Raw genomic sequence first — 111,893 nt, forward strand, 5'->3', positions numbered from 1 at the left:
TTGACCTCCCTGTCAGTCGGGACATTGCGTCCGCATTAGCATTGGCATCATGACCGCGATACTGGATTTTATAACTGTACGCTCCCAAGAACAGGGCATAGCGTTGGAGGCGGGCCGCAGTAGTCTGAGAGATGCCTTTGTCAGGGCTAAAGATCTGAAGGAGTGGTTTATGGTCTGTCAGTATGGTGAATTCCCTACCATACAGGTAAAGATGAAACTTCTTAATTGCCCATATCAGCGCAAGAGCCTCTTTGTCAATGTGAGAGTAATTGCTTTCTGCTTTTGTCAAAGACCTGGAGGCAAATGCCACTGGTTTTTCTGACCCATCAGGTAAGATGTGAGACAGTACAGCCCCCAGACCATAGGGTGAGGCATCACAAGCCAAGGTCAGAGGCTTCTGGAGGTCATAGTGAACAAGCATGCGTGACGCCAACAGCTTCCGCTTAGAGACTTCAAAAGTGCGTTGGCATGCAGCCGACCAGTCTCATCTGGAGTGTTTCTCCAAAAGCTTGTTTAACGGAAACAAGGTGTGTGCCAGATCTGGCAGAAATTTGTGGTAATAGTTCAGCAAGCCAAGGTATGATCGCAGCTGCTGGACATTGGTTGGGGCAGGAGCTTTGACTAAGGCATAAACCTTGGCTTCTGTGGTGTGTATACCGTCTGCATCCACAAGGTGGCCACAAAACTCCAATTTCGGCACCATGAATTGGCATTTTGCTAAGTTCACTTTCAGACCCTGCTCTTGGAGTCTTTCCAACACAAGCTCCACGTTTTGCTTGTGTTCCTGGTCCATCCGTCCCATGATGAGCATGTCATCTAACAGGCACTGAGTGAAAGGAATGTCAGCCAAAATCTCATCTATCTTCCGTTGCCAAATGGCTGGGGCAGAGGCTACACCAAACACCATCCGATTGTACTCATACAGTCCCTTGTGGGTGTTGATGGTCAGAAACTTGCGGGAAGAAGGATGGACCTCAAACTGTAAATATGCTTGTTTGAGATCAAGCTTGGTGAACTTTTGACCCTCTGCAAGAGAGGCAAAAATGTCATCTACTCTGGGTAGAGGATACTGGTCTATTTCCAGTTGGGAGTTCAGTGCCATGCGGAAATCGCCACAAATGCGCAAGTCCCCATTCGCTTTCTTCACTGGTACAACAGGTGATGCCCACTCGCTGTGCTCTACCTTTGAGATGACACCATGTTCCTCCAGCCGACTTAGTTCTGCTTCCACTCCTGCTCGGAGTGCGAAAGGTACTGTGCGAGCTTTGAAGAACTTAGGCTGGGCGTTGGGTTTCAGCTTGAGTCTCACACAGTCATGCTTTATTTTTCCCAACTGGTCATCAAAGATCTTTGGGAACCGCTGCTTCAGGGACACCACCCATCCCTCATTATCTCCTAATGGAATTGTCACAGTGTTACAGGGATTTATGGCGATGTCTGGCATACCAAAGTGAGCAATCCAGTCTCTCCCAAAGAGAGGGGGTCCCCCATTTTCTAGTATATATAATGGCAGTCTCTTTGTCTGACCCTTGTACAATACCTGCACTTTTGCATAACCCAGTGGGTGGAGTATCTGCTTTGAGTATGTCTGCAGTTTGATTGGCGTTGGGCGGACAGTTGTTCGGGTCTGAAGTTGTCTCCATTGTTTCTGAGTGATAACTGAAACTGCTGCTCCTGTGTCTACATCCATCTTTAGTTTCTTTCCCTCAATGGTTACCTCTACAGTCATTGCAGAGGGTGCTGAATGCATATGATGTATGTCTAAACTATGGAGCACTTCCTCATCCTCTGACTCAGATGATGATGTATATCTTCCCACCATATAGGTCTTTGTCTTGGGGTTCAGAGGTTGTTTATCTCGCACCTTCTTGCTCCGGCAAACTCGTTTCAGATGTCCTGTTTTACCACAGTTATGACAGGTCTGATCCTTAAACCTGCAGACTTTGTGATCATGGTCTGTATTCCCACAACGGTAGCAAGCTGACCCCCGGCTTGGTGGAGGTCTGTATTTCCAGTTTGCAACTGTGGGCTTGACTGCTGTTCTGAAAACTTCTTGTTTCACCTCTTCCCTTCTGCCCTGAGGGTTCAGTTCCTCTGTATCTTTCACATCCATTTCCATCATTGAAGCTATCTCAATTGCCTTTGCAAGGGTAAGGTCTTTCTCTGTTAACAGTCTCTTTTGGCTAGAGTCACAATTCAGTCCCATGACAAACTTATCTCTCAGTGCAGTAGGTAGGTACTCCCCAAAAGAACAGGTAGAGGCTAGTCTGCGAAGGGCGAGCACATAAGCTTTAATTTCTTCACCTGGCTGCTGCTGCCTCTGATAAAAACGAAATCTTTCTGCAATCTCTAGTGGTTTAGGCTGGAAGTGACCCTCTAACAGTGTCAGGAGCTCTGCCAATGTCTTAGTTGCTGGTTTTACAGGAAAAAGGAGATCCCTGAGAGTGTCATATGTCTGAGCACCGACCACTGTCAGAAATACTGCTACTTGCCTTTCACCTGGGATGCCATTTGCACTGAAATACTGTTCCAGTCTCTCCACCCAGGAACTCCAGGATGTCTGTTCTCCATCAAATTCACTTAATGTCCCGATCAATGACATTTTCCTGCTGGGATCTGTGATTGCTTTTATCCAGGTAACAATCCACAATGTCTTTGTCTCTCTCTCAGACTGATAGACACTTTGTAAATCCCATCCTCGTCGCCACTGTTATATCCTCTGTGTTGTGAGAGACACAAGACTCTGGTCTGGAACAATGGAAGTTTATTTCCAGTACTCACTGTACACTGCAACATGCATCTCAGGACAGTACATCTTATTAGCTGCTTACATGTGTCCAAGATGGCTACTATACCCCTTGACCCTTGGCATCACTCCTGGGTGGAGCCAGCCTTAAAGTGGCAGTACATGTGGAACCCTTCAGGTATAACATTAGGGAACGAGGAAAGAAAAACAAGACATTAGCAAACATTAAATACATAGAATGTGATGTTAAAGGAGAAAACTTACCTTCATATAGTCCTTCTGCAGGACCTGAATGATGGCAGAACAGGTCTCTGGAATAATGATCCCCAGAGCCTGGGGGGAGATGCCTGTCGAGAACTTCAGGTCCTGAAGACTTCTCCCTGTCGCCAAGTAGCGCAACGTGGCGATCAGCCTCTGCTCCGGAGTGATGGCTTGCCGCATGCAGGTATCCTGCCTGCTGATATAAGGGAACAGCAAATGGTGAAAAACGGGGTCCGTCATCCGGAGATAATTCCTGAAATCATCAGGATTATTCTCCCGGATCTCACGAAGCAAAGGCATGTGCGAGAACTGGTCACGCTGGCGCAACCAATTCTTGGTCCATGAACTCCTCCTTGCCCTGTTCATGGACTGTGCTTGTGTGAAAGCTAAAAGCCCAACACCAAGCCCCTGCACAGCACAAACTCTACAACGAGTACGTACAGCATGGCTTGAAAACGGTCGGCTGGTCAGAACGGACAACAGAAAGCACCGATAAACAGCAAGGCCTGAAAGAACGAACTGAAAACCATAAACGAGCAGACAATAAGCAATGCAAATCAAAGCGTACTATACCAAGATATAGTCCACAACGAGCAACAAATGCTAACTGACTACACGCACTGATAAGCAGATACGCACCCACAAGCACTAACTGAAGAGCAGTAACGATCTGAAGCACAAATCTGAAAAGCGCAAATCGTCTCTAACCAAACTTCTACTAACACGCGATAAACACGAGATCAGCAGAAGGAGCCCAAAGGGTGCCGGACGTGGTGCTGAACTTCCCTTTCCTAGTCCCGTCGTACGCGGCTTACGTCACCGCGTTCCTGGCAACCGGAAATTCCGCCAACTTAGTCCGACCGTGTGTATGCAACCCCACTTCCGGACCACTTTCTAACTAAATCCATCAGAATTTATCTGACGGATTTGGTTGTCGGAATGTCCGACCATGTGTACAAGGGCTTAGAGTTTGCAAAAGACTTGAGACTGGGACAGAGGTTCACCTTCCAACAGCACAACAACCCTAAACATACAGCCAGAGCTATAATGGTTTGATTTAGATCAAAGCATAATTATGTGTTAGAATGGCCCAGTCAAAATCCAGATCCGAATCCAATTTAGAATCTGTGGCAAGACTTGCTCTCCATCCAAACTAACAGAGCTTGCGCTATTCTGCAAAGAAGAATGGGCAAATATTTCACTCTTTAGGTGCGCAAAGCTGGTAAAGACATACCTAAAAAGACTTGCAGCTGTAATTGCAGTGAAAGGTGGTTCAACAAAGTATTGACTCAGGTGGGCTGAAAACAAATGCACACCACACTTTTCACATATTTATTTGTAAAAAAAATTGAAAACCATTTATCATTTTCCTTTCACTTCACAATTATGTGCCACTTTGTGTTGGTTTATCACATAAAATCCCAATAAAATACATTTATGTTTTTGGTTGTAACTAAATGTGGAAAATTTCAAGGGGTATGAATACTTTTTCAAGGCACTGAAGTTACATAGTTAGGTTGAAAAAAGACACAAGTCCATCTAGTTCAACCAATCCAAAAAAAAAATCATACAATCCCATATACACAATCCTTCACCCACAGTTGATCTAGAGGAAGGCGGAAAAAAACAAACAAATTTGATCCAATTTGCCATAGCAAGGGAAAAGAAAAACCTTCCTGATCCTCCAAGAGGCAATCAGATTTTCCCTGGACCAACTTTACCTAGAAATGTTAGTACCCAGTTACATTATGTACATTAAAGAATTTTTTTTTTAAAGCAATCTACTGAGCTGGCCAGAACCACCTCTGAAGGGAGTCTATTCCATATTTTCACAGTTCTTACTGTGAAAATACATGTTGACCATATTTAGTGGCGGCTCAAATTGGTGCTTCAAAAAAACACCCCTCCGCATTGGAATCCATGCACCGGTGTCCTCAAAGTGGCCGGATGCATGGATAGGGGAGGCGGCTCCCGTGAGCCCTTAATGGATGGGTCTGCCCTGATCATATCCCCCCTTAATGCCTTTTATCAGTTTGGTTGCCCTTCTCTGCACTTTCTCCAGTTCCCTGATATCCTTTTTGAGAACTGGTGCCCAAAACTGAACTGCATATTCCAGATGAGGTCTTACTAATGATTTGTACAGGGGCAAAATTATATCTCTAGTCCATACCTCTAATACAAGAGAGGATTTTGCTCGCTTTCAAAACCGCAGCTTGGCATAGCATGCTATTATTGAGCTTATGGTCTACCAAAACCCCCAGATCCTTCTCCACTATGGATTCCCCCAGTTGCTGAGTGACTAGTTAGCTGCTCCAATTGCTATTACAAGAGAGCCTGACCATCTACTCTAAAAAAAAAAAAAAGTACCAGATGATGCGCTGCAGTCAGTGAAGCCAGGTTTATATGCACAGGATTGAACATGTGCATGTATTGCAGAGATATACATGTTTTTGTTTTTGTTTTATCTAGACACATACACTTCAGCCCCTTGCTTCTGTGTCGCCTGATCATGTGATTTTTCTGATTGGCTGTCACAGTAGTTACATGATCAGCAGTCTAACCAATCTCAGACAGTGACTGAGATGCAGTGAGCGTGCTCTTAGCACAGAACATCAGAGCATCATGGATGCATATAAGCCTGCTGTCACATGTGTGCATTACGTGGTCGGCAAGACGTTAATACATGCTAGGAAGAGAAATATAAAAGATGTCAAATCTGTTTACCTTGAGAATGTTTAGCTATGTGCTATAGCAGAATATTCAATCTCTAGCTTGTATTGCCATATGACGACCATCTTCACCAAACCGTATAAAAGCTGAATTGTGAACATTTTTCAGTGACCTTATTTCACACAGGAGACATACTTCATCTTGATTTATTTTATCAAATGATATTCCTATCCTGAGGATTACATTCTGCTTCCCCTTGGGGTTTTCAGGCAGCGACAAGAAGCAGAAATAAATTTGTAAAAATATATTTATTTTATTAGTTCAAAGGCTTAATCGCCGTCATAAATTTAAAATACGGACTCTGGTATATGTTATTACAGCATATCGATGGGTAAAGGATATATGCAACATTTGGTACAGAGATAGTTACAGGAACAATTTACAAATACATCAATATTTCAAAAGCTACAAATAGCACCCATGCTACCCCAATGCATTTCGATCTCCATGGTCTTCTTCGGGGGGGGGGGGGGGGGACAAAACCCAAGCAGAAGGGGTGATTATATCGTATATTCTGCAAATAGTCAAAAGAAAAAAGACTTTCAATAGAAAAGTTTTTTAGCCTACAAATTAGCTAATTATTATACCTTATTTCAGTAATATTTACCAGTTCCACCAAACCGTTACTGTTCAACCAGAGACTTTAATTAAAATCTGAAAAATAAATTAGTGCCTTCTCTTAAAGGGTCATCCAGGTACCGCTGCCCTGATGTTCTAACCCACTTCATCCACCCACCAAACTGGGGGAAAGAAGGGGGGGGGGGAGAGGAAAATGACTTCATGGGGGCATTGATCGCTGACTTGAATAATAGTAACACCACTTCACAATAACGATAATCATCATACTGGTGACTCCACAGTTTTTTACTAAATTTCTTTTGTATAAACATATATTATTTTGGCAACTAAGCATTACTTTTCTTCCACTTTCTATTTCTTATTTATATTTATATATGCACTTATATAATAGTACAATATTGTAACACAACATTTATATATTCACTTAGAATATCTTTACGTGGAACACTTATTTTATATTTTATTATATTTCATTATTTTTAGGTGTGGCCACCTAGGGTGTGCCAAGAACCTCCTCTTCTGTTCCTCTGGTTCCCCTGGATAAACTCCAGATACTGTCAATTCTTGCAAGTCAGCGATCGATGCCCCCGTGAAGTAATTTTCCTCTTCTCCCCCGCTTCTTTCCCCCAGTTTGGTGGGTGGATGAAGTGGGTTAGAACAGCAGGGCAGCGGTACCAGGATGACCCTTTGAGAGAAGGCACTAATTTATTTTTCAGATTTTAATAAAAGTCTCTGGTTGAACAATAACGGTTTGGTGGAACTGGTAAATATTACTGAAATAAGGTATAATAATTAGCTAATTTGTAGGCTAAAAAACTTTTCTATTGAAAGTCTTTTTTCTTTTGACTATTTGCAGAATATAAGATATAATCACCCCTTCTGCTTGGGTTTTGTCCCCCCCCCCCCCCCCCGAAGAAGACCATGGAGGTCGAAATGCATTGGGGTAGCATGGGTGCTATTTGTAGCTTTTGAAATATTGATGTATTTGTAAATTGTTCCTGTAACTATCTCTGTACCAAATGTTGCATATATCCTTTACCCATCGATATGCTGTAATAACATATACCAGAGTCCGTATTTTAAATTTATGACGGCGATTAAGCCTTTGAACTAATAAAATAAATATATTTTTACAAATTTATTTCTCCTTCTTGTCGCTGCCTGAAAACCCCAAGGGGAACCTGTCCTTTCATTCTTTTTAGAATATTTAGGGGTGTGCAGCCAGCTCGTTATTTTATTTCCATGCACTCTCTTTTTTCTTACATTCTGCTTCCCAAGCTTGCCTGAGGCATGGAAAGGCAGTCTTGTATTTACAAGACGTCCCTAACAATTCTGTTTAGGGTAAAAGGCAGGGAATGTATCTATATGGCCTTCACAGCTCCTTTTTACTGAAAATAATTCTTTTAAGATATATCCTGTACAATAATTGGTTTTCCTTGATTCTAGCATACCTCCCAACATTGTGAGATGGGGAAGAGGGACACCTACTAGCAAACGTATGTAGGCATAGGACACGCCCCCTATCACCACCTTAAAGGTGAATTAACTAAAAAAAAAAAAGGTTCAGTAAATCCACAAGGGCTTTTTTTACCACTACTATTCCTTTATATTGGCTTTTAAAATTTACAAATGCAGCAATTTAGAATTTGGATGAAAGTTTTAGCACTGGGAAAACACTGTTTGAAAGATAAAAAGTGCATTTTATATATAACTATATAGATCAGATCAAAATGAGGGACAAATAGACAAATGAAGAGGAATGAGGGACATTGCTCCAAATCAGGGACAGCTTGGAGCTAAGTTTTAGTAATGGTATGAGGGTCATTCCTGGAGACCGAAAGAATGTGTTCTTGAAACTGTTTAGGTGCATGTATACCCTAGAATAAAAATGTAACACATGGGAGCTTATCAGTGCTCCAATGTGGTGATGATTGCGTTCATTTTCTTTTTTTTTCAGGCTTTTTTTTTCATCTGGTGATCCTACCAATAACATACAGTACTCATTTATTTTACTGTATATTTGAAGTAGCAGTGCAGTTACCCTAGGGCAGTAAGTGAACACCTCCCCTTCAATGCATCTACATAACATGGGGGAGATTTCCTGTAGTCCATAGAGATAGCTGGTAAAAATGGAACTGCTAAAAATGCAGCAGTGGAAGAGAGCTGAATACTTATCAATTGACAAGATTTCTGGCAGGATCAACTGATTGTACACTTGTACAGATATCACAAAACACTTCCATTGGTATATTTAACAGATCAGAAAGGAGCAAATAAGAAAAGTTCTGTTCAGGAAAAATGAAAAGGTGATCTAACACCCTACACCTTTCGCAACCCCCCATGAGGGGATGGCTTAGGGTGTAATTTTTTCTGCAAAAAGGTGAGCTTAAACTGTATGTAAAGATTTACATACAAACACTGCAAATGCTACCTGCATGGCTGTCTGCCTTCATTACTTTCATGATTGCTGATCCACAACAAGCTTGCAACTAGGGAATTCAGAATGAGGTTAGCGCTCCAGGTCTGCATGCTTGTTCTGGGGCTGGGGCTCACAGAGAGAGATGTACTAAAACTAACCAATCTGCTTCTAACTTCAGCTTGTTCAGTTAAGCTTTGACATTTAGCCCATGTTCACATTGGGCAGATTTGGCTTTTGATTTGACATGTCAAATCGCATGCCAAATCGGCGGCTATTGCCAGCAATGTCACCGTCTGAATCTGACTTTGCAGCATCAATTCGAATAAGAAGTTCCTGTACTACTTTTGGTGGGGAGAGGGGGGCGATTTCAATAGACATCTGTGCATGAACCTGCACAGATGTCTCTCAAATCACCCCCAAAGTCGGACTGCATGGCAAGTTTGAGATTTCTAACCCCCATCAGTGTGGACCTGGGCTACGGCCCTGTTCACATCAGAGTGATTTGACATGTCAAATCACAGCCTATTGCCAGCAACGGCACTGTCCCAATCCCAAAAAAACAGAATTTGCAAAACTGCACTGATTTTCAAAAGTATTTCCTGCACTACTTTTGGAGACTTCAGGGGGGATTTTGATAGACATCTGAAATGCCGTTTTCAAACCCGCCTTTAGTGTGAATGAAGGCTAAAACCTGCTTAATGTGCACAGCGGAACCATATTCTGTGTGCCCCAGTTTTAGTAAATCTCCCTCAGTGTCAGGATTAGCATGATAGCCAAGCAACTAGTATTTATGGAAGGAGAGGTCAAATTCAGGTACTTAAACTGCTTGCATTAAAAGATAAATGTGATGATGTAATGGTAAATGAAAGGGTTAATCCTGTGTCTAGGGTGGTCCCTTCAACCTCTCAGACCTTAGATTCAATGTATTGTATAAATTCAGAGCGCTCTGGAATCAATTCTCGAATGACAAATAAAACCACACACACACCATGGCGTCCTTCAAGAACTAATTGTATTGAGTTATTACAAAGCAATTGATGTAGTAAATTTTGCGTCACACAGAATAAGACATGCGCAGTAGACATCAAGACGATTACAGCTGGTCAAGACAAAACACTATTGTTCTTTGTTAATCTTGGGTCATTTCGCATAAACCTGTTAGAGCTGCACTCATGCTTTCAATAACCAATTCGTGTAACTCTAGTTGTCTTCTAATTGCTTTGAGCTCGACATTGAATAGTCCTATATCTTGGGAGTTATTTTCCATAACATCATTTATTAGACTAGTGTAGTTATTCAATTTGTCCATCATGGTTATGCCCCATCCTGTCCAGGATGGAAACCATGTCCATGACTTATCTGAAGTAGAAAACATAGGTGGGTTTTCTCTCTTGTATTTATAAGTTAACCTATGTACTGGACTTGAAGTCACTTGTATGTGATGTTCCTGATTCTGGCCTAGGGCTGACATGACTGGTACCAACTGTGCTAAATAACACGATCCTTTCACTCCCGCGGGGATCCATGGGTAACAAATTTTAGCACAGCATACGTATGTATTGTTTCCCAATGAAAAACTTCTTAGAGAACTACGTTGGGGCTCAGTTCCAGCCTCAAATGCAGCACTAACAAGTTTACTCACAAGTATCCCAGAGGTTGTGTTCCTGTATGTAGTAAGTTCACTAATGGTGTTAAGGGATTGATTTTTGTAACTACACATATGACCTATGATAATGTTACTGGTGTGGAAGGGAATACCCTTTGAAATGTTAAATACAGACTTGGAACACATACCTATTCCGTTGGATGTATTGCCTAACTGAACACACCACTCAGGTTCATGTGTCTTTCCTAAAGTGTAAAACATAATACTCTGATTGCGGTACCCTTCTGAGACATTCTTAATACTTAATACTAGAGTATTTTACAATAATGACTTGAGGTTTAGAGGGACAGCTAAAAGTGGGATCGTGCAACTTCCTACAAATCCAGCATTTTTCATATCCTGACTTTCTAGCATAAGCATATTTAAATTTTAACAGTAACATTTTTCCAGAAAAAACTTGTTTCTTTGATCAATTCATTAGAGACATCTCTTTTACTGCGATTTCTGAGGTGAAAGTCAGTATGGTTGGTGTGTATTTCGCTTTTACCACATATGAGTTTCAAGGCACCTAAGTCTTCAGGATGAAAGATACAGTTAGTTATTATCCACACTGGGACAAAGATCAGAAGTAGAAACATCACCAGAAGGCAAAATGCCTTCCCAGAAGTCTGTGGTGAAATGAGTGACATCACTGTCCTTTATGTCTGTGCTTGTCTTTTGAGGACTTAAAACACCTGCTTCACCTCTTTTCAGCCTTTCTTCAATTCCTAGGCTTAGATCAACCTTCTTTACTCTGCTGGCATGGATCCAAGTAGGACTTTTCTCTGTAAGGATTGCGGTCCTGGTGACGGCTACCACTTTGGTCACTGGTCCGAATGGAACCTCTTGCGGCTTTCGACCTTTCTGAAGCCTCTGGACCACAACTTGATCACCGACCTGGAACGGGTGGGTTGGTACCTGTGAAGAAGAAGGAGAGGTGCGAGCAACTCTTCTTTCAACAATATCAAGAGTTTCAAACAGTTTTTTTACATATTCCTCCTGTATTTGTTCCAAATCACCTTTCTCTACCATCAAGGGATGATTAGCCCACGGTGTGGGGAATGGCCTACCCATGAGTACCTCAAAGGGGGAATAACACTGTGAGGGGTCATTCTGATTTCAGCTAATACAGCTGGGAGAACTTTTTTCCACTTGCCAAAATTCCCACCCGTAGCTTTCCTTATCCTGTCTTTAATTGTTCTATTCATTCTCTCTACAATTCCTGAACTCTGTGGATGGTAGGGGAGGTGAAATTTCCAGTCTATTTTTAGTACTTTTACAAGATCTTGGCAGATTTTAGCTGTGAAAGCTGGGCCATTGTCTGAATTTATTTGCAATGGACATCCCCATCTAGGAATAATTTCCTGTGTGAGGATCTTCACTACAGTTTGTGCGTTTTCATTGTTGGTGACAAAGATTTCTGGCCAGTGTGACATGTCCACTATGACCAAAAGATATTGTTTCTTTCCTTCTTTGGGCATATGTGTAAAGTCTATCTGTAAATGGGTAAACGGTGTTGTTGGGTACGCAAGATGTTCATGCTTTGATTTCTTTGGGTTTGTTGGATTGTTCCTAATGCAAGTGACACATCTCCTTACAAAAGCTTTGACTAGATTAGGTAATCCTGCAATGAAAATATCTGCATCATGTGGCCTGCCATCCCTTGTGACCCAGTCCATGGTATTGTGCAATGAACAGGGGGGCGCTAGCAACAGGAATACACGGCTTCCCCTCTTTGCAGATTAATCCTGTTTTAGGATCCTTTTGTACCATCCCCTCACAGTTCCATTGCGCAATATCATCAGGGGTGGCAAAAGCCTGTAGTTCCGTGAGCCAATGTGTCTCTTTCAGGGAATATGGCTGAGGTGTTAGCATGGGCATTTGAATGTTTGCCTTTTGTGTAGATGCAGCTTCTTTAGCTATTCTGTCAGCTAGTGCATTACCTTTGGCTATATCAGTCATTTGGCCTGTATGTGCATTACAGTGCATGATAGCTAGTTTTGAAGGCAACTGAATTGCATCTAGTAATGCTGTGACTAGGTCAGAGTGTGAGATGCTCCTTCCATCTGCTGCCACATATCCTCTGCGAAGCCATATTACACCATGGTCCCAGACCACACCATGAGCATATCTGGAATCGGTGTAAATGTTTACCTCTTTTCCTGCAAACAGCTGGCATGCACGGGTTAATGCTATCAATTCAGCAGCTTGTGCAGACTGATAGGGTATTGGATTGGCCTCGAGGACAGTATTCGGCAGTTGGACAACAGCATATCCTGCATGATAGACATTATCACTTGGTCTGCTGCAAGAGCCATCAACAAAAACTGTTTGTGCAGTAGGAATTGGTACTGAAAGCATATCTGCTCTAGGTGAAGTGTCCTGATGTATTAATTGTGTACAGTCATGAGGTGGTGGTAAGTCATCCTGTTCTCCTTTAAGACCTAATAAGGCATTCAAAATTGGAGCTGGGCCAGAGTTTATGTTTGAACTTCTTATTTTCAGGTTTGGATTGGACAGGAGGATGACTTCATACCCACTCAATCTTTGTGCTGACATGTGCTGAGTATGTAAAGTTTTGAGGAGTGTGGTAACGTTGTGTGAGGTGTGTAAAGTAGTGTTATGGCCCAAGGTAAATGGTGCTGCCAACTCTACAACCATAGAACAAGAAGCCAACGCTCTGAGACAAGCAGGCATGCCTTGCACCTGTACTGGAACCACCTTTGAGAAAAAAGCTACAGGGCGCAGTCTCCCACCATGTTCCTGGGCCAGTACGCCTGCCATGGTTCTGCAATTTTCCCTAGCAAACAAGTGAAACATTTTGCTAAAATCAGGGAGGCCGAGGCTCGGGCTGATAACCATTGCACATTTCAACATGGCAAAAGCATTTAACATTTCATCAGACCATTTTACAATGTCAGCCATTTCAGAGAGGGTTGCTTGTCTCAATATATTTTCATAGAAAGAACAGTCAGATATCCATTGGCGGCAGTAACCAATCATTCCAAGAAAGGTTAGCAGGTCTTTCTTGGTAAGTGGGCGGGGCAGACCCACTATAGCAACAGTTCTTTTGTGACTGACTTTCCTAACTCCCGGAGACAGCACAAACCCTAGGTACTCAACCTCCTGTTTACACCATTGTAATTTTTTCTTAGACACTTTGTGACCACACGTATGTAACCATTTCAATAAGGATAGGCTATCAGCTCGGCAGTCCTCCTCTGAAGAACTACAAATCAAAAGATCATCAACATATTGCAACAGTACAGAACCATGAGGGGCAGTCCAAGGCCTGAGGGTGGCTTGGAGTACTATAGAATAGACCACAGGTGAGTCTATATATCCCTGGGGCATTCTACACCAGGTAAACTGGCGATTGTGTTGGTCAATCGACACAGTAAAAGCAAAGAGTGGCCTTGTCTCCTTGTCTACAAGGACAGAGAAAAAAGCAATTACAGTAAAACATTTGGCTGTTGCTGGAAAGGAGGACAGTAGTGATGGAACATCAGGTACAATGGGTGCTATTAGGACTATGAGGTCATTTATGGCCCTCAAGTCCTGTACAAATCTGAAGGAGCCATCCGGCTTCTTTACAGGGTTAACAGGTGTGTTGTATGGAGAAATAATTTCCTCCAGGATTCCATCCTGCAGAAACTTATTCACCATTGGCACTATGCCATCCATCTTTTCTTTAGAGAGTGGATACTGTTTGTGATAGATAGGAAATGCACCTTCTTTGAGAGTGGCCTTGTATGGTGTACATGAAACAAGTCCTACATCCAGATTTGATGTAGACCAGACCTGGGGGTCTATATCCTCAAAATCTTCTTCACTATTTTGTTGTGACAGCATCAATAAACCTGGTTTGCATGCTACTATAGTGATTTTATCTGAGGAAATGTCTAGACCTCCTTCTGAGTTGGTTCTAATTGTGATTCCTAGTGGCCCAAACAAGTCTCTTCCCAACAAATTTACAGGACACCTTGGTATTATCCTAAAAGAATGTGTGCATATGGTGTACCCTTCATCATCTTCTATTGGTAGGGGTGGAGTCCTATATGTTTTTGTCAGTATCCCATTAATTCCCAAAGAGGGTTCTGCTGGTTCCCACTTGCCTCTGAAATGATCTTCACAAATAGTACTCCTAGTGGCCCCGCTATCAACGAGATAGGGGAGGAGTCTCCCATTTATTGAAATAGCAACCATTGGACTGTCAGTGAAATCATCTGAGACAAAAGGAAAAGCTGGGACACTACCCTCCGGGCCCCATCATTGTTGTTGATTTCCCCATTTGATTGGACATGTTGGACCTTGTTGGATGGGTGCCTGTGGTTGTTGTGTCTGGTTAGGGACAGAGCTGGAATCGGGAGTGTGAGTAGCGGTGGGGTGAGGACACTGACTCACCCAGTGATCCTCAGCACCGCAATTGAAACATCCATTGTTTCTAGATCGACTCGTCCCTCTTCCATTTCTGCCTTTAAATCTGCCTCTAAAATTTCCTCTGCCTCTAAAGTTCCCCTTCGTATTCCCTTGGAAATGTTGTGTGGAGACAGGCGACGGCTTTGGTATATCAAAACAACCTGCTGCATCTTTCTGTGAAAGAGCTTTACCAAAGTTAGTTCTAGAAAGTGTTGACCATTCAGTAATCATTTGTTTGACTGGGACCACTAAATGGGGTTTGAGATTACTCAGGAAAGTCTGGATCAATAATGGATCCAAAGTTGTCAGAATACCTTGCTTTCTGTCCATCCTGCCATATGATCCCCCCAAGGGTTAACTAGGTATGCTCCGTACATTTCATTTTCCTACGAAAACAAAACAATGTACCATGCTTGACTGCCACCTAGCGGTGCAGACAATCAGACAACAGTGTGAATCAGACAATTAGACAATACCTCAACTTAGATTCCTTTACCAAAAAATATCAGTACTGTCCGTGATACTTTTTTATACTAATACAGCTACAATCACTTCAAGTCTGTAACAGAATAAATTTGGAACAAGTTCAAGAGTATTTCAGATACAATAAACGCACAATCTTGCTCATGGAGCTGCTGTTTTGTTTCAGACAAATTTAAATCTTCTATGAAATTAACTTTGCAATGTACATTAATCTGTTTACCTTTCCCAAAATAGCTTTATCCAAATTGTAACTTTATAACCTCCCGGAATACTACTCACCAAGTATGCCTTTTGGTTCTGGAAACAAAATAGCAGTTCACATATACACACTCAGCGCAATATCATTCAGCGTGATACTTTTAAAGCAAAGCAGTTATACAATCATACACAAAGTTTACACAATACATTGATCATCAGTCACCAGTTCTGTCCCGAACAGAACTAAAACTCTAGAGTACTCTGTAAATTTTTCTAAGGTCACCAAAACCTTTTCTTCTAAGGTCACCAAGACCTTTTCAAGTGTCCCCAAAACACTATATGACCCCTAAGGTCATGACCGGTCAAATTATCTATACTTATGAGAGGTTCTATAACCCAACAGCAATCTCTGTGGGATGGAAGCCAAGTCACACACCTGACACCTGGACCCCAGCAAGTCAATTTCACTCAATAAGAATAGAATTCACTTACCGAGCCGTTAAAAGTAGCTTTCCAAGTCCGTTAAGGGTAAATAAACATCCATCCCGGACGAGCCCCCAGTGCTGAAAGGGTTAATCCTGTGTCTAGGGTGGTCCCTTCAACCTCTCAGACCTTAGATCCAATGTATTGTATAAATTCAGACCGCGCTGGAATCAATTCTCGAAGGACAAATAAAACCACACACACACCATGGCGTCCTTCAAGAACTAATTGTATTGAGTTATTACAAAGCGATTGATATAGTAAATTTTGCATCACACAGAATAAGACATGCGCAGTAGACATCAAGACGATTACAGCTGGTCAAGACAAAACGCTATTGTTCTTTGTTAATATGAGAAAAAGATAAGAGACAGTACATGATTTCTTCAGTAGCTAAAGGAATGCTGAGAAAATGTGTGAAAGTTATAGATAAGTGTGTGAGAACAAATGAGTTAGAAGAATCTCATGTTGAGACAGCTATCTGAGAAGTTAAAGGGGTGTTCAAACTGTACATATTGTAAAATGGAAGTTTGTGAATATTAAGATGGCTGACAGAAACAAGATGGATGCTTAACATAACCTTTCAGTAAATACGGAGAATACAGAGCTGCATTAATTTGCGTATTTTATATCTCCCTAAAGTTAAGCTAAGTTAGTGTTGGACAAATTGTATTAGGGGTATTTACCAGTGGCGGCTGATGCTCAATTTTCTTGCGAGGGATCGATTGAGCGCTGATTCGCTTGCTCATCTGGCCTCCCGCCAGCCCCGCACTTACCCCATCCAGGTCCCGGCTTCCTCCCTGCGTCTCCTACTGAGTCCCAGCAGTTGCTTCTCCTCCTGACCAATCAGGACTTGGGACTCGCGGCCAATCGTGACTTGATACTCGCAGCCAATCGGGACTTGGGACCCGCGGTCATTCGAGACTCAGGACACGCTTCCTGATTGGCTGGGAGAAGAAGCAGGAAAGCATTCGCGAAAATTAATTTGCTGATGCCACACAACTGGCACTGTGCCCACCCTTTTTGAAGCCAATTAGAGCCTCGGGCTCTAATCATGTGCTTCCAAAAAAACCCCCCAAAAAACATTGAAATCCATACGTCTGGTGCCCTGCATGTAGATTTGGGGGGGGGGGCGGTGCCCCTGTGCCTCTAATGATGTGGCCGCCACTGGTATTTATGGTCTTGGTTTTATGCCCCCTCAGTAGGTATTTTATTTTATTCTATTTAATTTTTTTTTATGGAAGTACACATTTTAATGGAGATAGATACAAATATAATAAAGATACACAAAGTTTAACCAATAATGACCTATTAGATATCAGTTAACTGAATTCAAAATGGAATAGTAACTGCCATATGTACACTGCTCTATACCTTATTATATAAGCATGTATTTGTCACTGTTATAAGTAGAATTGCTGGTGTCTTTTTTTTTTTCTATAGAGCCACCACATTTTTGTATACAGTGGAGATGTAGATATGGCTTGCAATTTTCTAGGAGTCGAATGGTTCGTAACCTCACTTAAACTGAAGATATGTGTATCCCTGTATACTGCGGACTATAAGTACAAACGGTAGGGGCAGACAAGCAAATCTATAGGTATCACTGCACAGCAGAATCTTCTTCCTAAACCCAAATAGGGAAAATTGCTTTTTACAAACGAATAAATAACATAAATTAGCAACTTGTATAATAATTAAAGCTGAAGTTTTTGTATTTTTTTTTAGGGGTGCAGTACCAAACACTTTAATTATGTCTAATGGCATGTATGCATAGGCGTGTGCACAGGGTGCAAAGTGAGACATCAGGGCTCTGTTTAGACCCCTGATATTTCACCAAAGCCCCCGAATGCCCTTCTGACATCATCCACTGTCCTACCGACACTGTCCATTGCCCTACTGATATATATATATATATATGTATATATATGTATATATATATATATATATATATATATATATATATATATATATATATATACAGTATTATACACACACGCGTGTTTGTGCTTTGCAGTGCACACCCTAATGCAATAGGCTGCATACACCTATGCATGTATCGCATTACTAGCAGGCTGCTGTTGCTACAAATATTTCCTGCAGTGTCTCCTTCAGAGCCAGCAGATATTGCCCTGAGTGCCAGTCTACTGGTGCTGTAAAGGTTAATAGCAACTGCTACTGAGGAAAGTTGCACCACTCGCTGGCCCACTTTTGTCCCCTCTGCAATTCACAGAATATTTGCTATTATTGTCCTATAATACATGGTGTTTTGTGAATGAAGGAGGAGCAGGTGATTGACCACATCTCTGCTGTCCATTCACAGAAGGGGATGCAGTGTGGGACACTAATAGGAGTTCAGTGAATGGCAGAAGGGGGAGGGCAAGGAGTGCAACCTTTCCCAGTAGTAGCTGCTGTTAAATTGACACTAAATAATATCCTTATTCTCCAAAAATAATTAATAAAAATCCACTACTTGGCCCTGTAATAAATTTTTCATGAAATTGTTTCTGACTACTTATAATGTCCTCCCTGAGCAACTGAACCTCTCCCTCCCTCACATCTGTTTGTTTGGAAAGTGCTGTGCACGTTAGTTGTGGTCACCTACAAATCTCATAGTCTATCTGACGTGCAGGCAAGAGAGGGTGGCTATGTTCCTATATACAGTGGGGCCATGGGGAATGAACATATTTTCATGCAGGCAACTTTTATTCACATAGATCTCTGTTACACACAGTTAAAATAATACATATTTAACCACTTGCTTACTGGGCACTTAAACCCCCCTCCTGTCCAGACCAATTTTCATCTTTCAGCGCTGATGCACTTTGAATGACAATTTTTTCCCAACAAATAGAGCTTTCTTTTGGTGGTATTTGATCACCTCTGCGGTTTTTATTTTAAATTTTTTTTAAAAAGACAGAATTTTTTTTTTTATATATATATATTTTGTTATAAAATTTTGCAAACAGATAATTTTTCTCCTTTATTGATGTATGCTGATGAGGCGGCAGTGATGGGCACTGATATGTGGAAATAATGGGCACTGATTGCCACTGGTTGGTTACACTGATAAGCAAGCACTGCTAGGTGGCACTGATTGGCACCACTAGTGGGCATTGATAGGTGGCACTTGTGGGCATTGATAGGTGGCACTCATGGGCATTGATAGGTGGCACTCTGGGCAATGGCAGGTGGCACTGGCTGGGGGTAGTGGTGGCACAGATGAGGCAAAATGCCTCTTCAGGACCAATGTCCCTTGCAGATAAGCCAGTGACAGTGTGAGCAGAAAAAAAAACGATTACCAAGCTTTTATTTAGATCATGTGATCAGCTGTCATTGGATGACAGCTGATCATGTGGTAAGGGGCCGGGATCGGCCTCTTACTTGGACCTGTGATCACCCGAGTCTCAGTGACTTGGTGATCACAGTGTGCGCCGCGTGTGTCCTGCAGGGGGCACGCACAAAGGGGATGGCCTATCAGAAAGTCAGGTCCGCGCTGTGGCCGTCATTCGGCAAGAGGTTAATAGTAAATAGTAATAGTTAATAGCATGGACGGCAAGAGGTTAATAGTAAATTGAGTTGTCTCTCCAGCCATAGATCTGTTTTGAATAAAGAGGAGTCAGATCCTTTGTTACATTGTCTGTGTTACCATTAAGAAGATGTTCCCTCTTATTCTGTCCCAGAGACACAAGAAGCGTGGGTATATCTCCCCAAAATTAGGAGGGCTGTCATCTTTGACGTTTGTCATTGATACCAGGGTCCCCATTGGGAGTTTTTCCCTTATTCCTTTTCCAGTGACAACTGATACATTTCATATTTAATAAAGTGAATGGCTCTCCTCAACTTTGACGCAGACAGCAATAAAAACATTATGTTCTAAACTTTCAGACATTGTATTCAAAATTAAATACAGCTTTTGGCTGAAGTTCAGCTCACCTTGGAATACATGGTTTGCATGTGTTGTTCACCAGCTTTCACTGTGTAATGTATTCTTTATACCATGTAGCTGCAGGTACCTTACAATGTATGGTGGCACACAGAGGACGATTCTCCACAGATTGCCGGTTATGTGAAGCAATATGCCAATCTTAGCCCTTGTACACACGTTCAGACATTCCCACAACAAAATCAGTCGGATTTTGTCCAACGGATTTTGTCCGAAACTTGTGTTGCATACACACGGTCGGACAAAGTTGTCGGAAAATCGGAAAATTTTCGGAAAGTTGTCGCTTTTTCGGCGTAGGGATTCCCCTTTAACTCCATACCTGGCGACGGGGGCCAGCGACGCTTCCTTCACTGGTCCCGGCTACCTGGAGCCGCGCTCAAAATGAACGGACTTTTCTCCGTGCGGGAAAAGTCCGTTCATTTCAAAAGTACGGCGGACTAGCACTGCGAGTCCAGCCGGCACATTTTGGTGCAAAACTACTTTCTTAGTCCGCCGGACTTTTGGGTAAAAAAAGTCAGCCGGAGCCCACACACGGGGGGATTGTCCGGCGGACTCAACTCAACTTTTCCATCGGATTGTTTGATCATGTGTACGCGGCATTAGCTATTGTGTTACCAATCACAAAAGTTATACAATTTGCTTTTTCTTAATGAGTGTATTGTACTTCAAATGACCTATTGCTTTTATTATGTATCCATTAATAAATGTATTTTGCTAGCCAAACATATCTATGTGTGCGAGTATCGTTATAGTCAAGAATAAGGATAACTGAGCCGTGCTTTAAAGTTCTCTAACAAACCTCTGATGGGCTTCACAAAACAGCGGTATTTAAACAGCTTAAATTGAGATTAAATTACACGCAGGTGGACTCTATTTACTAATTAGGTGACTTCTGAAGGCAATTGGTTCCACTAGATTTTAGTTAGGGGTATCAGAGTAAAGGGGCCTGAATACAAATGCACGACACACTTTTCAGATTTTGAAAACCATTTATCATTTTCCTTCCACTTCACAATTATGTGCCACTTTGTGTTGGTCTTTCATATAAAATCCCAATAAAATACATTTACGTTTTTGGTTGTAACATGACAAAATTTGGAAAAAGTAAAGGTGTATGAATACTTTTTCAAGGCACTGTAGTGTAGGGGCCTTCATAAATGTGTACAAATATAACGGATACTTTCATATTAAAAGGTTTTGGTAAATCTACAGAAGATTGTACTGAGACTGTATAATTAGAATTGAATGTGTGTGGCAGAGGTCCATAAACTCTTCAGCCCACTTAACCCTAATGGACATTAATAATAAGAAAATATTTTAATACATACTACTTTACTACTATGAAACATAATAATAGTTTTCCTGTAAAATACTGTTGAAACTTTATCTTGGTATCAACAGTTGCCATAGTGGTTCTTACAATGCTGAATTTTTACATAGCACATCAATCCTTTGGCACCATTTCTGTCTCTCCAACAGAGTTTGAGATGGGTGCACTCACTGGCTTTGCAACAGAGTTTGGTTTGAGATGAGTGTACTCAAAGGCTTTCCAACAGAATTTGAGATGGGTGCACTCACTGGCTTTCCAACAGAGTTTGAGATAGGTGTACTCACTGGCATTCTAAGAGAGTTTGAGATGGATGTACTCACTGGCTTTCCAACAGAGTTTGGTTTGAGATGGGTGCACTCACTACTCAATGGCTTTCCAACAGAGCTTGAGATGGGTGTACTCACTGGCTTTTTTCAACAGAGTTTGAGGTGTACTCAGTGGCTTTCTAACAGAGTTTAGCTTTTCAACAGAGTTTGAGGTGGGTGTACTGGCTGCGCTGCCCTTCTGACAGAGTTTGAGGTCGGTGTACTCACTGGCTCTCCAGCAGAATTTAAGGTGGGTGCACTCAATGGCTCTCCAGCAGAGTTCATGGTGGGTAAACTCATTGGCTGTCTGAGAGAGGGGTGTATTTACTGGCTCACCAGCAGAGTTTGAGATGGGTGAACTTACTGACGTAACAACAGTTTGAGGTGGTGTACTCACTGGCTCTCCAACTGAGTTTGAGGTTTGTATACTCACTGGCTTCCTCCAGGCTGAAACTGGGCCTCGCAGCCACTTTTCCCCTATACTCCAGTGGTCAGATGCCCACTGATGTCATCAAGATCAATGCAGAGCCCAGGATTGGGTAAGTTAAGTTTTAACAGCCCCTTAGACCTAAAGGAGCATTTAACTCTTTCATTTTTATTTCCCTAGTGATGTGCTTAATGGTGGAAGTACTCACTGGCTTTCCAACAGAGTTTAAGGTGGGTGTGCTTACTGGTTCTCTGACAGGGTTTGAGGTGGATGTAATCACTTGCTATCCAACACTCACTGGCTCCCAAGCAGAGTTTAAGGTGGGAGAGTGCACACAGTTTGGGAAGTGAACATGTACATACACCAATAAGCCATACCTTTATGACCACACACCTAATATTGAGTAGGTCCCCTTTTGCCGCCAAAACAACCCTGATCCATTAAGGCATGGATGCCCCTGGAACCCTGAAGATATGCTGTGGTATCTGGCACCAATCTGTCAGTAGCAGACCTGTAAATGGTATTACCCAAGGTTTCCCAATAGAACATTGCGGAAAGCATCACATTGCCTCCTCTGTCTTTCCTTCTTCCCATACTGCATCCTGGTGACATCTCTTGCCCAGGTAAGAGATGAGCACACACACCTGGCCATCCACATAATGTAAAAGTAAATGAGATTCATTGGACCAGGCCACCTTTTCCATTAATCTGTGGTCCAGGTCTGATAGGTCATGTGCCCATTGTAGACTCTTTTAATTGTGGGTACAGATCACCATGGGCACCCTGACCAGTCTGTGGTTTACGCAGCATCATACAACACATCAAACTTCAGGGAAAACATGTTTACTTTCTGTCCAATATTTCCAACTGATTTTCAGATGCCATTTTAATGAGATAATCAATGTTATTGACTGAATCTGTCAGTGATCATATAATTATGGCTGTATATCCATCCTAGAAGGAAGAGGTTTGAATGGACACACAACGCAAAGCATGCTGGTAAATGGGACTAGTAACAACACACTGCTGACAGACTAAAAACCTTGAGGACTAGGGACTGGTTAGGCACTCCACAACCTACAATCTACAACCAGAAATGCTAGTGGGTGTTTTTCAAAGTTATTTCTCAGCAAAATAAAGCATGGAGACATGGATGGATGGGGGAGTTTTCTTTGAATATTAAAAATGAATTAAATAGCATTTTTGGTTTGTGGTTCTCACATGCAGTGTAGTTCTGCTTTAAACATTGTCCCACCATTCTAAGCCAGGTTGAAGCCAATGCCTTGTGCAAATGTGTATAAGATCCTAGAAGATGGGGATGGGAGATACCGGGCAGGGTGCTGTACATAGCTTCCTAAAACATCATAGCACCCTGCTTCTGTTCTTTCCTTTCGAGCCCTCATACATGATGCAAGGAGTGGGCTGGTCTTGGGAGGAGTTAGGAAAATCCCCAAATGCCTTGATGGGCAAATGCCAGTGTGTAGGATTTGGCATTCCTTTGCAAGCCACATTTGCATGCAGATTGTATTAGGCAATGCCCACGTGATGTTGAACCTCCATGATTGAAAGGAGGCAAGCAGGGACAGTAAGGCTAGGGACAGAAGGGTTAGTTATTGGTGGACTTGCTCCATCCAGGAAATGAGGCAGGCCTGACTTGCTGCAGCTTTTAATGTACGCTGTTTGAAGCTCACATCATGCAGTGAAAACAGAGTGAGCAATTTCAGCACAGGAGAGGAGCCTGTACAACCAGGTAAGACTAAAAGTAAGGCTGGAGTTCAGCTTCAACAAAACGGGCAAACATCATTGTTGGCTGCAAAAGGGTAATTAACCTCCCTGGCGGTAATCCCGAGTCTGGCTCGGATTAGGATTTTACTATCATAAGCGGTAACCCCAAGCATCCCTGGATACAGGGAGAGGTTACTTACCTTGTCCCCTGGATCCAGCGATGTCCTCCGCACTGTGTGATCGTGCTGTCCTCCGCTCGAATCACACAGTGCCCGAATGCCGCCGAGCTCTGTTCCCTACGACGTTACGGCACACAGGAGCGGAGATCGGCGCCAAATTCAAAAAAGTTAAAATACACAAAACACACACAGTACTGTAATCTTACAGATTACAGTACTGTATAAAAAAAATTACACACCCCCTTTGTCCCTAGTGGTCTGTGCAGTGCCCTGCATGCACTTATATTATAAATACAGTTTTTTCTGCCTGGAATTTGGAGATTGTCCATAGCAACCAAAAAGTGTCCCTTTATGTCAAAAGTGATTTTAGACCAACTAGAAAACAGCGATAATTATTTAGAATCACTTGCAGAATTGAGCGATAGTGATTTGTGGGGAAATTCGTCATCAAACACTAAGGCCGCGTACACACGGGCGGACTGTTCGCCCAACTTTGTCCGCTGAACAGTGTTTGGGCGGACAGTCCGCTCGTGTGTGGGCTTTCAGCGGACAGTTTCAGCGGACAGTTTGACGGACAAGGTTTTTCGGAATTTCCGAAAAACTGTCCGCTGAAACCTTGTTTCAGCGAACAGTCCGCTCGTGTGTAGGCTTGTTCGTCAAACAAAGTTGCGCGCATGCTCAGAAAGGATTTTCACGCCGAAAGTTATAATGCAGTGTATAGGACGTCGTATTTTTCGTCCCGTCGTACGTGCCGTTCACGTCATCGTGCACGGTTTCAGCAAACTGTTCGTCCGTCGTGTGTGGCCATGTCCGTCCATGCTAATTTTGAGCGGACTGTTTGCCGAAACTGTTTGACGGACAAAGTTGGGCGAACAGTCCCCGCGTGTGTACGCGGCCTTAATCTAATGACAGCGACAATTCTGCAAATGAGCAAATTTCAGTGTTTTTGGATTTGATTACATTATTGAATAATTTTTAAATATTATTTATGGTCGAAGCCCTATGGCCGATACGGATATGAACCAATACACTTTACCATAGGATTAACAACATGAAATGGACCTGAAGTGTGCCCTGGTCTGATGGTCGGTATACCAAAATAAGGGAGCATACCCTAGATTAGAAATTAATATATTGTGAAGAGAAATGAATTTGAGAAATGCCCTGAAAAGGGGATGGGAGGGTGGGTGCCGCGCACCGGAAACCGACAAAGACCACAGGCGAGCGGGCTGGTTAAATACCCTCCGGGCTCCTCCCATAAATTCAGGCCACCATACTGGCCTTCCTACTTATGGCCGAAGCCCTATGGCCAATACGGATATGAACCAATACACTTTACCATAGGATTAACAACATGAAATGGACCTGAAGTGTGCCCTGGTCTGATGGTCGGTATACCAAAATAAGGGGGCAAAAACATTCAGGTAGGGGTGTAGTTTTATTCGTTTTAGCTAAATTAGATGAGCGAGTTTGGTGAATGCTTGCGCCACTTCCGCACGAGGATTGGGGATGTACTGGGCGAGGTAGGCAGGGTCCCAACTGCTTAGTCTCTCAATGACGTGATTTGGGACCCGGGCCAACATGCTGCCAAGGGTGCTCAAATACTAAAGAGTGACCACGTTATGGACCGGGGTCGAGGTGTAGGCTGCGTAGAAGGACCTAACCGAGAGCGGTCCTGACCTAGCTTCATCAACAAGATCAACCTCGGCCCAGTTGTCGGTGGCGAACGCCATGGCCTGTCCTGTCTTGACTTGACCCCAGAGTCGAGAGGCTGTCATGACCGGGTATAGCTTGAAGAGGGAGGAAGTCTAGGTAAACCCGGGGTTTAGGAGTATCCCTGATGCCATGGTTCTGTAAGCCAGTGGTGGCCAAAAATTGCAGCGAAGCCTGTGGAGGCTGCGGCATCCGTCACTACCAGGGGTGACAGGGCATCGTAGATGGTATAAACATCGCTATACCAATCCATGCAGTAAGGAACCTTCCGACATAGATAGGACTGCTAATGCTACGGCATCTAAATTAAGGATCTAAGCGGGGTCCTGCGTCCGTGAGAGGGAGACCAGGAGGCGTGACATAAAGATTGACCCTGGGGGATGGTCCGTATTGTAGATTTTGACCATTCGTCAGGTGGTGTCTGTGTAGAACTTGGCTGCCAGTGCTACTAACGATAAACTGGGTAGGCCGTGAAAACCACAAAGGGCCCGGTAGATGGCCGCTTGGACGACCAGACTGGGGAATGTGCGAGGATTTTATGTGTCCCTAAAGATGGCAGATGTGATGGGCGAGTGTATGCCGTTGGCTATGGGCTGATGCCTCTAGATGCCTCGTAGTGGGGATCTTACTGTATGGGCCGTAAAGACAGATGGCTCTCCGAGTCCTGTAATGATAAGAAATGCTGAACGCTGGCTAGGTATAGCCTGACTGTGTAACAAGAAGAAGCCAGTTGCGTGTGTCAACACGATCCCGGTGCAGGACGGAAGTTGAACTCAACTGTCCTAAGGGAGAGATGACAGACAGGGAACGGTGAATGGCTTGTAAGAAAAGCCACAGAAGACAAGTGGCCAATTAAGTGCTGCTGAAAACAACGTGTAGCCAGTTTGTGGGCCACTGAGAATGTGCTAGCAAAAGAATGATTGCAAAAAGTTATGCTAAGTCGCGAGCCTTGGCACGATTGCAAAAGTTGTGTTTAAACATGTGCTTGCGACAATGGCACGGGAGTTTGTCACTGGAGATGTGTTCGTAGTGACTCTGAGAAATTCGTGTTACCGCATGTGCTTTGCGAAGACTGCAGGAGTTGTGCTTGAACGTGTGTTTGGATGCGTGCTTGCAACGATTGCAAGATGTAATGCCAAGATGCGTGCTTGCAACGATTGCAAGATGTTATGCTAGGACGCGTGCCTGCCACGATTGCAAGGAGTTACACCAGGATACGTGCTTGCCATGATTGTAAGAAGTTATGCCAGGATGCGTGCCTGCAATGATTGCTTAGCTGTTATGCCAAGATGCGTGCTTGCAACGATTGCAAGATGTTATGCTAGGATGTGTCCCTGCAACGACTGCAAGGAGTTCCCCAGGATGCGTGCTTGCCATAGTTGTAAGGAATCATGCCAGGATAGGTGCTTGCAGCGATTGCAAAGAGTTATGCCAGGATGTGAGCCTGCAACGATTGTAAGGAGTTGTGCCAGGATGCGTGCCTGCAACGATAGCAAGGAGTTATGGTAGGATACATGGGTAGCCAGGTTGAAAAAGACAGAAGTCCATCCAGTCCAACCACAAATCAAATAAACAAAGTATTGCACAACCCAACATACCCAATTCTACACCCACAGCTGATCCAGAGGAAGGCAAAAAACCCCAGCAGAGCATAGTCCAATTTGCTACAGCAGGGGAAAAAATTCCTTCCTGATCCCTCGAGAGGCAATCGGATTTTTCCCTGGATCAACTTTACCTATAAACATAAGTACCCCGTTATATAACGTACATTTAGGAAAGTATCCAGGCTTTCCTAAAGCAATCTATTGAGCTAGTCAGAACTGCCTGCTAGCAATGATTGCAATAAGCTTGTGCCTGGACATCTGCTTGCAATGACTGCAAGAGTTCTATGCTTGAATGAGTGTTTGCAATGATTGCAAGAGGTCCATGCTTGAATGCGTGTTTGCCATGATTGCAAGAGGTCTATGCTCGAATGCGTGCTTGCAACGATTGCAAGAAGTCTATGCTCGAATGCGTGTTTGCAACGATTGCAAGAAGTCTATGCTTGTATGCGTGCTTGCGACGATTGCAAGAAGTATATGCTAGGATGCGTGCTTGCAATGATTGCAAGAAGTCTATACTTGGATGCATGCTTGCAACGATTGCAAGAAGTCTATGCTTGGATGCGTGCTTGCAACGATTGCAAGAAGTCTATGTTTGGATGCGTGCTTGCAACGATTGCAAGAAGTCTATGCTTGGATGCGTGCTTGCAACGATTGCAAGAAGTCTATGCTTGGATGCGTGCTTGCAACGATTGCAAGAAGTCTATGCTTGGATGCGTACTTGCAACGATTGCACGAAGTCTATGCTTGGATGCGTGTTTGCAACAATTGCAAGACGTCCATGCTTGAACGCGCGCTTGCAACGACTACAAGAAATCTGCGCCTGGAACATGTTTGCAATGATTGCAGGGAGCGTATGCTTGGGTGCATGCTAGCAGTGATTTGCAAGAAGTTGTTTCTTGGATGTGTATGGAATGAATCCGATATGAATCGGTCGAACAAACCGAATCTTATATGAGCCGATCGCATGAAATTAATCTGACAAAATCCGTTTTAGAGTGTATGAATTTAATCTAATATATAAGAGACTGTGGAGAGTACGGGATGAACCCGGTGCAAATCAATTTGCCGCTGGGGCGACTGGAATTGAAACGGGTTGTAGCGTGTATGAAAATGAAACTGACACGAATCTTTGTATCTATATGTAACAATCCTGATAGGAACCGATCGTAAGATGTATGAAAGGAAACCAAGATGCATTGGATTGTGCGACTATCAGGGGGAGTAGTAGTGAGGTGAAGGTTTTAACGAACGAATCGAGACCCTTGGCTGAAATTCGAAGCACGAAGGATCGATCTATAGTGAGTGTCGGACTTGGAGGAATGACAGGCAACATGCGAACGATACCTATAATGCTGACATGACGGGTGCGAACCAATGTATTGTTGGTATGAGTGGATTAGACTCAAGTGACAAGAGTGCGCAGTGAATGAGTGAAATGTTTGCTGTGACATAGGCTGATTGCGATAACCGACGTTTCAGACGAAAAGTGATGAGATGAACTGTGGAGCATGTAACGAAATGCGACCGAGCCAATTCGGAACAAAACAATTGGAGCACACCGGAACAAATCGGTGCCTCACGGATGCGACTGACTCGAATCGGGGCACGGTATATGACGGTCAAATTAATGAAATATGTGTTATGACAGAGGCATAAGTCGATCGTGCCACGACTGCGACTGATGAGGAACCGGACCCTGGAGTATGCACTGAAATTAGGTTAAAGCACTGGGGCACACCGTAACGAATCGGTGCATAACGTATGCAACCGGATTCGAAACGGAGTGCGGTACGTGGCGGCGAAATTATTTTGATTGCCATGACAGAGGCACGAATCGATCATGCCGCTATTGCGACTGACCGTTAATCGTGTACGCTCTGGAGCATGTACTGAAATGTGGCTGAAATACCTGGAACGCGCCGAGACGAATTAGCGCACAATGCGACTGGATTCGTATCGGAAGCGTGATACGTGACAGTGAACCGATTACCCATGACAGAGACATGAATCAGAGAACCGAAACCTGCAACCAACAATGAATCATGACTCTGGAGCATGTACTGAAATGAGGCCGTAACAACTGGGGCACATCGGAACGAATCGGTGCATCATAGATGCGACTAGATTCGAATCGGAGCGCGGTAGGTGACAGTGAAATGAGTGACAGAAGTTTGCCATGACAGAGGCCCGAACCGGTCGTGCCGCGATTGCGACTGACAACGAACGGGACTCTGAAGCATGTACTGAAATGAGGCCGAAAAATACCTGGGGCCGTCCGGACGAATCGATGCACGGGGATGCGACCGGATTCGAACTGAACGTACTATGTGACCATGAAATGTTTGCCATGATAGAGCTACGAATCGGAGAGGACGCAACCTGCGACCGTCAACGAACGGGCTCTAGAGCATGTACCGAAATGAGGCCAACGCAACTGGGACACGTCGATCGAACCTGCGCGTTTTGAGAAAAGCGACTGGTTTCGATTCGAACGTAACAGGTGAGGTGAAATGACTCCCATGACAGAGACCCGGGTCGTTTTAACAACGAGCGGGCTCTGGAGCATGTACCGAAATGAGGCCGAGCAAGTAGGGGCACACCAGAACGAAAACGGAGCATTTAGCGAATGCGACTGGTTTCGAATCGGAGCGCCGTGCGTGACAGAAATGAGTGAAATGATGAAATGACCTACGTGAGCCAGCTATGGCAGAGGTACGAGTCGCTGTGCCGTGGGACACGACTGGCAACGATTTTGACTGTGGAACACGGTAACGAGACTATATAACAAGTACTAAAACAGTGCAGTTTTTTCCTACCAGCAATATCTACCGAAATGACGCCCGTGAAATGAAGGGCGCTGCGAAATTGGAGCGTATTGAGTGATAACAACCGGTATCATAACGAACGATTCGATATTTCAGGTTTTAACGACACTAAAAATAGTACAGGAAGGTCAATCGAGACCCTTACCTGCGGCAGTCGAGCTGGCGACGTTGTACAGAGCCGGCGATGTTGTACAAAACGAACTTGAAAGAAAACCACGAGAGAGACGTTTTGTCCGCATGGAAACGAAACACGAGCCGTCGGCCTAGTGACGTAGTGCCGCGCACCGGAAACCGACAAAGACCACAGGCGAGCGGGCTGGTTAAATACCCTCCGGGCTCCTCCCATAAATTCAGGCCACCATACTGGCCTTCCTACTTATTATATTATAAACTTTATCATACCCGGGATGTCTGCTAGACTCTGGTTTGAACAGATTTAAGAGAGTTATTCCTAAGAATTACAGGACTACAATATAAAACGCCAAATTTCCATGCAAAATAATTGTACCGCTTTCTGCACCTAAAACCAGAATGAATCATACCACCAGGGAGGTTAAATGACTTTGTAAAATTACAAACACTTCAGGAACACAACTTTTTCAAGGCTACAATATTGACACTACAGGCAGGAACCCACGGGTAGGTTAAGATAATGTGGGCCTGTGGTTTGGGCTGGAGACCATGCTGAACTGACTGGATCAGTCTCTAGTCATAAGTAGGTGGCTTTGTGGGCACTGACAAAAGTATCACTTCCAGTGGATTGATCTCAATGGTGGATTGTGGTGGTGGACCCTCTTGGGGGCATGGGCCGCTACCTTTCTGATGCAACCATGTGATTGTTTCAGTGAAAAGACTTGGGTGAGGAGGAAGGATTGCCCGCTGGCCAGAAAAATACAACTCTTAGCGTAGGGTTAACAAAACGTTTATTGAAAATATAAACATGTACATTGAGCCAAAGCTTTTTCAGGGGGAATGGACTTCCTTTTCTTTAGGGCTGACATATAAGCATAGAAAAATATACATTTCGTAAATGCAACAAATTATGTATAAATGGAACATGTATTTGTACCAATAAAGGCATATAGGGATGGTCAAATGGAAATAACCAAAACAGAGATGATAGAAAATAAAATAAAAATGTACAGTTGGAGAAATGGTTGCAAAACATAAAAACATAAATCTATAGATATATGTGATAAAGTGTATATGTATGTGTGTGTGTAGAGTATATATATGAAATATATAAAAATGATATATAAAAACAGACATACACTCTATATGCACCACACCATATTTATTATGGTTACATGGGTGGCGGTTGCAAACAAGAAAAAGCTTTGGTCATGGGACTTTAAATGAGGGAAGTCACTGAAAAAATAATATAGTGAAAATAGGTAAAAATATAAATATAATTTATTCTCAAATCGGAATCAAACCATATCATGATTGAGTACATGACTATCTGACCCTTTATTATTATATTTTTATGAAATCACACATGCCTACAGTATCATGTATTTGTTACTCATGTATGCTTTATACCAATCATGTGTTCAAATTACAGGTCTGTACTGTCTGATGTATATACTATTATTTATTATGTTCTTTTTTTATGTATAAATGTATTATGTACTGTATACTATGAATTCATTTATTTACTATGTGATATATGTCGTTTTTTCCATGGCCTGTCATGAATTTATTACTTTATTGCAGCATGTACTCAGTCATGATATGGTTTGATTCCGATTTCAGAATAAATTATATTTATATATTTACCTATTTTTACTATATTATTTTTTCAGTGACTTCCCTCATTCCCATGACCAAAGTTTTTTCTTGCTTGCAAGTACTACTATTGGGGATAGAAGCTTGTCACTGTGGTGTGTGCCAGATCATTTTTTATTTTTCTACATGTGTGGTGGGACAGCAACCCTGAAATGATCCTGTAGGATATTTTGATACACTTGGGAATTCATTTTCCCCTTGACGATGGGAAGTGGTGCAGGCCCTGAGGCAGCGAAGCAAGTTCAAATCATTCCTCCCCCATATTTAACTGTTGCAAAGGTGCTTTGATGTTGGTAAGCCACCCATAGTGCTAAGTATTCTTCCTAAACAATTCAACTTTTGCTTCATCAGTCCACAAAACATTTTTCCATTAGCGTTATAGTTTGCCAAGGTGCTCTTTGGCAAGCTTCAGGCATGCAGCATTCATTTTTTTGAAGAGAAGCAGCTTACTCCGTGGTTTTCTACCATGAACACCCTGCCTGTTCAAAGACTTACATATGGTAGCCTCATGAACAGGGATGTTTACTAGTTCCAGTGATGTCTTCAAGCCTTTAGCTGTTAATTGTGGGTTCTTCTTTACCTCATTGAAGATTCTGTGTTTTACCTTGGGAGTCATCTTGGCTGGGCGCCCACTTCTAGGAAAAGTGGACTAAACTGTCTCTGTTTATAACAATTTGTCCAATATTCGACTGATGGATGCCTAAATACTTTGAAATTGCTTTGTATCTCTTTCTAGCCTTGTGCAGACCAATTATTCTTGATTAAATATCTTCAGAGAGCTCCTTTTTGCAAAGCTTCACATCAGCTGATGCTTTCTATGAACAACAGTCTTAATATGTTTGAGTGTCTTTTCAATCAAAGTAGCTCCAAACCACATCTCCAAACAAATTTCATTCTCCAATTGTGCAAACTACTGACTCCAATTACCTTTCATTGAAGTAAACAGTCTAGGGCAGTGTTGGCCTTGGCAGCCCAGATGTTTTGGAACTACATTTCCCATGATGCTCATGTACTCTGCAGTGTAGTTGAGCATCATGGGAAGTGTAGTTCCAAAACATCTCGGGCGCCAAGGTCGCCATCACTGGTCTAGGGATTCACTTACCTTTTTACTCTAGCACTGTGAATGTTTAATGTGTGTGTTTAATAAAGATCCAAGAATTTAGAATTGTTTGTGTGTTTTCATATATTAAATATGAGCACTAAAAATGCTATTTAAGTAATTTTTAATATTCAAAACAAACTCCCCCCATCCATCCATGTCTCCATGCTTTATTTTGCTGAGAGATCACTTTGAAAAACACCCCCTAGCTTTTCTGGCTGAGGCCATCTTGAGTAAGGGCATATGATTCATGTAGCATTTACTTCCTGAAACCTATATGCCCATAGCTCAGGCATGCAGGCAGGAGTGTGTGCTTAGCTGAGAAAACCCCTCCCCCCCTCCTGAAGACTCCTTGGATGTATAATATAATTTGCCTAGGCATTAAAACCACAAAGTAACTGAAGAATAGGGATGAGCCGAACACCCCCCTTTCGGTTCGCACAAGAACAGGCAAGAAATGCATTTTTCACACGCGAACACCGTTAAAGTCTATGGGACACAAACATGAATAATCAAAAGTGCTAATTTTAAAGGCTTATATGCATGGTATTGTCATAAAAAGTGTTTGGGGACCTGGGTCCTGCCCCACGGGACATGTATCAATGCAAAAAAAAGTTTTTAAAGTGGTAGTTTTTTTGGGAGCAGTGATTTTAATAATGCTTAAAGAGGAAGTAAACCCTGATGAATTTACTTCCTCTTTCATTCCCTGCAAAGGCAAAGCATAATGGACTACTATGCATCACATAGTAGTCCATTATGTGTCACTTACCTGACACAGGAGCCAGCAAAGTCACCGCTGTCCCCTGTAGTCCGGCGCATCCATCTTCTTGGTGGGGTCTCGCAGCTCCGCCGCTGTCATTCGACGAAGCCGCGATGACGTCACTCTCGCGCATCCGCACGGGAGCCGACACGCGCTGCAGCTCCGTCGTTGAGAATGCCGCGCTCAGTGCGCCTGCGCGCCGCTGTCTACGGCGCATGCGCCATACACAGCGGTGCCTGTCTTCGGGCAAATATCTCCTAAACCGTATAGGTTTAGGAGATATTTCTTGGACCTACAGGTAAGCCTTAATCTAGGCTTACCTGTAGGTCAAAGTGTGTTGTAAGGGTTTACAACCACTTTAAAGTGAAACAATAAAAGTATAATATTCCTTTAAATTTCCTACCTGGGGGGTTTCTATAGTATGCCTGTAAAGGGGGGCATGTTTCCCCGTGTTTAGAACAGTCTGATAGCAAAATTACATTTATAAAGGAAAAAAAGTCATTTAAAACTACTCGCGGCTACAATGAATTGGTCGGTCTGCAATACACATAAAAGTTCATTGATAAAAACGGCATGGGGATTTCCCCACAGGGGAACCCCGAACCCCCAAAAAAATGCGTGGGGGTCCCCCTAAATTCCATACCAGGCCCTTCAGAATTTTTAAAAAATATGGCGTGGGGTCCCCCCAAAAATCCATACCAGACTATCTGAGCACGCAACCTGGCAGGCCACAGGAAAAGAGGGGGAGACAAGAGAGCGCCCCCCCTCCTGAACCGTACCAGGCCACATGCCCTCAGCATTGGGAGGGTGCCCCTCAAAGCACCTTGTCTCCATGTTGATGGGGAGAAGGGCCTCATCCCCACAACCCTTGCCTGGTGGTTGTGGGGGTCTGCGGGCAGGGGGCTTATTGGAATCTGGAAGCCCCCTTTAACAAGGGGAACCCCAGATCCCACCCCTTGTGTGAATTGGTAATGGGGCACAAATGTACCCCCTCAATTTCACAAAAAAGGTGACAAAAAGGTTAAAAAAGACAAGACAAGTCCTTTATTAATTTCTTCTTCTTTCATCTTCTTTCTTCTGGTCTTCTTTCTTCTGGTCTTCCTTCAGTGTTCTTGTTCCTCCTTCTTCTCCATCTTCTTCTTCATCTTCTTCTTCCGCTCTTCTCATCCGGCATCTTGCTCCGGCTTCATCTCGGGGGCGTCCGCACGATCCGCCTCTGTGGGAGTCTTCAGCCGTGTGACGCTTCAATTCTTCTGACACTTCTTAAATAACAGAGGGCGGGGACATCAGGTGACCCCGCCCTCCTCTGACACACAGGGACTTCCCTATGTGTCACCCGTCTACGTAAACCTTGTGAACCTTGCCTAGCTTCTGCTGAAACAGCTACTTTTGTCTCCATCAGAAGCCCGTATGATAGTGTGGCAACACAGGAGTACAAATGAGAGACAGGAACACGGGGTGTTGTCACCCTAAAATAGGATGTGTCTTAAAGAATATGTCAACCTAAAACGTCATATTCCTGATGTGTGCCTACTGTACCATGTACTTTGAGTGAAATAACTGGTGTCCCTGCCAGTTCCTCTGCTTTCCTATTAAAAACTCACCACACTAGGCATAAGAGCACAGCATGATCAGTTATCTAGCAGGGTTGGGAATTCAGCCTGCTCTTCTCCAGTTATCACTCTTGTGCTGACACGCCATCCCTGCACAGCCACTCACTGGGAAGACTAGTGTCCTGCTGCTTCTCCTCCCCCACCTCTAAGATCCTAAAGCAGCTGAGAGCAGAGGGTTTGTGATTACTTATAAAAAGGGTGGAAAAAATATTTATAATTTTTTTAATTTATATACACATTTCTTTTTTGGTGAGGGTTTACGTATACTTTAAATTACATTAATGAAAGCTACAGTAATGAAAGTATTAAAAAGGATTATTGAGATTACATGAGTATGTTAAATTGTTTATATGAACCTAACCGCAAAAATCCCACATAAACTTTACCTAGATAAAATACCAGCACACATTAGTATCTATCCAGCAAAAGGCATTTATTATTGCAGATGTTATCATTCTGAAAAACAACTCATCTAAAGGACACTAAGAAAAAAGTAAACTGCTCTGATTGGTAACACAATGGGGGTTATTTACTAAAGGAAAGTCCACTTTGCACTGCAAGTGCACTTGGATGTAAAGTCGCTGTAGATCCGAGGGGCACATGCAAGGAAAATGAAAAACTGCATTTTAGCTTGCACATGATTGGATGATAAAATCAGCAGAGCTTCCATTAATTTCAAATCTACCCCTTAGATTTACAGCAACTGCACTTCCAAGTGCACTTGCAGGGCAAAGTGGATTTGCCTTTTGTAAATAACCCCCAATGTGTAGCAAACAGATGCCGCAGAGAATTTTACAAGAATCTAGTTGATAAAGGTTTGAAAGTTCGCGTCACAGATGGCCATGTCCTAGAAGGACTCATTATTGATGAAATGTTGGAATAATATGAAAGCTTCTTTGGGTTTGTCTGATGCTACCATATGGCCAGCTCCCTACAAAAAAAAACAAAAGGTAAATCATTATTAGTCAATTGTAAGTTAGAGGAACAGGAAATTAAGACTAGCACTGCCTGTTCAGGCTACTAATCATCCATAAATGTTCATACCATTATCAGATCCAACGTTTGGACACTTGAGCCAGACTTCCAAATTATGTGGGGGATAATCAATGTGGCCTTAAAAAAATCTCATATACACAAGGAGATCTGGTCATGTAAACGGATTTTCAATTCTGCCCGTTATCAGATATTTTTTGGATGGAAGACTTTGCTTTAACCAACACAAGGAAAGGTTTTTGGTGGGTTAGGTTGTTTAGACCTTACTTGTTTGGCAAATGGCCTTTAGACAACAATAAGCAAAGGGATCTATGATTAGATGATTATCAGGCAGCAGAGAGGTAATAGTGCTGTGAAGTTGGTTAATAACATGTTGCTTATTAAACAATTGACAGAAAAAGGTGATACCTATTCCTTTTGAGAATTCCTTTTGGGTTATACCAAAATTATTTCATTCTTAACACAGCACAAAGCAAGAGAATTGTCCCCATGTGGAAACACGGAGAAGGGAATGGAGGTGTAGTCAAGTTCCAACAATTCGTTTTCTAAGGCAGGGGACAAATTAAATTGCATAATTTGACTGGGTACTATGACCAACAGTGAAGATTGCCCTGAATGGCACAACCCTGGACGAAAGGGCACATGACAGGGTAGGCGGATAGAAGACGAAAGAACGGAGATGTATAGGGCCTGGTAAAAGATTGAAGTGGCGTCACAAAAGGGGTGGACCAAATCTGGAAGACCAAGTACCAAAGGACATTGTCCCACCCTCTCTCCCCCTTTTTGTGTAGAATTTGTTAGAGCTTGCTGCAATGATGGTTGGTTAGTAGGAAGAGTTTCACACCAACCACAGGTCCTCCACAGTGCCAAAAATCACTTCTAAGGTTATATTGGGTGACAATCCACCATATAAACTATGCTTGAGTTTCATGGGAGTTGAAGAAACCTGCCTGGATTTTGTCATTGTGGTATGTATCTACCCAGCTGGTGTATGGTGTAGCTGACCAATGGATCCTAATCTTGGATGTGCTGTCAAGGACCTGCTTCCTTGGATGTATGGTTTTTGGTTTGATGTTGTTTGTTAGTTTTGGGATCTTAATGGTTATATATCAACATTGGTACATGCTCACTTCTTGTATTTCATGTATTAAAGCTATTATCAAGAAATATTCCAAACTAAAAAAAAACTGTGTTTGGGGTCACTTATGGTTAAAATGCAGTGGACTTCATATTTTTGGTACCCAGCTTTCTTTCAGTATTCAGCCATACCTGAAAAAAGTTAGTATAGGCTAAACAGTATAAAAGAAGGAAAATAAAAAATGACACAAGAGGTTCACTTAGTGTGGATGAGTAATGGCCCAAGAAAGACAACTGTGGGAGTGTGAACAGTTCAAAAGTGTTCATGTAAGAAGAAATAGTCATTATGCATTAACAATCTTGATACACTTGTGGCAGCACCTCAGAACAGACTGAAGAATTCTATGTAAGAATAAGAAAGGAACACCAGAGGGCGCCTAAGTGTACCATTATTAAAGTGGTTGTAAACCCTCCCCCACAACTTTGTCCCATGTAAATTAGCATAAAAAAACCCGAATGAACACTGCTTATAGATATCTCCTTACTTGCTTAGTATTGTTGTAATCCTTTTTGTTCTATGGAATGAAGTCACTGAGCATGCCCAGATCTCCCCTGAATTACGGCACACTCTCTATGTGCTTATCTATCTGTTATCAGGACTTCCTACGGCACAACATTGAACTCCCAGGAGACTTCAGAATCATTCAGAGCTTCCTCCTACACACCATGTGACCATGTGACATCACATGCAGTATAAACTTGGCCATTACTGCAGTCTTATCAGCTGAAGCTGATAAGACTGACAAAGGGAAACATTAGACATCGGCACAAGTAAATACTATGAAATAAAACAAGTCAGCTATGAACAGGGAAGCAGGGTTGCCATAGAATCGTTGGATTGAGAAGGAGGCTTGGTTAACCTGGTCCAGGCCCGCACTCCACTGAGATCCCTGGCTTACTGGTTCCTGGTTCTGAGCCTTCTTCCTGGTTTCTTCCATTGGGCCAGTGGCGGTGAGACTGTTTCCTGGAATTTAGTGATCTTCCATCCATCCACATCATTAATGTATTTCTAATGCTACACTTGGGCACTGTCTGGTGTTCCTTTCTATGACTTTGGTAAGCATGGCAGAAAGTGCGTTAAAAATGTGAAAAGACTACTAGAGAAACAAAGTGATCCATTTGTTAAAATTTTGCTGTGCGAATGTGTCTGCATTCACACAGTTGTAGCAATTAATCCCTGTAATGTGTGACATTTGTGTTTGCTTTGATTTGATTTGAGGACAGCTTTACCTAGTGGCCATAATGCGGTATTTTCCTAAAATACCTCAATCAGGAAAATACCTCATTATGGCCACTAGTTAGAGCTGACAATCATTGAAATTTATAATTTTAGGCACATTATGAGGATAATTTGCAGTGAATGCTGAGACATTTGCACAGTGATTTTTTTTATTTTTATTTTTTATAAACAGACCCCAAAGTGTTAGATAGAGACACAGGCTGTACCAAACATAAGTAAGAAAACTGTGGTCAAAGAAAAGCTATGTAATTAATGTCCTACAGAAAGAATGTGTAATGTTTAGTGTCCTAATTAGTGGAGGGCAAGGACATTTTATGTTTTGCTGCTTGATCAAAGGAAATAACAAAAGCAAGTGATACAGTACCTTCACAGTCAAAAGGGTAAGATTGGCGTATTGCTTTATAAATCCTGCAATCTGTAGATGACCCTCTTCTTTATACAGCCATACCCTGTACTGTTCCTGCAACTATAAAAAATGAAATTCCAGTGTATAAAATAGGAATAGGATATAATATGATGAAAATATTACTTAATAGCAGGACCATTTGATATGTATTTATTGATACCAGTTTTGTAAAATATCAAGTTATTCAATGCCTCATATTAAAGCCAGAGGCCATATATCACAGAGTTCCAAGGTGAGCTAGAAATGAAAAGATGGCAAATCATTTCTTGTGTGATCCAGAAATCCAGTTTTAAAGTTTTCTACATCTCCTAACACCAACCAAAAGCTCTGAACATAACCCTAACATTTGTCCTTAAAGTGGTTGTAAACCCTTACAAACCACTTTGACCTACAGGTAAGCCTAGATTAAGGCTTACCTGTAGGTCCAAGAAATATTTCCTAAACCTACACGGTTTAGGAGATATTTACTAAAAGACAGTCACAGCTGTCTACGGCGCATGCCACTGCTAGGAGTGACGTAATCGCTGCTCCGGCGCTGTGGGTGGCCGGAGCAGCGATACCCGGAAGAAGATGGATGCGCCGGACTACAGGGGACAGCGGTGACATTGCTGGCTCCTGTGTGAGGTAAGTGACACATAATGGGCTACTATGCGATGCATAGTAGCCCATTATGCTTTACCTTTACCTTTGCAGGGAGACAAATGGGTTTACTTCCTCTTTTAAGTAAACCTATCATAAGAGGACCATGGAAGCAGCTACTAATTATGCCTAATGTAATTCCAAAGTCCTGATATGTATACTCAGGGCTTTTTTTTCTCAGAGAACACATGCAGGTACTCCCTCCTTCCGAGTCACCCCTTGTCTCTGCCTCCTACCCACTTCCGAGCACTGTTCTTTGGTTCCACCCCCTAACCACCTCCAAGTTCTGCACCTTTTACAAAATACAGAAGAAAATTTAATTTTGTCAAGCTACAGTGACTTGAAAAAGTATTCATACCATTGAAATTTTCCACATTTTGTTTGTCATGTTATAACCAAAAACTTAGATGTAGGACCCTGAAGTCTAGGCAGGGTTGCTCCTAAATTTACCTGCCAGGTATAGTTGCCTTGGCCAATTATTAGGGATCAATTGATTTCACCCAAGTCTAGAATTGCTGCACTTCTCTCTTCTGTTGCTGGGTGGCCGGGTAACTTGGTGACATTAGATAGGACAAGGGCAATGCAAGGACAGATTAGTAGTATATGGGGTGTCTCAACCAATGGTCAGAGGTTTTCTTGGGCCCCTTAGCCTGCTGGGAGAACCTATAAATTTGGGTTGAGTCAGGTGATCGGGGTTCTGTGCCACCTGGACGGCGATCTGGGTGGATGTGTTGTTGTTGGCTGCCTGGGCTGCTAGGCCGGAGTTTGGGCCTATCCCAGGCACATTTGGCTGCTAGGCTGTCTGAGGGCCTATCCAGGAGCAAGAGAGCAGCTTAAGGTTGAGACTGCAGCTTGCAGTCCAACCAGAAGTGACGGTTCTACCAGAAGGAGAACCTGTCATGGTCGGAGGTGGGGGGAAGCTGTTGCCACTAAGGAATCAACCAAAAACATTAATGTATTTTATTGGGATTTTATGTGATAGACCAACACAGAGTGGCACATAATTGTGAAGTGGAAGGGAAATGATAAATGTTTTTCAACATTTTTTACAAATAGAATATCTGAAAAGTGTGGCGTGCATTTGTATTCAGCCCCCTTTACTCTGATATCCCTAACTAAAATCTAGTGGAACCAATTGCCTTCAGAAGTCACCTAATTAGTAAATAGAGTCCACCTGTGTGTAATTTATTCTCAGTATAAATACAGCCATTCTATGAAGCCCTCAGAGGTTTGTTAGAGCACCTTAGTGAACAAACAGCTTCATGAAGGCCAAGGAACATGCCAGACAGGTCAGGGATAATTTTAAAGCAGGGTTAGGTTATAAAAAAAATATCCCAAGCTATGAACACCTTATGGAGCAATGTTCAATCAGTCATTTGAAAATGGAAAGAGTATGGCACAACTGCAAACCTACCAAGACATGGCCATCTAAACTGACAGTCCAGGCAAGGAGAGCATTAATCAGAGAAGCTGCCAAGAGGCCCGTGGTAACTCTGGAGAAGCTGCAGAGATCCACAGCTCAGGTAGGAGAATCTGTCCACAGGACAACTATTAGTCGTGCACTCCACAAATCTGGCCTTTATGAAAGAGTGGCAAGAAAAAAGCCATTGTTGAAAGAAAGCCATAAGAAGTCCCTTTTGCAGTTTGTGAGAAGCCATGAGGGGGACACAGCCAGCATGTGGCAGAAGAACACACCATCCCCACCATGAAACACCACCATGTTTCACGGTGGGGATGGTGTGTTCAGGGTGATGCGCAGTGTTAGTTTTCCGCCACACATAGCGTTTTGCTTTTAGGCCAAAAAGTAAAATTTCGGTTTCAGTGTCGCCAAAGTGACACTGTAATGCTCTGGGGGAGATCAAGATATTTCGTTTTGTTATACTTTAATTGCTTATACAGTGATGATCACTGTATAAACAATCTGTGTTTAATCACCTGAGCTCCAGAATGTTTTACCCCCTTCATGACCAGAGCATGTTTTGCTATTCAGCACTGCGCTACTTTAATTGGTAATTGCTCATTTATGTAATTTTTTTCACACAAATAGAGCTTTCTCTTGGTGGTATTTGATCACCACTGGGATTTCAATTATTTTGTGACTGCTATGAACCAAATTTTCGATGATCCTAACCGCTGCACTACCGCTGTAGCAAAATTGCACAATTACGGCAGGGTTACAGAGTTGCAGAGTACACAACTGAATTTCGACGTTGGATTTTAGATACCAATTGGAATCCAGCAGCACAAAAGAGTTAGTTCCGTCAAAGACTCTCAGAACAAGTAAAAGATGAGTAGAATGTCCTGATGACCTTGAAGCTTTTATTAAATGTATTCAAATTGATCAGAGACTTACTGAAAGGAAAAAAGAGAGACTGGGGATCCCAGGCAGTAATGGTGGCATGTGTTTTTCTACTACTCAGTATACAGAGAACTTATGTCTTTATTGTGGAGACTCTGGACATTACGCAGTTAATTGTCCCAATAAATTTAAAAGAACAACTGCGGCAATGGATGTTACAGTATCTGAACAAATAAACTCAATTTCTCAGTCTGTCTCTCCTTTGATTCAGGAAGCAAGTAAAGTTAATTTTTATCAACTCATTTAGTTATCCCTTTAAGGCTGATCATTGAAAGCGATGAAATACCTTGCTCTGCTATGTTGGACTCTGGGGCCGGGGGGAAACTTCATCGACATTGAATTTGCCTAAATTAATAACATTCAAATAAGAAATAAACTCGACCCCATTGATATGAAAACTGGGGATGGCTCACCTTTGTCTTCAGGATCTGTTACCCACAAAACCATACTGCTTAAACTCCTAATTGAGACTGACCATCAGGAGACTATCAGCTTTCAGCTGATCGCATCACCCAAGTTCCCTATCATCCTGGGCATTCCATGGTTCTCTATCCATAATCCCTCCATCAACTGGGAGACACTTGTTTAAACTTTACATCTAACCATGACAAAGAACATTGCAAACAATCTTTACAAGCAATTTTGGCAACTACCCAGTCATACGACAAGCTACCTCCACTGAATCTTGATTTTCGGGACAGTGGCGTAATTAGAACCTTCAGGGCCCCGGTGCAAAAAATTATGGAGGGCCCCCCTGACCTCCGGGCCAGGGCCCTTCCCACTGATCTCAGGGGCAGCAGGACCTGGATAGAAGGGGGAACAAATCCCCTCCATTTTCCTCATGCAGCCACTGAATGCCTATCAGAGGGAGTGGAGGAGAAGCAGAATTTTAGTGGCTGCAGGAGAAAAATGGAGGGGGATTTGTTCCTCTAAATGCCCCTCCCATCCAGGTGGTCAGGGGCAACATGTGTGCTATTGCAATTGTAACCCCTGTAGTTACGCCCCTGGGATGAGTGGGTGGCAGCGGTGTTGGTGGGGGATGGGATCAGTGACGGTTGGGGAGGGATAGGATCAGTGTCATCGGTGGTGGGGGGTGGGATGCGTGGCAGCGGCGAGGGAGAGATGGGATGAGTGGCAGCGGTGGGGGGGATGGGATCAGTGGCAGCAGTGGTGGTTGGGTAGGGATGGGATCAGTGACAACGGTGGTGGTGGAGGGATGGGATAAGTGGCAGCGGTGAGGGGGATGGGATCAGTGGCAAGGGTTGTGGTGGGGGGTGGGATCAGTGGTAGGGGGGATTGAATGGGATGAGTGGCAGAGGTGGTGGGGAATGGGATCAGTGCCACGGTGGGTGGGATTGAGTGGTGGGGAGGGGAATGGTATCAGTGGCAAGGATGGGGTCAGTGGCAGTAGTGGTCATGGTGGATCAGTGGCAGCAGTGGCAGTAGTGGTGGTGGTGGTGGCATAAGGGTATCAGTGGCAGTAGTGGTGGTGGTATCAGTGGCAGTAGTGGTGGTGGTATCAGGGTATCAGTGGCAGCAGTGGTGGTGGTATCCATGGCAGTAGTGGTGGTGGTGGTGTGGGTGGTATCAGTGGCAGTAGTGGTGGTGTGGGGGGATCAGTGGCAGTAGTGGTGGTGTGGGGGGATCAGTACAGTAGTGGTGGTGTGGGGGGATCAGTACAGTAGTGGTGGTGTGGGGGGATCAGTACAGTAGTGGTGGTGTGGGGATCAGTGGCAGTAGTGGTGGTGTGGGGGGATCAGTACAGTAGTGGTGGTGTGGGGATCAGTGGCAGTAATGGTGTGGGGGGGATCAGTGCAGTAGTGGTGGTGGTGTGGGGGTATCAGTGCAGTAGTGGGGGTGGTGTGGGGGTATCAGTGCAGTAGTGGGGGTGGTGTGGGGGTATCAGTGCAGTAGTGGGGGGTGTGGGGGTATCAGTGCAGTAGTGGGGGTGGTGTGGGGGTATCAGTGCAGTAGTGGGGGTGGTGGGGGGTATCAGTGCAGTAGTGGTGGTGGTGTGGGGGTATCAGTGCAGTAGTGGTGGTGGTGTGGGGGTATCAGTACAGTAGTGGGGGTGGTGTGGGGGTATCAGTGCAGTAGTGGTGGTGGTGTGGGGGTATCAGTGCAGTAGTGGGGGTGGTGTGGGGGTATCAGTGCAGTAGTGGTGGTGGTGGTGTGGGGGTATCAGTGCAGTAGTGGGGGTGGTGTGGGGGTATCAGTGCAGTAGTGGGTGTGGTGTGGGGGATCAGTGCAGTAGTGGGTGTGGTGTGGGGGATCAGTGCAGTAGTGGTGGTGGTGTGGGGGTATCAGTGCAGTAGTGGGGGTGGTGTGGGGGTATCAGTGCAGTAGTGGTGGTGGTGTGGGGGTATCAGTGCAGTAGTGGGTATGGTGTGGGTGATCAGTGCAGTAGTGGGTGTGGTGTGGGGGATCAGTGCAGTAGTGGTGGTGGTGTGGGGGTATCAGTGCAGTAGTGGGGGTGGTATGGGGGTATCAGTGCAGTAGTGGTGGTGTGGGGATCAGTGGCAGTTTTGATATTGAGGGATGGGTGCCACTCACTTGCAGATCACTCTGTTCCCCTTCCTTGCTGGGTCTTGCTTGGATAAGCAGTAGTACTGAGCAGAGGGGATGGGCGGGGCCTGTGAGTGCAGGCAGGGCCAAAGAAGATGGGCGGAGTGGGCGGGGACTGTGCCCGTGAGTTCAGGCAGCAAGTATGGGTGGAGAGGATGGGCGAAGTGGGCGGGGACTGTGCCCCTAAGTGTGGGATGAGAGGATGGGTGGAGAGGATGGGCGGAGCCTTGCAGTGTGCCCTTGAATGCGATCGGTAAGGATGGGCGGATCGGCAGGAGAGGATGGGCGGAGTGGACTCCCCGTGAATGACTGTACACCGTAAGTGTACTGTACTTTCTCCCAGGCGGCGGCGGGCCCCCCTACAGTGGCGGAACCAGAGGGCCCAGTCGCCAATGCCACTGGTGCGACCCTGGTAATTCCGCCACTGTTTCGGGATGTTTGTGATAAAAAGAACACAGATCAGCTGCCTCCTCATCACTCTTATGATTATCCCATTGAAATTCTTCCAGGAGCAGAAATACCATTTGGTCTCCTTTATTCTTTATCAGAATCTGTACTGAAGGTGCTCAGGGAGTGGATTAATGAGAATCTAGAGAAGGGTTTTATCAGACACTCAAGCTCTTCTGCTGGGGATGCCTTATTCTTCATGGAGAAAAAGGACTCCACCCTGCGTCCATGTATTGACTACAGATATTTAAACAGGATCACAATTAGGAATCGCTTCATGCCACCCTTTTGCCATAGGCTCTCTAATGTGGCTCCCTAGCCGCCTTCGGCCTCCGATTTTGTGTCCTACCCTGTCTCATTCCCTAGTGGTCTGGGATTGAGTACGACATCGCAAACCTCTATCATCCCTGCATACTCCACTAACTCCCATATTCTTTAACCCTGAGTTCTTTCCTGGAATGACTCCAATGTTATTCCTATGGTGGCTCAACAAAGGGCTTCTTAGGATAGGAGACTACCTTAATTGGGATCAACCACGCTTGTTGCAATATTTTGAAGACACATTTCAGACGCCCTCCGGCAATCATAGATATAATCAGTTTATTTCTTTTGTACGATCTAAACTTAACCTGTTAGATGGACCCCTTATAATTACAAATTTTGAACTATCTTGTCAAAAGAAGGGACTCTTACAGGGAAGGATATCTACAATATATACTACCCTTACTTACCAGAATGATAAGCTCCCTTACATGACTCAATAGGAACGGGACTTGAATACCATGTGGGAATTATATGATTGGCAAGATATTGACTATGCTTTATCCCAAATATCTATAAATACCACATTAATTGAAGCAAATTACAAAACACTTCTACGTTGGTATTCGGCCCCGTCCAGAGTCGCAAAGATGCACCTGTCTGCATCACCCACCTGCTTTAGATGTTGTGGCCAGATGGGTACAATGTTTCATGTTTGGTGGCAGTGCCCTGTAGTCACTAGATTTTGGATTTCTATATTTAACCTAGTATACTCTGTGACGGAGGTATATATACGTAGATCCCAGAACCAGCGCTTTTTCAAAAGTTTTCTGATGAGGTCCCCCAAAGAAAATCGACAAAGCAAATTACATATATATTTTTGGCAGCTAGAATAACTATTGCTAAATATTGGAAGCAGTGGTTGGTTCCCCTTGACCACGTGAAGAATAAACTTAACTGGATCATGGTTAATGATAGACTTACCTGTATCCTTCACAATTCTACTAAGAAATTAGATGCAACATGGGATCCATGGATACGTTATTTATCTATGCCTTGAAACACTTCTGGCTTGACCCTCTTCCTTCCTCTCTCTTTCTTCTTTCCTCCTTTTCTCTCTCTCTGTTTTCCCTTTTCTTGATCTATTTCCTTTTTTTTCTTTTTTTCTTTTCTTTAGATTTTTACTAACTTGGTCATTGTTGCGAACTACAGAATGCTTTGACAGAACATATATCCCTAGGCCGACGTGATCCTAGTGGAAATGTACACAGGGGTTCCCACTCTTTGATCTCTTCCCCCCCCCTTTTCTTCTCTATTCCTTACAACATATTTCTTTCTCCCTGTGAAAGTCACTTCTAATGTTATAAGTTAAAGTAGCTTGATGGGACAATCTGCAGCCGGTCCTTAGTTGATCAGAGATGTATTTCTTGATTTTACAGTGAACAACTTAAGTTTTTTTATTTTATGTTATGGTTATGTTAATTGGCACTCACACCAAATACATTTCATGTTGAGATTGCTCTGTCTCTTATTCAATGATGTTATGTTCATGATCACTTGAAAGAGAGACACTCACTGAGGGTGCTCAATTTTCACTTCTGTTTTTGTCACGGTTTATCTATTGTGCCTTAAATAACTTTGCTACTTCAGTACAAATATTGAAAAGTAAGCAATTAAGAATCGCTATCCACGCCCACTGATTCCAGAAATGCTTGGGAGACTCCGCTCTGCCAAGTTCTTTACCAAATTAGATTTACGGGGCGCACACAACCTTGTCTGCATTTGTCCCAGAGATGGATGGAAAACTGCTTTCAGAACCAGATTTTGAGACTTTGGTCATGACCTTTGGACTTTGCAACTTTTCAGCATTTCATTAATGATGCTTTTCGAGATTTTCTGGATCAGTTTGTAATAGCATATTTGGATGATATTCTCATTTTCTCGGATAATTTGGAAGAACAGCGCAAGCATGTCTGTATTGTTTTTGAGAGATTAAGGCAAATCAACTTTAAATTAAACTAGAGAAATGCGAGTTTGAAGAAACTCAGATCCAGTTCTTGGGATACATAAGTTCTTCTGAAGTGGTAAGCATGGATCCTGATAAGATCGAAGCAGTGGTGGATTGGCTTGTCCCTAGGAATTTTAAGGAGATACAGCGATTTGTTGGATTTGTCAACTTTTACAGATTTATAAGATTTATAAGGAATTTCTCCAAAGTAATTGCTCCAATTACACAGCTGACAAAGAAAGGGATGCTCTTTTTGTGGACACCTGAGGCTCTCTTCACTTCTGTACCAACACTGATACATCCAGATCCAGAACTACCTTTCTTCGTAGAAGTTGATGCTTCTAATTCTGCTGTGGGAGCTATCCTTTCTCAGCGAATTGGATAAAAAATGCAGCTTCATCCTTGTGCTTATTTCTCTCAACTAATGTCTTCAGCCGAGAATAATTTCGACATTGGAAACAAGGAGCTGCTGGCAATTAAGAAAGCATTTTCTGAGTGGAGGCATCTGCTGGCTAAGCACCCTGTAACTGTTCTCACTGATCATAGAAATGTAGAATTTATTAATTCTGCTAAAAGGTTGCCATCTAGACAAGCACGTTGGACCCTATTCTTTTCCAAGTTCAATTTTGTTATCTCATACCACCCTGGGTCAAGGAATGGTAAGGCTGATGCCCTATCATAGAGGTTGTCTGGGCCTCTCCAGGAAAGCCACTCTAAATGTAAGATCCAGCCTCAAAAATACTTTCTAGGAGCCACGAGTTCAAAGACATTTCTTAATCTTCTCAAGAAGGGGTATGAGAATGAACCACTTCCTAATAATCCTCCTAAGGACATTAACCTCAAGTACAACAAAGGTTTACAGACTCAAGCGCATTGCCTCTATGTACTTGAGTCAGTTTGGGTAGAAAACCTCAGGTTGGTTCACGACTCTAAACTTGCTGGTCATTTTGAAGTTTCTAAGACAGAAAAACACCTTTTGGTGGCCTGGATACAAGAAAGATGTCAAGAGATAGTTACTTCAACCACTGCCTGTTCCATCAAGACCATGGGGGTCAATGTATTTTGTGGTCGATCTTCCTCTTTCAAAAGGGATGACCACCACCCTGGTATGTTGAACATCTCACTAAGATGGCTCATTTTTTCCAGTTAAGGGGATACCCTCTGCTGAACATACTGCAGAGGTAATGCTTCGAGAAGTTTTTAAACTACATGGAATTCCTGATGATTTGGTGTCTGACAGGTGAGTACAATTTACCTCAAAATTTTGGAGACAATTTTGCTCAGATTTGGGTGTAACAATTAATCTGTCCTCAGCTTTTCATCTGCAGTTTAATGGTCAGACTGTGAGAACCAATCAAACTCTGGAGCAATACCTTAGATGTTTTCACGTAGGTGACAAAGTTTGGTTATCTACCAAAAATTTGAAGATTCAGGTTCCATGTGCGAAGTTGGGTCAAAAGTTTGTGGGACCTTTTGAGATTTCTTCTCAAATGAAACCGGTCACTTTTTGCCTAAAACTTCCTGACAACATGAAGATTCACCCTATTTTTCATATATCGCTACTCAAACCGTTTCATGAAAATCCTTTTTCTGGAAGAATTCATCCTCTTCCTCCAGCTGTTGAGGTACACTGTGAAAAATAATCTGTGGTGGGAAAAATTCTTCACTCCAGAATCTCTAAGAACAAATTGCAATATCTGGTTCAATGGGAATGATATGGGCCAGAAGAAAAATTTTGGGAGCCTGAAGAGAATGTTGATGTGCCTAAATTAACAAGGGAATTCCACCAGAGGTTTCCTCAGAAACCTGGCCCATCAGCCAGGGTGACCTGTGTGAAGATCTGCTCCGCTGCTATAGCTACTGGCCTCCGAGCCTGACTCCAGACCGTGACACAGACTTCTGGACAGGTATGTAAAATGCAGTTTTCCTTACAGGTTGATTCTTATGTGATTTTATAGACCCCCTTACTGGGTCACGCTAATCTACTAGAAACTTTATTTTAGTGTTATTTTCCCTCATTTCTGTTCTGCCTGAAACTTGCCAAATAAACAAGAAATGGGGAGAATTTCTTCACTTCCTGTTCTGCCTAGACCCTTATAAAGACAGGAAGTGAGGATAAAGCTCCCAAATGGGACTATAGAAAGCAATGAAAAGTTATCAAGAGATCTAATTGTTCTCTACTATATTCATAATTTAACACTAAACAGTAGACACAAATACACTTACCTCTTGTTTGAGGGAATGCACAAACCATTCAATACCTAGAAAGTTGCATGCCATGTCTGTATCTCCACTGTATACAAAAATACGGTAGCCCTACAGAGAAGGAAAATCCATAAATTTAGCTTACAATAGAAACACATGCAGGCTTATATATTAACACCACAGGTCGTATATGTGTGGCATTGGGCTTTAATGATGTATTGCACATATATACATACAGCTGGCATTACTGTTTTGTGCTGGAAGCATGCTCACTCGGCACCCCCAGCATTGTGAAATTCGAAAAAAAAGCCTGTGTCTTAGGATAAGAGGGAGGTGAAGCCTCCATTAACGTACATGTAATATCCCTCCCCCATTGTGCTTAGCTGGTTAGTGGGCATGGCGGAGGGGGGAGGGATTGGGCTGTCATTTTCCTCTGTTTATCACATGGGTGACTCTATAGTCACATAGACTGCTCAGATGTGATAGGAAATGCTTAGCATAGGAACTCACTGAAAGCTGAGGATAACCATCACATCTGCAAAATCCCAAGCTGAATTGGGGACATGGGCAGAAGATGGAGAGAATAGTAGGATCAATCAGGTTTTTTTCAGAATACAGAATACGAATCTCGTAGTGACGTAGTAAGTATGAACAGAATGTAATACAGCATTTATCAATAGTTTTTTATAATGTGGGTTTAGTGACACTTTAAGGCTAGCTGCTTGACTGAGGTTGAAAAAGGGCAGGACCAGATAATATTCCTAGGAAGGCAGAAGGAATGAATCTATACCTGTGTATGAAGTGACCTATGTTTGATTGGCATCTGGTTAAATGTATAAGGCCTATTTAGAATCATGAACATAGTAAATATATTTGGCTGCAATGACTACAACATTGCCTAATTGTCTACATTTTGCCAGCACTGTAATGGACAGTACCACTCATAAAATAAATTTTTCATTATTCAGCTGCATTCAATACAATTAACATTTGGAAAAAAATTTTTTTTTACTCACCTCTTTAGGTCTGTTGCTAGGGGGTCCCTCGTAATCTGCCTCTTCCTCTCCACGGTGCCTGACGTCATTTTCCTCGGCGCCCATACTTGCTAGTGCTCCTGAGAGAGCCACGCCGCCCAGCACCAACAGAGAGAGAGCCACACTGCCCAGCGCCACCAGAGAGAGCCACGCTGCCCAGCACTACCAGAGAGAGAAACACTGAGCCACTACCAGGGTACAGACTTGCTACACTACTGACCAGAGTCGGCCCCGAGGAACCCAGCCAGAGGGATCACTGCTGTAGTTTCACTGGGTCTGGTAAGAGAGCCTGTTGGTCATTATCCATTACTTATCCTAAGGACTGTACTACGTCTGTAGTCTCTGACCAGGATAATATGATAATGACATTGTCGAAAAGGGGCGGTGCATGGGTGACCCTAAAATGATGCCCCCCCTGAAAAAAAATCTGCGGACGCCCATGATCACACCACATGGTTGGCGTGCAATGAACATTTCAGATATGGGGTTACCTTGTTTAGGAGTTCCAAATACTGAGCTCGTACATTCGTCAACTCTCTGATGTAAGTAACAAACACATTTTCACTGTAAGAAAACAGAAACCAGGTTATTACTCTGCTGTGTTCCAGAGCCTACAGAGAATTTTCTTCTTCAGAAAAGCCTCACATACACATTCGGGCAAGAGGTGGCTTAGCCTTGGTCTTACAGCCTCCCTGTCTGCTCATCCACATGTAAACATGACCAGCCGACCATGTTAGTACACATCGCCCTGCGAAAATTATACCAACTGTTGCATTTGGAATCAAACTTGAGCCATTTAAAAGTGCATGGGTCCACACCAGGGGCAGACTGACCATTCGGCCACTCGGGCACTGCCCGAGGGCTCCAGGCCACTAGGGGACCCCATCAGGGTTGCCAGCCTCAGTAAAACCAGGGACAGTATGTTAGAATCTGTGTTTTTTTTTATATCTGTCTCTGAAATGTCCCTTACCGACATCCTTTTGGTCTAAAAATCCCAAGATTATAGCTGTCCCACCTCTCCAGTACCTTCTCAGCCATTCGAAACATATCTGTGTATACTGTGTGATTGTATACTGTGTGGCCCCATCATTTCTGATTACCTGGGGGCCCCATAATCTCCTATTGACCGGGGGCCCCATGAGTTGTCAGTCTGCCCCTGGTCCACACCATTAAGCTGCTTTGGTGCAATGTGAAAAAAATAATATTTACTGTGTTTTTACATTTTTTGAGAGTGGGCTTTTATACATTTAATGTAGTTTCGTTTATGTAGTGTTTTTTCTCTTTTTGTGTTTTTGATTATTTGTATACTGTCACTTTAAATGTATTTACTGTTTTTACTGTGTTTTCATTTTAGTTCTATGGACAAAATATAATAAATAATTTGGGCACAACAACAATCTGGGAAAGTTGAAAGGAGCTTCCATAGCCCTTGGGAACCATTTAAAGCTCACTGCATTCTTAAAGTACACTATATTACCAAAAGTATTGGGACACCTGCCTTTTCATGTACATGATCTTTAATGGCATCCCAGTCTTAGTCTGTAGGGTTCAATATTGAGTTGGTCCACCCTTTGCAGCTATAACAGCTTCAACTCTTCTGGGAAGGCTGTCCACAAGGACAAGTGTGTCTATGGGACCATTCTTCCGGAAAAGCATTTGTGATTTCAGGCACTGATGTGTATGGGAAGGCCTGACTTGCAGTCTCTGCTCTAATTCATCCCAAAGGCGTTCCATCCGGTTAAGGTCAGGACTCTGTGCAGGCCAGTCAAGTTCCTCCACCCCAAAACTCGTTCATCCATGTCTTTATGGACCTTAATTTGTGCACTGGTTTGCAGTCCTGTTAGAGCAGGAAGGGGCCATCCCCAAACTGCCACAAAGTTGGGAGCATGAAATTGTCCAGAATGTCTTGGTATGCTGATGCCTTATAAATTTCTTTCACTACAACTAAGGGGCCAAGCGAGTGAGCGAGTTTGTGGTGGAGAAACTTGACTGGCCTGAACAGAGTCCTGACCTCAACCCGATAGAACACCTTTGCGATGAATTAGATCGGAGACTGTGAGCCAAGCCTTCTCATCCACATGAGTGCCTGACCTCACAAATGCGTTTCTGGAAGAATGGTCAAACATTCCCATAGACACACTCCTAAACCTTGTGGACAGCCTTACCAGAAGAGTTGAAGCTGTTATAGCTGAAAAGGGTGGGCCAACTCAACATTGAACCCTACGGACAAAAAATGGGATTCCATTAAAATTCATGTGTGTGTAACGGCAGGTGTCACAATACTTTTGGTAATATAGTGCACTTCAAAGATGCATTGGGCTTTAAATGATTCCCAAGGGCTATGGATAGGCTATTACCAAATATAGTGTATATGTAAAATGAATCACTACAATCTCATATAAGCTTTAACATGGTAATGTCATTTCAAAATCAATGTTCGATCATTTTAAATCTTTCATTAAAATGACACCTGGTGATCTAGTCATGTAGGCCCTTCTCCTTGTAATGAGGTGACAACCTTGTCTTCCAATTGTGCTTTTGTGTTTTCTTCTCACGTGGGCCTCAATGGAGACTAAAATATCTCTTTCAACAGATTACGCAGACTGGGCTCATTCTTGCCACATTCAAAAAACCTGCCTTGAGAAATAACATGCAGCCATTGCTGGAGTGCATGCAGAAAATGTCTGCAAAACGGTTGCATGAAATCAGCAGGAAAAAACTTGAAAACATAATTTTATGTTAAAAATTGGTATTGATTATTATATAAATCATTTTTGCAAAGTAAATGTCATTTAGTTAGTGTTTACAAGTGCTCCAAAGCAGTGGTCATCAACCATGTCCTCAGGACGCTCAGGGCCAGGTTTTATGTATTACCTTGGGGAGATGTAGACTAGAATACGGCAATCACTGTGCAGCAAATTATATCACCTGTCATGTATTTCAGTTATCTTGCAAACCTGGCCTGTTAGTGGGCCCTAAGGACAAGTTTAATGACCACTGCTCCAAAGAAAAACTGTACAAGCTCCTTAGGCGTAATGGTCCAGGAAAGGAAATGTGTCTAGTCCTTTTTGTCAAAGCCTAGGTTCTTGTTGCCCTCTTAGGACCATGGGAAAACAAGAGAAGGGTGCACCCACCTAGCGCCAGAGTTTCTGAGGAAGAGATTCTCCCTCGAAATGCGTCAGCCAAGCCACTTACAGACGCCACCTGGTCTCCTTGCGCCATTTGGTCCTGGAGGAGATTTTTCTTAACTTTGCTTTGATATGCGTGTACACAGCATGCATTTGTGAGTATTATTTGTGTCGTTTTTTTTTTTTATCCTTTAACCGCTTGCCGACCACCCACTGCAGTTGTACTGCGGTAACATGGCTCAGCTGCACGAAAATCCGTCATGTTACGTTGCTTCTTTTTGTGGCCACTAGGGGCACACATGTGCCTGCTGCTTGCACCCAGAGCCGATGCGAGTACCCGGAGGTCCCGATGATCACCGGGCTCCCGCGATCGCTCCTGACATGGAGATCCCGGTTCTCTAAGGGGAAAAGAGACAAATCGTGTGTTCATACAAAGTATGAATACCGATCTATCTTCTCCCCTAGCAAGTCCCATCCCCCCTTCAGTTAGAACACGTAGCAGGGAACACAGTTAACCCCTTGATCGCTCCCCTAGTGTTAACCTCTTCCCTGCCAGTGAAATTTTTACAGTAATCAATGCATTTTATACTACTGATCGATGTATAAATGCCAATGGTCACAAAATTGTGTAAAAATTGTCCCCCATGATGTCGCAGTCATGATAAAATTCGCAGATCGCCCCCATTACTGGTAAAAAAAAAATAGGATTTTTATATACAGCTTACCTGTAAAATCCTTTTCTTGAGAAGTACATCACGGGACACAGGAGCTTCATTACATAGTGGTTATATAGGCACCTCTGGTGATTGGACACTGGATAACCCCCAATTAAGGAGAATTCCTCCCCTATATAACCCCTCCCATATGGGAGGCACCTCAGTTTTGTAGCAAAGCAATAAGAAACCACGCAAAACCCAAGAGGGGCGGGAGCCCTGTGTCCCGTGATGTACTTCTCAAGAAAAGGATTTTACAGGTAAGCTATATATAAAAATCCTATTTTCTTGATCATACATCACGGGACACAGGAGCTTTCTTTACATAGTGGGATGTCCCAAAGCAATGCTCAGTTTGAGGGGAGGGAGACACAGATCAGAATTATAGACTGCCGTGGACCGGAGGATCTAAACTGCAGCCTGCAATACACTGCGCCCAAAGGCGATATCCTCTTGCCCTCTGACATCCACCTGATTAAATCTGGTGAATGTGTGGACTGATGACCAAGTTGCAGCCTTACAGATCTGAGCTAGGGAGGCCTGGTGATGCACTGCCCAAGAAGCACTTACAGCCCTCGTTGAGTGCGCTTTCACTTGAAAAGGAGGGATCTTCCCCTTTACACTATAGGCCTGAGAAATAACCTGTCTAATCCACCTTGAGAGAGTGGATTTTGACGCCGCTTGGCCCTTCCTAGGGCTTTCCAGCAAAATAAATAAGCAATCAGTTTTTCTTATCTGGGCAATTGCCTGAATATAAATACTGATTGCCCTTACCACATCTAAAGTGTGCAAAGATTCTTCTTCTGCGGACTGTGGGTCCGGAAAAAAGGATGGTAGGATTACATCTTGAAATGGAAACCTGAAACCACCTTAGGCAGAAAGGACCTGTTGGGACGCATGACCACCCGGTCCTTATGAATAATTAGATAAGGTTCCTTGCTGGAGAGAGCTGCTAGTTCTGACACTCTTCTAGCCGAGGATATGGCTACCAAGAAAACCAATTTTTTAGTCAAAAGAACTAATGAAGCCAGATGCAAAGGTTCAAATGGTTGCCCCTGCAAAGCCGAGAGAACCAAATTCAAATCCCATGGGCATACCGGAGGTTTGACTGGCGGCCTTATCCGCATAGCCCCCTGGATGAAAGCCCGCACCAGGGAATGCGATGCAAGTGGCTTCTGGAAAAATACTGACAAGGCAGAAATCTGCACCTTGATAGTGCTTACGGCCAAATTAATTTCTAGCCCTGACTGGAGGAAGGCCAAGATCCTGCTAGTGACATACTTTCTAGGATGCCATCCCCTGGGTTCACACCAGGAAACATATGCCTTCCAGATTTTGTAGTATATAAGCCTGGAGGCCGGCTTTCTGGCATTGACCAGAGTAGAAAGGACTGGCCCCGAAAGCCCACGATCCCTCAGAATGTGGGTCTCAGCAGCCAAACCGTCAAATTCAGACTATGTAAAGCAGGATGGTAAATTTGACCCTGTGAGAGTAGATCTGGCCGGAGAGGGAGGATCCACGGCCTGCCTACTGCCAACTTCATGATCTCTGCGTACCACGGTTGCCTGGGCCAAGCCGAGGCCACCAAAAGAACCGACTTTGATTCCCTCTTGACACTTCCCAGGAACCGTGACAGAAGCGGGCACGGGGGGAAGGCATAAATCAGATTGTACTGATCCCAGGGAACTGTCAGAGCATCCGACCCCTGAGCAAGTGCATCTCTTGTCCTTGACACAAATTTGTCCAGCTTTCTGTTGAATCTGGATGCAAACAGATCTATGTCTGGAATACCCCACCTGCGACATATGTTCCGAAACACGTCGGGGTGCAGAGCCCATTCTCCTGGGCACAACTGCTGGTGGCTCAGAAAATCCGCCTGCCAATTTTTCACTCCTGGAATGAAGACTGTAGAAAGACACGGAACATGCCCTTCTGCCCAGGCAAGTATGCGATTCACCTCTTTTTGTGCAGCCAGACACCTGGTACCACCCTGGTGATTGATATAGGCCACTGCTGTGGCATTGTCGGACTAAACCCGAACAGGGAGACCCCGTAGTCTGTAAGATCAGTTTATGAGAGCCATATAAACTGCCCGGATCTCTAAGACGTTTATGGGCAGTAGCTTCTCGATCACAGACCATTTCCCCTGCGAGCACATCTCCTCCAACACTGTTCCCCAGCCTGTCAGGCTGGCATCTGTCGTAATAATCTTCCATGGAAGAGGAAGAAAAGTTTTGCCTTTCAGCAGATTCTCGGTTTGTAACCACCAAACGAGACTCTTGCGTGTCCCTGGGGATAGTCACATAGGAAGATCCAAGGCCTGGGGCTTCCTGTTCCAAGCCGCAAGGATGCATCTTTGCAGAGGCCTTGAGTGGAACTGGGCGAATGGAACGGCCTCGAAGGAGGCGACCATTTTCCCTAACAGTCTCATGCACAACTGAATGGGGGAAGATCTTCTGCCCAGAATTAGGCGCACCAGACCCCCAATGGCCAAGGCTTTTGGCCTTGGTAGAAACACCCCGCCCTGAGCGGTGTCGATGACCATACCCAGGTACTCCAACCTGGTAGCAGGCTGTAGGGACGACTTTTCTAGCTTTATAATCCAACCTAGGCGTTCCAGGTGTTCTAGCGTTCTGGTAACACTGTGGTTCAGGAGCGCTACTGTTTTCTCTATGAGAAGCAAATCGTCTAGATAAGCCATGATGGCTATACCTTGAGCTCTTAGGTTTGCCAAGAGAGGATCTAGAATATTTGTGAAGACTCGAGGAGCTGTAGCGAGCCCGAACGGCAAGGCCACAAATTGAAAATGGCGCCGCTTTACCGCGAACCTTAGATACTTTTGGTGTGTGGAAAAAATTGGCACATGAAGATATGCATCCTTGATATCTATTGATGCCATAAACTCTCCCCCTTGCAGGGAGGAAACCACAGCGCATATTGACTGCATTCGGAAGGACCGGATGCGTAAAAACCGGTTCAGATCCTTCAGATCCAGGATAGGTCTGACACCTCCATTTGGCTTTGGAACGGTGAAGAGATTCGAGTAAAAGCCTGAACCCTGTTCTTTTGGGTCCACTTCCACTATCACCCCCTGGGATAGTAAGTGATCTAAGGCCAGAAATAGCGGTCTTTGCTTTACTGGATCCCTGGGGATCCTTGACCTTAGGAAGCGAGAAGGTGGAATCTCCTGAAACTCTAGCTTGTAGCCCAGAGATAGAGAGGAGACTACCCACTTGTCCCGGATCTCTTCCCGCCAGGGTTCTGCAAACTGCAGGAGCCTTCCCCCCACTCGGCCGAGCGGGGGCACCCCTTCACAAGGAAGCTTTTGGGCTCTGCTTGGCAGGCTTTTGCCCCCAAGTCTTTTTCTGTTCCTGGGCCCGGCCTTGAGCCTTTCCTGTAGAGGGAGGTTGGGAAGGCGTCGCCACTGCTTAGAGCTTGATGCTCTGAGAGAAAGAGAACACCTAAAAGATGGACGTTTGCTCCTTTTGGTTGGAAGGAGAGTAGATTTACCCCCTGAAATTTTCTGGACGAATTTGTCTAATTCTTCTCCAAATAAACGTTCCCCCTTAAATGGGAACCCAATCAAATGCTTCTTGCATGATAGCTCATCTGCCCAATTTTTTAGCCATAGGGCCCTTCGCATGTGTACCAACAGGAGAGACAAACTAGATGCTTGTTGGACAGAATCCAAAATCGCATCAATCATAAAACACAGAATTTGAGGTATTTCTGCATAATTCTCCACTTCCTCACTGGGAAGAAGGCCAAGCATCTGCTTAACTTGTTCCTTGAGGAACTGACACAACCCCACAGCTGCGACTGTAGGTTGCACTACAGCGCCAGTCATGGAAAAGGAGGCTTTCAATAATGTTTCCAGCTTCTTATCAGTTGGATCCTTAAATACCTGAGCATTATCCAAAGGACAGGTCAGGTTTCTATTCACGCAAGAAACAGCTGCATCGACAGATGGGACCCCCCATTTCTTGGTGAAACTTTCCTCCAGAGGATAATGCATAGAAAACCTTTCAGGAGGAGCAAACAGTTTATCAGAATGTCCCCAATCCTCATACAACAATTTATCCATTAAGGGATGAATTGGAAAGGAAAAGGCAGTCTGTGGGATTTTCCTGACCCCCAGGGAAGAAACAGAGGATGTGGCGACCTCAGCAGCGGGCATTCTGAATGTGGTACGCACCAACTCAGCATAATATTGTACCTGTTTTCTGAGTGCCTGGGAGCACTCTCTCCTCTTCCTCTGATTCATCTGACTGCTCTTGATGCTTGTCCCAAGATAGGGATCTCTCCTCATTGTCAGAGGTATCATCTGAAAGAGGAATCTCAACAGAGGGAGGGGATCTACCCCTTTTCCTGCTATCTTTTAGGAAAGCTGAAATAAAATTCATGATTCTCCCTTCAAAACCCTCCAATGTAGCCCTAAGGGAGTCCTCAGTGACATATACCAGGGCTGAAACATTAGGAGAGGCTGCAAAACCTGACAGGGGCACTGACTCATCCTGTGAGGCTGGCTCCAGTCTTTCCGGGGGGGATGGCAACTTACAGGCATTTTTAGAAGACCTAGGTGGTGATTTACCAGTGCCCTTGTTACCTCCCCCTGAGACCCTCTTACGAGGATACATAGTCCTAAGCTACAAAGCAGAGGTACTAGTACAAAGTACAATTATTGTGGCAGAGATTGCAGTGGAGACGTGAGTCATCTGGAAGAACCAGGCTTCACTGAGCGTGTGTAACTGAAAAGGCATGTAAGTATGCATCAGGCTGCTCTTACTCCCTCTAGTGGTGGAAACCAGGTAAGACATACAACTACTCAATGAAGAAATCCATAATATATTAATTTATATAGGATTAAATTCCCTTACCTGTCCTCGCCGCAGGAATTGCTGAAAACAGACAGATTCCAGCCTTCACCCATCACGGCGGGCAGAGTTGTGCCAACCTTCAGGATTTTTTGGGTTCCTTCTCAGAGGAACCTCTTACCTGGACCTTGTAAAAGACTCTGCCAAGTCTGGTTTTCCCAGAGCCCAGTCTTCCAATAGGAGAGGACTTACAGGCAAAACCTTGTTTCTTCGGATGACGAGGCCCGGGTACCATACCATCTTGGGAGTCAAAATATCGGCCCGAGATATGGATCCGGTTATCTTAGCCCTTAGGCCCCCGCAGGGACCTGCACAGAGCTTTCTTCATAGCACGTTTTACGTGACCAACCACCTTAGACACTGGCGAAAAAACTGAGGTGCCTCCCATATGGGAGGGGTTATATAGGGGAGGAATTCTCCTTAATTGAGGGTTAACCAGTGTCCAATGGGGACAGAGGAAATGATCTGCCCTGTACATGACACCCTTGGTTAGGTGGGCACATATCCTAAAGGACAAATTGTACCAAATGTAAAGTTATCGTTTTTAAAAACCAACAAAAAATGCTTTAATTCACCTTCCCTGCTGACTCCAACGTATGTTGCTAAAATGGCGACATTTTGCACAATTATTAAATTTTTCACCCCCCCCCCCCCATAACTGCCTAAGCATGGAGGGGAAGTCAGTATAAAATATTTGTAATGAGCCTCGGCTCACCTACACACATCCCAGCCTGGCTTCAGATGATGGACGTGCAATGCTTTTTGCACCTCGCGTTTGTTCATGTAGGTATTGATACTTGTGTCATCCAAACAGGGTACACTCAGTTTTATTGGCTTGTTTAACTGTGACAACCTTTTCAACTTCTGTTGGAAAAAAAAAGAAGAATTAAAACCAGGACTTTTTTTCAGCGGGAACGTGAGGGAAGGTCTATTGATGTTGTCTGCTTAGGGATTTATGGTCACTGGTGGGGATCTGCTTAGGGATTTATGGTCACTGGTGGGGATCTGTTTTTGTGTGAGGGTTTATTATTGCTTGTGGGGGATCTGTTGTTGCTGGAGGGGGGTGTCTTATGGTGCTTGTAGGGATCTACTGTTGAGGGAGAAGTCTATTGTTGCTGGTTGCTGGAGGGTAGACATGTGCACTGACAAAAAATGTGTTCATTTTCGTTTCATTCTTTTTTTCTTTTTTCGGAAATTCGGAAAATCTAAACTTCGGAAATTCAAAATTTCTGAATTCGGAGATTTCCGAATTTCCGAATTTAGAATTTTCGGATTTCCAAATTTCGAATTTTTGATGTTCTGAATTTCTGAATTTCCCAATTTCCCAATTTCGGATTTTCGGATTTCCCGAATTTTCGAATTTCTGAATCTCGAATTTTTGGATTTCCGAATTTTTCGCATTTTTAGATTTCTGATATTCGGATTTTCGAAATTCTGAATTTCGGATTTTCGAAATTCTGAATTTCGGATTTTCGAAATTCTGAATTTCGGATTTTCGAAATTCTGAATTTCGGATTTTCGAAATTCTGAATTTCGGATTTTCGAAATTCTGAATTTTTGGATTTTTGGAACTCCGAATTTCCAAACTTTCGCATTTTCGGAATTCCGGAATTCAAACGTTTGAAAGTCCAAAAGTTCTGAAAAAAAGAAAGAAAATCTGTTTAATTAATAACTAACTATTAAATTAACGAGTACGAATTTATCTGAAGTAAGTAATTATCTGAAATAACGAATGTCGCATCTAAACAAATGGAACAGAACAAATTAATAATAAATAATTAATAATAAATCATTAATGATAATAAAAAGGTTTTATTATTATTATTATTATTAGATCGTTATGTTCCATTCGTTATTTCACATAATTCGTAACTTCAGATAAATTCGTATTCGTTACGTTCACTAACAGAAAAATTTGAAAGGGAATTCCAATACCTATAATTTAATAGTTAGTTATTATTTCAAATGAAACAGATTTTCTTTCTTTTTTTGAATTTTCGAATTTCCGAAAATTCGGAATTCTGAAAATTAGAAATTCGGAAATTAGAAAATTCAGAAATCCAAAAATCGGAAATTCGGAAATCCAAAAGTCCGAAATTCTGAAATTAGAAAATTCGGAAATTCGAAATTTGGAAATTTGTAATTTCGGAAATTCGTAAACTTCAGAAATTCACAATTTTACAAATTTGGAAATTTGGAAATTCGGAAATTTTGGAAATGGAAAAATTCGGAAATTTGGAATTAACGAATTTGAAACTAAATGAACTGCACATGTCTACTGGAGGGTCTATTAATGCTGGCCACTGGAGGGGTATAATGTTGCTGGGGTGGATCTTTTGTTGCTGAGGGTGGTATTTTGTTGTGGATGGTCCATTTTTTCTGTGTATTGATGTGTTGATTTTATTGTGTGAGGGATCTATTGTTGCTGAGGTGGGGTCTATTATTGCTGGGAGGAGAATTTTTGTTGCTTGTGAGGACCTATTGTTGTTGGGCTGGGGTCTATTATTGGTGGGAGGATCTATTATTACTAGGGTGGGGTCTATTGTTGCTGGCTCCAGTGCATCTATTTTTACTGATTTTCTTGTTATTGGACAAGAACAAATTCCATACAAATTATTTAGCAAAATGGTACTTGGGGCAGTACTGGGAGGTGGGTAGGGGATGGACTCAAGAGACAGTGCTTGGAGGTGGGTAGGGGGCAGAGACAAGGGGGGGGGGGGGGTACTCAGAAGGTGATAGTTCCTGCACCTATTTTCTGAGAAAAAAAGAAAAAAAACCCTGATTAAAACAAAATCTACATAGTCTAAATCATCTAAAATAAATAAAACATTTTTGACACAAGTTGGAGACAATTAAGAATTGATTTAGAAGATTTGTTTAGTACAGTTAAAGCCCATTTCCAGCTTAGTTTTTTCTTAAATTGGACCTCAGCGCTCAACTTTCCATGCCCCAGCATTGCCCCACATGTCCTCCATGGACCACACCATTTTAAATGTAAAAATTTTTGTCTCTAGAACATCTTGATTCATGCTGAAAACTCCTAAGCTTGACTGAAATATCATGGAATAGTTCCAACGTTTCGGAGTCATGCAGAACAACTTTATCAAGCATTTGATATAGTGCTCCTGCCTGATTTCAAAGAGTTGGAACTTTGATGTCATTTTTTAATAAATGCTTGAACTTTGCAACAAGATCCAAGTTGTGCTGGTGACATATCTTCACTCATATATTATGTGATGCCAGGAGACAGTTGTTATGGCACCCTGAAGACTAAGTCCTTGTTCACATGGGGCGTATATATGCATGCCCTGTGTGGGGGTCGTGTTTACCTGCAAGGGGATGCACAGGTTTTCCATGCATTTCCATGTAGGCAGCCCCGTTGCTGTCAATTGTACATATATACACCCCATGTGAAGTGCGCGAGGCCTTAGGCCAATGATGGCGATGGCGAACCTTGGCACCCCAGATGTTTTGCAACTACATTTCCCATGATGCTCATGCACTCTGCAGTACAGTGGAGCATCATGGGAAATGTAGTTCCAAAACATCTGGGGTGCCAAGGTTCGCCATCACTGCCTTAGGCTCACCATGCACACTATAATCTGACTATGAAATCAATTTGTTTGGTTTTAAAGGGCCAAGGTTTTTTACCTTCATGCATTCTATGCATGAAGGTGAAGACCTTCTGTGTGCAGCAGCCCCCTCAGCCTCCCTAATACTCACCTGAGCTCCCTCTCGATCTAGCGATGTGCATGAGAGCTGAGCCTCTCTGCTTCTCCTGGGTCTCTTATTCCTCATTGGCTGAGACGGTAGTGGGAGCCATTGGCTCCTGCTACTGTCAATCACAGCCAGTGAGCCAATGAGGAGAGCGCAGGGGTGCGCATAGAGCGGGGGCTCAGAAACAAGCATGCACTAGTGCCCCCAGAGCAAGTAACTTGCTATTGGGGACACTGGCTGAAGAAGAGGAGTCAGGAGCGCCAGTGCGATCTTCAAAAAATGAGGATTGGGCTTGCTCTGTGCAAACCACTGCACAGAGCAGGTAAGTATCAGATGTTTGTTATATATATTTTTTTAATGAAACTTTAATGTCACTTTTAGATCTACCAAAACTATGCAATATAAGGACCTACCTAAACTACCCAAAATATTTGAATCCAGTCAGGCAGACCCTTGCACTTCATGCTTGTTGGTAGATCTAAAAGAGATCGTACAATTAGATTGTAGGAAAAGGATGGTCAGCACTCAGGATGACATCCAAAATGGTATTTATTTATAAAATGCAGGTACAAAGTTGTAAAATAGCCTACGCGTTTCTGACGTTAGTTCTTAGTGATGGCTGACTACAATTAGATTCTAATATGTGTGATGAGCTTAAGGTGTATTCTGGTATGTTTTGTGATGAAAACATATTGATTAGTGTGTGACTGAGCCACATACACCTGGAAAACGGCTATAAAAAGTGGAGTTGAATGTGATTTAAAGTGGTTGTAACCCCATGAAGTGGCAAGCAATGAGTGATACACAGAGATGAAACAAATCCTCCTACATAAATTGTACCTGTGGCCATTTATCCTGTGGATCATTTTAAAAACATACAGGTCAAAGGATTTTTCTCAGCAGCAGAGAACCAAAGGCAATGATCTTCCCTGACATCTGATAGCTGATTGAAGGGAAGGGACATGCCCCTCTCTACACAAGCTTACAGGTTCAGAGAAAAATACTACAGCGCTCAGGTTAGGAGTCACCCGCTGTGTGCTGGAGGGGGGCAGGCTGTCTCCTGGGAGGCTGTTGTGTTGGGAAAAAACTGTCAAAAGTAATGCCGCGTACACGCGAACTGACTTTCCGGCAGACTAGGTCCAGCGGTCTTCCCAACAGACTTTTCAGCGGAATTCCGACGGACTTCCGAACTAACGGGCTTGGCCACACAGGAACGGACTAAGTCCGTTCGAAAGTCTGTTCGTTTTGAACATGATGACGTAAGATGGGACTAAAAAAGGAAGTTCAGTAGCCAATAGCTTCCCTTTAGTCCGTCGGACAGATTTGAAACATGTTCTATTTCTAGGTCTGTCGGATTTTCAAAATGAAAAATGATCGGATTAGCTCACACATGATCGGATTGTCTGACGGACTGATTCCGTCGGACCTAGTCTGCCGGAAAGTCCAGTCGTGTGTACGCGGCATTAATCATGCAAATAGAAGAAAGAGGAGAGATCAGAGAGGAGCCATACTTGGAGCTTTGAATTCAGGCTAGCACACACCATACTTATTTTTTCATGTCTGAGCTTTACAACCACTTTAACTACTACCAACTTTACTAGGGAAGTTTATTCATAATTTTTTTTTATCTATGGTACCCTGGCTAGCTGTACACTTTATATACTGTACCTTGTGCAGCAGTAAGTCGTGGGTACTTACCGTGCGAAAATCGGAGTGGACTTTAGTGGAGTATATACCAGGAATATAAACTGCAAAATGGTCTCCTAAATCCCTGTAATAAAAAGAAAAGTTTGGAAAATTCACTGCTAAAGACATTAAAGGGGTTGTAAAGGTTTTTGTTTTTTCACCTTAATGCATCCTATGCATTAAGGTGAAAAAATACCCGTCAGTGACCAGTGACCGGCCCCCCAGCCCCCCTGTTTTACTTACCTGAACCTTTGAACTTGTCCCATGGGGACACGCTCTTTCTCTGCAGGGGGTTCTCGGCTCTTGATCGGGTAGATTAATAGCAGTGCAGCCATTGGCTCCCGCTGCTGTCAATCAAATCCAATGACATGGACTCCGGGGGCGGGGCCGAGTCCGGCATTCAGCCTCTATGGACGCCGAATGCTGGACTCAGGAGCACTCCTGCAAAGTAACCCCCCCCCCCCCCCCGGGAGAGATCTTCTCCTAGGGGGTTATCAGATGTGGGGAGGAGCCGAGAGAGCCGCCGGGGGACCTCAGAAGATGAGGTTCGGGGCCACTCTGTGCAAAACGAGCTGCATAGTGAAGGTAAGTTTGACGTTTGTTATTTTTTTCTTTTTTAAATTAACCTTTATGCCCCATACACACAATCAGAAATTCTGCCAGCAAAAGTCAGATGTGGGCTTTTGGTCAGAAATTCCGACCATGTGTATGCTCCATCGGACTTTTGCTGGCAGAATTCCAGCTAGCAAAAGATTGAGAGCAGATTCTCTATTTTTCGGTTGGAAAAAGTTCCTATCCGAAAATGCGTTCATCTGTATCAGGGCTCGACAAAACCCGGGCGCCAGGTCGCATTGGCGACTAGAAATAGCGACCTCGTGCCTAGGGCAGCACAGCTGGGGGTATCCTGTCTCTGTGGACCCCCCCAGCGTGATCGCGTCGGGCCGTTCCGCCGGCGGCCGAAAATTTAGGCCGCGGCTTTGAGGCCTTCTGCGGTCCTATGATTCCTTATGGAATCTGGCGCCCTCGTGTGGTCGCTGTTGGTATGACAAACCAGCAATGCTAATGAAGTTTCCTCTGCCTGTTTTATATTACCTGCCTCTTCCCTTTATTTAGAACCCCCTAAACATTTTATATATTTTTTATTCTAACACCCTAGAGAATAAAATGGTGGTTGTTGCAATACTGTCTGTCACACCGTATTTGTGCAGCGGACTTACAAGCGCACTTTTGTTGGGAAAAATAATTTAGTTAATAAAAAAATAAGACAACAGTAAAGTTAGCCCAATTATTTTTTATATTGTGAAAGATAATGTTACGCCGAGTAAATTGATACCCAACATGTCACGCTTCAAAATTGCACCCGCTCATGGAATGGCGACAAACTTTTACCCTTTAAAATCTCCATAGGCGACGTTTAAAAAAATTCTACAGGTTGCACGATTTGAGTTACAGAGGAGGTCTGGGTCTAGAATTATTGCTCTCGCTCTACCGATCACGACGCTACCTCCTATGTGTGGTTCGAACACCGATTTTATATGCGGGCAGGACAGGGCGCGTTTAAAAAAAAAAATTTTTTTAACTTTTTTTTTTTCCACTGTTCTTTTAAAAAAAATGTTGTGTCACTTTTATTCTTATTACAAGGAATGTAAAAATCCCTTGTAATAGAAAAAGCATGACAGGTCCTCTTAAATATGAGATCTGGGGTCAGAGAGATCTCGGATCTCATATTTACACTAAAATGCAATTGAAAAAAAAATTGTCATTTGAAAAAAAAAAATAAAATGTCCCTCTAAGAGCTATGGGCAATGACTTGGAGACGGGGGGGGGGGGGGGGGGGGGGCGGCGACGGCGCTGCTATCTTCCCCTCACTCGTCTCCATGTCAGGCCAGGGACAGGTCCGGATCGCCGTCACGGACCTGGCTCCTAACTTTTTAAGCTGGCTCCTAGATTCCAAGCAAATTTGTCAACCCCTGGTCTGTATGCAATTCGGACGTGCAAATAAATCAGGTATGCTCGGAAACAATTCGACGCATGCTCGGAAGCATTGAACTTAATTATCTCGGCTCATCGTAGTGTTGTACGTCACCACGTTCTTAATGGTCGAAAGTTCCGAGAACTTTTGTGTGACCCTGTGTATGCAAGGCAAGCTTGAGCGGAATTCCGTCTGAAAAACCATCCAAGTTTTTTCTGATGGAATTTCTGATCATGTGTATGGCAATTACCGCTCTTCTTCTGCTGTTTTATATCAATTGATGTAAATATTCCTCTTGCTTGTAATAAAAGAGTGCAAGCTTGAGACTCAAAACCAGTGGTTATTAACTTGGTAAATACAAAAGGCCTTATGCCCCGTACACACGAGCGGAATTTCCGTCGGAAGAATCTTGGATGTTTTTTCCGACGGAATTCTGCTCAAGCTTGGCTTGCATACACACGGTCACACATAAGTTCTCTGAACTTTCGACTGTCAAGAACGTGGTGACGTACAACACTACGATGAGCCAAGAAAATTAAGTTCAATGCTTCTGAGCATGCGTCAAATTGTTTGCGAGCATACGTAGGAATTTTGTGTGTCGGAAATTACTACAGACGGAACTTTTTCCTGCTCTCAATCTGTTGCTGGCTGGAATTCCGCCAGCAAAAGACCAATGGAGCATATACACGGCCGCATTTTACCACAAAAACTCTCATCTGAGTTTTGCTGGCGGAATTTCTGATTGTGTGTACGCGGCATCAGGTGCGGCCCCTGACATGCCTAGCAAAATATCTTTAATAGAAAATTATAGAAAATAGTTTGGAAGGATCCTCAACATTTTTTTATGGGTTCCTCAATGTGAAAAGGTTCAGAAAGGCTGATAAAGCACCATAAAATGTATAGACATGTGCACGATTTAATTTGTTAAGTAAATAATTTTGTTCCATCATAATCGTTATTTTAGAATGATTTATTTTCAGAACTTTTAATTATTTCGGGAGAGTATATATTCATTGTTCTGAACTAATTCGTATTTTTGGAAGTTCTGTTTTTCTTTTGTTATTTCGGAAGATTGACTATGTTGTTTTAACATATTAATTTGTTATTTTCTGAAGATTATTACTTAATTTGTATATAACAAAAATATTTGGAAATTATTCATTTTATTCAGATGCCACGGAATTAATACCATCAGACCATTGTATAAGCCCTTGTACACACGGTCGGACATTCCGACAACAAAATCCGTCGGATTTTGTCTGACGGATTTTGTCCGAAACTTGTGTTGCATACACGCGGTCGGACAAAGTTGTCGGAAAATCTGATCGTACGTAACGTGATGACGTTATTTCGTTAGGACGGGACTAGTAGCCAATAGCTTTGGTCTAGGAATTTGATTTGAGCATGCGTGGTACTTTGTCCTATCGGAATTCTCTACACGCAATAGGACAAAGTCCGATCGGATCATGTTGTCAGAAAGTTTTATAACCCAGCTCTAAAACTTTGTCCGTCAGATATTCCAACGGAAACAGTCCGATGGAGCCCACACACAGTCGGATTATCCGACAACACGATCCGATCTGACATTTTCCGTCAGAATGTCCGACCACGTGTACAAGGGCTTAGACTGTGAAACTGACAATTACAAATTCACTTTACATCACAAATTTACTTTAATTTAATCAGACAGCACTACCAGAATACATCACTCCTGCACAATATATAATCCCAATCATTTCCCCATTCCCAATTGACTTTATTTGTTGGGCCACACAAATACAAATTAAACACATTTCAACCCCAATGCAAAAAGAATGTCATTAGAATTATCATGCTACGCTCACTAGAATAAAAACCAATGGATTTGGATAATTTATTATTTTGTAACGTTATTTTGGATGCTTCCAACATTAACAAAAGGCCCAAACTATGGCATCATGTCATCTGAATGAAACAAATGAATACAGATTGTTTTCATTATGATTTATTTCAGATTACTTGAAACCCGTTAGGCCCCTTTCACACATGCGGACGATATGTCCGTATTTCATCCATCCGTTTGCGGATGAAATACGGACATACATTCATCCCTATGGGATAGCGGGTGTCTGCGGATGAGCATCCGCAGACACCCGATTTCGTCCGCCTCCGCAACAGTCCGATTCTGCAGACGGAGGAAAATCCTATTTTTCTATCTGTCTGCAGAGCGGATCGGACGAACACGGACAGACGGTCCGTGCTTGTCCGATCCCCATAGAGGAGAGCGGAGAGCTGACAGGGCGGTCCCCGCACAGTGTGCGGAGACCGCCCTGTCCGCAGCCAGCTCAGCGGGGACAACGGAGCGATCCCCGCTGAGCGAGCGGATCTTCACGGGGTGGATCATTACTGATCCGCCCCGTGTGAAAGAGGCCTTACTATTGTGATTCAGAGATTCAGATACATCTAAATCTCTGAATCATGCATATTATGTCCGCATTTTGATTCGTAATGAAACAAATCGCACATGTCTAAAAATGTATTTAACCCCTTCCCGACCAGCTGCCCCAGTTTTACTATGACAGGTTGGCTCCCCTGGGCAAACCCACATAGCTGTACATCAATTCGCCTTTTGACCACCAGGGGGTGTGATTCCAGAGCCGATGCATGTGCCTGGCGGTCACGATTACCGCCGTGCACCAGCGATCGCTCCACACAGAGACAGAATGGAGATCTGTCAATGTAAACAGACAGATCTCTGTGCTCTCAGGGGTGAGGAGAGCGATCTGTTGTTCATATTTAGTATGAAAAATGATCAGTCTCCTCACCCAGGCAGTCCCATCCCCCCACAGTTAGAATCACTCCCTAGGACACGCAGTTAATCCCTTGATCGCCCCCTACTGTTAACCCCTTTCCTGACAGTTACATTTACACAGTAATCAGTGCATTTTTATAGCACTGATTGCTGCATAAATGCTAATGGTGTCAAAAGTGTCCAATCTGTCTGCCGTAATGTCGCAGTCCCAATAAAAATTGCTGATCATCACCATTAATAGTTTAAAAAAAAATAATAATAAAAATGCCATAAATCTTTCCCCTATTTTGTAGACTCTATAACGTTTGTGCAAACCAATCAATATATGCTTATTGCAATTTTTATTACCAAAAATATGTAGAAGAATACATATCGGCCTCAGCTTTTTTTAAAAATAAATTGGGGATATATATTATAGCAAAAAGTACAAAATATTGTGTTTTTTTTTTGTTTGATTTTTTTAAATTGTCGGTCTTTTTTTGTTTATAGCGCAAAAAATAAAAATGATGATCAAATACCATCAAAAGAAAGCTCTATTTATGGGGGAAAAAAGGATGTCAATTTGTCATTTCATTGGGTACAACTTTGCACGACTGCGCAATTGTCAGTTAAAGCGACGCAGTGCCCTATCGCAAAACATGGCCCGGTCATTGAGTTAAGTGGTTAAGTAATACTTTTTTTTAATTATAACATAATTTCTAATGTAGTCTTGCTGGTGCTTTAAACTGTATCATACAAACATAAACACATACATCGGGGGGCGCCTACACGTGAAAACGTTGATTGTGATACACATATTATGCCATGCACGCCGCAGTGAGAGCAATAATTCTAGCACAAGACCTCCTCCATAACACTAAACTGATATTTACAGGGGGCTTTTGAAGCGTTGCCTATAGAAAATATAGGGAACTGAAGTTTGTCGCCATTTTGCGGGCGCACACAAATTTAGAGTTTGACATGTTGGATATCAATTTACTCAGTGCAATCTCGTCTTTTATATTTTACCATAAATGTGGGTAGTTTTTGGCGTTTGTTTGCCCTAATGTTCACTTTAGTGTGTTTTTACTAAAATACCTTTGCGGCAATAACGTGTGGCATAAAAAATTGGAACTAGCACCATTTTATTCTCTAGGGTGTCTGCTTTCAGAAAATATGTAAGGTTTGGGGGTTTTGTGTAATATTCAGGCCTAAAATGATTTTTTAAACGTGTGCAAAAACGTCTCCGGCAGCGAAAGGGTTAATGTGTATAACCAATATATCCTTCTATAGGAAGAGAAAAATATATATATACGAGAGAGCATTTTGAAATACCTGATCTCTTCAGGATTCCCATATTCGCATTTCTTGTACAAATTGTATATATTCAGCTTGTCCCTATGAATTTGGGAAAAAGCAACCGTCGTCTAGACAAAGAGAAAAATCATTAATGGGGTTCTTTCACGTGAGAATCATGAAAGCTGCCAGTAGCGGCTGGTCGAAGCATTTTTTTTGGGGGGGCAGCAAACAGTATGGTAAACACCCCTGTCAGTCGGTCGGTAGCACTTACCCCATCACCAGTGGCTTCCCCCTGCTCGGCGGCGAGGGCCTCTTGTTCTCCTGCTCCCCAGGGCGGCGGCTTCCCTTTCCTCTCTCCTCCTCGGTGGCCAATTGGGAGTCTTTTCTTTTCGGCCAATTGGAAAACGGGTCTCACACCTGCTTCTTGGCCGGATTGAGGATCAGTGTTTTAACAGCAAATATTCATTCGCTGTTCTAATACACCTGGATGGGCTCTGGTCGCATGCTCTGCGACCCGAGCCTACCCTATTTTGAAGCCTATTAGAGCCTCTGGGTCTAATCAGGTGCTTCAAAAAAATCCCCTGCCGCTATAACTCATGCGTCTATTCCCCCGAAAGGGGCTGGATGCGTGAATAGGGGATGGCCGCGGCGGCCATGGATAGATTCATGCTATGCATCAATCTATCCATTTCCATATGGGGGGGTGGCCTGAAGAGATGAGGTGGCGCCCAGGAGCCCCTAATGGATGGGCCGCCACCGGAAGCTGCCATTGCTGAATACAAGCTTTATGTGTTGTGATGTTTGTTCTGGGTCTGAGACTCAAAATAACTTACCCTCTTGCAGAATGCATAGCGCATACATGCAGCTGCAGGAAAAGTGGGCTTTAATGCAAAGCCACCACAATCCTGACTTGGCCAGAGGATGGGAGCTGAGAGCGTGCTGACCAGTGGCGTCAGAAGGGGTGGCTGGAGCCCCAAATGGGCCCCCGAAAAGCCCCGGGTCTCAGGGATGCATAACTGTATTAGTAGCCCCGAGCGCCGCCGGGCGACGACCGATCTGATCCCGAGTACCGATGTGCGCCTCCGAGTGCCGCCAAGTGCAGCCGAGTCACATAACAGGTCCTGCCTTCTGGAGCCTGCAGTGCCAATGATGGACGTCCCACTGATCCAATGGCGGAACGTGGGATGTGTGACGTACATCATAGGCACTGCAGGTTCCAGAAGGCGGGAATTACAATGCGGCTGCCACGCCACTGTGAGATCCCAGCTCGGCATTCCTCTCCTCCCTGCTGTACACACTGCACACCACGACTGAGCTGCTGCAGGACACGTGAAGTCTCCTGGTTAGGTAGGTCAGTGTGTGTCACTACCGTCAGAGTATGTAGGTCAGTGTATGTCAGGTAGGTCAGTGTGTGTAGGTCAGTGCGTGTCAGGTAGGTCAGTGCGTGTCAGGTAGGTCAGTGCATGTCAGGTAGGTCAGTGTGTGTATTGCAGTGTGTGTCAGGTAGGTCAGTACATGTCAGGTAGGTCAGTCAGTGCGTGTCAGGTAGGTGAGTTTAGTGGTCAGCATTGATGGGCACTGGCAAGCCAGGCAGCAACCAGCAAGTGAGCTTACCCCACCACACAAACACACAACCCCACCGCCCAGCCAAAAAACCCTGCGCCACTACCACCGCCACCCCCCGCCGACCCTGTGCCAGCCCTGGCCTTTTTGCCACCTAGAAACTCGCCTGGTGCTGACGGTAATTCTAGTATCACGCTGTTGGAGCATGTCAGTGTTATTACTTGTGATCTGGAGGCAGTGTAACAAGCTCCAAATCATGTCACTGCTGTAAGCAGTCGCATGATCCAAGCCATGCCACCTACCAGTAGGGTTGCCACCTTTTCTTCAAGTCAAACCCGAACAAAGCATTTTTTTAATAGTATAAACATATAAACTATACATATATTTTTCAATTAAATAACATTTCTAATCATATGAAGTTAATCACAAGCTTTACAACAGAATCCACAGAGTTGCCCTTTTACATCTGAATCCACAGAGTCCCCCTTTACATTTGAATCTGCAGTGTTACCCTTTTACATCTGAACTTACACTGTAAGGGGGACTCTGCAGACTCTGATGTAAGGGAGAACTTTGGGGACTCTAACATAAGGGATACTCTGGGAACCCTGATTTAAGGGGGGACACTGAGAACTCTGATGTAAGAGGAACACTGTGGCTTCTGGTGTAAAGGGGAACTCTGATGTAAGGGGTGCTCTGAGAACCTTGATTTACCTTAGCGTATTAAATCAGAGGCAGGAGGGAGAAGGATGGTGAGCTCCTTGACAGTCCGCACCTCTCATCCAGATGTATCTGAGGCTGCTGGACTTTCCTGCCCCCACTTTCCTTTTCTGAGGCACTAGGGATTAGAGTTTGGGCAGACACAGAAGGGTAGGGATGGGAAGGAGAGGAGCAGATTGAGCCCTCTCTCCTCTCCTGTCTGTGTGTGTGTGGGGCAATTGTTAGTGCTGGCTTTGGGCAGTGTGAAAGAGATTGTAACAGACATGCTCGGCTTAGACAACTGCTTCCAGCAACCCTGCTGGGAAGCCATAGTCCAGTCTGAATAATGTGTCTGGGTTTCAGGCAGTTTGAAACCTGGACACATGATTCCAAACCCAAACTGTCCGGGTGAATCCCAGACAGGTGGCAACCCTACCTACCAGTATTAGAGCCCCTTTAAAGGGTCATCAGAGGTGGTGTGAAGGGGCTAAAGTGAAACTCAGTTTAAAACATGAGGATTTCTTATGTGTAGCGGTACCCCAGTAGGGGCTGCTGAATGTTGTGGTCCGTCTGTCACCCTGTCCTAGCCAGGCACACACTTTTCAATTGCTCAGAGACATGAAAGCAGTCCTTGCACTTGTTTTTTTATGTTTTATTGAGGGGAATTTAACTTGGCTGAGGATGGGAAACTTATGAGATGCCCAAGTAATCAACAGTCAATATTGGGACCAACTATATACACCACAATACATACAATCTTCTCTTCTCTTGCTGCACTTCCTTGCCTGCAGACTATTACTCCTCACTCCTCCAGCACATCACTTGCTTGCACTTCCCAGACTAGCTAGCACTGTAGGCCTGACACTGGCTCAGCCAGGCCTACAGCAGATGCCCTTTGCAGGCAGAGACCCTATGGTGTAGCAAAAATAGAAAGTTTCAGTGCTAGTTGTCCCTGTGGGTACTGCTCCCAGTACCACCTCTTCAGGCACTGCCTACCCTCCTGGCTGCAGCTGCCCCTATCCTCTGCCCATGCCACCACAATCCTCCAAACTGCCTCTGTACCCATCCCAGACCACTCCATCTCAGTCCTCTCAGGCGTGCCTCCCAGTCCTCTCGACTCTGTAAACACTCACCAGCCCTCTTTGTTGCCTCTGTGGAATTTCTGGAGACTTGCCCAGCAGTGTTCTCCCGCTGTCTTCTTTGCTCCTCCTGTACCTCCTGGTCAGGACACCTCTGTGGGTTGTAAGAGGGTCCTGTCCGCACCCGAGCCCAGTCCGAAGGTCACCCCCCCAGACTGGGGCGCTCCCTCAAAGTCCCCAACAGCCTAACACTCCATCTCCATCTTCTACCTGATCAACTCCTCCCCAACTGGGCTGACTCTGGGTATTTAAAGAGGCTTTCCCCCTGCCAATCCAGATTGGGGATTGGTCAGGGCTCCTCAGAATAACCCAGGTAGCACCACCTCCCTTCTCCATCCCTCAACAGCCATATTCTTATGCCCCGATGAAAATCGGGTGCAGCTGTGCATGGTAGTCAGTCAGCTTCTAACTTCAGCTTGTTTAATTAAGCTTTTGTAGCACCCTCCTAGATAGGTGCTAGGTTAGGTCTAGGTTTAGTTCTTTGGCTCTCCTATAATCTGTGGAGCTGCTTATGATTACTCTGGTCTGCTCTGAGTTTAATGGGCTCTGGGTTTGGCAGATTCCCCCTGTCTTTTGGATGGTTCTGGAAGATAGAAGGCTGGAAGAGTCAAATGTACAGTATGAATATTTATGTGGTCCCAATCAATCTCTGGGGGAGGGTGTCCAGATTCTGTCTGAGAGAGAGCATACAGTAAATACTTTGAAACCTGGAGCAAAGGGGTTCTTATCCTGGACAAGAAGATTCCAGCCCAAAGGGCTCCTGCCCTTTTGGGCAGCCAAGCTGTGCTTCTTCGTTTGCTCATCAAGGTCCCAGCTGTGCTAGCTGGGGGGGAGGGGGGTTGGTGGCGGGGTTATCTATACTGCTGAACTTTGAGCTTTGCTGGAGCTGACCTTGGAATTTTTTTGGGAGATCTGGTCTAAAGAGTTCATGGGAGAAATGTCTGGCTGATATTGGAAGGAGGCATCCAACTATCCAGAGACATTTGTGAGTATAGACCGGTGTGTGAGATCTCAGTGACTGTGTGATGCTACTATGTCTCTTGCACCAGAGTCAGATTGTACTTATAGTGGGCATTGTTCTTGGTGTCGCTGTATAGCTCAGCCCATCATTTACTGCTTCAAGGATTGTGCTATGAATCTTTAAGAGGAAGATAGCCACCCTCAAATTACTACTAAAGTTGCTGGAGTATACCATTGTTATCTTGCACGCACCCAAGTTTGTAAAAAAGTATAAAAAGGTACCCCTAGACTAATTATTGAGCCAGAAGAGTATCGGAGACTGTGTGCTTGGCTGCTAGTACACTTCTTGGGGAAGGAAACTTGGGACCAAATTAGAAGGCCCTTTCGGGGTGAGCGCTACACTTTGAAAATAAAACCTGGAAGCTGATTCTTTGCAGAGCTGCAGCAGATTTTGCAGTCAACGGTTTTAGTAAATCCCCCCTATTGGCTTATGCATTTATGACAGCAATGGAATAAAACCCTCCATGTTTGGTCTTCAACACTCCATTATGGCACTCCAGTCTTTCAATTCAACTAAGGTGTCTATGGAACAGCAGAGTGTTTAAAGACAAAGTGCTTTAGGACTACAGAATACCTCCCTCTCTTCACATTGTAATATAGGGAGTAGGTAGTACACAGAGGTGGACTGGCCAAGGTGTGTAAGGTTTACATCTACTTTTAATTTCTCATTGATGTGTGCTCATTGGCTGTGTTGTAACTAGGACAAGAAATGAAAATACATTTTTCAAGTGTGGCCATAGACAGCAATAAAAACCTAACCTTTCCCCTAAGAATATCATTTTTCTTTGGAGTGACATTTAAATATAGTTATCAACCTAACCCTGACATGCTTTTATTACTGGTTGCCCCACTGCAAGGGAAGATTTTTTAATTTTATGGAGTCCAGCTATAAATAATTAAATAAGTACAGTTAAAACTGCCCCATCAGAGGAAAACATCCCTCAGTGTTGGTGGTTATTTGGACAGATTTGCCTGGTGGTGCCACTGAACTAACTGGCAGACAGTTTGGCCTGCTGGCTATCCATTGAATTCTGTGGCGATCAGCTTGGCCCGGTAACTGCCCATTCAATCAATAGTGGCACATGCTCTGGATTCTTTTCAAAACCCGGGACAGTTCAGTGAGATCTGGCAATGTTGGAGACATGGTTTTACTGAAATTATTGATAATTTTGCAGGTTAATAAACAAAGTATAATATTTTGTGTAAATGACAGTAACTTATAGTTTTCTTAAAGTGGATCTAATACTCACTTTTGCTTCGCATATCTCGTCTTTGGCATTTTTAAAATCGCATTTATTATCCTTACAGCAGGCAGCTTGCAGTTCTGACCACAATCTAAAGCAACAAAAAATTTAAAACATAAATGTGCAGACACCTTATTTGTTCTTCTATTAGTAGATAGACAAAACAGCAGCAGTATGATCAGTCACAGAACTTTAAAGTCCAATTCTGGGAAACTTGAAAATTATTCCTTATAGTGGGGCTTCATCTGCACTATAAGGGTTAATTGCTTGCTTGGTCTAGGGGAGAGTGAAAGCTTCTTTACTTACCTCATCCTCCACTCCCCCACCGGGCGGTAGTCCCAAGTCGGGATATGGACCCTGCACTGGTCTTGATAAAGCCAGGACCTTAGACCGCTAGGGATAAAGACACTGAGAGGACCGGTCTTGCGGTTTGTAGGAGTTGAGGATTGGGTAAGTACATCTATTTTAACAAGTCCCCTAGATCCAAACAAGCAATTGACTCAAGAGATAATTTTCACATTGGGCTTTAAAGTTAATCTGTGCTTTGTCCATGCAAGGCAAAGTAACAGAATCACATATTTGCCATCATCCCAACTAAAAATACCCTTTCTTAGCTACCCCTCAACTCCATTCAGCAAAGGTAAATACCCAGCATTTTCTATTGGGTGGAGTGTGTGGCCCTTTCGCCTTCATCTTATGTGACAGGTCTGGAACTTGCTGGCTGGCTGATTAAGCCTCCAGCGCTGGCACATGAGTTTCAGAGACAGTCTTCAGTCTTTTGTAAGCTCCAATTATTGACTTGACTGGATCATAAAAAAATGTTTCCTCTATTTGCTTTCACTGTCTGAAAGAAGTGGTAAGTAAAAAGCAGGTAAGTATAGGCAAAACGCAGGTTCACTTCACAGACCCCCCTTCACCCCACCAACCTGCTGGGGGCAATAAACTGATTAAAGAAAAATGTTCTGAAAATATTTCACTTACTTGGTGTCTATTAGACCATGATAATAGGCAAAGTAAAAAAGAGAGTTATCGTTTATATCATAATCAGTCAGTCCATTTCCTATAGCGATTCCCTGCAAATAAACATATATTATATACAAGTGTACTGTATATCTAGGCAAAAAAAAAAAAATCCTTTTCACTGCATTGTCAAAATACATGTACATTTCCCCATGTTTTTATTTTAAAACACTCCAGGTACATGTAGCACTAGCCCCTGCCCCGAGGTGCAGGAACATGCGACACAGACCCCAGGCCAGGAGGGCCATGAGGTCGGGGTAGTGGACCCCGGAAAACTAACCACCAAAAATGGCATCGATACCTTAAATACCCTCTCCCAGAATGCACAGAAGGGAAACCACTCCCACTGAACCATTTTCAAACAAGAGGGTGTATTCAATACATCCAGCCTGCTGCATTTCCACACCCACCGGAGGTGACAGCGACACCTACGGTCAAGTGGGAATCAGTACAACCCAGCTGGACTGGTACAGAAACCAGAACTTTTAGAGAAAATCAGTCTGAGCCAACTATAGCTTCAGACAACAATATTTTAAAAAATAATAGCATCTGCCTATCAGGAGCAGGGCACTACATACAGAAAAATACATGTTGATCTGCCAGAAATCCAGTCTGTTCCTAACTTCTTGTTGCGTTTGACAACAGAGTGCCTTTGCTTGAGTGGTGTCCCAAGCAGTGCTGTCAGTCCTGCCTGTTAAACTACAGAACCTGTACTGTGCCTCTCCATATTCCTAAATACATTTTTTCCCATCAGAACAATGCTGCCTTGCTTCCAATAGTCTGTCCACAGACAGTATTACAGTCAGGTCCATAAATATTGGGACATTGACACAATTCTAATATTTTTGGCTCTATACACCACCACAATGGATTTTAAATGAAACTAACAATATGTGCTTTAACTGCAGACTTCCAGCTTTAATTTGAGGGTATTTACATCCAAATCAGGTGAACGATGTAGGAATTACAACAGTTTGTATATGTGCCTCCCACTTTTTAAGGGACCAAAAGTAATGGGACAATTGGCTGCTCAGCTGTTCTATGGCCAGGTGTGTGTTATTCCCTCATTATTCAGTTTACAAGGAGCAGATAAAAGATCCAGGGTTCATTTCAAGTGTGCTTTTTGCATTTGGAATCTGTTGCCTGTCAACTCTCAATATGAGATCCAAAGAGCTGTCACTATCAGTGAAGCAAGAGATAGCAAAAATATTAGGTGTGGCCAAATCAACTGTTTGGAACATCCTTAAAAGAAAGAACGCACCGGTGAGCTCAGCAACACCAAAAGACCCGGAAGACCATGGAAAACACCTGTGGTGGATGACTGAAGAATTCTTTCCCTGGTGAAGAAAACACCCTTCACAACAGTTGGCCAGATCAAGAACACTCTCCAGGAGGTAGGTGTATGTGTGTCAAAGTCAACAATCAAGAGAAGACTTCACCAGAGTGAATACAGAGGGTTCACCACAAGATGTAAACCATTGGTGAGCCTCAAAAACAGGAAGGGCAGATTAGAGTTTGCCAAACAACATCTAAAAACGCCTTCACAGTTCTGGAACAACATCCTATCGACAGATGCGACCAAGATCAACTTGTACCAGAGTGATGGGAAGAGAAGAGTATGGAGAAGGAAAGGAACTGCTCATGATCCAAAGCATACCACCTCATCAGTGAAGCATGGTGGTGGTAGTGTCATGACGAGGGCATCTATGGCTGCCAATGGAACTGGTTCTCTTGTATTTATTGATGATGCGACTGCTGGCAAAAGCAGTAGGATGAATTCTGAAGTGTTTCAGCCAATATTATCTGCTCATATTCAGCAAAATGCTTCAGAACTCATTGAACGGCGCTTCACAGTGCAGATGAACAATGACCCGAAGCATACTGCCAAAGCAACCAAAGAGTTTTTTTAAGGGAAAGAAGTGGAATGTTATGCAATGGCCAAGTCAGTCACCTGACCTGAATCCGATTGAGTATGCATTTTACTTGCTGAAGACAAAACTGAAGGGAAAATGCCCCAAGAACAAGCAGGAACTGAAGACAGTTGCAGTAGAGGCCTGGCAGAGCATCACCGGGGATGAAACACATTATCTGGTGATGTCTATGCGTTCCAGACTTCAGGCTGTAATTGACTGCAAAGGATTTGCAACCAAGCATTAAAAAGTGAAAGTTTGATGGATGATTGTTAATCTGTCCCATTACTTTTGGTCCCTTAAAAAGTGGGAGGACATATGCAAACTGTTATAATTCCTACATCGTTCACCTGATTTGGATGTAAATACCCTCAAATTAAAGCTGAAAGTCTGCAGTTAAAGCACATCTTGTTCATTTCATTTCAAATTCATTGCGGTGGCATATAGAGCCAAAAAGATTAGAATTGTGTCAATGTCCCAATATTTATAGACCTGACTGTATGTGCAGAGAATGGTCTCCTGGAATATGTAGTTCTGGGGGCATGACTACATCAATATGAACTTCCAGCAGCTGCCCCTGCAAGAATTTTAGAAGTATGGTGATGACATCACAGGGAGTAATTAAAGTTGTATCTCGCTACAGTAACAAGGTTAAAGTGGAACTTCAATCTCTCAATCAACATTGAGGGCAGGAGGATTGCAGGAAGTAAATGCTGCATGAATCATCTGCCCTTACTAAAGATGGTCACAGCCAGAAATGCCAGGGGTTTTTTTTCACAGTGATTTTTCAACAAAGTAAAGCATGGAGACATGAATGGATGGAGGAGTTTGCTTTACAGTGCCTTGAAAAAGTATTCATACTGCTTGAAATTTTCCATATCTTGTCATGCTACAGCCAAAAACATTGATGTATTTATTGGGATTTTATATGACAGACCAACACAATGTGCCACATAATTGTGAAGTGGAAGAAAAATGGTAAATGGTTTTCACATTTTTTTACATAAAAATATCTGAAAAGTGTGGTGCCCATTCTTCTTTGCAAAATAGCTCAAGCTCTGTCAGACTGGATGGAGAGTGTCTGTGAACAGCAATTTTCAATTCTTGCCACAGATTCTCAATTGGATTTAAGTCTGAACTTTGACTGGGCCATTCTAACATATGAATATGCTTTGATCTAAACCATTCCATTGTAGCTCTGGGTATATGTTTAGGGTCGTTGTCCTGCTGGAAGGTGAACCTCCACCCCAGTCTCAAGTCTTTTGCAGACTCTAACAGATTTTCTTCTAAGATTACCCTGTATTTGGCTCCATCCATCTCCCCATCAACTCTGATCAGCTTCCCTGTCCCTGCTGAAGAAAAGCATCCCCACAACATGATGCTGCCACCATCATGTTTCACAGTGGGGATGGTGTGTTCAGGATGATGTGCAGTATTAGTTTTCTGCCACACATAATATAGCAAAATGCTTTTAGGCCAAAAAGTTAAATTTTGGTCTCATCTGACCAGAGCACCTTCTTCCACATGTTTGCTGTGTCCCCCACATGGTTTCTCGCAAACTGCAAATGGGACTTCTTATGGCTTTCTTTCAACAATGGCTTTCTTCTCGCCACTCTCCCATAAAGGCCAGATTTGTGTAGTGCACGACTAATAGTTGTCATGTGGACATATTCTCCCACTTGAGTTGTGGATCTCTGCAGCTCTTCCTGAGTTACCATGGGCCTCTTGGCTTCCTCTCTGATTAATGCTCTCCTTGCCCAGCCTGTCTGTTTAGGTGGACGACCATGTCTTAGTAGGTATGCAGTTTTGCCATCAGATGATGGATTGAACGGAGTTCCATGAGATATTCAAAGTTTGGAATATTTTTTTGTAACCTAGCCTTGCTTTAAACTTCTCCACAACTGTATCCCTGACCTGTCTGGTGTGTTCCTTGGCCTTCATGATGCGGTTTGTTCATTAAGGTTCTCTAACAAACCTCTGAGGGCTTCAAAGAACAGCTGTATTTATACTGAGATTAAATTATACACAGGTGGACTCTATTTACTAATTATGTGACTTGGTTCCACTAGATTTTAATTAGGGGTATCAGAGTAAAGGGGGCAGAATACAAATGCACACCACACTTTTCAGATATTTATTTGTGAAAACAAAATTAAAACCATTTATCATTTTCGTTCCACTCCATAATTATGTGCCACTTTGTGTTGACCTATCACATAAAATCCCAGTAAAACACATTTATGTTTTTGGTTGTAACATGACAAAACTTGGAAAATTTCAAGGTGTATGAATACTTTTTGAAGGCATTGTAAATATTATTACCGTTTTTGGTTTGTGGTACCCAGATGAAGTGTAGTTCCACCTCAAAGATAAAAATTAGATGTCACACTGGAACAGGACCTGATCCACATGCTATGGAGATGCTCCAAGCTGACTAGATACTGGAGAGAAATAGTACATTTCAAGCTTATTTAAAAAATCTTGCTAACAACTAAAACTGATTCCCAAAATTTGCTTGATGGGCATGCTAGATAGGGATGGGCGAACGGTTTCGGCCCAAGCATAAGCTCGAACTTTGGTTGTTTGGATGTTCTGCAGAACACCGAACAATATGTGGTGTTCCGGGCAAATTCGAAAGCCGCCAGAACACCGTTAAAGTCTATGGGACATTAACATGAAAAATTGAAAGTGTTCATTTTAAAAGTTTATATGCAAGTTATTGTCATAAAAAGTGTTTGGGGACCCGGGTCCTGCCCTAGGAGACATGTATCAATGCAAAAAAAGTTTTAAAAACGTCAGTTTTTTTCAGGAGCAGTGATTTTAGTAATGCTTAAAGTGAAACAATATAAGTGAAATATTCCTTTACATTTCGTACCTGGGGGGTGTCTATAGTATGCCTGTAAAGTGGCACATATTTCCCGTGTTTAGAACAGTGCCTGCACAAAATGCCATTTCTAAAGGAAAAAAAGTAATTTAAAAGTACTCACGGCTATAATGAATTGTCAGTCCCGGCAATACAGGTAAAAATCATTGAAAAAAATGGCATGGGATCTCCCCAGTCCATTACCAGGCCCATTGGGTCTGGTATGAATATCAAGGGGAACCCCAAACCAAAATGTAAAAAAAAAATTGCAGGGGGGGGGGGGGTCCCCCCAAATTCCATACCTGGCCCTTTAGGTCTGGTATGGATATTAAGGGGAACCCTGCGCCAAATGTTTTTAAAAAAATGGCATGGGGCCCCCCTCAAAATTCATACCAGACCCTTCAGGTCCCCCTCTGAGACCCTGAGAAAGCCATGGAGAAGTTGCCTTGCATCAGAGAGGGACGGGGTCACCTTGTTCCGTCCCCATGTGGCCCTGCCTTCAGTTATATAAGAACTGTCAAAGCAAAGATGCATCATTCAGGGGAGTCGGTCATGGCTTTGTTTTTTCTTTTTCAGTCCGTCGGCGGAGCGAGAGAAGAAGATGAATGGACTTCGTGAGACATTTTTATTTTTTTTATTTTTTAATAAAGGACTTGTGTCCTTGTGTCTTTTTTTAACATTTTGACACTTTTTTTGTGAAATGGTATGGTATGGTAATGGTAATGGTATCCGATAAGCCCCCCCCGCCCGCAGACCCCCACAACCACTGGGCAATGGTTGTGGGGATGAGGCCCTTGTCCCCATCAACATGGGGACAAGGTGCTTTGGGGGGCTCCCATGCTGAGGGCATGTGGCCTGGTATGGTTCAGGAGGGGGGTGCTCGCTCTTTTCCTGCGGCCTGCCAGGCTGCATGCTCGGATAAGGGTCTGGTATGGATTTTTGGGGGACCCCCACGCTATTTTTTTTATTTTGGCGCAGGGTTCCCCTTAATATCCATACCAGACCTAATGGACTAGGGAGACATCATGCCGTTTTTTTCAATGACTTTTATCTGTATTGCCGGGACCAACAATTCATTATAGCCGCAAGTACTTTTAAATGACTTTTTTTCCTTTAGAAATTGCATTTTTTGCAGGGACTGTTCTAAACACAGGAAAAATGTGCCACTTTATAGGCATAATATAGACACCCCCAGGTATGAAATTTAAAGGAATATTTTACTTTTATTGTTTCACTTTAAGCATTATTAACCACTTAAGGACCGCCGTATTGCCATTGTACGTCATCACAATGGCACAGGCAGGCACAAGCACGTACATGTACGTGCCTGCCTTCCAGCGGATGGGGGGTCCGATCGGACCCCCTCCCGCTGGATACAGCGGTCCGTTTCCCTCCGGGAGCGATCCGTGATGAGGGGATGGCCATTGGTTTCTGGCCACCCCCTCTCGATCGCTCCTGGCCAATGACGAACTTCCTCCCACTGTGTATTGTTTACACAGGAAGGAGGAAGTGATGTCATTCTCCTCGGGGCGGTCTTTTTGACCGGACTACGAGGAGAAGACTAAAAGAAAGTGCACCAAAACACTACACTGACACATAGGTACACATAGGTACACAAAACCCCCCCCCCCCCGATCCCCCCCCGATCGCCCCCCCCTCCCCCCCCAGTCACAGTGTCACTGATTGCATTGATCATTTCTTTACTGATCAATGCATTCAGTGTCAGTTGTAAAAGTAAAAACTGTCAGGGCAGTTAGTGTTAGGTCCAGGGTAGCCCCCTATCACCCCCCAATAAAGATTTAACCCCCTGATTGCCCCTAGAGTTAACCCTTTCACCCCCTTTTGCCAGTGTCACTAAGCGATAATTTTTCTGATCGCTGCATCAGTGTCGCTAGTGTCGCTAGGTAGCTAGTTATTTTTTTAGGTTCACCGCCAGGTTTTTATATCGCTAGGTACCCCGATATACTACCCAATAATGGTTTTAACATCCTGATTGCCCCTAGTTAACCCTTTCACCCCCTTTTGCCACTGTCACTAAGCGATCATTTTTCTGATCGCTGCATCAGTGTCGCTACTGTCGCTAGGTAGCTAGTTATTTTTTTAGGTTCACCGCCAGGTTTTTATAGCGCTAGGTACCCCGATATACTACCCAATAATGGTTTTAACATCCTGATTGCCCCTAGTTAACCCTTTCACCCCCTTTTGCCACTGTCACTAAGCGATCATTTTTCTGATCGCTGCATTAGTGTCGCTACTGTCGCTAGGTAGCTAGTTATTTTTTTAGGTTCACCGCCAGGTTTTTATATCGCTAGGTACCCCGATATACTACCCAATAATGGTTTTAACATCCTGATTTCCCCTAGTTAACCCTTTCACCCCCTTTTGCCAGTGTCACTAAGCGATCATTTTTCTGATCGCTGCATCAGTGTCGCTACTGTCGCTAGGTAGCTAGTTATTTTTTTAGGTTCACCGCCAAGTTTTTATAGCGCTAGGTACCCCGATATACTACCCAATAATGGTTTTAACATCCTGATTGCCCCTAGTTAACCCTTTCACCCCCTTTTGCCAGTGTCACTAAGCGATCATTTTTCTGATCGCTGCATCAGTGTCGCTACTGTCGCTAGATAGCTAGTTATTTTTTTAGGTTCACCGCCAGGTTTTTATAGCGCTAGGTACCCCGATATACTACCCAATAATGGTTTTAACCCCCTGATTGCCCCTAGTTAACCCTTTCACCCCCTTTTGCCACTGTCACTAAGCGATAATTTTTCTGATCGCTGCATTAGTGTCGCTACTGTCGCTAGGTAGCTAGTTATTTTTTTAGGTTCACCGCCAGGTTTTTATATCGCTAGGTACCCCGATATACTACCCAATAATGGTTTTAACATCCTGCTTGCCCCTAGTTAACCCTTTCACCCCCTTTTGCCAGTGTCACTAAGCGATCATTTTTCTGATCGCTGCATCAGTGTCGCTACTGTCGCTAGATAGCTAGTTATTTTTTTAGGTTCACCGCCAGGTTTTTATAGCGCTAGGTACCCCGATATACTACCCAATAATGGTTTTAACCCCCTGATTGCCCCTAGTTAACCCTTTCACCAGCGATCACAGTATAAGTGTCACTGGTGACGCTGGTTAGCCAGTTAGTTATTTAGGTTCCCCGTCAGGTTTTTATATAGCGCCAGGGACCCCCATATACTACCTAATAAAAATTTGAACCCCCTGATTGCCCCTAGTTAACCCTTTCACCACTGATCACCGTATAAGTGTTACGGGTGACTCTGGTTAGTTTGCTTTTTATAGCATCAGGGCACCCACCATTTATTACCCAATAAAGGTTTAACCCCCTGATCACCTGGCGGGTGATATCAATTAGGTTTTAGGGTCAGGGTCTGCGTCGCCCCAGGCAGCGCTAGGTTAGTGCCAGTACCGCTAACACCCACGCGCAAAGCATACACCTCCCATAGTGGTATAGAATCTGAACAGATCAATATCTGATCTGATCAGATCTATACTAGCGTCCCCAGCAGTTCAGGGTTCCAAAAAAACGCATTGTTAGCGGGATCAGCCCAGATACCTGCTAGCACCTGCGTTTTGCCCCTCTGCCCAGCCCACCCAAGTGCAGTATCGATCGATCACTGTCACTTACAAAACACTAAACACATAACTGCAGCGATCGCAGAGTCAGGCCTGATCCCTGCGATCGCTAACAGTTTTTTTGGTAGCATTTTATATTTAAATGCGGAAGGCAGTGCTTGGTTTTCGGGGTCCCGTACGTGGCTAGGCTCCCAAAAAGTCCCCCACATGTGGTATCCCCGTACTCGGGAGAAGCAGCAGAATTTATTTTGGGGTGTAATTTGACTTCTGCCCATAGCATGTGTGAGCAATATATCATTTAGTGACAACTTTGTGCAAAAAAAAAAAGTTTGTAATATTCCCGCAACTGTTGGCAAAATATAAAATATTCCATGGACTCAACATGCCTCTAAATAGCTTGGGGTGTCTACTTTCCAAAATGGGGTCATTTTGGGGGGTTTTGTGCTATTTTGGCATTTTATGGCCTTCGAAACTGTGATAGGTAGTGAGGAGTTAAATCAAAAATTTGCACCCTTAGAAATCCTGAAGGTGGTGATTGGTTTTCGGGGTGCCGTGCGCGACTAGACTCCCAAAAAGTCCCACAAATGTGGTATCCCCATACTCGGGAGAAGTAGCGGAATATATTTTGGGGTGCAATTCCACATATAACCATGGCATGTGTGAGCAATATATCATTTAGTAACAACTTTTTTTTTTTTTTTGTCATTATTCAATCCCTTAGGACAAAAAAAATAAATATTCAATGGGCTCAACATACCCATCAGCAATTTCCTTGGGGTGTCTACTTTCCAAAATGGGGTCATTGGGGGGGTTTGTACTGCCCTGCCATTTTAGCACCTCTAGAAATGAGATAGGCAGTCATAAATTAAAAGCTGTGTAAATTCCAGAAAATGTAGTTTGTAGACGCTATAACTTTTGCGCAAACCAAAAAATATACGCTTATTGACATTTTTTTTACTAAAGACATGTGGCTGAATAAATTTTGCCCTCAATGTATGACTAAAATTTAGTTTATTCGATTTTTCTTATAACAAAAAGAAGAAAATATCTTTTTTTTTCAAAATTTTCGCTCTTTTTCCATTTATATCGCAAAAAAAAAAAATCGCAGAGGCAATCAAATACCATCAAAAGAAAGCTCTATTTGTGGGAAGAAAAGGACGCAAATTTCGTTTGGGTGCAATATTGCATGACCGCGCAATTACCAGTTAAAGCAGCGCAGTGCGAAATTGGAAAAAGACCTCTGGTCCTTAGGGTGTTTATTGGTCCGGGGCTGAAGTGGTTAAAATCACTGCTCCCGAAAAAACTTCAATTTTTAAAAACTTTTTTTGCATTGATACATGTCCCCTGAGGCAGGACCCAGGTCCCCAAACACTTTTTATGGCAATAGCTTGCATATAAGCCTTTAAAATGAGCACTTTTGATTATTCATGTTCTTGTCCCATAGACTTTAACAGTGTTCGTGTGTTCTGCCTTATTTTTTGCCTGTTTGGTATGTTCTGGTGCAAACCAAACCGGGAGGTGTTCGGCCCATCCCTAATGCTAGACGAGGAAATATATCAACCTGATACTATAATCCTTTCCCCAGACCCACCCACCCACAACAAACAGAAGTCAATGTAAATTCTATCCTGTCCAGGGAAAAAATTATTTTAAAAGTAAGGGGTTGTCCCCCCACCACCAATTTTTTGGAGTAGACAGTTGTCCTCCCCATATTTGCACATAATTCCAAAATTCTGCACCAATTACTGCAATAATTGGTATAACTGTAAGCCCTTTTACACACGGTCGGACATTCCGATGGACAATGTCCGATAGGACCGTGTTGTCGGATAATCCGACAGTGTGTGGGCTCCATCGGATTGTTTCCGTCGGAGTATGCTCAGATCAAATTCCTAGACCAAAGCTATTGGCTACTAGCCTGAATGTAGTCCCGTCCTAACGAAATAATGTCATCACGTTAAGTACGATCGGATTTTCTGACAACTTTGTCCAACTGTGTGTATGCAACAGTTTCGGACAAAATCCGTCGGACAAAATCCGTCGGACAAAATCCGACGGATTTGGTTGTCGGAATGTCTGACCATGTGTACAAGGGCTTATATGTCCTTGTAGGTGATGGATAGTATACCCATCATTTAAGCTCTTCCGAGTTACTTAGACATGCACAACGGGCAGATTACAATATGGGTCTAATACAAATAAATACACATGCAATGTTTTCTAAACATTATTATTTTATTAAGACAATCAATCCGGACTTAATTGCAGTAATATTGTATAACTATGGTATTACATGTCTTGTTGTAGTATTGACTTAGATACAGTTGTACTCATAAGTTTACATACCCTAGCAGCATTTATGATTTCTTGGCCATTTTTCAGTGAATATCAATGATACCACAAAAAACATTTCTTTCACTCATGGTTACTGTTTGGCTAAAGCCATTTATTATCAATCAATTGTGTTTACTCTTTTTAAATCATAATGGCAACATAAACTACCCAAATGACCCCGATCAAAAGTTTACATATCCTGGTGATTTTGGCCTGATAACATGCACACAAGTTGACACAAAGGGGTTTGAATGGCTAGTAAAGGTAACCATCCTCACCTGTGATCTGTTTGCTTGTAATTAGTGTGTGTGTATAAAAAGATCAATGAGTTTCTGAACTCCTGACAGACCCTTCCTTCTTTTATCCAGTGCTACACTGACGTTTCTGGATTCTGAGTCATGGTGAAACCAAAAGAATTGTCAAAGGATCTGTGAGAAAGGGTAGTTGAACTGTATAAAACAGGAAAGGGATATAAAAAGATATCCAAGGAATTGAGAATGCCAATCAGCAGTGTTCAAACTCTAATCAAGAAGTGGAAAATGAAGGGCTCTGTTGAAAGTAGGTAGACCAACTAAAATTTCAGCCACAACTGCCAGGAAAATTGTTCGGAATGCAAAAAAAAAAAAACACAAATAACTTCAGGGGAAATACAGGACTCTCAAAACATTTGGTGTGGCTGTTTCAAGATGCACAATAAGGAGGCACTTGAAGAAAGATGGGCTGCATGGTCAAGTCACCAGAAGAAAGCCATTACTATGCAAATACCACAAACTATCCCACTTACAATACGCCAAAACAGCACAGAGACAAGCCTCAAACCTTCTGGCACAAAGTTATTTGGAGTCATGAGACCAAAATTTTTTTTTATGGCCACAACCATAAACGCTATATTTGGAGAGGAGTCAACAAGGCCTATGATGAAAGGTACGGAGGTGGATTGCTGATGTTTTGCGGATGTGGGAGCTACAAAGGCACGGGAAATTTGGTCAAAATTGTTGCCAAGATGAATGCAGTATGTTATCAAAAAATACTGGAGGAACATTTGCATTCATCAGCCAGGAAGCCGCAGATGGGACGTACTTGGACATTCCAACATGACAATAATCCAAAACACAAGGCCAAGTTGACCTGTCATTGGCTACAGCAGAATAAAGTGAAGGTTCTAGAATGGCTATCTCAGTCTCCTGACCTCAATATCATTGAGCCACTCTGGGGAGATCTCAAACATGCAGTTCATGCAAGACAGCCCAAGAATTTACAGGAAATGGAGGCTTTTTGCCAAGAGGAATTAGTAGATTTACCATCTGAGAAGCTAAAGAGCCTCATCCACAAATACCACAAAAGCCTTCAAGCTGTCATTGATGTTAATGGGGGCAATACACAGTATTAAGAACTGGGGTGTGTAAACTTTTGATCAGGGTAATTTGGGTAGTTTCTATTGCCATTATAATTTAAAAAGACTAAATACAGTTGATTGATAATAAATGGCTTCAGCCAAACACTAATCATGAGTGAGAATTTTTTTTGTGTTATTCGTATTCTCTACAAAATGGCCAAGAAATCATAAATTCTGCCAGGGTATGTAAACTTATAAGCACAACTGTATACTAGCATACATTATGTTCTTCTAAAGTGTCATCTGACTACATGGAAGTCATATATTGTATGTCATGGGAAGGGTAGGACCCCTGTAGGGGCCGTATTAATCCTCATGTTGTATTTTCTGCACAGCAGAAAAGAGAAAAACCAAAAAAAATTCAACTTTAAATAAAATCAGTAGAAAATAGCAACAATATTTGTATAGTATGGTTCGCTCGCAATGAAGCAAATGCTCATGGATAATGACTGACCTTTGACAATACAATTAGTAATATTTTGCTGTCTGAAGTGTATTTTATGTGACTTTTGTAGACTGCTGAACAAGTGCTTTTTTGAAAAAAAAACCTTATAATACAAATTTTGTCTGCTGTTTTGGTAGCTGACTGTAAAACAAGTAGGTTTGTGGCAAAGTAGAGTGTAGTAGGAAAGCAGTTTATACAGACACTGGGGTGGATTTACTAAAGGCAAATAGACTGTGCACTTTGCAAGTGCAGCTGCTCCAGAGCCAAGTAAATGAGGGGAAGCTTTGCTGATTTCCATCATTCAATCATCTGCAAGCAAACATCCTTTTTTTTTTTTCCCTTGCATGTGATTGGGTATTCTTTGGGTCTTCTTTGCAAAGTTAAGCTTCATCTCATCTACTAAGCTTTGGAGCAACTGCACTTTGCAAAGTGCAAATCCATTCAATGAGTCCACTGCTTGTCTTAAGGGAGCTATAGAGATTAGGTCATCATTTAACAGCCTGATCAATATTTTTCATCTAGCAGTTCATCCATAAATCATTTAAAAAAAATGTATTCTGAGTGAATCTTACTGTATAAAAATAAGGTCTCACCTTCAGGTTTATACTATCATCTTTTGACAATTCAACAGCCAGGTTTGGAACATAAAAGCCTCCATAACTTTCTCCTGCAATGTAAAATTCATTTTCACTGAACTCTGGGAACAGACGGAAAAAATCTTTCATTGCCATGTAGTTGTCCCGAGCAACCTGAAAAAGAAGGCATGCGTGAGATATGTACAAAGGTAGATAACAGGGAAATACAGCAAAGGGCAAGCAAGCCTTTAAAAAATAAAGAGGAAAGATTTGAAGAAATAAAAAATTATTTACTGGAATTGGTAATAGAAAATAAAGGTATAAAGGATGTAACCACAGCTTGAATAGAACATTCTCATAGACATATCCGACTAAAGTAGGGATCTAGTAGGGATTAAGTGATTTCGCTGAACTTTATTCTGCCATGAAAACACTTGTAATCAGGCCTGGACCCCCTTCTCTCTAATCACAGTACCCCCTTTTACTGTCTGCTCACTGTGCAGATATCAAGATCCTCTCGGCCCCTGCTCCCTTACATTAAAGTCTGCACAGCCCCCCTTAAATTAAAGTCTGCAGAGCCCCCTTTACATCACAATCCAGAGGGCCCCCCTAATATCACAATCCACAGAGCCCCCTTTACATCAGAGTCCACACAGCCCCCTTACATCAGAGTCCACAGAGCCACCCTTACATCAGAATCTGCACAGTCCCCCTTAGAGTCTGCAGCATTTCCACTTACACTGTAAGGGGGAGCTCTGTTGACTCTAATGTAAAGGGGAACCCTGATTTAAGGGGGGCTTTAATGAAAAGGAGAACTGTGATGTAAGGGATGTTCTGAGAACCCTTATTTAGGGGGGTGGCTCTGATGTAAGGGGGAATGCTGTGGACTCTGGTGTAAAGGGGTCTCTGTGCACTAAAGCTCCCCCTTGCATCAGAGTCCACAGAGCACCCCTTAACACCTTTGCACCGGCACCTCCTGGCCCTTTAAGGGGTTTCTAATGCCAGGAGGCAGGGTTTATGATCATGTGACCACTGTGACTGACTGGCATAGTGGTCACATGATTGGAAAGCTCCCCATCTCAAGCAGTGATCGGGAGCTTTCTGTTAGCCACCGGTAATTGAGTGCACAAGGGGCTCGCTCTCAGCATAGCTGTATTTGCAGTGTGGTACGCAAAGAGGCCATACATTTGTGTACTGTCTGAGTGAAAGTGATAAATTAGTTTATACACTAGGAGGCAGGGGAGAGGGAGAGAGGGTGAGCTTACTCACCTCGGAATGTTGGCTCAGGCATAGACTGTCAGCAGCTTTCCTCTACTGGGATCAAACTTCAGATACAGGGATCAAACGGCAGATACAGGAGGAGAGGGGCGAGAGGAGGAGCAGATAAGCTCTCTCTCCTCTCCCGTCTGTGCGAAGGGGGGGGGGGGACTGTCAGCGCTGTCTCTGAGGCTGAGTTGTGTGTGAGAGAGAGACTCAGCTCAGCCAGGAAGCCAGCTGAAGGAGTGAAGGAGACACAGGCATGGCCGCATAGTGGGAGGTGAGCAGCAGCCGCAGTCTGTGTTAGCCCTGTCCAGACCGCTGTCGCTGCTTTCCACTTTCTGTGCGGCCTGGTCATCATCAACAAGCCATGGACCGGGTGGCTCTGGCCCACTGAGCAAAGGCCCAGTCTGCCCTATGGCCAGTCTGGATCTGCTTGTAATTTTGTTAATTAATACATCAACAAAGACATGATCAATGGCTTTCTTGATAAATTCTATTGAAAATTGAACAAAAGAAGCTTTGATTTTAGCTATACATTAAGGTAAATTCATCACCTTACCTTAATTTAATTAAGTTAACCAAATTTAAGTTAGGTTAGGTTAAAGTGTTTGTAAGTTAGTCTTATGCCGTGTACACACGATTGGATTTTCCGACAACAAATGTTGGCTAGCAGGTTCTCAAATTTTCCGCCAACAAATGTTTTTTGTTGGACTTTCAGATCATCTGTACACAAGTCCATCTGAAAAATTCCACGCATGCTCGGAATCAAGTACGAGCCAGAAGCACTCAGTCTTGTAAAACTAGCATTCGTAATGGAGATATCACATACGTCTTGTACGTCACTAGGTTCGTAATTGTTGGCCAACATTTGTGTGACCGTGTGTATGCAAGACAAGTTGGAGCCAACATCCTTCGAATAAAAATCCACAGTTTTGTTGTCGAAAAGTCTAATCGTGTGTACGGGGCATTTTTTACCTTGCATTACCAATGCATTCTATGATGAGGGAGCAGAAGGTGGGGCCTTGCCGCCATGTTTGTATCAATGGATGCAGACAAGGTGGCTTGGGAGCAAACCTGCACGAGTGCCTTCATAGGAAGCAGCTTCCTATCAAATCTATTGCGCAGAGCAGGTAACTATGACATGTTTATTATTTTAAAGGAAAAAAAAGCAAACCTTTAATGTTACTTTAATTAAGATACGTACATCAAGGTAAGTTTTACTGGGTGGTTAAATGAGAGTATTGCTTTGTTTGCGACCTTGGCAAAAGACATCTCTTATGTTAAGCTGGCCATACCCCGATCTAAATTTGGCCAGCTCAGCAAGGACCAGCCAAATTTCAATCCATGTATGTACACAAGTAGATCTATTTGATTACAGTGTGTATATATTCTTCAGTGCAACTAAATGTGACCAAGAAAATAAATATAAATACACAAATATCAATCAACATGTATACAGCCAGTCTGTTGAGTTTTTCCAAAACAATTAGTGCCACCAGGTATAGCCAGCAACACTAATCATTGTGGTTTGTTTGTGTGAATAGTTGAGTCGCTTAGCCTAGTTTCCAAGTCCTGAGTACGAAATCATGTAAAAACTGAGGTGTAGAAAAATGGCAACAGGTTCTCTGGACTGATGATTACATTTTTTTTATATTTGGCTATAGCAAAAGGCAGTTTGTTCACAAAGGACTGGAGAGAAGTACAATAATGAGTGTCTACAGGCAACAGTGAAGCATGGTGGAGATTCCTTTCAAGTTTGGGGCTGTATTTCTGCAAATGAAGTTGGAGGTTTGGTCAGGATCAATGATAGAGAAATACAGGCAAATATTTATTCATCATGCCATACCATCAGGAAGGTGTGTGATGGGCCCCAAATTTATTCTGCAGCAGGACAAAAACCCTAAACATACAGCCAATGTCATTAAGAAACTTTTTTCAGTGTAAAGAAGAACAAGGAGACCTGGAAGTGATAGTTTGGCTTCCACAGAGCCCTGATCTCAACATCATCAAGTCTATCTGGGATTACACGAAGAGACAAAAAGATTTGAGCCTATATTCACGGAAGATCTGTGGTTAGTTTTCCAAGATGTTGGGAACAACCTACCTACTGAATTCTTTCAAAAACAAGAAGAAATGTACCTAGAAGACTTGAAGAATTGGTGATGTTTTGAAGGCAAAGGGTGGTCACCAACTATTGATTTGATTTGGATTTCTCTTCTGATCATTTAATTTCCATTTTGTTAATTGATATTAGTTTATTTTGAATTCTTCTATATCTGAAAGCATTATTAATTTACAGCATTTTTTCACAACTGCCTAAAACTTTTTCACAGTACTGTATGTTTTAATTACATGCACTTAATACCAGTAGTCTTTAGATTTAAATTCCAGAGTCCGAATTTGATAGAGTTCCTCAAAGCTTTATGCCATTTCTTAAACTTGTATTTGCTATGTCATCCTTTCAGTTGCATGGAAAGACCTCACCAGCTTCCTGTGCTTTTTCAGTGACAATAGTTTGTCTATTAGCCCTCCAAAAAGGCCATCAAAAAAGGTTCCATAATAACTTCAATGCAATTTTAATTCAAAGTTGTAGCATATTTTAATTATTAATTAGAAAAAATTGAGATGTTCATATTTTGGCACATTTACTCATCCTAGCATCAAGTCTTAGCTTAAAGTTATCTGTTATGTAAAATTGGAACTACTGGAGCTCAATTAAATTAAACAGGTTTATTGTTTCAATTGTAGTAAGGTTGATTGCTGAAGCTTTCTTTGTTCCAGTTTGTATGTCATTCTTTGCTTTCTTACAGTTTAAAAACACAGAAGCAATTGAAAGAGAGAAAGAGTGAAATTTACTTTTCTTGATCATACATCACGGGACACAGGAGCTTCATTACATAGTGGGTTATATAGGCACCTCTGGTGATTGGACACTGGTTGACCCCAATTAAGGAGAATTCCTCCCCTATATAACCCCTCCCATATGGGAGGCACCTCAGTTTTTTCACCAGTGTCTATGGTGGTTGGTCACCTAAAACATTAGCTCTATGCAGGTCCCTGCGAGGGCCTAAGGGCTACAACAAAACCGGATCCATAGCTCGGGCCGATATTTGACTGCCAAGATGGTATGGTACCCGGGCCTCGTCAGCCGAAGAAGCGAGGTTTGGCCTGTAAGTCCTCTCCTTTGGAAGACTGGGCTCTGAGAAAAACAAACTTGGTGTACTGTTTATACAGAGCGCACAAAAGTTTCTGGCAGAGCTTTTTACATGGCCCAGGTAGGAGGCTCTTCCGAGAAAGAGCCCCAGATAAACCTGAAGGTTGGCTAACACTGCCCGCCGTGATGGGTGAAGGCTGGAATTTGTCTGGTTCAGCAATTCCTGCGGTGGGGACAGGTAAGGGAAGTTAATCCTATATATATTATTATATGATGGATTTCTTCATTGTGAGTAGTTGTATGTCTTACCTGGTTTCCACCACTAGAGGGAGTAAGAGCAGCCTGATGCATAGTTACATGCCTTTCAGTACACACGCTCAGTGAAGCCTGGTTCTCCAGCTGTCTCACGTCTCAACTGCAATCCCTGCCACAACAAGGTAACACAGGGGTCCCACATAGTCTGGGGGTCCCACGCAGCTCCGGTGGAGTTCTCCTTCCCCCCTGGATCCCGCGGTCCTTGTGCATGCGCGCGGGCGCGTTCCCGGCCTAATGGAGGAGGGGGGAGTGTGGTTGTGAGCCGTGCACGTTGGTGTGCACGGCGCTGTACTGCGCAGGCGGCAGTTTTAAAAAAGTCCAGAGCGTCAGGGGGCTGTAAGTGGAGACACAGGAGCTGTGGGCAGTAAGCATCCGTGGGGATTGGATCCAGGCAAACCTTAGACACCTACTCAGCATCAGGTTGTGCAGTTTAAGCATATATATTTATTGTGAGACTTTAAGCACAACAGTGATTGCACTTGTACTAGTACCTCTGCTTTGTAGCTTAGGACTATGTCTCCTCGTAAGAGGGTCTCAGGGGGAGGTAGCAAAGGCACTGGTAAATCACCGCCTAGGTCCAGGGGTTCTAAAAAAGTGCCTGTAAGTTACCATCCCCCCCTGCAAGACTGGAGCCAGCCTCTCAAAACGAGTCAGTGCACCTGTCAGGTTTTGCAGCCTCTCCTAATGTCCCAGCCCCGGTTTATGTCACTGAGGACTCCCTTAGGGCTACATTGGAGGGTTTTGAAGGGAGAATAATGAATTTTATTTCTGCTTCCCTGAAATATAGCAGGAAAAGGGGTAGATCCCCTCCCTCTGCTGAGATTCCTCTTTCAGATGATTCTTCTGACAATGAGGAGAGATTCCTATCTTGGGACAGAGATCATGAGCAGTCGGATGAATCAGAGGAAGAGGAGAGAGTCCCCTCCTCCCAGGCACTCAGAAAGCAGGTGCAGTATTATACTGAATTGGTGCGTACCACATTCAGAATGCCTGCTGCTGAAGTCGCTACGTCCTCTGTTTCTTCCCTGGGAGTCAGGAAAGCCCCACAGACTGCCTATTCCTTTCCAATCCATCCCTTAATGGATGAATTGTTGTATAAGTATTGGGGACATCCCGATAAAACTGTTTGCTCCTCCTAAAAGGTTTTCTATGCATTATCCTCTGGAGGAAAGTTTCACCAAGAAGTGGGGGGTCCCATCTGTTGATGCGGCTGTTTCTTGCGTGAATAAAAACCTGACTTGTCCCTTGGATATTGCTCAGGTATTTAAGGATCCAACTGATAAGAAGCTGGAAACCTTATTAAAAGCCTCCTTTTCCATGGCTGGCGCTGTGGTGCAACCTACAGTCGCAGCCGTGGGGTTGTGTCAGTTCTTCAAGGAACACGTTAAGCAGATGCTGGGGCTCCTTCCCAGTGAGGAAGTAGAAAATTATGCAGAACTGCCTCATATTCTGTGTTTCATGATTGATGCGATTTTGGATTCTGTCCAACAAGCATCACGTTTGTCCCTCATGTTGGTACACATGCGAAGGGCCCTATGGCTAAAGAATTGGGCAGCTGAGCTGTCATGCAAGAAGCATTTGATTGGGTTCCCGTTTAAAGGGGAACGTTTGTTTGGAGAAGAATTAGACAAATTCGTCCAAAAAATTTCAGGGGGTAAATCTACTCTCCTTCCAGTCAAAAGGAGCAAGCGTCCTGCATTCAGGCGTACTCTCTTTCCCGGAGCATCAAGCTCTAAGCAGTGGCGACGGCCTTCTCAACCCTCCTCTACAGGAAAGGCTCAAGGCCGAGCCCAGAGACAGGAAAAGACTTGGGGGCGAAAGCCTGCCAAGCAGAGCCCAAAAGCTTCCTTGTGAAGGGGCGCCCCCGCTCGGCTGAGTGGGGGGAAGGCTCCTGCGATTTGCAAGAGCCTGGCGGTAAGAGATCCGGGACAAGTGGTTGATCTCTTTGGTATCTCTGGGCTACAGGCTAGAGTTTCAGGAGATTCCACCTTCTCGCTTTCTAAGGTCAAGGATCCCCAAGGATCCAGTAAAGCAAAAAACGCTATTTCGCGCCTTAGATCACTTACTATCCCAAGGGGTGATAGTAGAAGTGGACCCAAAAGAACAGGGTTCAGGGTTTTACTCAAATCTCTTCACCGTTCCAAAGCCGAATGGTAGTGTCAGACCTATCTTAGATCTGAAGGATCTGAACCGGATTTACGCATCCGGTCCTTCCGAATGCAGTCAATCCACACTGTGGTCTCCTCCCTGCAAGGGGGAGAATTTATGGCATCAATAGATATCAAAGATGCATATCTCCATGTGCCAAATTTTCCCGCACACCAAAAATTTCTAAGGTTCGCGGTAGAGCGGCACCATTTTCAATGTGTGGCCTTGCCGTTCGGGCTTGCTACGGCCCCTCGAGTCTTCACAAAGATTCTGGACCCTCTCTTAGCAAACCTAAGAGCTCAGGGTATAGCCGTCATGGCTTATCTAGACGATTTGCTTCTCATGGAGAAAACAGCAGCGTTCCTGAACCGCAGCGTCACCAGAATGCTAGAACACCTGGAACGCCTAGGTTGGATCATAAACCTAGAAAGATCATCCCTACAGCCTGACACCAGGTTGGAATACCTGGGCATGATCATCAACACCGCACAGGGCAAGGTGTTTCTTCCAAGGCCAAAGGCCTTGGCCATTGGGGATCTGGTGTGCCTAATTCTGGGCAGAAGATCTTCCCCCATTCGGTTGTGCATGAGACTGTTAGGGAAAATGATCACCTCCTTCGAGGCCGTCCCATTCGCCCAGTTCCATTTAAAGCCTCTGCAAAGATGCATCCTTGTGGCTTGGAACAGTAAGCCCCAAGCCTTGGATCTTCCTATGCGTCTATCCCCAGGGACACGCAAAGTCTCGTCTGGTGGTTACAAACCAAGAATTTGCTGAAGGGCAAAACTTTCTTCCTCTTCCATGGAAGATTATCACAACAGATGCCAGCCTGTCAGGCTGGGGAGCAGTATTGGAGGAGACGTGCTCGCAGGGGAAATGGTCTGCGATCGAGAAGCTATTACCCATAAATGTCTTGGAGATCCGGGCAGTTTATATGGCTCTCAAAAAGTGGTCTTACAGACTACGAGGTCTCCCGGTTTGGTTCAGTCCGACAATGCCACAGCAGTGGCTTATATCAATCACCAGGGCAGTACCAGGAGTCTGGTGGCCCAAAAAGAGGTGAATCGCATACTTGTCTGGGCAGAAAAGCATGTTCCGTGTCTTTCTGCAGTCTTCATTCCAGGAGTGGAAAATTGGCAGGCGGATTTTCTGAGCCCCCAGCAGTTGTGCCCAGGAGAATGGGCTCTGCACCCCGACGTGTTTCGGAACATATGTCACAGGTGGGGTACTCCAGACGTAGATCTGTTTGCATCCAGGTTCAACAGGAAACTGGACAATTTTGTGTCAAGGACAAGAGATACACTTGCTCAGGGGTCAGATGCTCTGACAGTTCCCTGGGATCAGTACAATCTGATCTATGCCTTCCCCCCGAGCCCGCTTCTGTCGCGGTTCCTGGGAAGAGTCAAGAGGGAGACAAAGTCGGTCCTTTTGGTGGCCCCGGCTTGGCCCAGGCGACCATGGTATGCAGAGATCATGAAGTTGGCAGTAGGCAGGCCATGGATCCTCCCTCTCCGGCCAGGTCTTGCTCTCACAGGGTCCAATCTACCATCCTGCTTTACGCAGTCTGAATTTGACGGTTTGGCTGCTGAGACCGTGGCCTTTCGGGGCCAGTCCTTTCTACTCTGGTCAATACCAGAAAGCCGGCCTCCAGGCTTATTTATTACAAAATCTGGAGGGCATATGTTTCCTGGTGTGAACTCAGGAAATGGCATCCTAGAAAGTATGTCATTAGCAGGATCTTGGCCTTTCTCCAGTCAGGCCTAGAAATGAATTGGCCATAAGCACTATCAAGGTGCAGATTTCGGCCCTGTCAGTGTTTTTTTTTCAGAAGCCACTTGCATCGCATTCCCTGGTGAGGGCTTTCATCCAGGGGGCCATGCGGATAAGACCACCAGTCAAACCTCCGGTATGCCCATGGGATCTGAATTTGGTTCTCTCAGCTTTGCAGGGGCAACCATTTGTACCTTTGCATCTGGCTTCATTAGTTCTCCTGACTAAAAAATTGGTCTTCTTGGTAGCCATATCTACGGCTAGAAGAGTATCAGAGCTAGCAGCTCTTTCCAGCAAGGAGCCGTATCTAATTATTCATAAGGACCGGGTGGTCATGCGTCCCAACAGGTCCTTTCTACCTAAGGTGGTTTCGGGATTCCATTTGAATCAAGACGTAATCCTACCATCCTTTTTTCCGGACCCACAGTCCGCAGAAGAAGAATCTTTGCACACTTTGGATGTGGTTAGAGCAATCAGTATTTATCTTCAAGCAACTGCTCAGATAAGGAAAACTGATTGCTTATTTATTTTGCCGGAAGGCCCTAGGAAGGGCCAGGCGGCGTCAAAATCCACTCTCTCAAGGTGGATTAGACAAGTTATTTCTCAGGCCTATAATGTAAAGGGGAAGATTCCTCCTTTTCAAGTGAAAGTGTACTCTACTAGGGCTGTTAGTGCTTCTTGGGCAGTGCATCACCAGGCCTCCCTGGCTCAGATCTGTAAGGCTGCAACTTGGTCATCAGTCCACACATTCACCAGATTCTATCAGGTGGATGTCAGAGGGCAAGAGGCTATCGCCTTCGGGCGCAGCGTACTGCAGGCTGCAGTTTAGGTCCTCCGGTCCCTGGCGGTCTATAATTATGATCTGTGTCTCCCTCCCCTCAATCTGAGCATTGCTATGGGACATCCCACTATGTAATGAAGCTCCTGTGTCCCGTGATGTACTCTCAAGAAAAGGATTTTACAGGTAAGCTGTATATAAAAATCCAATTTTTTTGGTGAAATGTGATGTCGGAGTAGTAATGTTATGGGCATTCATGAGTTGAATGGGTTGGTATTGTACACTAGAATTTTCCCAGGCATGGTCTGATTATCAGACAGATAAAATTTTTAGAATTATTTTACAGTTATCATACTTTCTGTGGAGTGACGCTAACACCCAGATCTAATCATACCGAAAACAAAAGTAAATTGAAAGCTCTAGTTAAACCATGACCATTTCTGCATGTGTGTGACCATATCTAATAACAACTGTGCCAACAGAGCATCATATATATTGCCTTTTTAAGATAATGGTCTCTGCTTCTGGAAATTTTAGATTTAAAGGGATCCTCCAATAGACATTTGTAGGTTTGCAAAGAAGCAGTGTGAAGTTTTGGAAAAACAGTCTGAATCCGATTCTTCCACACACAGGATATTGGTTTCCAAATTGGACACGATCTGAATATATATATATATATATATATATATATATATATATATATATACGTTATTAGGTTGTTTTCTCTGGGAGACACTAATTGACTGAAAGGATCTATAGACTGTATGCTACACAATGATAAATAAAAAAATGTCACCTGTGTGTCATTTATTTTATAGCTTTTGTCATCAGAGTAGGAGTATCCAACACCAGCCGGGGTTTCCAGGTACAGCATATTTGCAATCTAAAAGATAAAGAGAGTAAAAGCAAAGGTGTGACAGGAAGCTCACAATCAATCTTATATATGCTGTCAGCTATATACTTTTGGTATCCACAAGATGCTGCCCTAAAAATTACTGTCTGTACAGAGAAGTCAACATCATTACTAAAAATATTACACCTAAAACTGAACCAGCTTTTTATTGGCAATACATCATTTACAACTTGGGCCAGTTTCCATGTACATCCCCCAAATCTGTGCTCTCAAACTTTACACTTGAATCACAATTTTATCATCCAATATGGTAATTTTAGGTTATCAGTTCATAAAATACAGTATTTATGATGACATACATTAACAAAACAATTTGGAATACTGATTGGTGGAACAGAAGAAAACAAGAAATATATGTGGCTGGTAGGTGTGTTCACCCTTCAATTGCCATATCTTATTCTCTCTGGAGAAGAGACGCTTGAGAAGGGATATGATTTCAATATACAAATACCATACTGGTGATCCCCACAATAGGGATAATACTTTTTCACAAAAGGGAGCTTAACAAGACTTGTGGCCACTCATTAAAATTAGAAGAAATTAGGTTTAACCTTAAACTACGTAGAGGGTTCTTTACTGTAAGAGCGGCAAGAATGTGGAATTCCTTTCCACAGGCGTGGTCTCAGCGAGGGGCATTGATAGTTTCAAGAAACTATTAGCTAAGCACCTGAACGACCATAATATACAGGGATATACAATGTAATACTGACATATAATCACACACATAGGTTGGACTTGATGGACCTGTGTCTTTTTTCAACCTCACCTACTATGTAACTATATACTACTATATATGTCCCTTCAATTGCCATAACATATACTACTGTATATGTCCTTTACATTCATAATAATATGCTATATAAGTATATAGGGGGTACCGTCCAATGTGATACAATGTTAATTTCCCCCATATTGTGCTATTGTTTGGATTTATGAGTCAATTGAGAAGAGCAAACAACTTTAAAATAGTTACATGCAGGTACTATAAATGAGGTAAGCTGATGGAAATGAGTTGGGCAGCCCACAGGTAACAGATCTGGCTGTCCATGGTGATGGTGAAACATGACAGTTCTGGAATTTTAGAACTGATGCCCAACTACCAGATGAATGCAAGGTTTGTATTAATTAATAATAATATTAATTTTATGTAGTCCCTATAAGACTGCTTCATTCTACCTGGTTAGCCTCAAGTAGTACCTTACAGATGACATGATACTGCATTTAAGAAAGCGAATACTACCTTATTCCAGGAATGAGGATTGCTCTTCAGTGTGTTGCCGCCTTCTTGTACCTAGTATCAGGAGGCAATTAAAATGAAAATATGTCTGAAGTGTTTACAAGGAAATCAACCAAAAATTCTATTTTCAAGATTCTACTTGTTCTGTGTTTAAAACTCTTATTCTCGAAACCCTAATAACTCTATAAATATTTCAGATCTTTCCACAATGTCAAAAGTAAAATTGTTAGTGTGTTCTACTAAACTACTGATATTTAAGGAAAACAGGTGCATTGCTATGCAAGCTACAGTTGCCTGTCATAGCTGGTCCCTGCAGCATTTTATAGTATGGTCAAAGGTGAATAAGAATATTATGTAATCACCAAATTAATTTATTCAATCTTCCACAATGCTAAAACTCTCTAACTTCCCCAGTGTGTCAACTTTAGAGGCCTGAATGGCCATTTGCCAGGCACCCATGTGGTATTAAGGGGAATAAGTTGCATGCTCCTCCATATCCAATATTACTGCTTATTTTCCGATGGCAAAGAGATTTACTGGGAGGCCAAGGGAAGGTGAGAATATAAAGCAAAGAGGCCAGCATTAAAATACAGCTACTTTGCACTAAACAAGCAATGCTAAGGTTGACTTTAATGGTCTGTGTGGGCTTATTGTGATGGCATCAGTTTGAGATGCTTCTGAGATCATTCATAATGTACCGATGGGTGGATTTGACCTGCATCAAGTGGGTTTTGCTTTCCCAAAATTTTTTACAGGACTGAAAGATCCATCTGATGCAAACCATCAACACGGGTCCTAAAGGAAACCAAATGCGCAAGAGATATGGAGGCCACCATTTTTGACTCTCCTACGTAGAATGATAGTTGGCTAGCTCTTAGGCTTCAGTTCTTCAAGAATGGAGATCAGAAATTCTCACTTTTCTCTGAATTTCAATCACTGGATACATTTCCCATATCTGTGATCCCTAAGTACTGAAACCAGGAATAGTTTCAGTAGGCAACTTACCATGTGAGAAGGATGTCACTAATCGTAGCCCTTGCATTTCTCTCATGACAGGTGTTCTTTTATATAAATATAATATTAACCTTTACTATGAGAAATATGGAGGGTTCCATTACTGACTTCTTCTGCAAATGCTATTAGCCTAGCTACCATGCTGAACCAGTGGCTTCTAAAAATTCTTAGTAGTTTAGATTGATGAAATACGCATACCAGGAGTTCTAACTTAATTGATGTAATTACTTAAGGCTCAGATAGAGATAACCAGGCACCTAGCATTTTATAAAAGGCAGGTCAGTCAGAAGAAACAACAGACGCACCAGAAAAGGGCCATGTCCTGCCAGGAAACCATCAAGAGAGCTGCAACCAGGACCTCCATTCAGCCACAGGACCACTGGACTAGAGCTGGGATCTTGCTGGGACTCCACAAACCTGCACAAGGTTTAAAGTATACAGATCTGAGTGGGAGTTAAGCTCAGGTAAATGAATGCTTGCTAGTAGATGTTCAATATAGAGAAACTTACCAATAATGAAAATATTTTCCTCCTGATACATTCAGGTACCCAGAGTATTGTTGGAAACATGGCTGCTCCTCCAGGCCAGGCAAGTAAGTGATCTGATCTTTCTGGGGAGCAGCTTCTATAGAAAGTGCCACCAAAAGCATAGTGCAGAGTAGGAAGACCATCTATAAGATCCAGACATAGAATTACAGATTTTCACTTCTCTGTACCTGTTCACTACCAAGAACACATAACCTGACACTCTCTATGGTCACACGTAATTTATATACTTATTGTACCTGTACTTTATGCTGAAGTTTTTCAAAAGCTTTCATAATTCTAAATCATGAAAATACTCCATCCATATTTTAGACATAGAATTGTGATCTGTGTATTGCAAGACTACAATAGACTAAGTACATATGGGTGCAAAAGTGGGATGACAGGCCATACAGCTTATCAACACTTAGCAAAGCCTTTGATTTATACTGCACAAGTACGGTGTCAAAAAAGGATTCACACTATTCAAAGTGTTTATGTTTTATTGTCATAAAAAAACAGTATCAACATACAGGTTTTGTTAAGTAGGGACCAAAGCAATTAAAAAACCCTCCAACTAAATCAGTCTGTAGCACAGTAAAGCCTCCTTAGAACAGAATGTATTCACATATCTAATTTCATCACCTATCCCATAATATAAAAGGATAATCCCTCAGCACAGAGCCATGCAAATCATTGCTTGTTCTGGATTATGTGGTATAAAGCCAAAAACAGGCCATCCAGGAAAGGTGAGTGACTGTACTAGGAGACTATTGATGGAGGCCACCAAGAGATCTATGACTATTTTGAAAGAGTTGCAGGCCTCAACGGCTAAAATTGGAGAGACAAGGCATACAACTGTTGCCCAAATACTTTACCATTCAAAGATTTTTTACTAAATGTGAAATTCAGGGAAATTCTGGAGGAAAACCTGAAGCCAACATGACACCAGAGCTTTAAGAGAATTGTCTTCTAGCAAAACATTGACCCCCAAATATAAATCCCAAACTACGTGACAATGGTTTAAAAAACAACAATGTTAATGTGTTGAAATGGTAATGAAAGTTCTGATCTCAATATAATGGAGAGTTGAGGGCTTAAGTGAAAAAAGGTTGTTCACACTTTATTCCACATACAACCTAACAGAGCTGGAGAAGAATTGTAAAAGAGGAAAAGGAAGATATTGCATTTCCCAGATGTACAATACTGGTAGACACCTATCCACACAGACACATACTGACCTGAACGGGGTGCACACTTATGCATTTAGTTATTTAGCGTTTTTCGATTATTACTAATTAAAATCACTTTGCAGACATCTGTTTTTACTTTGATGTTAAAAAGTACATCTTCTGTAAATCAGTATAAAAATAAATAAATAAATAAATGGACTGTGATTCAATGCTCTATGATAATAAACCAAGCAAACCTTTAAGGGGTGAACATATGCAGTACATCTCTGCAATACCTAAACATTTCTCATGTATTATTCATATACAAACACTGCAAGCTCAAAAAAATATCTGTTGATCTTTCAGAAAACGAGTGCAGGGCCGTCTTTAACGCAAGGCAAAAGGGGCAGCTGCCCAGGGCCCAGTTATTGTGTGGGGCCTGAAGCAGCAGCCCATTGAGCCCACACAAGTGTTGCCATAGATCTGACATTCTTCCTGCCACAGTGACGCTGCTGAAGTCCCACCTCCTGGCTCCTGCTGCTGCCGCTGACAATAGTGGTTAGTTGCTAGGACCGCCCACCTTCAGGCTCCCCCTGCAGCGTTAGTGGTGGTTGGTTGCTTGGTCACGACCACTCAGCATCTAGAAACCAACCACATGGTTTGTCTGACGCCCACCGTGTTCATGGATGAGCATGGGATTTCCTGCTCCAGACTGGGCTGCTGTGGCTGTTGCCAGTGCCACATGGCTTGCCTGACTCTGCCCTTCCACCCCTCTGTGTTCAGTGGAAGAGCACGGGGCTTCTCCCTCCAGACCTGGCCGCTGCAGCTGCTGCCAGTCCAGTGCCAGCTCAGTGAACTCCAGGAAGGTAAGGAAAAGCTCTGATTTATTTTAGAGGAGGAGCAGCTTTGGAGTCCCTGATATAAGAAGGAGGGGATCCTGATGAAGGGGGAAATGTGTGCACCCTGTTGTAAGGGGGATGGATATGAAACCCTGATGTAAGGGGGGTTCCCTGGGCACCCTTATGAAAAGAGAGGGCTCTCTGGGCACCCTGATTTACAGAATGTATAGAGGGGGGCTCCTTGGGGACCCTGATTTAAAGAGGGGGGCTCTCTGGGCACCCTGATGTAAAGAATGCAAAGAGGGGAAGGCTCTCTGGGGATCCTAATATAAGGAGGGGGCTCTCTGGGGACCTTGATGTAAGGGGGGGCTCTTTGGGGACCCTGATGTAAGGAGGGTGGCTCTCTGGAGACCCTGATGTAAGGAGGGGGCTCTCTTGGGACCCTGATGTAAGTAGATGGGCCCTGGGGGCTCTCTGGGGACCCTGTTGCAAGGAGGTGGGCCCTGGGGGCTCTCTGGGGACCCTGATGTAAGGAGGGGGCCCTGGGGGCTCTCTGGGGACCCTGATGTAAAGAGGGGGCCCGGGGGAACCTTATGTAAGGAGGGGGCTCTCTGGGGACCCTGATTTAAAGAGGGGGCTCTCTGAGGACCCTGATTTAAAGAGGGGGGATCTTGTGATCCTGATGTAAGGAGGGGGGCTCTGGTGACCCTGATGTAAGGAGGGGGCTCTGGTGAAAGCCACTTTCCCTGGGGGCACCCTTGCAGGCCCCCCCCACAGCTCCCATGTCACTAGATTTGATTGTCATTGGCTCCCGCTGCTATCAATCTGTCCAATGAGGAGAGACACAGTGGCTGGAGCTGTTGCGCTCGTGCACATCACTGGATCAGATTGGGCTCAGGTAAGAAAAGGGGGGGTCTGGGGGAGCTGCAGCACAGAAGGTTTTTCACCTTAATGCATGAATGCATTAAAGTGAGAAACCTTGAGACTTCACAAGCACTTTAATTCTGGTCTTTTTTCTTTTAATGCATATTTTGCTGCTTTACTCACCTTCAATCTGGAGCTTTTCACATAACACTATAGACCAGTGATGGTGAACCTTGGCACCCCAGATGTTTTGGAACTTCATTTTCCATGATGCTCATGTACTCTGTAGTGTAGTGGAGCATCATGGGAAATGTATTTCTAAAATATCTGGGGTGCCAAGGTTCGCCATCACTGCTATAGACCATAGGTGAAAATGACTGATACAAGATGAAGCAACAGAACATTTTTATTTTTATTTTTAAGTATTTTGAAACTGTTTAGACAATTGGATGCTGCATAAAATGCCCTAATTAGTGATGTATATATAATCTTATCAGTGACTTTTCCTAAATCTGCTAAAACATAACTATATAGGAAGCAAATAAGGTATGAGATAACTTTTTACAAACAGGAACTGACAGCAGAGTCACTTATTTCATGCAGAAATTTTCATTTCCTTTCTATCAGTTGATGGATAAATCCTGCCAACCTTGACAGCTAGGAGCCAAGGTTGATAATTCATGTTAGAACGTAATACTGGACTCCGAAGAAATATATATATATATATATATATATATATATACATTATATATGGGAGATATTTACCGCCTCCCTAGGATTTGCATTTAAGTCTGTCCAGTTCTGATTTACACAGCTCTGTCACACAGCACAGCCCTGCCTGGCAGAACAGGAGAACTGAATCTTTTTTTTCTCTGCTGCATTTAAATAACACTTAGGCTGGATTCACATCTATGCATTTTTAGTGCTTTTTGCATTTTGCAGATTTGCACTACAGTCCATTTATCATGGTTTCCTATGGGACACGTTCTGCAGTGCAAATCTGCAAAATGCAAAAAGCAGTAAAAATGCATAGGTGTGTATCCAGCCTCCAGCCACATTTACACTGGTATTGTCCAATGTGTGTTTATTTATGTGGTTTTTAATTTAGCCATTTACATTGTGCATTTACCTGTGTTTAGTTGTGCTCTGTTTAGCTGCATTTAGGGCCAGTTCACAAAAAACGCAGTTCCGTTCAGTTCCGTGTGCTTTTTTCTGCACTAAAAATGCATGCACAGTGTTTTCTATATATTCCAATGGCTCTAGTTCACACCATACAGTCAGTTTCTGGTGAAGAAACTGACCAGAACTGACTGTATTGGTGCAGAAAAAAGGGAACTGCACAGAACTGCATGGAACTGCATCTGGTGTGAACTGGCCCTAAGTGCAGAAAAAACGGACATGGAACATGAACGGAACTGCATCTGGTGTGAACTGGCCCTAAGTGCAGAAAAAACGGACATGGAACATGAACGGAACTGCATCTGGTGTGAACTGGCCCTTAAAATGCATGCACAGTGTTTTTCATGAATTCCAATGGCTCTAGTTCACACCATGCAGTCAGTTTCTGGTGCAGAAACTGACCGGAACTGACTGTATTGGTGCAGAAAAAACGGAACTGCATGGAACTGCGTCTGGTGTAAACTGGCCCTTAGAGAAAATAAAATTCTGGGCATCCAGGATCCGATTAGAGATTCTAAGCACATGTAAACGCAACTAAACATGGTTAAAGCAGGGACATCTAAATGCTGAAAAAAATGATCTCAGAGGCAAAAAAGTTCTCTATACTTCTCTGATCACTATGTTTAGAAAAAACCCGCTGGAGTGCCAGTGTGAATAAAGCATTGCCCCTTTCCAAATTGTGATTGGACAGTTAAAAATGAGATAGACAGTAGAAGACCAATGAACTCATCTATCTGTCACTCTGCTCTCTTCTCCTATCAGCATGCCCCTTGTTAGTAAATGAGCACTGCAGTACAGCTGGACAGCTCCTAGTGCTGCTTCTCCCTCTTCCGGTCTAATCTTTGCTTTACAGCAGGGGTCTCAAACTGGCAACCCTCCAGCTGTTGCGAAACTACAAGTCCCACAAGGCATTGCAAGGCTGACAGTTACAAGCATGACTCCCACAGGCAGAGGCATGATGGGACTTGTAGTTTCACAACAGCTGGAGGGTCACCGGTTTGAGATCCTGGTTTTACAGGGACGGCAAGAGGCTAACACGTCAAATTCAGGTACACTTAAAAATACATTTGAAGTTACAGCAAAAAGATATTATCCAAGACAATAATAACAAAGTGTATCATCACTTCAACTTTGCACAATTCCATTAAAATCCTGTTCATACATACATGCAAGACAGTAAATGGTGAATTAAAGATGAGCAGTTATTGTTGGGAAGAAACATTAACATTCCATAACCATTCATGCTTGTAGCAGATAATTTAAGAATACATACATATATATATATATATATATATATATATATATATATATATATATATATATATATATAATATACACAAAACATTTTTAATATTTTTTGAAGAGTAGTGAAAGATTAGATCATCTGTCAGTTTTTTATTGTTGTCTATGTCCCAGCAGGGCAGATTCACCTTTCTATTTGTCCCGGGGACTATTGCCAATGGGACAGATAGTGATAGGAAATCAAAAATGTTATGATTATCACTGGAAAAGGAGGTTAGGGCAACAACCCCACAACTGTCCAAGAATGGATTTCCATTAATTTTGTAGAGATTTCCTGTTGTGTCTTCAGGATGGGAATTGAAGCAACCCAATACAACATAGACAGCAAAACATGCCTTATTGAGGTTCTAACCATTCCCTAGTCTATCCAAATCCAATACAAAATTCTTGACTAGAATTAAATTTTGGCTGGATTCACACTTATGTGGATCTATTACAGTGGGTTAGTGTACATCCACTTGCTGACCGCCCACAGTATATATACTTTATTACTTTGACGTTAAATACCTGGGTTATGGCAGCAGCTAGCAGCGATCATCTCCGAGCTTACCGGAGCTGTTGGTAAACCGAAAAGCGATTTGATGGGGCCGATGGCTAGGCAGGAAGTCGAGTGAGGGCAAGGTGGCCCCCACTAAGCTCTATACTCATGGAGGACCGGATTGACCTCTGACGTCACGTCTGGTTCTCGGCATAAAGAAATTATTCAACATTTTTTCTTTTGATTTTAAAGGTAAATGAGATATCTGGGGGTCTTTTTGACCCCAGATCTCTCAATAAAAAGGACCTGTCATGCTTATTTCTATTACAAGGGATGTTTACATTCCTTGTAATAGGAATAAAAGTGATCAAAAATAAATAAAGGGACAGTGTAAAATTAAAAAATAAAAAGTAAAATAAAATATTTAAGCACCCCATTCCTCCCTGTTCGTGCGCAGATGCGAAATCGCACGTAAGTCACGTCCGCATATGTAAATGGTGTTCAAACCACACATGTAAGGCATCATCATGATTGTTAGAGCAAGAGCAATAATTCTAGCACTAGACCTTCTCTGTAACGCTAAACAGGAAACCTGTAAACATTTTTAAAGCGTCCCCTATGGAGTTTTTTTAAGTACCGTAGTTTGTTGCCATTCCATGAGCGAGCGCAATTTTAAAACATGACATGTTAGGTATCCATTTTTTAAATTCTATAAAGTGTGACATAAAATAATGCAATGATCGCCATTTTATTCTCTAGGGCCTCTCCTAAAAAAATATATGATGTTTGGGGTTTCTAAGGAATTTTTGAGCAAAAAATATTAATTTAAACTTGTAAACAAAAAGTTCCAGAAAAGGCCTGGTCAACAAGTGGTTAAAGCACAATGCATTGTGCATTGATGTGATTTGCATTATTACAGCCCATTCCTTATGAATGGACTAGCAATGCATCACAATGGACAAAAAATGCACGTAATCGTTTTTTTTTTTAACACAAGAAAGTCAAACCAGACAGTGGTTCCAACTATTTCCCACTCTATTCCAAAATGTATAAAAACATTGGCTATACAAACACTTTATTTAAAAATTTTGCATTAGTGCATTTGGAAAATAATATCTGTATTGTTTTAAAAGTTTTTGCCAGATAAATGTCCGACAGGTGTGGCAACATCCAGAGGGTTGCTAAACAAATACCCTCTGGAACACTGCTTTACATTTAAAATGTCATGGACTACGCTACTGCTTGTGCTGCCTACATTAAATCTTTGTATACAAACTTGCTTACTATGTAAAATAATGCAAATGTCACAAACCTTGGCTCCTTTTGGGTCCTGACACTACCATAGGCTGCAGTTTCCGTTGGGTTCTTATAGGGGAGTCACAAAGTGATAACTAATCAGTCACGTGTTGAGAAACCACTTAATTTTTTATGTAAATTTATCTATTGAAAAAATCTTTGTTCTCACAGAGTGTTATCCTGCATTCAGATCGTTCCTCCTGCATGTTTTGACATTAAATGACTTAAAAGAAAAGATAGGCAACTTTTTTTTTTTATTTACCAGTAATACTTTGTAACATATTGAGAAAAAACCCCATAACTTTAGAAAGATTAAAAGACAAGTATGGGCAAAGCTTTTTTTGGCCATGCTTCTCTTGTGGGTCACAGGAGTGCACTTACTTTTGCTCTCCTGTGTCCCAGAGTCAGCCAACAGCAGGCTAAAGCTCCCTATTGGCTGGTTATGACTATTATTGTCGGTAGCAATATCATTATTATTAATAATAATATTAGTATTATCATTATGTCATTATTATAATTTTTTTGGTTACGTCTTATTTTTTAGTTTTTTTTGTTTTACGACTATATATTCAGATTGTATAATATATGGTTCAATTCATACACATACCAGTTTTCAGAGTTTTTTTCTCTCTTTTTATTAGGTTAACACCTTATCCATATTGTATCATTTTAATAATAGTTATTATTATTTTATATTATTATTATATTATTATTATTAGTGTTATTATTATTAGTATCATTTTTTTATTTTATTTATCTTTCAGCACCCAGATTCTTATTTTTGTTCAGCACTCATGTTTTCTTTTCTATGTAATTATTTTGACACTCTCATTACTATTGGCTGTTTGGTTTTAATTATGACCCCATGGAGGGGACATTGTATTAATGTCAGATTGACATGATAATCTTCTTATGTTCTTTCTAGCCCTGATGAAGGGGGCATGTGGACCCCTGAAACGCGTTGGCTATTTCTTGATCTGGACCCCTGACTTTTAATGGAATAAAGTTGTATCTGGATCTCTTAGCAGTGGTGTGGCACTTAAATGTCAAAACCTTTTTACATTGCACTACAAGCCAAGGAGCTTGTGGAGACCTGGGGTGTAGAAGCTGCCCAGGAACCA

At 43.1% G+C, this 111,893-nt stretch overlaps 1 protein-coding gene across 1 annotated transcript; it reads right to left on the minus strand.

Annotated features, from left to right (window-relative positions):
• Positions 1 to 35,689: 35,689 nt before the first annotated feature.
• Positions 35,690 to 110,853, minus strand: LOC143935396 (lysosomal protective protein-like). The gene is made up of 15 exons (XM_077459231.1): positions 110,789 to 110,853; positions 103,628 to 103,788; positions 103,424 to 103,535; positions 102,108 to 102,158; positions 100,751 to 100,837; positions 90,551 to 90,706; positions 77,377 to 77,468; positions 76,402 to 76,486; positions 70,767 to 70,858; positions 64,702 to 64,774; positions 60,002 to 60,150; positions 51,063 to 51,135; positions 49,559 to 49,648; positions 39,012 to 39,113; positions 35,690 to 36,208 (listed from the first exon to the last, which is right to left on the minus strand). The coding sequence occupies exons 2-15, from the start codon at positions 103,786 to 103,788 to the stop codon at positions 36,125 to 36,127; spliced, it is 1,407 nt and encodes a 468-aa protein (XP_077315357.1). The 5' UTR covers positions 110,789 to 110,853; the 3' UTR covers positions 35,690 to 36,124.
• Positions 110,854 to 111,893: the final 1,040 nt, after the last annotated feature.

This window comes from Lithobates pipiens, unplaced genomic scaffold (genome assembly GCF_037356315.1).
Source record: "Lithobates pipiens isolate NorthernLeopardFrog02 unplaced genomic scaffold, aLitPip1_a1.2 Scaffold_28, whole genome shotgun sequence".
In the NCBI taxonomy this organism is placed as follows: Eukaryota; Metazoa; Chordata; class Amphibia; order Anura; family Ranidae; genus Lithobates; species Lithobates pipiens.

What these genes read in the sequence shown, in the direction of transcription:
- LOC143935396 (XM_077459231.1), bottom strand. Translation starts at nt 103,788, where the DNA reads ATGGTCTTCCTACTCTGCACTATGCTTTTGGTGGCACTTTCTATAGAA. An exon ending in ATGATAGTATAAACCTGAAG is followed by an intron (nt 77,469 to 90,550) that starts GTGAGACCTTAT and finishes GTTTATTTGCAG; the next exon opens with GGAATCGCTATAGGAAATGG. An exon ending in CCAGGCTGGGATGTGTGTAG is followed by an intron (nt 51,136 to 60,001) that starts GTGAGCCGAGGC and finishes GTTTTCTTACAG; the next exon opens with TGAAAATGTGTTTGTTACTT.